Genomic DNA, 114,583 nt, shown 5'->3' with positions numbered 1-114,583 from the left:
AATCCTCTGTCTGCATCATGCAAATCCCCCCGCCGCCAACACTCCGGCTGTCCTGTCCCCGCACGCTCGTCTCAGGGGCAGGCCTCTGGCTTTCACAAGTATTTTCCTCTCCTAATTAGCAATTAGGATGATGAGACGTGAGGGAGGCTCCCAGGAGGGTCCAAAAACCTCACTTGGAGAATTTGGCATCAGCAAGGTGCAGAATATGGCCCTGCAGCCGCTGACTATGACCGAGAGTCCTGATTTTGATGGATTTTGCTCAAAACCATGCGTTTTTGGCAAGGTTACAAATTATGAAGCCAGGTGCGTGTCTAACATCCAAGCAGGAGGCAGCAGTGGCTGCTGCGCAAACCACCCGCCAGAATCAGCAGGATGAAGTTAGCTCCTTGCAAAGCCACTTCAAACCGAACTGCAAGGCTTCGGCAGGAAAACACGGCGACTCCATCCTGTTTAAGGTTTAAAAAAATTAAAAATAAAGTAAAAATCAGCATTACAAGATGCAGGGACCCATCTGGAGGCACTGCTGCCGCTGGGCGCCCGGGCCTCCCGTTCCCTGGCCCCCAGCAATGCCGTCTCCACGCTGTATGTATTTCTCTGCCTTGTTAGACAGCAAATTAAATCATTTTGGGTTTTGCCACCCTCTGCATGTCTGACTGATTGAAATCCCTTCCTTTTTCTTAACTGAGGTTAAATATTGAGGTTAAAGTTAATACCATGCAGCACCTCCGCACAGCATCAGCCCTGTGCCAGCACCTGGGGCATGAACCCACCGCTCAGATTTCCATCCCATTAAAAAAAATCAGATTTATATTAGACAGACGGACAGAGTTTTGACGGACGCTGCTAAAAGCCAACCACCCAAGAAAATCCCGCGTCACCAAGCAAAGTAACGCTCGCTGATCTTAATAAATTCAGCAGGTTGCGCAAAAAAGCCGCCGTTTCATCTGGCCGGGGGTTTTACGGCTCGTCCTGCCCCCTTTTAGCATTATGGGAAGTCGGATATTTTCAGAAAGCTACAAAAAAAAGAAGTCATGAAGCACAAGACTGGCCTTGCACAAGCAATGGAGCGAGGGCAGCAAATCTCAGGAGCTGTCGGTGGTGATAAGCACCGTTGCGCAACTAAACGATCATAAGGAGAAGCAATCATCCAGCCCCAAAAAACCCCGGGGGGTCGGCGTCTGGATGCACCCGGATAGCGTATGGGCACCTCCTGCATTTCTAGGGGTGACCTGAGCCGGTCCAAGCGGGGCAGCAAGTCCTCGAGGTTTCATCCCTTGAAAAAAAGGCATCAAATCCACCAAAATGTGACTTCCCCCCTGGCAGGGCTTTTTGGCTGTTTTAGAAGGGAAATCCCACGATGCCGCCAAGCACCAGCCGCTGTCCCCAAAAAAACACTCACGGCGCCGCCGGGCACGCCGCCGGCTTGGTTCCGTAATTGGGACCTCAGAAACCCCATCAGTGCAATGCAGCCAAGGACGAAGCCGGGGCGCAGCGATGCGGGGGGCTCGGACCTCCCCACTGTACCCCAAATTAAGCAAATGGGCTTCCTGGGAAAAACCCGCAGGTTTAAGGCAAATGGAAGGAGCGGCAGCAAGTGGGTGGGGGACGGGGAGGCAACCCCCCGCCGGCATCCGCCTGTGCGACCGTGGTGGGATGTGGGAAATGGGGGCACCCCCGGGGTCCCCCTGCGTGCTCGGGAGCCTCCAAGCACCCTTGGCACCGCCCCGGGGGTGCTGTGGGGAGCTGCACCCCCTCCCCGCCCCGCTGCCCCTGGGAGCCCCCGATCCCACCCACAACGCACCCCCAGAGCACCCCCAGCCCCCCACCTCCCCACTGCACCCCCAGCCCACACTGCACCCCTCTGCTAGCCCCCCATACCTACGCCCCCCACTGCACCCCCAGCCCAGCCTTGCCCCTAGGCCCCCCACCCTCCCTGCAACGCACCCCCAGCTTCACACCCACCCCATTCCTGCACCCCCTATTGCCATGCACCCCAGTACAGCCCCCCCATACCTGCACCCCTGCAACGCACCCCAGTACAGCCCCCCCTGCACCCTCCCCATACCTGCACCCCCTGCCATGTGCCCCAGTACAGCCCCCCAACCCTATATCTGCACCCCCTGCAACACACCCCAGCTTCACCCCCACCCCATTCCTGCACCCCCTACTGCCATGCACCCCAGTACAGCCCCCCTGCACCCCCCATACCTGCACCCTTGCCATGCACCCCAGTACAGCCCCCCCCGCACCCCTCACTCTATACCTGCAGCCCCTGCAACGCACCCCCAGCTTTGCCCCTCTCCCCCATTCCTGCACCCCATACTGCCCTGCACCCCAGTGCAGCCCCCCCATTCCTGCACCCCCTGCCACGTACCCCAGCTTCGCCCCCCCATTCCTGCACCCCCTGCCACGCACCCCAGCTTTGCCCCCCCATTCCTGCACCCCCTGCCACGCACCCCAGCTTCGCCCCACCATTCCTGCACCCCCATTCCTGCACCCCAGTGCAGCCCCCCCATTCCTGCACCCCCATTCCTGCACCCCAGCTTCGCCCCCCCCATTCCTGCACCCCCTGCCACGCACCCCAGCTTCGCCCCCCCATTCCTGCACCCCCTGCCACGCACCCCAGCTTCGCCCCACCATTCCTGCACCCCCTGCCACGCACCCCAGCTTCCCCCCCCATTCCTGCACCCCCATTCCTGCACCGCAGTGCAGCCCCCCCATTCCTGCACCCCCTGCCACGCACCCCAGCTTCCCCCCCATTCCTGCACCCCCATTCCTGCACCGCAGTGCAGCCCCCCCATTCCTGCACCCCCATTCCTGCACCGCAGTGCAGCCCCCCCATTCCCGCACCCCTGCACCCCCCTACCGCAGGACGGCCGGGGGCTCCCCGTGCCGCTCATAGAGCAGCGCCCGCGGGGGGGGGCGCGCCCCGTGCAGCATCCGCGCTGCCGCCCGCTGCATGGCGCCTGGGCCCGGCCCGGATCGGCCCGGCTCGGCTCCGCTCGGCCCGGCTCGGCTCGGCCCGCTGGCGCTCGGTTCCGTCCGGCTCGGCTCCGCTGGGCTCCGCTCGGCACTGCTCGGCACTGCTCGGTTGAGCCCGGCGCGGCGGGCAGTGACGTCACGAGGGCAGCCCCGCCCCCGGGGTCGGCCCCGCCCCCCGCCCGCCGCTGCGCTGCGCCCGGGGGTCCCTGCGGGGCGGCCCGGGGGTGCCGGGGGTGCCGGGGTCCCTGCGGGGCGGTGCCTGCGGGCGGTGCCGGGGTCCCTGCGGGGCGGTGCCGGGGTCCCTGCGGGGCGGTGCCGGGGGTGCCGGGGGTCCCTGCGGGGCGGTGCCGGGGTCCCTGCGGGGCGGTGCCGGGGTGCCGGGGGTCCCTGCGGGGCGGTGCCGGGGTCCCTGCGGGGCGGTGCCGGGGTCCCTGCGGGGCGGTGCCGGGGTGCCGGGGGTCCCTGCGGGGCGGTGCCGGGGTCCCTGCGGGGCGGTGCCGGGGTGCCGGGGGTCCCTGCGGGGCGGTGCCGGGGGTCCCTGCGGGGCGGCCCGGGGGTGCCGGGGGTGCCGGGGTCCCTGCGGGGCGGTGCCTGCGGGCGGTGCCGGGGTCCCTGCGGGGCGGTGCCGGGGTCCCTGCGGGGCGGCCCGGGGGTCCCTGCGGGGCGGTGCGGGGGTCCCTGCGGGGCGGTGCCGGGGGTCCCTGCGGGGCGGTGCGGGGGTCCCTGCGGGGCGGTGCCGGGGTGCCGGGGGTCCCTGCGGGGCGGTGCCGGGGGTCCCTGCGGGGCGGTGCCGGGGTGCCGGGGGTCCCTGCGGGGCGGTGCCGGGGGTCCCTGCGGGGCGGTGCCGGGGTGCCGGGGGTCCCTGCGGGGCGGTGCGGGGGGTCCCTGCGGGGCGGTGCCGGGGTGCCGGGGGTCCCTGCGGGGCGGTGCCGGGGGTCCCTGCGGGGCGGTGCCGGGGGTCCCTGCGGGGCGGTGCGGGGGGTCCCTGCGGGGCGGTGCCGGGGTGCCGGGGGTCCCTGCGGGGCGGTGCCGGGGGTCCCTGCGGGGCGGTGCGGGGTGCCGGGGGTCCCTGCGGGGCGGTGCCGGGGGTCCCTGCGGGGCGGTGCGGGGGTCCCTGCGGGGCTGCTTTGCCCGGGGCGCCCCCGCAGGCCTGGCGCGAGCCGGTGTGGGCACGGCGAGGGCGGCGGCAGCGCCCGGGCCCAGCCGTGCCGGCCCGGAGGCCTCGGTGATGGGCGCAGCGGGCCCGCGGCTCTCGGTGCGGGCGAGCAGCCCTTGGGGGAGAGCAGCCCCTCTGCTTCAGTGTTTTGTGTAATTATCTTGAAGGAAGGGTCTCATTTATTCCTTATTATTTATTATGCATCCCCGCAGCGTGGGCAGCGGTCGAGGGAGGGGGTTCTGCCCCCCTGCCCCGCTCTGGGCAGACCCCCCTGCAGCCCTGCGCCCAGCTCGGGGCCCTCAGCACAGGACACGGAGCTGCTGGAGCGGGGCCAGGGGAGCCCACAGAAATGCCCCGAGGGCCGGAGCCCCTCTGCTGCGGGGCCGGGCTGGGGGGGCTGGGGGTGCTCAGCCTGGAGAGGAGGGGGCTGCGGGGAGGCCTGAGTGCGGCCTGGCAGTGCTGAGAGGGGCTGCAGGAAGGGGGGGGACAGACCCTTTAACAGGGCCTGCTGCGACAGGACAGGAATAATGGGTTTAAACTAAAGAAGGGCAGATTTAGACTGGACATAAGGAAGACATTTTGTACAATGAGGGTGGCGAGGCACCGGCACAGGTTGCCCAGAGAGGCGGTGGAGGCCCCATCCCTGGGAACATCCCAGGCCAGGCTGGACGGGGCTGTGAGCACCCTGGGCTGGGTAAAGCTGTCCCTGGCACTGCAGGGGCTGGGCTGGGGGGGCTCTGAAGGGCCCTGCCCACCCAAACCATTCCATGGTTCCATGATTCTTCCAATTAAAACTGATTAGATTGGAAGGAAGAAAGGGAAGCGAAGACGCCGGCCTTACTGATCAACCTGTCACAGCAGAATAAACAGCGGATTTTAAAAATAATTTCCTATTTCATGTAGAGATTGGACTTCTCCAACCTGTGGCGAGAGCGGCTCGATAAACCCCGGGTCGCTCATCACAGGCTGCTTCTAGGTGCAATTAGGAGATTCCCTCATTAGCACCCTCCCTCCCCTCGCCGACTGCCCGAGGACCGGAGCGTCCCGGGAATGGGGCACGGGTGAGACCCCCGGGGGGGCAAGGGGGGCTGCCCCTGGCGGGTTTGGGAGCCCCGATGGGGCCTGCGGCCAGATCCTGCCCCTCCCGCAGACTTGGCTGTTTGCAGGTCTGGGGTTCGGGCTTCCTTCCCTGCCCCACGGCCGCTGGGTTCCGATGGCTGTCAGCATCGCCCGTAAATCCGCCCGCGTTCCCTCCCCGCTCCCCCAGTCCTGTTCTCAAGCACCCATATTTTATTCCCCTAAAATTGCTTTGCAATCGACCGATAGCCAAGTGAGAAGCTGCTTGGCTCACGCCCAGCACATCTCCTGCCAGCACATCGTCCCTCGTCTGCGCCCTCCCCAAACTGTCCCCGTCCCGGTGACATGGTGCACGCAGTCCCGGGTGGACATCCGAAATTGGCCCAGGTACCGCAGGGGAGGGTCCCGCCAGGCTCAGACGACCCATCTCTGAGGCTGTAGCGATCTGAAATAAAAGATCACAATCGACTTGCTTGCTATTTCACATTTTTTTTTTAAACAAAAAGGAAAATGGGTTTATTTGGGGTGGGAATTCATGTGAGTGGAAGGTTCGAGATGGAGGAAAAGCCCAGTTTTGGGAAAAAAATCCTCTTCAAAGGTGCTGATGAGGTTTTTCTGCCTCCCTGCTCTTCTGGGGTAGGATTTGCAGCTGCTTTCGGCGGGACGAGGGAGGGCTCAGCTTGGCGCATCCCTGCCAAAGGCTCCGCGAACAGACGAGGGGGGCAGAGAGAAAAAGAACTTTTCTCACCCGCTTCTTCCGTTATCAGACATTTTGGTGTCGCTTGTAACAGGAGTGAAAATCTTCAGACACCCGTGGGATTTACGAGTTGGTTGTTGCTGACAAACGCACCCGCGAGCACCCCGCGCTCGCCGAGCTGACGCGCCCATGTGCCGCAGAGCACCGGCACCGCTCGTGGCACCGGTTGCTCTCTCCGGGCAGGATGGGATGACTTGAGGAGCTGGATGGAGGGACGGAGGGGGACCGGGGCGATGTTCACCCTCCGAGAGCCGAATCCACCGTGGGAGGAGGTCGGCCGGATCCCGACACGTGGCATCGCATCTCCCTGCCTCGCCGGGCCACGTCCGTCGTGGGATGGCAATTAATTCAATATATACATGTCTAGTGTATTAAATTCAATATGGCATCAAAAACCAGACAAATAGGAGTGCTGGGGCAAGCAAAGCCAGCATCGACTACCAGCCCTTGGACTGCTGCTGTTGCTTTCCAGCCCCCTCCATGGATGCTGCCAGGATAAAACCCCACAGCGGAGCTGGGGACCCCGAGGTCAGGGCGGTCGCAGCCGGCGCATGCAGAGCGGAATCAGATGAGCCCATGGATTTCAAAACCCATTTTCTTGCTCTAAGTGGCAGCACCCCCTCTTATTCAGCGTGAATCATCGGGGGAGGCTGGATTTGCTTCCTGCTCTTGCAGCTCCGGGGAATGCCGCAGCCATGCGGCGAGTTTGAAAGGGCTCAGAGCAACCCCGTGCCACGGGCGACGGCACCGCAAGGAGCCATCGAGCGACGGCAGAGCCACGGAGGGCAAAACGGGCTTCTCCCATCTCGCCCGTCTGGTGGGACCCTGGGCACACCCGTGTCCTGGCAGCGTCTTTACCGCCGCGGAGGAACGGTCCTCAGGAGGCTGAGCGGGGCGTGCGGCTGTCTCCGGCATGGCCGGCCGCTTTAAATCAGCGTTGTAATCTAATCACAGCAATAAAATAATAGGATTTTAATAGCCTCGAAAACTGCAGCTTTCCGAGGGTGCCAAGAGTGCTTAAGATTTTTTACGGTGGGGCGGCTGCAGGAGCAGCTTCGGGCACGGCGGAGGACGCTCGCGACGCAGGCGAGCCTGCGTGCGGGGAGACGCGGGTGCCCACGTTCTGCACCACGTGGCAAAGGGTTAATAACTAATTGCACCGGCAAAATGAGATGCCTTTCCATACCCTTAGAAACGCATGCATTTGCAAATCAGGGCTGGCAGACAATTTATGATTATTTTGTTAATGTTTCTCCTGTAACAAGCACAATTTCCTGGTGATTAATGACTACTTCATCTCCTGAAATTGCATTTTTTTTTTAGGAGAGATGCATGAAAATCCACTTGGCCGTTGAGGGTTTAGGAGTGGGTGGGGAGGGGAGGAAGAGCAGACGGCTCCTGAGCACCCGGCGCCGCGGTGGGTGCTCCGGCTGGGGGAGGGAGAGATGCTCTCCGCTCCCCTCAGCCTTAAAACCCTGCTCTTGTTAATGAGCGATGATTTATCACAGCCATTGATTAATTTGACTAATTCCTACTTATTCATAGCTGGAAAGCAAAAGCGCTGCCAATGAGGTGGGTTTATTCTTGCAGATGTGGGGATCCCCGGGCCCGGAGCGATGCGGGGATGGGTGGGAGCGAGTGCCTGCAGGAGCTGGGTGACAGCAGGGTGACAGCAGGGTGACATTTGCTGCGGTTTTGTCCCTAAAACCTCAAGACCTGTTGAGGACGGAGAATTTAGCCCCTGGTTTACAAGGACAAGTTGAGCCCCGCGGGTTCAGCCCGACCCCGGGAGCCTCGTGCGCGCTGCGATGCCTCCAGCTGTCCTAGCACTTAATCAAGTTAATGTGGAATTATTAATTAACAGCTTGCAAGATCGACACGCTTTTTAATTAAGGAGAATAATAATCTATTGCCTTTTCCCTTTTTGGTGGGGAAATTGAGGTGTGTCTGCTTTGCTTAGCAATAATTAAGAAAGCTGAGGCTGGAGAGCGCGCCTTTTAATGGTTGGGCTGGATGATCTCAAAGGTCTTTCCCACCCTAAATGATTCCGATTCTGTGACTTTCAAAGGGGGGTGCCTTTGGGGGGATGCTTGGTGTTGCATCTCAGTGGCCTTCCCACGGCAGCCAGATGTGGCCCAAGCACTGCGGGACCCCCGGGAGACCCGACACCCTTGCAGGTGTTTTGGGTCGGGGTGCTGGGCTGGCGGCCCAGGGCTGGGGTGCTCCAACAGGGCAAGGCTTGTAAAACAACCGGCGAAATAATTCCCATTTTCAGGCAGAGGAAGGGGTGCTGGGAAACATCCCGTGGGGAAGGGGGGCGATGGGCTTGTAAAACAACCGGCGAAATAATTCCCATTTTCAGGCGGAGGAAGGGGTGCTGGGAAACATCCCGTGGGGAAGGGGGGCGATGGGCTTGTAAAACAACCGGCGAAATAATTCCCATTTTCAGGCGGAGGAAGGGGTGCTGGGAAACATCCCGTGGGGAAGGGGGGCGATGGGCGCAGCGCTCCCGTCGCCGCAGCCGCTTCTCCCTCTTCTCCCCTGCTCGCTGCAGCCGCTGTCCCGTCCTCCTCCTGTGCCCTCGCAGCGTCCTGGGGCTGGACCCGTCCCCACCCCCTGGTTTTTATTTTCCCATTTCCAGCCCCGTTCATCCCAAACCCAGCAGCACTGGCGGAGCCCCCTCGCTCTGCCTCGATCGCCTTTTTATTATACCTGAATATTTGAATGAAAAATACATTGTGCTTAAAGACCCACTTTGCATAATCCTCGGCTTATCCCCGAATCCCTCATTGAACACCTCAGACGGTGCTGGACAATCCCATAAACTCTATCGAATCCTTCACCTAAAAACTTGTGCCCGATGCTCCCGGCTCGGGGCAGATGTGACTGGATGCTCAAGGAGGCTTTATTTTTTTTAAGCGCGCCGATGGCTGCTTCTTGCCCCTCCGATTTTTTTATCCGCCTTTAAACTGTTTCATTGTCAGATAATAAAAAAAAAACCAAAACACAGAAAGGAACGCAACGTTTGGCACTAACGGAGAATTGGAGTTCTGGTCCTCTGCCAATGAGATGAACAAGGAGGCTTCATCCCGAGCCGTAAATAAGGAAGGAGATGGAGATGCTGAGAGGATCCAGCTGCGTTGCTGCCCGCTAGCTCTGCCCGCGAGCAGCGTGGCCTCGGGACATCGTCCTTGCTTGGTCCTTGCTGGCGCTTTTCCCGGCACCGCTTTTTTCCGTGCCGCTCATATTTGGGTTGTGCAGCAGACTCGGTCCATCCCTGGACACTCAGTGGTGATTAATGCAAAAATCATCCCCTTCAGGCATCTTTCCTGCTTGGGGCAGGGCAGGAGCTGGTCCCCCGGGATCGGTGTTTGGGGGCTGATGCGGGATGGAGGTGCGATGCCCGCGGGGCATCACCCAGCCGGGCGGAGGAGGAGGGTGGCCAGGGGGTGAGATGCTGCTTTTGGGACCCACACCAGCACCCAAAGGCATCCCATCCCCCCTGGGTGACTTGGCAGGGAAGATCTCCTGAAATACCTTGAAAAGATGCCCAGGTGAGGAAAGGCACCAAATCAGCATCTTTTATCCCTTTTTTAACTGTATTTTAGCTTTTTCTTTTTTCCTCCCCCCCGCTCTAGGTCCCAATACGTTCCCATTCTGCTCCCGTCGGCTGCAGACCCAAAACATTTCCAGCATTGCAGGAACCTGTGAGCATGAACCGTCTTATTTCGGAAAAGAATCGATCAATCTCTGGGTTTTGCTGGTTCAAAAGCTAGTTGGTTTTGTTCGTTCCTGTTCTGCTCAAGTGCCCGACGAGCTCTTTTTGTGCGAAACTGCCAAGCGCATCCTTTCTCCGACAGGGTTTGGAAAACCAGCAAACCGGAGCTGCCGATGCTCAGAGGAGGACAAACAAGAGGGAGGAGATCTGACCCTTCCCCTGTGCATAAAATTGAATAAAATAAAATGAAACAAGCTGTAAAATCAAATTAAAAATAATAATAAATAAATGCTGGATACAATATTGTTCTCTCCTTTCCTCTCAGTTGGATTTTAAATGATCGGGGAAGGCTGGTTGCGCACCTGTCTCTGTGCTCAGGCTCCAGCCTGTCAGCACCGAGAGATGATTATGAGAAATTTGAGCAATATCCAAACCCCAGATCTGAAAATAAATGGCTTTTGTGATTCTGGATGTGATCAGAGACCCAAAATGCCCCGGGCTGATTTACATCGCCCCTTCTCTTAAAAAAATCCAACACCCCAAGGCAACAGCGGAGGAGACAGCTCAGGGAGTTTTGGTGTAGATCTGCTTGGTTTTAATGCTTTTATTCTTTTTTTTTGATCAAAGTCATTTTATCGCAAGTTTAGGGATGGGCAAATCCATGCAGCTGGGATTGTAGCTGGCCTGGGTTAAGCGCTGAGCTGACAGAGAGATGGACAGTGCATGGTGCTCTGCAATATTGTCGGGTTAAATACGGTTTGCAAAAATCCCAGGAGCAAACGCGATGCTCCTGGAGAGCTCTGGAAGAGGGGAAGGGACCGACTCTGCCCCTCGTGTCCCTGATAACGGGATTTTTAGCTGTTTTGCATGACAACGCCGGCGGATGCTGGGTTTAGGACCACAGGGAAGCGCAGAGCTATTCCCCTGCTTCACCTCCACCATCGTGGAGGTCTTTCCAGGAGTGAAAAAAAGAGACCAAAAAAACCCAAAGCGAGAGAAATAATCCCCCAAAAAGGTGACATGGAGGAGACACTGGGGCTAAGGAATCAGGAATAATATCAGGAATAGCATGGCCAGCAGGAGCAGGGCAGGGATCGTGCCCCTGTGCTCGGCGCTGGTGAGGCCGCACCTGGAATGCTGTGTCCAGTTTTGGGCCCCTCAGCACAAGGAGGACATTGGGGTGCTGGAGCGTGTCCAGGGAAGGGCAACGGAGCTGGGGCAGGGTCTGGAGCACAGGGCTGGTGGGGAGCGGCTGAGGGAGCTGGGGGTGTTCAGCCTGGAGAAGAGGAGGCTGAGGGGAGACCTGATCGCTCTGCAGCTCCTGGCAGGAGGGGGCAGGGAGGGGGGTCGGGCTCTTCTCCCAAGGAACAAGCGATGGGACGAGAGGAAATGGGCTCAAGCTGCACCAGGGGAGGTTTAGATTGGATATTAGGAAACATTTCTTCACAGAAAGAGTGGCCAAGCATTGGAACAGGCTGCCCAGAGAGGTGGGGGAGCCCCCATCCCTGGAGGGGTTCAAAAAACGGGCAGAGGTGGCACTTTGGGACATGGTTTAGTGGGCATGGGGGTGTTGGGTTGGTGGTTGGAGTGATGATCTTGGAGATCCTTTCCAACCTTAATGATTCCTAGTTTTTACTTTCATTATAAATGATCCAGCCACCAAGCCAGGAAACATGAAATTGCTGCTCTCCCCTTAACTGGTTTGGTGGTTGACTTGGTAATGTTGGGTTACTGGTTGGACTGGATGATCTTAAAGGTCTTTTCCAACCTCAACGATTCCATGATTCTTCTCTGACTCTAAGCCTGCCCGTGTGGCAGCGAAGTGGCTGGGGAGCGGCTGCGGCACCGGGGCCATGGCTGCAGCCCAGGGAGCATCGCGGTGTGCCTGGCGGTGACACCGGCGGTGCCGGTCCCCGACGGGTCCCCGCGGCTGCCACGCTCCGTGGAGGACAGAAACGGGAGGTTTTAGTGGGGTGGCAGAGAGGGAACGCGCGTAGCCCTAATAACACTGGTGGGATTTTACATTTTGAAGTGGAGCTGCTGCCTCGGACCGTTCCCTGCCAGCCCAGGAGGGAGGACCTGGGGTTTTGCATCTCTCTAGTAAAATCCCTTTAAAATCCCGCTGGGGGAATTTGTGGGCACGGGGAGGTCAGGCTGAGCTGGCCGGGGCAGTGCTGCCCTGCGGGGCCAGCCCGCGGGCTATGAGCTGCCTCGCCGGCTCCGGAGCATCTCCCACGCAGGCTGGGATGCTGCCATGGGCCGTGCCCGCCGTTTCCCCTGCAAATTTAGGGAGATTGCAGTGCAGCTCGTGGGAAATGCAGGGGCAGCTTGAGAAAACGCCTTCTGAGATGGAGAGCAACCTTTCTCCTTGCAATCAGTGCCCGGGGCGAAAAAATAGCAGTTTTCTGGATGCACGTCGTCCTCAAACTCAGCCACCCGTCGGGCGCCTGTGAGGCTGTGCCACCCAGCGCTCAAAAAAACGCTGTGGGCACAGGGCCTGGGCGAGGATTTAGCTCTGGGTGTTGGGCACCGATCCTTGGGCTTCCCAATTCCCCACGGAGAAACCCCAGCGCCCTCTGAGCACAAAGCAGGAGGCAGGTTGGGTCTGAAATAACATCTTCTAACATCTAACATTTTCCTGGCTATTTTCTCTGGGAGCTCTTGTTCGTTCGCCGCATTGAGCAGGCATAGGAAGGTTTATTTGGATGAAGACACAGAAGTTATTTCATCCTTTCAGGCTGTGATAACTCATCTAATAGCCCTATTACATCCGGCCACGGCACCGCGTCGGGCGTCTGACTGCTCGGGGCTGGACGGACGGGGAGGAGAGCGGCGGGATGAGATAATCTATTTTGTCTGTTGAGAAAGAAAAGGGATTTTTGGCATTAGTAAAAGGCAGGTGATTTGAGAAAATAGCAGAGACTTGTTAGAGATAAAGAACTGGATGGGGGTGTAATAGGTGTAGGTATAGAAAAAGAAAGGGGGGTGCAGGGGGAAGAGGGAGAGAGACTGGTGTAAAGGGAAAAGGGGGGGGGGGGAAAGCAGAAGTTAAAAATTTAGGGGGTGAAATTGCTTAAATTTCAGTGCAGGCTGCTGGGGGTCATGTCCCTGCCGCTCTGCAAGAGCTGTTGGCTGCAGGGAAGGCTCCGCTGGGAGCGGTGCCCGGGGAGGTGCCGGCCCCGCGCCCTGTGGCTTTAATGGGGAAAAATGGGGAATTATAGAGCTGGCAGCAAAATGTGGTATTCTGAAGATAAATTAAAAATTAAAGGGTTTTGGCGTGGAAAGCCCTGGTCGGTGTGGAGATGCTCATCAAGCTGGTTTGGCTGCAGCTCCATCCTGCGGGCGCTGGGCTACGGGCTCAGGGCAGCCCCCCTCCCTCAAGCTGCCTTTTCATGGAGACAATTGAGAGCAACCCAAAATCTTCCCCAAAGCACCGTTAACTCCTAACAGGTTCAAAAGCCCCAAACCCCAGCTTTTTACCCCCAAGCTGCAGGAAGCCAGGAGGTGTGGTGAGGCTGCAATGGCTGCGTTTGAGGCTGCTGTCACCAAACACCCCGGAGCTGAAAACATTTATCCTTGGGATGGGAGGGACGGTTTCAGTCGAGACCATTTGCAATCACGGCAAGGCCTATATTTTTCCTGCAAATGACTATACTTGAAGAGTGATTACTTCATTTTAACTCGATCGCTCCTGCAAGGCGCTCGGGGGCTGATGGCAGCGGGGAGACGGGGCAGGGCAAGGGCTGGAGGCTGCGGGCTCATCCTGCCGGGTGCTGGGCGCTCGCCGCCCGCCAAGCCCGCAGCTCTTGCTCAGGGTGGAAGGAGATGCCTGGGGAGGGATGGGGGATGGGATTTACACCCCGGGGATGGAGCTTGGCCCTGGTGGGTCGTCACCAGCTGTCTGTCCGTCTGTCCTTCCTCCCCGCTTCCCTCTGTCCCTCCTTTCTTCCCTCTGGGCAGGACTGGTGCTGTGTTATGCAGGATGAGTGCCACACCATGCAGGATGGGTGCCGTGCTGTGCCACCCCCAAAACCACCCCTGCGCCCCTGCCCGCCCCTCCGCAGGGTCCTCCCCCAGCTCTGGGAGGCAGCGACAGCCCCTCTGCGAGACCCCCCCAGCTGGGGGTGCTGGGGGAGCTGTCCCCACCCAGAGCCCGTGGGCAGCTCCCGCTTGTCCCCACGCTGCTGGCCACACGGCCGCAGCCCCTCCATGCCTGCACTCAGCCCCTCCACGCGTGAACACACCCCCTCCATCCACGCCTACATCCCCTCCATGCATGCATACATCCCACGCACGCATCCCCTCCACGCATGCATGCAGCCCCTCCACGCATCCCCTCCACGCATGCATGCAGCCCAACCACGCATCCCCTCCACGCATGCATGCAGCCCACCCACGCATCCCCTCCACGCATGCATACATCCCCTCCACGCATCCCCTCCACGCATGCATACATCCCCTCCACGCATCCCCTCCATGCATCCCTTCCATGCATGCATGCAGCACCTCTGTGCATCCCCTCCATGCATGCATACATCCCACCCACGCATCCCCTCCATGCATGCATACATCCCATCCATGCATCCCCTCCATGCATGCATACATCCCACCCATGCATCCATTCCATGCATGTATATATCCCCTCCATGCATCCCCTCCACACATGCATACATCCCACACATGCATCCCGCCCATGCATGCATACATCCCACCCATGCATCCCCTCCATGCATGCATACATCCCACACATGCATCCATTCCATGCATGCATACATCCCACACATGCATCCCCTCCATGCATGCATACATCCCACCCATGCATCCCCTCCATGCATGCATACATCCCATCCATGCATCCCCTCCATGCATGCATACATCCCACCCATGCATCCATTCCATGCATGTATATATCCCCTCCATGCATCCCCTCCACACATGCATACATCCCACACATGCATCCCGCCCATGCATGCATACATCCCACCCATGCATCCCCTCCATGCATGCATACATCCCACCCATGCATCCATTCCATGCATGCATACATCCCACCCACGCATCCCCTCCATGCATGCATACATCCCACACATGCATCCATTCCATGCATGCATACATCCCACCCATGCATCCCCTCCATGCATGCATACATCCCACCCATGCATCCCGCCCATGCATGCATACATCCCACCCATGCATCCATTCCATGCATGCATACATCCCACCCACGCATCCCCTCCATGCATGCATACATCCCACCCACGCATCCCCTCCATGCATGCATACATCCCACCCATGCATCCCGCCCATGCATGCATACATCCCACCCATGCATCCATTCCATGCATGCATACATCCCACCCACGCATCCCCTCCATGCATGCATACATCCCACCCACGCATCCCCTCCATGCATGCATACATCCCACCCATGCATCCCGCCCATGCATGCATACATCCCACCCATGCATCCCCTCCATGCATGCATACATCCCACCCATGCATCCCGCCCATGCATGCATACATCCCACCCATGCATCCCCTCCATGCACGCACACGTTCCACGCGCGCACCCGTCCCCTCCGTGCATCCCCTCCGGCCACCCCGGGGGGCTCCTCCGAGCCCCTTCCCGCAGGGAAGGAGCCCCCGGGAGCTGGCGGCCGCCCGCGCCGCCCTGCCCTGGGCCAGCGCCAGCCCTTCGCGGGAACAAGGCGCCTTTGTGGAGCCCGCGTCTCCCTCCGGCTCTTCGTGCAAAAATCGGGCCGCGTCCCCATGATGGGCGGCGGGGCCAGGGTGCGTTCATGGTCCTCGTTAAACAGCACGGATGTATTCCCCAATTAAGCCCAGAGCTCACCCGAGGAGGTTGCGGTTGGGATTTTTCCCCTCGTGACTCGCCGGCGGGTGGTTTGGGCTGTGGGGTGACGGAGCAGGATGGTGACCCGCCGGGGAACTGGGGACAGTGTGGTTGCAACGTGCTGGCTGCAAAAAAAAAAAAAACCCAACCCTTCCCGTTTCGGTTTGCAAAGCAATTGGTTTAGAAACACAATTTTGGGGTTTAAAAGGCCGTGGGAAGCGCGGTGCATCGCTCGAACAGGCTTGTGCGGCTTAAAAGCTCCGTGTTTCCAGGTTGGTTCCCCCAAAATCCTGGAAATATCCTGCTTCTGCTTGGCTTCGGCTGCATTCCCCCCGGCAAACTGAGATGTTTCGGTTCAGCTGCTGGAAAACAACCCCAAACCCCAACATATTCCTCCCCAGCCGTCCCCAGCCGTCCCCAGCCTGTGCCTCGGGTGCTGCGTGACCCAGGCTCTCTTCCCGGCAGGATTTTGGGGGGTTTTCCCTTCGATGCTTGAAAAAGCACCAGCTCCCCCATCCCGACCTCTTAGGGAAACGGGAGAGCGATGGCCAGATCCTGCGACATCCCCGGGGACCGGGGGGGACCCCGCACCGTGCCAGCCCGCTCCTGCCTTCGCTGCCGTGCATCCCAGCGGCCGAGCTCCTTTACCGGGCATTATTTTAACGGGCGTTTGATGTTGCCGGGAGAGGATTTGTCGGGATCGCTCCGTGCTCGGCGTGGGGCAACGCGCTGCCGGTGCCGGCCGGGGATGGGGCCGCATCCGCACCGGGCTCGGGGCTGGCGTGGTTTGGTGTCGTCGCCCTCCGCCATCACCCCAAAATGCGCTGTCCCGGCTGGGGGACACGCGTGGTGCCGATGGCGGGGGTGTGACGCGTCCGCTCTGTCCCCGCAGCCCTGGGGACAGACGCTTCCCTGCGAGTAAGTGCCACCGCAGTGCTCACCTGGCTGGGAGGCTTGCTGGGAGCAACTGGGGGGAACTGGGAATGGAGGGAACACCTTGCACGCCCCTATGGCACAGGGAGGGGTGACGCTGGGGACACTGCGGGGGGGTGTTTGGGGCTGGCAGCGCTGGGGTGACCCCAGCCCTGCCGAGCCCCCGCCCCGGGGAGCTGCTGCCGCCCACGAGGAGGGGGCAGGGAGGGGGCTGTGCGGTGTCCCTGGGTCAGTGCAGTGTCCCCAGGGCTGTGCGGTGTCCCCAGGTCAGCGCAGTGTCCCCAGGTCAGTGCAGTGTCCCCAGGGCTGTGCAGTGTCCCTGGGTCAGTGCAGTGTCCCCAGGTCAGTGCAGTGTCCCCAGGGCTGTGTGGTGTCCCCAGGCCAGTGCGGTGTCCCCAGGTCAGTGCAGTGTCCCCAGGGCTGTGCAGTGTCCCCAGGCCAGTGCAGTGTCCCCGGGTCAGTGCAGTGTCCCCAGGTCAGTGCGGTGTCCCCGGGTCAGCGCAGTGTCCCCGGGTCAGCGCAGTGTCCCCAGGTCCGTGCAGTGTCCCCAGGCCAGCGCGGTGTCCCCAGGTCTGTGCAGTGTCCCCAGGTCCGTGCAGTGTCCCCAGGCCAGCGCGGTGTCCCCGGGTCAGTGCAGTGTCCCCAGGTCCGTGCAGTGTCCCCAGGCCAGCGCAGTGTCCCCAGGTCCGTGCAGTGTCCCCAGGTCCGTGCAGTGTCCCCAGGCCAGCGCGGTGTCCCCGGGTCAGTGCAGTGTCCCCAGGTCCGTGCAGTGTCCCCAGGCCAGCGCAGTGTCCCCAGGTCCGTGCAGTGTCCCCAGGCCAGCGCGGTGTCCCCGGGTCAGTGCAGTGTCCCCAGGTCCGTGCAGTGTCCCCAGGCCAGCGCAGTGTCCCCAGGTCCGTGCAGTGTCCCCAGGCCAGCGCGGTGTCCCCGGGGCTGTCTCAGAGCCCCCGCTGCCAGCAGATCCCTTTGCTCCGACCGCAGCAGCGCCGGGGCTCTGGTAGGGGACGCGACGCTCGTGGAGCCCTGGGGACGGGTCCACGCTCCCGGGCTGGCCCAAAGGCAGACAGCACCCATCACCCCTGCAACCCCCGCCCGCAGCCTTTCTCCCCTCCTCCTCCTCCCTGCACGGACGAAGGCCCTGCGAAACAGCCTGTGTTATTTTTAGCTCTGATTTAGCTGGTGCATCCCGGGTTTTCCGCGTGCAGTAAATTAAGCGATCCTCCCGTCCTGGGGAGCGCCTGCCGTGATTTACTCGGCAAAAAGCTCTTCAGCTCCCCGGAAAAATTCATCTTTGAAATGAAGTTGCAACGATGCGGCTGGCGCTGGGATGAAAACGGCGGCAGCGACGGCCTTTCTTCATCGACGCCGGCGCTACTGAGGTCCCCAGTCCTCCCTGCGTGGTTTGGGGTAAAAAGTCCCAATATTTTGCGGTATCGTTCCCTTCACCTTCCAAGTTTTCATCTGCCCAAGCAGTTTCCCAGTCCGGAGTCGCAGCCGGGGCTGGTGACCCAAGCACGGATCACGCCAGAAAGCTGGTGCAAAGCTCCCCCCTCCCCTCCTCCCCCAAACCTTTGGAAAAACATTTTCCTCCAGAAATAGGGCTGGAGAGGATGTCGGCGAACAAGGTGCCTTTCATCCCCGCTGGCACCGCTGGCGGGGACGCCCGGGGCTGCCAGCGCTTTGTGCCTCCTGCCGCGCCTGCGCCCCGCAGCCCCGGCCGGGAAAGGGCCGGAGATTTTCCTCCTTTTCCACCCGTTTGGGTTTTTCTGCCTTCTGCTTGCTCCGAGTTATGTCCCGCACCTCTCTCCACCCGTCACCCCCTTCCCACCGGCTTTGCTGGCTGTCACTGGGGTCCCCTGTGCCGCTGCCACCCCCATACAGCCTTGCCCAGGTTTCCGTGTCATCGTCCCGCGGGAGAAACCACCATGTCCCTGTCCCTTGAGGATGTCCAGCCGGACACGGCGGCTCGCGGTAGAGGACCGGGGGGCTTCGGACCCCCTGGGGTGGGCAGGAGCCCCCGTCCCCAAGGAGCAACAGGGCCTTCGTCCCCAGCACCCGGCCCACTGGGACCGCGCTCTGCCCCGGCTCTGCGCAGCCTCGGGCGCAGCCCGTGGGTGCTGGGGGCTGGAGACCCCCGCGAGGGGCTGGGGGCACCCGAGGGGCTGGGGGCACCCGCCCTGGGGTGGGTGTTGCCCCCACTTTGCCGGCTCTGTCAGGTGCAGGAGCCCCGCTCAGGGTGCTGCTGCGCCCACCCCACCTGCAGCTCCCGCCGCCACCCACCCCGGCAGCCCCCCCCAGCTGCCCCCCAGCACCCGCTCTGCTGCTGGGCACCCCCCAGGTCCCCTCCAGCTTGGTGGGGACCCCCCAGCTGTCACCCCTGGGGACACCCCCTCCGTGGCTGGGGACCCTTCTGCAGCCAGGGCCCCCCCCCCTGCAACCAGGGACCCCCCCAAAGCCTTGCACCTCCTTGCAACCAGGGAGTCCTCCCTGCACCCAGCGACCCCCCGCCTCCCTCCCACAACGGGGGACCCCCTGCAGCCATGCACCCCCCTGCAGTAGGGGACCCCTCTGCAATCGGGGCCCCCCGTGCAGCTGTGCATGCCCCTGAAAACGGGGACCCCCCTGAACTGGAGAGGTGCCTGCAGCCATGCACCCCTGTGCAACTGGGGACCCCTCTGCAACTAGGGACCCCCTGCAGCCGTGCACCCCTGTGCAACCGGGGACCCCTCTGCAACTGGGGACCCTCCTGCAGCTGGGGACCCCTCTGCAACCGGGGACCCCCTGCAGCCGTGCAACCCCGTGCAACCGGGAACCCCTCTGCAACCGGGAACCCCCATGCAACTGGGGACCCCCTGGAGCTGTGCACCCCTGTGCAACTGTGCAGCCCTGTGCAACCGGGGACCCCTCTGCAACCGGGGACCCCCTGCAGCTGTGCACCCCCGTGCAGCCACGCACCCCTCTGCAACCGGGGACCCCTCTGCAACCGGGGACCCCCTGCAGCTGTGCACCCCCGTGCAGCCACGCACCCCTGTGCAACTGGGGACCCCTCTGCAACCGGGGACCCCCTGCAGCTGTGCACCCCCGTGCAGCTGTGCACCCCCGTGCAACCGGGGACCCCTCTGCAACTGAGGACCCTCCTGCAGACGAGGACCCCTCTGCAACCGGGGACCCCCTGCAGCTGTGCACCCCTGTGCAGCTGTGCACCCCTGTGCAACCGGGGACCCCTCTGCAACTGAGGACCCTCCTGCAGACGAGGACCCCTCTGCAACCGGGGACCCCTCTGCAACTGGGGACCCCCTGTGCGGCCGTGCACCCCTGTGCAACCGGGGACCCCTCTGCAACTGAGGACCCTCCTGCAGCTGGGGACCCCTCTGCAACCGGGGACCCCCTGCAGCCGTGCAACCCCGTGCAACCGGGAACCCCTCTGCAACCGGGAACCCCCATGCAACTGGGGACCCCCTGGAGCTGTGCACCCCTGTGCAACTGTGCAGCCCTGTGCAACCGGGGACCCCTCTGCAACCGGGGACCCCCTGCAGCTGTGCACCCCCGTGCAGCCACGCACCCCTCTGCAACCGGGGACCCCTCTGCAACCGGGGACCCCCTGCAGCTGTGCACCCCCGTGCAGCCACGCACCCCTGTGCAACTGGGGACCCCTCTGTAACCGGGGACCCCCTGCAGCTGTGCACCCCCGTGCAGCTGTGCACCCCCGTGCAACCGGGGACCCCTCTGCAACTGAGGACCCTCCTGCAGACGAGGACCCCTCTGCAACCGGGGACCCCCTGCAGCTGTGCACCCCCGTGCAGCTGTGCACCCCCGTGCAACCGGGGACCCCTCTGCAACTGAGGACCCTCCTGCAGACGAGGACCCCTCTGCAACCGGGGACCCCTCTGCAACTGGGGACCCCCTGTGCGGCCGTGCACCCCTGTGCAACCGGGGACCCCTCTGCAACTGGGGACCCTCCTGCAGCTGGGGACCCCTCTGCAACCGGGGACCCCCTGCAGCCGTGCAACCCCGTGCAACCGGGAACCCCTCTGCAACCGGGAACCCCCATGCAACTGGGGACCCCCTGGAGCTGTGCACCCCTGTGCAACTGTGCAGCCCTGTGCAACCGGGGACCCCTCTGCAACCGGGGACCCCCTGCAGCTGTGCACCCCCGTGCAGCCACGCACCCCCGTGCAACCGGGGACCCCTCTGCAACTGAGGACCCTCCTGCAGACGAGGACCCCTCTGCAACTGGGGACCCCTCTGCAACTGGGGACCCCCTGTGCGGCCGTGCACCCCTGTGCAACCGGGGACCCCCATGCAGCCGTGCACCCCCGTGCAGCCGTGCACCCCTGTGCAACCGGGGACGCCCCCGCAACCAGGGACAGCCCTGCAGCCGTGCACCCCCGTGCAACCGGGGACCCTCCTGCAGCCGTGCACCCCTGTGCAACCGGGGACCCCTCTGCAACCGGGGACCCCCGTGCAACCGGGGACCCTCCTGCAGCCGTGCACCCCCCGCAGCCGTGCACTCCCGTGCAGCCGTGCACCCCCCTGCCAGCGGGTGCCCCCCGCAGCCGCGCACCCCCTCGCAACGCCCCCGTTCAACCGGCGCCAACCCCGCCGCCGCTCCCCCCCGCCCCCCCCCCCCCCAAATCCCCGCCGCGGGCGGGAGGCGGGGGCGGGGCTCGGGCTGCGTGTGCGCGCGGCGGCCGGCAGGGGGCGCCCCCGGCCTGCCCGCCGTGGCGGCGGCGGGGCCCGCGCGGCGCTGACGTCAGGGCGGAGCGAGCCGCCGCCGCGCGGCCGCCGCTATTTGAGGCGCGGGGCGGGCGCGCGTGCCCCGCCGCCCCGGAACCGCGGGCCCGCAGGCGGCGGCGGCGGCCCCGGCCCCCCCCGCTCCGGCCCGGCCCGGCCCGGCCGCACCATGCGAAGCGCCCGGGCGCTGCTGCTCGCCCTCGCCCTGCGGGTCTGCGCGCTGGACACCGAGGCGCCCGCCGGTAGGAGCGGAGCGGAGCGGAGCGGGGGCTGTGTTGGGGGGCGGGGGGGTGTCCGCGCTCGGGGGGGGGGGGCTCCTGCGGCCGCGCTGCGGCGAGGCGGGGGCTCCGCCGCCCCCCGGGGCACGGCTGCTGCCGGCCGGGGCTGAGCCCGCCCCGAGCCCGGCGGCCTCCGCCCGGTACCGGGGCCACCCCCGGCCCCGCTCCCCCCCACCCCCCGCTGCACCCCGCGGAGGGGGCCCCGCCGGGCTTCGGGCGGGCACGGCGCACGGGGAGCCCGGCCGGGCCGGGGGGTGCAGCCCCGGGCGTTCGTTTGCAAACCCCGGGGGGTCCCGGGGGGCGCGGGGGGGGTCTGGGGAGCCTTGGGGAGGAGCAGGTGGCGGCCGCGGCCGCTCTCCGGTTGCAGCCTCCCCGCCTCCCTCTCACGGGGGTAGCATTAGAGTTTTACCAAAAGCGCGACCGCTTGTTGAAAATTTATTTTTCCGGTTTTTTTTTTTTTTTTCCCCGTCCCTGGAGCCCCCCGGCGCCGGGAAGGGGCTGGCCTGAGCCTGCGGGCAGGGCTGGGGGGGCTGGCGGCAGCGGTGCGGTGCGGGGGGGCACAGGGCGCTCCCGACCCCCTGGGGAGGCAGCAGCGGGGCTTGGGTGCTGTGGGGCGGGTGAATTTGGGGCTGACGAGGCGCTGCTGGGGCTGAGAGTGCTTTTCGCAGGGGAAACTGAGGCACGGGGGAGAAGGGAGCGGTGCCTGGCTGCGAGGGGACCCCAGCGCTGCAGCCTCCAGCTCTTGGGTGACGCTCTGTGCATTAAGGTGTATTTTTGCCTCGTTCTTTAATTTTTTTTACCTTCAAAACGAAGTGACTCACCTGCATGCAGTCCCCATGCTGGTGCATTGGGGATTTTTTGGGTAGCGGCCTCTCTCCAAAAATTAAAAATAGTGACAGCTATCAGCAGTAAGCAGAATAAGGCTGACCTGGGCGGAGGGGGGAGATAGGAAGCAGCTGAGGGTCTCCACAGCTCACCCGAGGTGGAGGAGATGGGGAGGGAATGGGCTTGTATTTTCACCGGGGCAGCTGGAAGCGGGGCGAGCGGTGTGCTGGGGTGGGGGGAGACGCCGCTCTGTGCGGGGAGCAGCCCCGTGCTTCAGGGCAGAGCAAGGAGGCAACAGGGAAACTGAGGCACGCAGCTGGTGAGGCGCTCCGAGTCCTCTGCCAGAGGAAGGGGCTTCTGCACCCCCCAGGTGCCAGAGGTGGGGGGGGTCTTGCACTGTGCTGCTCCCCAGACCCGAGGTGTGTGTCTGGCTCCGGCCATCGCAGCTGAGCCGCAGCAGCCTGCGAGGGGCCGGAGGGACGGCGGCGGGGACCCGGCGCTGGTGGCAGCGGGGCTGGGGGGGCTTTGCGGGGAGGTTCCCCCTCCAGAGCAAGCCCTTTCCCCCTCTGTGGGCTTCCTTCCTTGCAAGACGGCATTTGCAGAAGGCAGGATCGAGCCCGCTCCTGGTGTAAATCAGGAGCGCGTTTACCCAGCGTTTCTCCTGGTCGATGCAAGCAGGCTCAGCTCCGCGGTGGAGCCCGAGCGGCTGGGTTTGGCTGGAGGCGAGGGGTTTGCTTCCCACTCCCCGGGTCTACCGCCCTCGCTGCCGGCTGCTTTTTACGTGAATCCTCGCGTTTGCTCCCGCCGATGCGGCTTGGCCAGCTGCGGGGACGTCACCCCGCTTGTCCCCGTGGGGCTTGGGGCTGCATGGCAGGCAGGGCTGGTAAAAAATATTTAAGCTGGCTGCATGTGCTCGGGGGTTAGAGGAGAGCCCGAAGCCAGGCACGGGGAGCACCAGCTGCTTGGCTCTGGGGGGATTTGGAGGACAAGTGGTTTTCTTGCTGCTCCTTTGTGAAGAAGGGGGGTAGCGCGATCCCTTCCACAAGTGGGGAAACTGAGGCATGGCGTGCCTGTGACCGGCTGACCTCGATGAGCAAATGGCTGAGCTGGGAGAGAAGCTCCCCGCCGGCTCGGGATGCTCTTTGCTCCTTCCCGGAGCATGCAAACTTTTGCAATTCATTAGGATTTCAGAGCGACTGAGCTGTCGGTGTGCGAGTTGAGCTTTTTGGGGGCGGGGGGCGCAGGGTGGTGTCGAAAGGCGCTTGCTGAACCTCCAAACCCACTGGTCCCTTGTGCTCTCCTGGCGTCCGCTGGCTGTGACGGGGACCTGGGAGTTGCCAGCGGGGTGATTTGCCGGCCCCACCTTTCCTCTCCAGGCTCTTTGCAATCAAACATGGAGCCTTTCCCCTTGCTAAAAGCCTCTGGCTGGGAGCAGGCTGGCTCGCTGGGCCACGGGGTAGCGGCTTTGGCAGGCTCAGCTCTTTCCTCCTCCTTTTGCCTTTCCCTGCGAGGAAAGGGTGCAGCTTCCCTCCCCTGTATTGCACCCGTGCACCCTGAAACTTTAGCAGTAACTTGCTCTCCAGGTGTACCCCAGCCTGCGTCCCTCCCGGGCTGCTTTTCCGACAGCGCTGGCAGCGGGGACGTGCGCTGGGGACACGCGCCTGCAGCCGCTGGCGCTGCGTGGCACTCCTGCCGTAATTATGCGGAAGCTGTTTGCACTTGGGTTTGACTGCGTTAGCAGCAATTAAGCAAATAAAATATTTGGGTTTGGAGCTTCCACTTAGGAGGCTGGTGCCGCCGGGGAGCCCCGGGCTGGGGTTGGTGGCATCTCTGGTGGCACTAGGGCTGGTGTGGGGGGTGGCTGCTGGTTGTGTCGGATGAGCCCCTTGCTGGGGGCCACCCGAGGGTCCTGGGGCCACCCGAGGGTCCTGGGGCCACCCGGGACAGCCCTGGCAGGAGGCAGCCCGGGCGAGTCCGACCCCGCGGTGGCTGCGTTGTCTCAGCCGAGTGCATGGGAACCGCTGAGCAGACGCTGTCCCCAGGGCTGGGATTGGGGTCGGGGAGCGGAACAAATCCGCCCGGCGTCCCCCCGCCCTGGCCGTTAACGGCAGCATCTTCATCAGCCGGGGTCACGGGGGGGATGCTCGGAGAAGCGGGGGGAGAGGGACGCTGCGTCCGCGCAGCCCAGCGCAGGGGCTGCGGGGGTGTCGGGAGCGGGGGGTGCCGCGGGTGCTGCAGGGACGCGCGCCGCTGGCAGCCCCCTGCACCAGCCCCGGGGCGCTGGGGATGGGGTCAGGGTTTCGTGCTCTCCGGGTGCTCGGGTGCCTGATCCTGCTCTCCCCAGCGCTTTGCCCAGTGTTTATTTCCCTCCACCTGGCTGGCGATGGGCTCTCCCATGCCAGGGCATTATTTTTTTTTCTCCCCACCGTGCCTTCACCAAGCATGTAAAATGTGCAAGAGTGTTACTTTCCTTGTCAGCTTGCTTCAGGCTTGGGTTTTTTTCCCCCCTGCCTGTTCTGCCATGCTGGGGAAGAGTCTCTTTCCCTTGCTTGCTCCTACCTGTGTGTTTTTAATGCCCTGGGAGTGCCGCGGTCTTTCCCAGGGCCCCCAGACAGTGCAAACACCCCCCCTCCCCGGCTCCTGTGTCGGGATGCTCTGGAAAATCCTACTCATGCTGAGGTACCCAAGTGTGCTCAGGGCGGAGGTTTCCTGTTCCCAAGCCCTTGGCTCTCCAGCATCCCCTCTCCGTGCACTGGAGCATGGTGGACCTTTGCTGTCGGTGGGGGCGAAGCAGAATTTAGGGATGCTCCGAGCGATGCTGATGCTCCTGGCAGGACCTGTCCCCCGGCTCTGTATCCCGCAGCTCTGCGGTGCAGGGTGGCAATGCCTGTTTCTGCCTCCCCCCCCCCCCCCCGCCAGACTTGCAGTTATATTTGCATCATTTTTGCCCTCTTCTCCTCGCTCCAAAACTGTTTCATGTTTTCGTCCGGTTGCTTGGACCTGCCCTGGCCTCGGGAACAGGGATCCTGGTGAGTCACCTCCTGGCCCGCACTGCACATTTTTCCCATTGTTATCCAAACTAAGACAATCCAGCCCCATTCCAGCTTCCCTGGGAGCTTGCCTGTAGCAAAGCCGGCAGGATCAGAGCCCCTGGGGAGCGAAGATGCCTCCTGGAAGACAAAGGCAGATGCTTGCTGGTGGCTTTGACCCCTGCCCTGGCAGTGACAACCGCCCTGCCGCCTGCTGATGTTGGTTTTCCCCCTGACTGCCCCCAGGATGGAGCTTTTCCATTGCATGCAACCCGCGCCCCGTCCTCTCTCTGCAGAGAGCCCTGAGCACCCAGAGCACCCCATGAAAATCCTCTCCCGGCTGCAGGGATTTGCCGCTTTGCTCTGGGCAGTTGTGCAAGGGTTAAGCACGAGGGGCTGGCGAGGCAGAGGCAGGTAAATCCCTGCTGCGTGCTCAGAGCTGGGAGGTAGCACAGGCTCCGGAGAGCCTTATCGACACAGCCCTGCCATCTGCCTGCTTAAACCTCCATAAATAAGCTTTTTAATAATCTATTATTAACATGCACTATAATTGTCTTATTAGACATGTCTGGGAACCTTTAGTTACTGCGTGATTAAATGTCAAGATTCCCGAACCTCCTCTTCTCCCCAGTGGTGGCTTCGGATTTGTTTTGCAGCTTTCCTTGGATCCCGCTCTCCTGCTCCAGGTCTGGAGACCCCCTCCCTCTTGCACTTGGGGAAGCTGAGGCTTTCCCCTCCGGACAAGGAGGATTCCCAGCAATTAGTCCCCCGGAGCTAATTGCCTTCTCGTTGGCAGCCTTGAAATAAATAAGTCCTGGAGATGGAGCTTTTGCTTTCTGCTGCAGGTGGCCTGGCAGAAGCTGCTGCTGACTGGGATGGGCGTGGGTGGGTGACGGGGCGCGGGAGGTGGGGGTGCCAGCCTGCGGCACCCTGGCCTTCCCCGGCTGGAGGGGGTCCTGGGGGCGCGGGACCTGCTCTTCCTTGCCAGGTGAAGGGCATCGCCGGCGAGGAAGAGGAGGGCTGAGGAGCTGGCGGGCGCTGGAGGGACTTCCCTGGGTGTTCCCCGAGCCGTTTTCTTTCCTGGCCCTGGGAGCGGCTGCTTCTACACCCTCTGCCTGCGTCAAAAGCCAAAGTCCAGCTCCGCTCCGGCTGCTGGAGAGCAAAGGCAGAGCCGCTGCCTGCGGGAGCAGCCCCGTCCCCCCGAGCTGCTGCTGGCACCGGGGGGCTCGCACCTGGGCTGTCTCTTTGAGCTGTGGTTTGGTTTTTGGGTGTTTTGGTTTTTAAACCAGGACTGTTGTTCCTGCGTGCTGGGCAGTCCTTAGCTGCAGCTCATCCCCTGGCTGCTTTCGTGCTCCTCTGGGTCCTGCCCGGGCTGTCGCAGCCCGGGTTTGTGGCACCCGCCTGTGCCTGGGTGCTGGGGGGGACACACGGATGTCCTGGGGCAGCCCATGGGTTTCCTGCAGATTTAAGGAGCTCAGGCTTTGCACCCCAATTTCTCCCACCCGGAGAGTGAATCCCAGTGTGGATTGTGGCAGCGGCATGCTCTGTGAGCCAGGATGGGGCAGTCCCCATCTTCTCTCCCTGCGCACCTCTGCCAGACCCCAAATCTGGGTGCTGGTGCTCTGCTTGCTGCAGGAGCTGGAGGGCAAAGCTGCCCCTGCTCCCCCCTCGCTGTGGGGCTGCAGGGGGGTGTGGGGGCTGTTCCTGGGGGGTGGCTGCCCACTGGGGTGCCCGGGCGGCCGCTCACTCTGAAGTGCAGGCAGGGCTGCAGTGGGAGCGCGGGGAGGGCGATGCTCCTGCGGTTTGGGGTTCAGCGGGGCTGTGGGGTCCCGGTGCGTGACCCTGCTGTGCCCGGCGGACTCGCAGCTGGAAGGAGCCTCCCAGCTGTGTGTGGCCAGAAAGTGGTTCCTGCCCTTTGCCCCCTCAAGTGCTCCAGATGTTGGGGAAAGGTGGGGTGGGTGTGCCCTTTGCCCCCTCAAGTGCTCCAGATGTTGGGGAAAGGGGAGCTGGGCAGGGCAGGGTGGGTGCTCGCATCCCTCCCGCACCCTGCTCTGCCCTGCAGCATCTTGCGCTGGGTCCGGTGGCCCCAGTTCGGGGGGGGGGGGGGGACACAGGGGCTGATTTTGGGCAGCCCTGTTGCTGAAGGGGGAGCAGGGACACTGTGTCTGCTGTGCCCCAGTGCACCCCACTGCCTGGGCACCCCCCGCCTGCTCCCCCCGGGGTGGGCTCTGACTGCGGGTGAGCCCCCAGCCCAGGCAGGGGTGCGGCAGGGCGCCGAGCATTGCACCCTCGCTGCAGCTGGGGGGTGTAAATGTGTTGCAGCCAGAGCAACTCTCTCAAAATTTTATTTTTTTGTCATGCGCTATTTTTTGTTGGTTTTCTTTTTGTTTAGCTTGAAAAAGATCAGAGAATCGCCCGTAAGAGGGCAGTTGTGCTGGTGCAGACCTCCCCGGCTCCCTGCGGCTGTGGCCCTCCTTGGCTCTGCGGGGCTGGCGAGGGTCCATCCCTCCCTGCTCCGGCGCGGTGCTGGGTGCTGGGCTCTGCCCCAGTGCAGCACCCACCGGGTGCTGGGGAGCCCTGCAGAAGCCAGTGACCTGCTTTGACTTGGCGGACCCCCCCCGCCGTGCGGATCAGACCTTTCTCAACATCGTTAACTTAATCAGGGTTGTGTCTGGGGTTCAGCGGGCGGCTGGCTCGACGCTCTGAGCTCGCCCAGGACAGGGCGAGGGGACGGGGATGCCGCTGACCTGATGCGTCTTAACGAGGCCGCCGTCCCCGCGGCTGCGCCGGGTGCCTGCAGACGTGGCCGCGCGTGGAGACGAGCCGTGGCAGCCCCTGGGCTTCGTGCAGGAGACCTTCAGCCTAATTAGCCCGATTAGCCCAGCCGAGAAGCAAGCGCTGCTCTGGTCCAGCGTGCTTCGCCCCGCCGTCGGACCAGCAGCCGGGCGTCACCGAGGGGAGGGCGTCACTGGGAGGCGAGCGGTGGCCGGTCTGCGAGAGGAGGCGGAACGCTTGCTGCAGCCCGGCTGCTCCCCCGGCGCGGGGGGCTCGGCTTTGGGGCGCTGCCCGGGGGTCTTCTCGCTGTCTGCTGGGAGGTGGTGGGAATGGCTTTTTCTCCCGTGGGCAGAAAAGGGGATGGAGCATCGCGGCTGCTTGCTTATGGAGGTGAAGGGGTGGATTATGGACAAACTTCACTTCCTTGCTTGGATGGATTTGGAGGAGGCGTCTGTGGAGCTGCTCTGGTTTTGGGGGTGCTCTGCAGGGCTCCTTGGGGTGCAGCCCCCTCCCTGTCCTGTGTTGCATGGCCCCAGTGCCTCGGTTCCCCCCGAATCTTGAGCCGTGATGACGGAGAGTTCAACAGCAGGGATTTTGAAAGCTGTCGGCAAATCCAGGCGGATCCACCCGAGGGCGGTGACTCCTCCGAAGCCCCTTCCCGCTGCTGGCAGCCTACCCGTGGGGCAGGGGCCTACCCGTGGGGCAGGGGCCTACCCGTGGGGCAGGGGCCTACCCGTGGGGCAGGGGCCCGCCGTGGGGCAGGGGCCCGCCGTGGGGCAGGGGCCCGCCGTGGGGCAGGGCAGCCCGCGCACCCCCGTGCGCCAGGCCCCGGCCCATGCAGCGCTCCCGCCCTGGGCCGGCGCATCCTGCCCGTCAGCGGAGGCGCGTTAAGGCCCCGTGGAACGAGCGCAATGAATGCTCTTCGCGTAATCCCTGGGTGCTGCAACTTGGCTGACTGAATTAGGGGAGGTGGGTGATCCCTGGTCACCCCCCCGGGCACCGCAGAGTCCCCGCTGGGACATCTGGTTCTCTGGACATCTGGCACCCGATGGAGGTGGGTGCCGGAGCTTTCCAGCATGTTTTTGGGGAAGGAGCCAGCCCGGGGGTGACCTTTGAAGCCCCCCACCGGTGCCGGGGCAGGCTCTGGCCTCTCCCCATGGGGATGCCATGGGGCGTTGGCCGATGCCCAGCCGGGTCTTTTCCCAAGGACTCTCCCTGTGCTGCTTATTTTTTTACTGTATTTTCAGCTGTCTGCTGAGTGATAACATCCCATTGATTTTTCTGCAGTCAGCAATCGGCTTGCTTTCCTTTGATTATAACAGTATCAAACTAAAGCAGTGCATCTCTGCGCTGGGCTATTTCTCTTTTTATTAGCTGAACTTTTTATTTAGTAAATCACCTAGGCTCCTGTCTGGGGAGCTGCTGCTCACCATGCCCGGCTCTGAACGGCGTTTCTCTGTGCAGGGGGCCGTCTCCTGCCTTTCTTTCCAAGCTGTCCTCCTCGGCTGGGTTCGGTGGCTGCAGCCAGTCGGGGATGGGAGCCGGGACTTGGCCGGGGCAGGATGCGTGCGGGGAGAGGGTGCAAGGTGCTCCCAGGGGGTTCCAAGTTGCTGCGTGCACTTTCAGCACCGCTGCAAGGTCTCTTCTCTGACCACCCGTGCGCTCCACCAAATTTTTCAGTTATTGCTGCGTAATTAGTGTAATCCCAGAGTTTTTAGTGCGTGAGCAGTGCATATGCTGGTGTGGGCTGAGGATGCTGCCGGTCAGCGCCCCGTGGGGACGGGGGCAGCTCGGGGACGCGGCAGCGGGGCAGGGTGAGAGCACAGTGCCTGGGGTGCAAACGGGGCCGTGCCCAGGTTTGGGGGGAGTCGTGGGACACCCCGTCATGGCTGGCTGTGGGATGGGGGGGTGGGAGATGCTCGTGCTGGGATGGGGGGGAGGCAGCAGTTGCATCCTGGTCTGCAGGAGGAAGAAAAAAAAAAATGAAGAAGGAAATACCAGGAATGAGGCTTTGGGTGTCTGGAATGGTGGCAGCAGCGGGGTTAGAGTGGGGTCTTGTGTGACGAGAGCTGCTGTGGTGGGGGTGATTTTGGGGGTGCTGCAGGCCAGCCCCCTGCCCAGCGTTGCTTGCAGCAGTTTTCCTTTCCCCGGAGCCGGATGGAGGGTCCTGAGCCTTCCTGTGGGAGGACGTGGTGCGGGCAGGTGCTGCATCCCAGGGTCTTGCTGAAAATCCAGCCCTGGGGGTTCTCTAGGCTTGCGACAGAGGGGCAGGTACTAAAAGCAATAAATGAGCTCCTGAGGAAAGGCATCCGCAGGCTCCTGCGACTCTGGATTTACGACGTGCTGTCCCAAAGCGCCAGCTGCTTCTGTCCCTGATGTCTGCACGGGTGCCTGCGCCCGGGAGACCGGAGGAAAGGATCTGCCTGGTTAAAAGAGGTTTTAACCTCTGGGAGCACTGGGTGGCACTGGGATGCTGGTGGAGACCCCCAGATGAGTTTGCTGGAGCTGCTGGTTTTCACCCCAGCCTCAGGGATGGACGGATGGATGGATGGACGGATGGATGGATGGATGCCCAAGCCAGCACTGGCCAGGGCTGGCTGAGCCCACCTCTGGGACTGGTAAAAGCACAGCTGCTGGTGGGATTTTTGGGCTCGATTAGCTGCACCCCTACCTTTGCCCGGCCGACGGGAGCCTGTCTCAGCCCGGCACGCTCCCCAGAGCCGCGACACAGACTCCCTGGGCACGGAGCGCGTTTTTATTCCCCCCCACAGTGGCCGTAAGCTCCCAGCAGATCCTGTCTGTTCGCCCCATTTAATAGCACGGGGTTTAGCTCAGCCCGCGGTGATGGATTTGCCCACGTCAGCCGCATCGCCACCTTTAAACCTCGCTGTCAGTCTTCCCACGTTGCTTTTCCCAGCTCTCCCGGTGCAACGGGAAGAGGAGGAGGACGTCGACCTGGATTTTGCATTGCACTGCGATGCGCCCCTCCTCTGCCCCGACCTTCCTCCCCGCTCCTTTTCCTCCCGCTCTTCTTTCTCCTGCGGGCTGGGGAGCGGATGCCGGGGACCGTGCAGCCCCGTCGCCGGCCGGTTTTGCCGCGTGAGGGCTCTTTGGCAGCGCAGGCGGCTCCGCTCCTGCCTCTGTCTCGAAAAGCTGTAAATAACCCGGCTGAGCTGCCTGCACAAGGCCCCGCCGGCGCTGGCGAGCGCTCCGTCGCGGGAGGATCAGCCCGCCGGCGTGCTTCGCTCCCGCGTCCGTCGCCGCGGAGAGGTGGTACCCGGCGGGCGAGATGCTGCGCGTGCGTATGGGGAGACCGAGGGTTTCCCCCAGCTTTATCCCCTGCAAAATGGGCTCTGTTTGGAAAACTTGGTCTTCCCAGTGATTTCTGGAGCTGGTGTCGGAGCCGCCCGGGGCTGCGGCGATGCTGCGGCCGCATCCTGGGGGACGGTGCCGGCTGCTGCTGGTGTGCTGGGGCTTTGCCAAATCGCCTGCGTGCCTCAGTTTCCCTATTTGCAGCAGAGGCATTGGCCATTTATCCTGTGTGAGGAACCGGATCCCTCGGTGCAGTGAAAGAGCATCTTTCCCGCGTGGGCTGAGGGGCTGATAGTCCGGGGCCGTGCGACTTTGTGCAGCCTCCAGCGCCGTCCCTGCTCCTGGGAACTGGTGAAAAATGCTTTCCCTGCCTGAGCTCACGCCGAGGGAGCGTCTCTGCCCTCGGGGGTTCCCCGAAAGCAGTGTGCCACCCCTGGGGCTCACGGCACTCATCTCATGCGGGGCGGAAAGCCTTCCGCAGGGCCATGGGCGCCTGATGGTAGTAAAGGAGCCAGGGGCAGAAATGAGCTTTTCCCCTCCTTTTTTTTCCTATTTATTTTCATCATCTTCCCCCTGCCACCACCCCTCTTTTACCCCCTGCCCCATGTGCCCGGTGGCTCTGTAGCCGGGCGGCTGTAATTGCACAGGAGGCCATCAGTAATGGCAGGATGGAGCTTTCCAAAGGCCTGCCTTGCTTTTCTTCCTACCGAGTCGAGGAGGCAGCCCTGGCCATCTTAATTAAGTGACGGTTCATTACTAAAGCGCTTGTGTTGCGGGTTAGCGGCCTCCTGGCTGGCGAGCTCGCGGGTGTTGCCGTGCAGCAGGACCTCTCCCGACCTGGGTATAAATAATGGAGAAACGGTGCTGGTCCCTGCCCCGGCGGCAGCGCTGGCCGGATGCGGGCGCTGCGCGGGGCCCGCGCTCGGCTGGGGTGTTAAACACGCGTGCCTGCTCCGGCGGTGGGGCCGAAACCTCCTGGCTTGCGGTCATCGCAGCATCACCGGCGCGGTCATCGCAGCATCACCGGCGCGGTCATCGCAGCATCACCGGCGCGGTCATCGCAGCATCGGTCCCGGCAGTGCTGATCCCCTGGGAGCTGCTCTGGGGGGTGGGCGGGGAGGGGAGCTGCATTCTGCAGCTGGATGTGCCCCAAGGAAGGACTCCGACTGGCGAGATTAATTATTCCCCCTTTGCTTTTAAATGCATCTTCATGCTAAGGTGATGCACGGCGCACCTGGTCCTCGCCCAAGCGCAAGCCGGCCCGGTGGCATTGCAAACCCTTCAGAGTTGTTTTTTCCCGGTTATATTTGCTCTCCCCACGCTTGGGGATGCCTGTAACGAACCCGCATCTCCCAATTCCCCCCGTCCCCATGCCTGGGGTCCCTCAGAGGCTCCTGGGTCCGGAGCAGGGGCTGGGCGCTCGCCGCGGGAGGTTTAACACCTCCATGGGGACTTGCAGGTAAAAACTATAAAGAGTCTACCAGGCAAAAAAAAAAAAAAAAGGAGATTTATGTCTTTTGTAGTTGCTGGTAGACGGATATTGTTCTCCTAGTCCTGCGCTTTCCAAACACTGAGGTTATCAGGCATAAGTGACTTATTATGCAAATCCTCCGTCTTAATATCTGGCTGCTCTCTCCCTGGAATTGCATTGGCTAAACCCCATGCGTTATTGGAGCTGCTAATGTTTACACATTAGGTTCTTTGGCTAATATACAAGGCTTCAAGTTGCAAATTGATGTTTCTTACAGCTGAGCAAATTATTTTTCTATTAAATGCAATATTTAAAATGATTTGGAGAAGCAAAACAAACTACTGGCGAGAATTTTAATGGAGCTGCTTTCCATATTCTTCTAATCAGCTTTTATCGGGGCCAGGAAATTGGTAATATTTTTTTTTTAAACATTTCTATTTCGCAGAAGTGGGGAGCAGAGAGGAGCAGGGAGGGCGTTTGTCGCAATCTCTGGTGTGTGTAATGCACAGAAACATCTGCAGGTGCCCGCTGTGCTCGTGCCCAGGCCCTCCGAGCGTGCCAGGCGCCGCTGAGGGGGCATTGGGCTCCCTTTGCCTGGGCTGGGAGAGGATTCCCCGCTGCTGAGGCCGAAACCCCGGGGTGTCTGGGCTTGGCTGGGGCTGGCTGCGTTGCCCATGGGGTGCTCTGCGGCGGGGGTCTCCGTCGGTGCGGGATGCCGGGATGCTGCGGCGCAGGGCCCGCTCTGTGTCTTGGTTCTCGTGCTGAGCCGGATTCCTTGGTGCCCGCATCCCCCGAGCGCGTCCCGGACCCCCGTGGAGCATCCCCCCCCCAGGAGGCTGAGCCCCCGCAGAGAAATGGGGTTTCCGATCCCTTATCCATTAAAACCCTTGACCGGGAGCCTGCGGTATGGCACGTACGAGATCTCGCTGGGTAAGAAGGCTATATAATTTTAGAGGAATTGCGTATGTGTTCCCTGTCCCCCGTGTCTGCTGGCAGCCGGAGGAAAGCGGCTCCCGGCGTTTCCTTCCCGGGGCACGTTCCCGTAGGAGCGTGCCAAGGAAATCGCCTTTAAATAGCAGCCGGGATCTGGGTGGTGGGAGGCTGGCTCGGCTCCGCGGCGTGCCGGGGGAGGGATGGCATCCCGCCGGCATCCGCTGGAGCGGGGTCCTGCGTCCCAGCGAACCCTGGCTCCTTGGGCTTTCCGCCGTCCCCGGGGGACGGTGCTGGCTGCTGCTGGTGTGCTGGGGCTTTGCCGAATCGCCTGCGTGCCTCAGTTTCCCTATTTGCAGCAGAGGCATTGGCCATTTATCCTGTGTGAGGAACCGGATCCCTCGGTGCAGTGAAAGAGCATCTTTCCCGTGTGGGCTGAGGGGCTGATAGTCCGGGGCCGTGCGACTTTGTGCAGCCTCCAGCGCCGTCCCTGCTCCTGGGAACTGGTGAAAAATGCTGATTTGGGAGCGGCGCAGCCCCGCTGTGTTTGGGGTGCTGGGGGGTCGTAGCCCCGTGTCGCTGCGCGGGGCGCTTGCGTGCGCTCGGCAGCCGGGGCGATGCATGGCGTGTCCTGCGGGTACCCCAGTCCTGATTTCCTGCGGATGATCACCCGGGACGGGCGGGCTGCAGGAAAAGGTCAGCGATGAAAAATGAAACCGGACTGCCAAAAGTCACCTGTGTTACCTTTCCCAGCTGGTGCCTGCGCTGTGTGGTCCCCGGGGGCTTGTGCCCTGGAGATGCCGCACCCCAGAGACGGCTGCGGGGCTAATCCAGCCCTGGCTAAGCCCGGATGGGGAAAAGCCGGGCTTTTCCCCACGGATTGGCTTGGCTTTGTCCTGGGCCGGGAGTCCTGGGCGCCTGCCCTGAATTTCACAGCTCTGGGGTGCCCATGCTTGCTAAAGTTTGGGTATAAACCCCCCCCCTTTTTTTTTTTTTTTTTTTTTTAAATAAAGCCTTTTCACTTTTAGCGAAGTTATTCGTGTAGCATCCCCATCCGCTGGCGCCCAGAAGGGTCTGGGCGGCGGCGTTACCCCCGCGGGAGCGCGCGACGCCCGTCGCGATCCCATCGCGGATGGTGCCGGGCTGCCCTTCGGCGGGGACTGTTTCAAAGCCGCTTGCTAAAAAAGAGAGAAGCGTGTGGAGCGTGTCCCGCGGCGCAGGAGGTTAAACAGAAAAGCTTTAGGTGCGTAATTAACGTTGAAGCGAGAGGAGCGTAGACTCGGCGGGTGAGAGAGCGCCGGGCGGGCTGCTGGGCAGGCGGCCACGTTCCTCGGCGGCCGCGGAGATTTAATTAGATGCCGTCCATTAGACTTGGTTGTTTGGTCTTTCTTTTCCTCCGTCTTTGCAAGTGCTTCGTTCCTCCGCTCCCGCTCCCTGGCTTCCCCCCGCGCCGTCGGCAGGGAGGGGGATGCTGGGCGGCAGCGGTACCCAGGGGATGCTGGGCGGCACTGGTGCCCGTCTCCCTGGTGCATCCCTGAAGCCACTTTGGTTTTCTTTCTTTTTTTAAAAAAAAGAAAGCCCATCTGGTGCTTAACCCCTGTGTTAATACTTGCCCCTCTGCTCCCTTCTGCTTGGGCACGCTGCGGTGCCGCAGTGGTACCCAGGGGATGCTGAGCAGCACTGGTACCCGTCTCCCTGGCAAACCCCTCAAACCACCTATTTTTTTTTTTTATTTTTTTTTAAATTTTGGTTCATCTGGTGTTTAACCACCGCGTTACACTCGCCCCTCTCCTCCCCTCCGCCTGGGCACGCCGGGGTGCTGCGGGGGCTCCGTGCGGGCTGCCCCGCGGGGCGTTTCACGGGGCGCGTCTCGTCCTTGGCACGGGCGCCTGCCGGGCGTTGGGGCAGGCTCGGGGTTTGGGGGGGGGGGTTTGGGTGACTTTGGGGTGCTCAGGCGTCCTCTCGGACGCGTCGCGCCCCCGGGGAGCAGACCGTCGCGCCCCCGGCGGTATTTTTAGCCTCACATCGCGCCTCCCACGCTCGCTGCCTTCATCCCCCCGCCCGCAGCTGCTGTTGCCTGGCCTCGAGCCAGCGCAGGGCTGGGAACTGGGGGCCCCTCGTTTCTGCCTGCTGATTTTTGGGGAGCGTCTGGACCCACAGACCACGTCCTGCTGCCGTTAGCCCTTAGGAGGGGCATAACCGTCCCTGTTGCTGCAGCCGGGTGTTTCGGGTTGCAGTCTGCCTGCCCTCCTTGCACACACGTTGATGAAACCCGAATTTTTTTGAAAGCCGCTCTGGGTTTGCCCTCTCTGACTCGCTACGGCTGGTGGGGGACCCGCAGCCACCCCCTGTGGAGCTGGGGTGTTGGCATTTAATTGCTCAGATGTTAATTTTTATGCCCCTATCAGTCTCGTGATGGGGAGGGAGAAGGGGCTGGAGGTCGAGCTTCTCCCCAGCCCTGCCCTTGGACGGGCAGAGATGGTGCCAGAAGCATCCCGTAGCTCATGGAAACCAAGGCTCTGCAAAACCCTTTCTATTTTTTTCCCCGTGCATGCAAATCATAGACAAATTTGTTGGCGAGATGGAGCGGCCGGTCGAGCCGCCTTCGTTTCGTGCCGTGGCTGGGGGGGAAGGCTTGCGCCGGGAAAAGCCGTAGCAATAAACCTGTCCGAGGAGGGAGACGGATCGGCTTGGCCAGCTGCGCCTCTGCCAGCGCAAATTCTGCTCCGTGTAATTGCGTTTTAAGCGTCTGGAGCCTGGGCATTGGCTCAGGTGGCCGAGGAGCCGGCCTTGGGGTGAGGGAGCCGTGGGGAAACTGAGGCACGGGGCCAGCGGGTGCCAGCGGCTGCGCTGGGGACGGCGGCGGATGCGGGTGCGGAGATCCGGCCCGGGGGGGGAGGAGGAGGAGGAGGAGGAGGTTACGTCTCGCCTGACGTTGTTAGCGGCTGGGAATAGTTTATTGGGGGTGAAGGAAACGCTTTTCCCTGCGAAATGAGGCTCTGCCAGCCTGAAACGCTGTCTGTCTCTGCTCTGCTTTCTCAGACCAAAAAAAACCCCCACAACACTAAGAACAAATTTCTCCCTCCCAGAATATCTCATTTCAGCAGATCTTGGAAAGAAACACTTGGGCTTTTTTTTTTTTTTTTTTTTTAAAAAAAAAAAAAAATCTCTTGGCACTTAGTTTCCGACACTGTTTTATTTTGAAAAAATTTTTTCTTTCTTTCCTTCCTGGAAAATTTTGACAGATTTGTGCTTTTTCTCCCATTAGAAAGCGCAGCCAAGTTTCAGACTCTTTAAAATCCGGCGTGTCTCGTGGCGAGAGCCGAAGGAGCCGAGGACTGGGGTCTGCGGTGCGGGGGCACATCCGCGCGTGGGCTGAGCAGACGCTCCATTTCGGGAAGGATTTAAGAAAGCTGTGAGGTCTCGATGCCTCCAGGCATATGAATAGGAGAGAATTTGCTTTTAGTTTTTTTTTTTTTTTTTTTAAAAGAAGTTTCTTGTGGTTCTGGGAGGAAAAATAAACCTTGGTGATGGAGCTGGAGTGCACCCTGGTGCTTTAAAAAATAAGTGTAAAGGGAGGGGAAAAAAAGCCTTAAATCTGTTTTTTATATGCGAAGGTGTCAGGAATCCTAATTTTCTGGGCATCTTACGGGCTTTTTTTCCAGTGTTTGGCCTTGTGTTTGCACAAGCAACGCGTCTGAGCATCCTCTGGCACGGGGAAGCGCAACCCATGCCGGCAGCGAGGCCATTAACTGGCAAATCCCCGGGTGGCGAGGGGAATTACTGATGTAATTTGGGGATAAAATAGGAAAAAAAACCAGAAGGAATAATCCCCAGGCCAGGCTCTGCTTTCATGCTGGCCCATTAGGGGATATTTGCCTTTGTTCGTTCTGCTTGCTCAGGGCTTTCTTAACGTGCGTACCCTCGTCAGCCCAGGGGCTGGTATTAATTAGCGCCGGTGCCCTGGTCCGCAAATAATCTGTGGGTTTAACTGAACAGTAGGTCAGTGTTAACGAGCCTGCCCGGGGCGGCCCCGTGGGCAAAGCCGGCACCAGCGCTCGGGGGCCGGGATGCGGGATGCGGGGCGGGATGGGGGGCGCGATGCGGGATGGGATGCGGGGCTGGATGCGGGATGCGGGGCGCGATGTGGGATGGGATGCGGGGCTGGATGCGGGATGGGGGGCGCGATGCGGGATGGGATGCGGGGCTGAATGCGGGGCGCGATGTGGGATGGGATGCGGGGCTGGATGCGGGATGGGGGGCGCGATGCGGGATGCGGGGCTGGATGCGGGATGCGGGGCGCGATGTGGGATGGGATGCGGGGCTGGATGCGGGATGTGGGGCGCGATGCGGGATGGGATGCGGGGCTGAATGCGGGGCGCGATGTGGGATGCGGGGCTGGCCAGCGTCTCGGCGTGCTGCCTCCGCGTCACCTCGGTACCCGTGGGGACAAGCGGCCTCTTAGCATTTATTCCGATTCTCTGTGCTCCGCCGAGCACCTTGCAGAGGAGGGAGGTGGTGCGGGGCTTTCGGCTTAGGGTAAAAAACAACCCCAAAGCCCCAAAAAATAAAGGCGGCGGCTCAGAAGTGCCAGCCTGCAGCTGGGGGGGGTTGGGCGGCGCATTTGTAGGGGTGCGATTGCTGCGGGTTGCCGGAGGTCCTGGCTGAGACCTGCCGCTGTCGTGTCAGGCAACGGGCAGAGCCCGCAGAGCTCAAGGTCAGAGCACAGGCGGAGGGCTGGAGTCAAAGCGGGATTATTTTGCAGGAGCCCTGGGGGTGTTGCGATCCTTGTGCGACCGCAGCAGTCCAGCGCCTGTTTTTTGGGAGGAACCCCACGTTCGGTGACCGGCCCCGGGGAAGCAAAGCTGGGAGCCGCATCCCGCTCCTGCAGCTGAGACCTGCCAGCTCGTTTCACTGGTGGGGGCTGAACGGGGGGAGATGGGGGATTAGCAGCAGACAAGTGCTCACGGGTGCACGTGGGGGGATGCCTGGGGTCCCCCCGCATCTCGGGGGGGGCGGCACACCATCCCGGCAGGGCGTTTGGGGAGGGACCAGCCCTCCTGCGGGGACTGACGGGTCTCTGTCTCCGCAGCCGGCTGCACCTTCGAGGAGGACGCCGACCCGAGCCAGTGCGAGTACAGCCAGGGCGAGGACGATGACTTCGGCTGGGAGCTCGTCCGCAGCTACGTGATGCCGCACCTGACGGCCGACCTGCCCCACGGTGAGCCCCGCTCGCCCCCAAATCCCCGGGGACCTCTGCCCCAAACCCACCCCTCGTCCTGCAGCCCAGAGCCGAGCCACGCAGCTTCTCCTGGTTTAATTCCCTCAGCGTTTTAGGCTTGACGTGTCCCCAGCTGCGTGGGCAGGCTGCTGCCGTGCCTGCCGGCGGGGTGTGATGAGCTGTGCTGGTCCTCGGCGCGGTGCGGCGGGGTGCTGCGTGGCCCCGGGGCGGGCACGGGGGGCGCGGGACCCTGCTGCTGCGGGGGGCGAGGAGGGTTTTGAGCAGCACAGCGGGGACGGGGACAGCGGGGGGCTCTGGGTACCTCGGACCCCCGTGTCGCTGCCTTGGCGGGGTGTAACCCCACCTGGGGCAGGGGGGCGGGGGAGCCCGCAAACGGTGCAGGCGTGTATTTTTGGGATGGAAAGCCAAGACTGCCAGCTTTGCTGCTTCCGCACGTGACTTCCATCGCTGCGTTTGCTGCCCGCAGCTCGGGCACCCCCAGCCCTGGTCCCTGGGCTGGCTGGGGGCTGTGTGCGGGGCGTCCCCTCTGCCATGGCATCTCCCCGCCTGCAGCAGCTCGGGCGGCTTTCCCCGCTTCCCGTGGGTCTCGGCAGCGTCTCCGGTGATGCCAAGTTCCCCATCTGGCATCGAGTGCGGCATCTGCGGCTGCCGCCAGCTGGGATGCACCCAGATCCTGTTGTAAAGGGGCACCTTCGGAGCCGCTCTCCCTGCCCGGGATCTGCAGCCACTGCCTGCTCTTTCCTTGCTGGCGTGTCGGCTCGTGCTGCTTTTCCAGGCTCATAAGAAATTCCCATCTCTGGGAGATGTGGAAAAGGGGGGGGGGGGAAATGTTTCTGGCTCTTGTAAGTGTGGGAAGGGGCTTATGGCTGTGAGTTGGAGGCATCTCCGTAGTCTCAGAACATGTAAGGAAGAAAATGCAGATGAACTTTTTTTCTCTCATTGCTTTTAAACTGTCGTTTTTGTTATTTTCTGGGTGCAGCTCCTCTCTGATGGCCAGGCTCGGGGAGCAGGGGCAGCCGTGGGAGCTCCCCATCTCCCATGAGGCTGGTGTGGGCACCCTGCCTGGGTGGCATTCGGGGGCTTTGCTTGCTCCCAGCTCTGGAGCGTGTCCTGCTGTGACCCCTTGAGTTGTCCCTGTGCCCATTTGCTCTGCGAGACGCACCGGGCTGGAGATGCTCCTCATTTTTGGGACTCCTGGTCCCTGTGCCCATTTGCTCTGCGAGATGCACTGGGCTCGAGATGCTCCTCATTTTTGGGACTCCTGGTCCCCATGCCCATTTGCTCTGCGAGATGCACCGGGCTGGAGATGCTCCTCATTTTTGGGACCGCTGGTTCTGGTCCCTGTGCCCATTTGCTCTGCGAGACGCACCGGGCTGGAGATGCTCCTCATTTTTGGGACTCCTGGTCCCCATGCCCATTTGCTCTGCGAGATGCACCGGGCTGGAGATGCTCCTCATTTTTGGGACCGCTGGTTCTGGTCCCTGTGCCCATTTGCTCTGCGAGACGCACCGGGCTGGAGATGCTCCTCATTTTTGGGACTCCTGGTCCCTGTGCCCATTTGCTCTGCAAGATGCACCGGGCTCAAGATGGTCCTCATTTTTGGGACTCCTGGTCCCCGTGCCCATTTGCTCTGCGAGACGCACCGGGCTGGAGATGCTCCTCATTTTTGGGACCGCTGGTCCTGGTCCCTGTGCCCATTTGCTCTGCGAGACGCACCGGGCTGGAGATGCTCCTCACTTTTGGGACTCCTGGTCCCTGTGCCCATTTGCTCTGCGAGACGCACCGGGCTGGAGATGCTCCTCATTTTTGGGACTCCTGGTCCCTGTGCCCATTTGCTCTGCGAGACGCACCGGGCTGGAGATGCTCCTCATTTTTGGGACCGCTGGTCCTGGTCCCTGTGCCCATTTGCTCTGCGAGACGCACCGGGCTGGAGATGCTCCTCATTTTTGGGACCGCTCGTCCTGGTTCCTGTGCCCATTTGCTCTGCGAGACGCACCGGGCTGGAGATGCTCCTCATTTTTGGGACCGCTGGTCCTGGTCCCTGTGCCCATTTGTTCTGCGAGATGCACCGGGCTGGAGATGCTCCTCATTTTTGGGACTCCTGGTCCCTGTGCCCATTTGCTCTGCGAGACGCACCGGGCTGGAGATGCTCCTCATTTTTGGGACCACTGGTCCTGGTGCTCCCGCTCCTGCCCAGCCTGGAGGTCAGGTCCCATGCTGAAGAGGGGCAGAAAGAGAGGAGAGCTGGTTTAGAGCTCAATAGTTAAAATGACTTTTTTTTTATTAAAACAGTAACTGCTTTATAGAAAACTCCTTACTGCTCCATCAGTCTGCCTCCAGCTGTTTATCACATGCCTTGTTTGTGCTTAATTTGGCTTTTCCCCTCCTCTAACCCTCCTCTTCCTTTACCTTCTCCTCTTCCCATCGCCTTTTCCTTCCTTTCTCGTCCCTGCTGGCGTGTCCTGGGTGCTGGGTGAGGGCGAAACAACCCTTAGCCTGGCTGTAGGACTGACAGATCCCTGCTCTCCCTTGATGATTTTCCAAATAATTGCTTTAAACTGAACTTTCCTAATTTGTGTGTGTCCTGGGGGGGGGTTTCCCAGGGCAGTGAGGAGGGAGGCAGAGCTGGGGGTTAAGATGGCTCATGATGGAGGGTCCTAAACCCGTCATTAGTTGGGTTTTCTGCTCGATTTTCAGCCGTAATTTAAAACCTGCAGCAAACTGCCTGAGTTTAGAGCCCAGGGGGCTGAAGGGGTAAGGTGGAACGGGGCTGCTCCCTCTGCATGAGAAAATAACCATGAGTTAGCAAGAGATGGGGGCTTAAATGAATGCGAAATTTAAGAAACAAACTCCAGAGTTGATGGGGAGGTGGGTGCAGCCGTCCCAGGTCGGACGCTGCGAGCATGGCGTCGCAGGGCCAGGCCCCTGGGAGAGCACCCGTCCCCGGTGCCGATGGACGGTGACACCCAAAGGGGTGCCCGGCCCCACGGCCGGGCGCTCCCCTAATACCAGGTAATACTGTTCGCGCGTGGTCTTGGGGCGCCCAGAGGGTGCAGGGAACCCCGTTTTTGTGTAGTTTTGCCCCAGTACGCATGGGGAGCTCCGCACGAGGCTCCTGCAGCCTTATCAGCGCTCTCGGTCCCCCGCAGCAGCTCGGTGGATGAAGAGTATTTCACAGCACCGGGGCCTCTCCAGGGAGCACTTTCCAAAGGAGTCTTGTGGTCTTAGATTAAAATGAGTTTTTATTGGAGATCAGCCAGTTTCAAGGAGTGTAGGATTTATTGGAGCAGATGCTGGCTGCTGGCCACCCGCCTCCACCTTTGCATCCCTCTTTCGTCTTGCTTTCTTGTTTGGTTTGGGTTTTTTTTTTTCTCCCCCCGCCTCTTCCCATCCTGACTTGTCTCCCTCTTTCACCTAAAGACGACAGGTGGGTCTCTCCTGGGGATGGGTCTCTCCCACATTGCAATTGTGACTTTTTTTGTGTTTTTTTCTTTTTTTTTTCCTTCCCCAGCTCTTGATTGTTGCTTTTTTAAAGGAGCAGTTGCAGGGAGCCAGGTAAGGCAGGCATGAGGGTGCACCGTTGCTGCGTCTGCACCAAAATAACTCCCTGGATGCTGCGGGCGCGCATCCCTCCTGCGCTCCCCCAAGCAGTGCCCCTGCGCGCCGGGCCGGTCCACGCCTGCATGCAGGCTCTGCAAGCCTCATCTCCTGCAAGCCCCGCTCCTTGTGGGCCTTGCTCTGCAGCGCCTGGCGTTGCTGGGCACCCGCGGGGCTTGCAGGATTTGGCCGGGTCCCAAAGCCCTTTGAGGAGCGGGGGACCGGGCGGTGGCGTGGTCCAGCAGGCAGGGATGGGACAGGGGCGTGAAATCGGGCTGATTTGAGCTCCGGGCGTGAAACACAAGTTGAGTTTACTTAATAAAACAGCCTCTTTTATTTTGGTGTTCAAGTTAAGCCCTGTAGGAATTTGGACGGGACGCAGGTCCAGGATGGAGCATGGGCAGCACCGAGGCTGTCCCCACCCCGCCGAGATGCGGGGCGTCCCTTAGAGGACGAGGATGCTCCGTGGAGCTCCAGGGTCTCCCTGGCAGAGGTGCAGCCCCCTCTTTTTGTCGCTGGTTGAATTTGCCTGCGGAAATTCAAAGGAGCTGGTTGGGAGAAACTGTGGCAAAAAGTCCCCGTGGAGGCTGCGTGCCCCCTGCCCCTCTGCAGCCCCGTCCTGGGGACCAGCGCACCCGGGCTCCTCCACTCCGCGCAGCCGTACTCCAAAATACTAAACCCTCCTATCTCTGGCTGGGTTTTATTTCCAAATGGCTTTTTTTTTTTCCCTAGGTTTTCCTTCCAAACTCAGTGACATTAGAAAACCCTCTGTTGATTGGAGTTTCTGTTCCCTGCTTGGCTCTTCCCTCTCCACACACGGAGCTGCCGTCGTGCTCCCCACGCAGCCGCGCCGCGATGCTCCGGCACGGCCGTGTCGGGGGTGACCGAGCCTTGTCCGCACCCTGATGAGCTCCATGTCCTTCCATCCCCACGCAGCCGCGCCGCGATGCTCCGGCACGGCCGTGTCGGGGGTGACCGAGCCTTGTCCCCACCCTGATGAGCTCCATGTCCTTCCATCCCCTCTGAGGCGTTGCTCTTTCAGCTGATAGCTCTGGCACCGCTTCCTGAGAAGCTCCTGCTGCGTATCTCTTAAAAACCTTGGAAAAAATCAACCTTGATTTTCTGGCTCCCGGGGGAGTTGCTCCGGTCTGCCCAAGGACCCCTGGCAGATCAGCCCTTGGTGCTGGGGCTCCCCTGGGAGATGCTCGTCCTGGGGCTGGGCGCAGAAGCGGGGAGCGGGTACCCCATTCCCATGCCGGCTTGGATGTGTCGAGAAGAAAAACCGGCACGTGAGGAGGCACCGTCAGGCTTCGTCTTCCGAAGGGATTTCCTGGAGGCAGAGGCTGCAGTGCTCGGACCTGGTCCCCTGGCACCTCCTGGCTGGCAGTGCCACCCTCTGCCTGCCTCGTGCTGCCTTTTAATAGCTCTTTGGTGGCTTTTAAAAACTTTTATATCTCAGTGGTTTTGTAGGAGGAGAAACTCAGCGAGACGGGAAAGCAGAAGGGAGTGGGTTTTTCCCTTCTCTTCTTGCTGGGCTGTTTTGGGGTTTTTCCCAAGGGATGCAAGCAGCTGCTCCTTCCCTGCGGGCGAGCAGGGCTTCAGCCCAACGCTGCGGAGAAAATCCTTGGGCGCTCATTGCTCTGATTCCCGGCCAGGGTTGTTGGAGGCGCTGAGTTATCCTCAAAGTCCTGATTTGAATCCCAGGGAAGGGCTGATGATCCCACAAGTGGGAAAATTCAGCTGGAGACCCCGCACGAGGGCTTTGCTGGGATGAGTGCAAGGCGCTCTGTGCACAGCCCCTCCGGGCTGATTTTGCAGCTTAAACATCATCATCAACTTTGTGTAATAAATTGATGGTTTTCCCCCAGGGAACGTTCCTGGAAGCTTGTTTCTCTTTTCATTTGTTTGATTGAAATATTATTTAGCGCTTTTTGAGTCTTTTTTTTCTCTTTCTCCACAGAGTGCTTGGGCTCCTCTCTAAAAGCCCATCTGAAAACTAAATTAAATTATATCGCTGCAGCCGAGCTGGGGGGTGACACGGAGGGGCTGACTCGTTACTCGCGGTGACGAAGCGGGGGTGACAGCTCGCCTGGACTGGCGTCTTGATTCAGACTGACCTTAAACTGAGGATCAGAGGAAGGATTTAACGAGCGAAGCACGGTATCGATGTGCGCCTGAATCCCATCCTTTGGTTCGAAGCCTCAACGGGGGGATGCCCCGGAGCTGTTTCTGCGGCTCCAATTTCGTGAGAGGTTTGGAAATTACTTTCCCCCATCATGAGGTTTAGAGCAGATTTTTTTTTTTTTTTCCTGTAATACCAATACATGGACGGGGCTCAAAAATAACCCCAGCTGTGTTAGTGCATCAGCCCTCGGCTGCTGGGAGTGGTCCTGCCTGTCCCCCCAGCTCTGGGATGCAGCAGGGCTGGGATGCCCCTTCCTCTCCATCCCCGTCTCTGGCTTTGCTGGCAGGAGTTATGAGCTTTGCAAACTGGGATTTGGCAGCTTGCGTAGCTCTTGCTGCAGCTCTGCTCTTGCCCTGGCTCGGGAAAGCTGCTGGATCCTGGTGGAAGCTGAGCACCCAGCGGGGTCGGGGCTCAGGGGGGACCCTGGCAGCGGTGCTGGATTAACAGGGAACAAGTGAAGGGGGCTGGGGGACCCCTGCGTCCTCGCTCTGTCACCCTGGGAGGGGGTACGCAGCCCCCTTGCCCCCCAGGAGCATCCCCTGGCACCCTCCCCAGCCCCGTCAAGAGACCGGGGGCGAGCAGGTTGGTGCTGCGGTGGGACCGTGTCCTGCGGGGTGGGCGGTGGCAGCGTGCGCGCGGGCTGCACCCCCCGGCCACCCCCCGGCCACCCCCTCCTTGAGCTCCCTGTGCACCACTGCTGCTGGTGGGAGCGCCCAGGCAGGGCTGTGCTGCCGCTTTATTGGGGTGCATTAAAAAAAACCCAGCCAAAACTCACTGAAAACAACAAACATCCCCTGAAAAAAAAAAAAAAAAAAAAGAGCCTGGGGGCTGCTGAGGGAGTTTGTAACCCCTGGCTGCCCCAGGACCTTGGCTATGCCAGGGGAATGTGCCGGTGCAGGATGCGGCACCCCGACGCAGGGACAAGTACCTCTGCTTCTCCTGCATTAAAAAAAAAAAAAAACCAAACCCCAGCCCGTACCCTGGATTTGAAGCCGGGACTGGTCATTTATGGGGGAGGAGGATATAATTAGCACAAAGGCGAGCGGCGGGAGCCTGGGTTCTCTGGTGCAGCAATGTTGGGAAGAAAATAAAGGGGGAAAAAATAGCGTGTGGGGGAAACACTGCCCGACGAGGGATGCGCCGGCGGATTGCCACCCGTTCCTGTCCGTGGTCCCAGCTGACCTTAATGGACATCCTCTGCCTTTTAAAATAACTTGTCAGTGGTTTAATTTTAGTCTTGGTCTCTTTATTTTGGCCCTCTGGCTTTTCGTTTTTAAAGGGAGGGGAGGAGGAAGGGTCTGTGTGGGTTAATGGGAGCCCGGCAGATTGTGCGGTGGGAAGTGGCTTTCGGAAGATGTCCCCTGGCATGGGCTGGGTCAGCGTTCGCTCTCCACGCTGCTGTCGCCTGGGCCAAATGGAGCCGCTCTCGTTAGCGCAGAAATAATTTTGCTGGAGGAGAAAAATAAAAAAAAATAAGATAAAAAAAAAAAAGAAGAGAAGGAACATGGACATAGTGCCTTCCCCTCTGTCTGTGAAATGCGGCTGTGTTGTTTATGAGAAAATGAATTGTTGTAATTTTATTTCACCCTGAATATCTGCCTGGAAGGGCTGGGAGCGCCGCGCGGATGGGCAACACGCTGAAAATTTCGCTTTTTGGTGATTTCTTTCCCCTGTCCCAGCTCCCATCTCTGGAGGATGCGCTGCGGTGCGGTGCCGGGCACCGTGTTTCCCCGGTGATGCTGTGACCCCCCCGCATCTTTTGGGGTCCCCCCAGGGGCAGCTCCTCCAGATGTTGGGGACACGCACACAGATGGGTGCTCCCCACGATCCCCCGCTGCCTTCATTAGGTTTTTCTTGGTGCCTGCTTGCTGGGAGCCGATGGGAGGAAAACATGTGATTTTGTTTAAATTAACCGGCGGTGAAAGCTATTAATAATTAAGCGCCGACTGTCAGGAAAACAATGGCAGACTCAAATAAATGGCCCGGCTTTGTTACTTACAGCTTCTACCGTTATTAAAATGGAAAGGATATTAATAATCCCCTCGCCTTTGGTGTTGGGGAGGGTTTGGTAGGGCAGCTTCCCATCCGCCCCACGGCTGTGCCGGGTGGCTCCGGGAGCTGCCGCGAAGAGCCGGGACTCCTGCATCCCCCTCCCGCCTCTGGACCACCGGGGGTGGAGCACGCAGGGCAGGGAAGGATGCTGCCTTTGGGATTTTCATCCTGCCTGCCCTGTAAGCACGGCTTTGGGGTTGCACTGGGGCAAGCGCCGGGACTCCTGGTTTCCTTGCTGGTGGTTTTGGGTGATGGGAGGTGCGGTACCAGCGGCTGCTGCTGGTGGGGCAGGTGAGGAGCCGGGTCTGGGGCCGGCATCCCGGAGAGCCGCGGTGCTGGAATCCCGGAGAGCAGCCGTGCTCCTGCTCATTAAGCCGACGAGCGCTTTTTTCCCCCTCTGCGAGCGCCCGCTGAGCACAGTTTAAACTCGGCAACAACTGCGTGGTAAATGATACGAGGTGATGGGAATGGAAATTAAACGGCTGGGGCCTGGCTGGGGAGGGCAGTATTGACGCAGCCGAAGCTGTGAGCATTAAAGGAAAGCAGGCGGAGGGTCTCCGGTGGCATCGAAGCCATTACCGGTCCTGGTGTCCTGCGGGACTGTGGCTGAGAGCTGCTTATCCTGGAGGCAGCGGGTCTGATCCTCATCCAGCGGCCAGGTCCTGTTTTGTGTCCTGCTGCTGCCCCAGCGGGCACCTGACACTGACTCCATCCCTGGTTCCCGTCCTGCACGTCCCCGTGGGCTGGCACGGACCGGTACCCAGCGGGACCCGAGCATCGCTGCCAGGTTATGTGCCTCTTCGCAGTCTCGCATCCTCCACCTTCTCCATCCCTGCTGGGAAGGCTCAGGAGATGCGGAACGGGGATTACTCCCGCTCTCCCCCCTTCTCCCTCCCGCCGCAGGGTCCTACCTGATGGTGAACTCCTCGCAGCATGCCCCAGGCCAGAAAGCTCACCTGCTCTTCCAGGCGCTGAGCGAGAACGACACCCACTGCCTCCAGTTCAGCTACTTCATGTACAGCCGGGACGGCCACAGCCCCGGCACGCTCAGCGCCTATGTCCGGGTGACGGGGGGCCCGGTGGGCAGCGCTGTCTGGAACGCCTCCGGCTCCCACGGCCACCAGTGGCACCAGGCGGAGTTGGCCGTCAGCTTGTTCTGGCCCAGCGAGTACCAGGTGAGCCCCGGTAGACACCCCCCTTGCGTGACCCAGACACCCCTTGCGTGGCACAGACCCCCCTTGCGTGACCCAGGCCCCCCCTTGGCGTGGCACAGACCCCCCCTTGCATGGCACAGACCCCCCTTGCGTGACCCAGACCCCCTCCTTGTATGACACAGACCCCCCCTTGCGTGACCCAGACCCCCCCTTGGCGTGGCACAGACCCCCCCTTGGCGTGGCACAGACCCCCCCTTGCATGGCACAGACCCCCCTTGCGTGACCCGGACCCCCCTTGCATGACCCAGACCCCCTTGCGTGGCACAGACCCCCCTTGCGTGACCCAGACTCCCCCTTGGCGTGGCACAGACCCCCCCTTGGCATGGCACAGACCCCCCTTGCATGGCACAGACCCCCCTTGCGTGACCCAGACCCCCTCCTTGTATGGCACAGACCCCCCCTTGCGTGGCACAGACCCCCCCTTGGCGTGACCCGGACCCCCCCTTGGCGTGGCACAGACCCCCCCTTGCATGGCACAGACCCCCCTTGCGTGACCCGGACCCCCCTTGCATGACCCAGACCCTCTTGCATGGCACAGACCCCCCCTTGCATGGCACAGACCCTCTTGCATGGCACAGACCCCCCCTTGCATGACCCAGACCCTCTTGCATGGCACAGACCCCCCCTTGGCGTGGCACAGACCCCCCCTTGCATGGCACAGACCCCCCTTGCGTGACCCGGACCCCCCTTTCATGACCCAGACCCCCTTGCGTGGCACAGACCACCCTTGCGTGACCCAGACCCCCCTTGTGTGACCCGGCCCCCCCGGCGATGGGTGACCCCTCTGTTTGGTGCCGCAGGTCCTCTTCGAGGCGGTGGTCTCCAGCGAGTGCAGGGGCTATCTTGGCTTGGATGATATTTTGCTCTTGAATTATCCGTGCTGTGAGTGTCACGGGATGGGACCCGAGGGTGGGGGACCCTGAAGGGCAGCGGGGTAGTGGGTGCTGCTGGGGTGGGCTGGGCGGCAGGCTTGGGAGCTGGTGCCCATTGGGGTGCTCCTGGGCAGAGCTGGTGGGCTCCTGCCAGGTGCAGCCTGGTGTCCTGTCGTCCCCTGGGCTGGTGGAGCTCGGTCACCTGGGTACCTCCGGGGCTCCTTTTGCCACCTCCATCACTGAGTTTTTATGAAACCTTGGGGAAGTGCAGACTGAACACGTGGCCCGAGCATCCCCGTCGAGAGGGGCCACCTGGGCTGGTGGGGACCTGAATCCCAGGCGGTCCCAACACGCTGGCTGTTGGGGTTCACCCCCTATTTCTTCCAGGCTGGGGCAGGAGACCTGCCCCCCTCCATCAACCCCATGGCCCGCATCTGCTGGAGGGGAGGGCTGCATCCCTCCCTGGGGCGCCGGCTGGCTGTATGGGGATGGGGACAAATTCCCTGACTCCACGCTGGGCTGTGAGGGTGGGGACGAAGCCCGTCCGGAGCTCAGCTCCAGCCCTGGCATCCTGGGTGGGTTTCCGGGGAGGGATTTTTGCAGCAATGCGACCGCGGGTCCCCTTGGACCCTGGCCGCTTTGTCACCTCTCGCTTGCGTCCCTCGGCAGCGAAAGCGCCTCATTTCTCCCGCCTGGGCGACGTGGAGGTCAACGCGGGGCAGAATGCCACCTTCCAGTGCGTGGCCGCCGGCAAGGCTGCCGAGGCCGAGCGGTTCCTCATGCAGGTGAGCAACGGTGGTAGCGAAACCGCAGTCAACCCCGTGCATCGCTTCTGCAACGCCTCTGTGCCTCCCCGTTGGGAGAAGGCACTGCTGGGCGGGGGGGAGAAGGGTAAACCCCTCCCGTTTTTAAGCAGACATCATTTGGGGACATGGTTGGTGGCTCTGGATGTCACGCCGTGCCTCCTGGTAACGTCTTGTCTCTCCCCGTGGGGCAGAGGCAGAGCGGCGAGGTGGTCCCCGCCGCCTCCGTGAAGCACATCAGCCACCGGCGCTTCCTGGCCACCTTCCAGCTGGATGAGGTGTCCAAGGAGGAGCAGGACCTGTACCGCTGCGTCACCCAGTCCAGCCGCGGCTCGGGCGTCTCCAACTTTGCCGAGCTCATTGTGAAAGGTGGGTGACTTGCTGTTGTCCGCCGCGTTTCTGGCTCATGGATGAGCTATTTCTGCTCTGCCGTTTGCAGAGGAAGAGGAAGGTGGGATGCTTGAGGTGGTGGGATGCTCGGGGCGGTGGGATCACAGTTTCTCGCTGGGAATGAGTTGCTATGCATGGATGGTTCAGCATAAAACTGGGCAGCTACCTTTCCCGGTGGCCTTAGATCATTTATTTTTGATTGCAGTAGGTGGGAATTAATTATGGTGAAACTGTGCAGCACCACGCTGGGCAGTGTATCTTCTAAAGATAATTAAGGTTTGATCAGATGAAACCCTATTGCAGCTGTTAAAGCCTCGCCAAAAGTGACGGAGGGCATGTGCGTGGGCTGAAGTTTAAAGACTGGATGGTGCCCTTCCATATTTTGGTGTCAGTCCCTACGTACTCTGGGTGGGGGATCCGAGTTTGTCCCTGTCCTGGTTTCGGCTGGGATAGAGTTAATTTTCCTCCTAGCAGCAGGCACAGTGCTGTGGTTTGGATTTAGGATGAGAAGAATGCTGATAACACGCTGATGGTTTAGTTGTTGCTCAGCGCTGCTTATGCCAGTCAAGGACTTTGCAGCTTCCCCTGCTCTGCCAGGGGCACAAGGAGCTGGGAGGGGGCACAGCCAGGACAGTTGATCCCAACTGGCCCAAGGGCCATTCCATACCATACGGCGTCATGGGCAGTATGGAAACTGGGGGGGTTGGCCGGGGAGCAGCGATCGCTGCTGGGAACTGGCTGGGCATCGGTCGGCGGGTGGTGAGCAACTGCATTGGGCATTGCTTGCTTTGTATATCATTATTATTATTATCATTATTATACTGTTACTATTATCATTACTATTTTACTTTATTTCAATTATTAAACTGTTCTTATCTCAGCCCAGGAGTGTTTCTCACTCTCACTCCTCCGATTCTCCCCCATCCCATCGGGGCAGGGGCAGTGAGCGATGGCCGCGTGGTGCTGAGCTGCTGCCTGGGGCCGAACCACGACATTCCCATGCCCTGCAGTCTGAGGCCGATGGGTTGGTTTGGGAAGAGACGTTGTGAATGTCTCAACTGTAGCTAATGAAAAAAAAACCCAACCCCAAAAAAAGGTGGTACTTGTGGTTGTGCTGGTGTTGGCCTGGCTGCAGGGCTGGGGATGCTGTGGAGCTGTTTCTGGAGGGGGATGCTCCACCTGCCCCTTCTCCGCTCTCTTCCAGAGCCCCCCACACCCATCGCACCCCCCCAGCTGCTCCGGGCCGGCTCCACCTACCTCATCATCCAGCTCAACACCAACTCCATCATCGGCGACGGCCCCATCGTGCGCAAGGAGATCGAGTACCGCATGACCTCGGGGCCCTGGTCAGAGGTCCACGCCGTCAACATGCAGACCTACAAGCTCTGGCACCTGGATCCGGACACGGAGTACGAGATCAGCGTCCTGCTCACCCGGCCCGGCGAGGGGGGCACCGGCAAACCGGGGCCACCCCTCATCAGCCGCACCAAGTGCGCAGGTGGGTCCCACGCTGCGTCCCGGCCGCCGCGGGACGAGGCTGGGCCTGCGTGGGTGCCGAGGGCATCCGCTGCTGCGGTCCCGGAGCTTGACGCGTCGCTCCTCCGACAGATCCACCTTTAATTGGCTTTGTAGCGGCTGCGCGCAGCGTCTCGGGAGGGATCGCTGATTAAACCCGCGTCGTGATGGTGGCCGGAGGGCAGCAGGGCGTGTGGGCACGGCTGGGTCTTGGCCGAGGCAGTCGGCCCGCGCAGAGGGGCTGAACGTGGTCCAGCCTGAAAAGGCCCTGACGGACGGTGGGGTTTTGCTGATCAGAGTCAACAGTCGCCGTGCGTGGCCTCGCTGCAGGAAGGCGCGGCGCCGGGAGGCACGGGGTCAGCTGCTCCCGCGCGGCTGGTTTCCGTCCCCGCAGCCGGGCAGACGCCGGCAGGAGACGGCTGCTCCCGCTCCGCCGGGCTGCAGGCTCAGGGCCGGACCCAGCTCGGGGCATCCCCGAATCTGAGGACCGCTGTCCCTGAGGGTGAGCCCCTTGGCTGGCCCTAGCGAGGTTCCCATCTCGTTCCCTCCTCGGAGGGAGCTGGAGATTATTCTCCAGTGCAGTCGGTCAAAATATTTCTTCTAAAACTGTGTTAATCCTGTGCCAGCCCGGAGGGGCGGTAGCTTTGGCTGGGGGGTCGGCTGCCTTCCCATGCATGGCGGTGACCTGAGGGTAATTCGGGGCAAGCCCATCCCTGCCGAAACCCCCTTGGGGTGTCCCCAGGGAGGGCGGGAGCTGGGGTTGCTCTCTGCCAAAATGCCCCAACAGAGCCCACGGTGCAACCAGGGAAGGCTCCTCTGGCGCCGTGGGGCTGCAGGGAAGCCTGTTTCCCTCAGGGGAGCCTGACCCCGCATCCCTACGGAGGGTGCCCCGGGTTGGGGGACATCCATGGCTGTGGTGGGGATGCTCCATGGCAACCACCTTCCCGATTCGGGCATTTAACTGCTGGTAATTGAGCAAAGTCGAAGGCAGCGAGGAGATGCAAACCCCGACCCAAGCATCGTGGCGAGGGGCTGGTGGCAGCTTTTCATCCCAGATTTGTTTTCAGAGGTGCTGCGAGACAGCTCAGATTTCCGTCTTACCTTGAAGCCGATGACGGGGACTGTTTGACGCTCTTGGCACCCCGTATTTAATATCCTATGGTTACTCCATTCGGGCTCCCCTGGCTCTTCCCGTGGGCTATAACGATGTATTTTGCTCCCTGGCTTCCCGTGGGTCACGGTGGGTTTGCAGATGGTGACACAGCCACCCTTCCTCCACCCGAAAGGCAGCTGCGGTTGGATCCCCTGCATCCTCCGAGCCTCGCCAGCCCGTCTGGCCAGCACTGCATCTCCCACGCTTTGCAGGGTCTGCCCGGGGAGGGGACGCTGGCAAAAGCCGCTGGGTAGATGCATCCTGCAGCCCCCGGGCCAAGGGGAGATTTCCCCACGCGGCCACGTGCCACTGGCTGTCATGGGCCCCGGGTGCCGTGCTGCCTGCTCCCCGCTGGAGCGTTTAAATACACCGGAATAAAGAGGAGAGGGGAAGGTTGAAGCCTGGCACCACGCAGTGCTGCCCGGGGAGGTGTGGGGGGCTCTGGAGGCCTCGGGGAGAGGAGAGGGGAGAGGTCCCTGGGCCCTTGGCCACCCCATGGGAGTGATGCCGGTGGGCATCGGGGCTCAGGCTTGGGGTTTTTTGGCAGAGCTGGATGTGGCAACAGGTTTAAGGCTGGGTCCCTGCAGCGTGGGGCTGTGTGCCTGTTGCTGTGCTCTCCCCCCCTGCCAAAACCACCGGGGGTTTTGCACGCTCCCGTGAGGGCGTCGGGACCGGCAGGAGCATCCGCTGAGGTTGCAAAAGCTTCTTGCAAGCCTGAGCTGCCCAAATTGCTCTGCAGTGCAAATCCCAGGGGAATGGCCTGGGGGATCAGCTCTGGGACAGGGTGAGCAAAGACCCTCCTTGCCTCTCGGCGTCCTTCCCACCACCCTGGGGTACGGAACGGAGTTTGCTGCCGTTAACCCAAACCGCCTGCGTGCGTGTGCTGTTGGCAAAGGAGCTCGGCTCCTCATTAAATCCCATTAATCCCATTTAATAAATTCTCCTGTTCATGTCAATTAGAACTAATTAAACTCCTTCCCGGCGACGGCGCTCAGTCTCTGTCCTTTCTGGAGCCTGACGTGGGCTCGATGAAAGCGCGAGGGCTCCTGTCGCGCAGGCACGTTTATCTGGTTATTTGGGGCCGCTCGTGGTGCGGATGCTCCCGGTGCCCGCCGTGGCTCCGCGCCGGCCCGGGGCTGGTACCCGGCTTCAGCTCCGTAGGGAAAATGAGCCGCCGGGTCTGCCGTCGCTGCGGTGCTGGTGGCTCTGAGACCCGGCGACGTCCCCAGCCCCGTCTGCAGGGCAGCAGCATCCTGTGCTGGGCGCTTTGGGGTCAGGGTTGCCCTCCGCACCCGCCCATCGCGTTTCTATGCTGTAAAAGGGCTTTCCCTGATAATACGCATAAACCCACGGATGTTTCGCTGCGTCGCTCATCTCTCCCCATCTCTCTTCCCCCCCAGAGCCCATGCGGGCCCCCAAAGGCCTGGCTTTCTCCGAAATCCAGTCCAGGCAGCTGACGTTGCAGTGGGAGCCACTGGGTTACAACCTGACCCGCTGTCACACCTACACCGTCTCGCTCTGCTACCGCTATTTCGTGGGCACCGGCCACAACCAAACCTTCCGGGAGTGCGTGAAGATGGAGCGTAACGCCAACCGCTACACCATCAAAAACCTGCTGCCCTACAAGAACATCCACGTCAAGCTCATCCTCTCCAACCCCGAGGGTCGCAAGGAAGGCAAGGAGGTGATATTCCAGACGGACGAGGACGGTGAGTCTGCCCGGGGGGTGCGTCGTCCCCAAAAACGCGACTCCGTGGCTGGTGAGCTGCCGGCGTGCGGCACGGTGCGCGTCTGTGGCTCTCGGCCAGGGGATGGGAACGTCTCCGGCAGCCGTCAGGACGGGGAGCTGGAAAGGCTGTTGCAGCCCCAGGGCTGTGCAAGGGGAGGCGAGAGAAAGGGGCAGTGATGGTGGCTGGGGAAGGGCAATGCTGGGAGCGGCCTGGGGGGGTGAGGGGACCGGATGGGGATGGGGCAGCGCCGGTTGCTCCGGCGGAGGAGCCTCCTGCGTTGCTGCAGAAATGCTGCCCTGTCCTTCGAGTGGTGAGTTTTAGCCGTGCCCGGGCCGGTGAAGGGCACAACAGCTGGCCGATGCCCAGCTGCTCCCAGCACGAGTCGTCCTCGCTCATCCCTTAGTGTGGAACCAAAGCCCGGCAGCAATAACAATAATAATTAAAACGATGGATGCTTTGCTCTTAGGTAACATCTTTCATCTGCTCAGTCGCTGATTAATTCGGTGGTGCTATGTTTCCGGGAGAGTGTTGTTAACCAGTCCAGCGCACCTTTGCTCGGCTTCCCCAGTGCTCTTCCCCGGTTAAGTTCGCTCTCGGGCGGGTTGGGGTTGTGCAAACAAGCTGCGGATGAGCGTCTGTTGATAAGGGGTGTCCGGCCCAGGTTATTTGCCACCAACGTTGCTCCTGAACAGCCGAGCTGTTTCTCTTCTCCCCGTCCCGGCCATGCCCAGGGGCTGGGTCCCCGCTGCCGGTGCCCGAGCGGGGCTGACGTCCTCGCTGGAGGCTCCAGCGTTGCTCCAGGACCCCTGGGTTTGGCATCTCATGCTCCTGCCCAGCCCTTCCCCGAGGTCGTCCTGGAGCTGGGGCCACCGGCGAGGTCTCCCAGGCCTGGCCTTGCCCTGCACCGCGGTCCCTGGCTGCGGCTCTCCGTCAGCAGAGTGCTCGGGCCGTTTTGGGCTCTGGAGATCTGGCGAACGTGGCAGGAGGTCCGGGGCAGAGCCGGCTCCGTGTCTGCGGTGCCACCCATCAGCGACAGGGCCACGTCCAGGGCTGGCAGCTGCCGCTGACTCCTTCCACTCGTCACATCCTCTTTGCTGCACCACCAGCATCTCCTCCGCGCGCCGTGGCGACTCGGCCGCCTTCAAGGACGGCTGGGCAGCCCCCAAATGCTGCTGCTCTGCCCACCGCTGGTCCTGTAGCCGGCGGGGCGAGGGGGTCTCGTCCTGGTCCGCGGAGGGCGTGGGGTTGGGGCTTGCGTGGGGCACAAGGAGCCGCTGCGCCCTGGGGTGGGTGCTGGGTGCTGAGCGCGGCTGGAGCATCCCTGGCTCTGGCAGAGTCACCGGCGTGTACTGTTGAGCAAGAACGTAATTCATCTCCGAAGCGCTTTTTAGCATCAAGAATCAGCCATGAAGGTGGAAGAACTGATAATGGTGAAGGATCTGGCTGGCTCCAGACCCCCCGGACGACCCCCGAGGAGAAGCCTGGCATGGAATCCCCCCCGCGTGGGACTCCCCTCGATTCGGGACCGCAGAAACGTGCCGCTTTCCTGCGTGTGCTGCTCATCGCTCCCGTTTCCCTGGCTGGAAAGCAAAGCCTGCAGAGCTGGAGCGGAGCCGGGAGGGTCTCCGGGTCCCGTTTTCATCTCTAAAGCCTAAATTCGGCTCCTTGCTCTGCGCATCAGCACTTTCTGTATCCCCAACGCCGAACCTTCCTGACGGGGGGCGGCCAGCTTCATGCTCCTGACGGTTTATTTTCCGGCTATAATTGCTTCAGCTGTTCTCACTGTGCTGTGACTGCTCCAGCTGTTTTCATATTGAATATTAATACAGGAGCTCCAGATGTTTTTTTTTGCTATACTGTAATCACTCCAGCTGCTTTCCCCTATGCCGTGATTAACCGGGGCTTGTGGCTTCCCCCTTGGATTGAACCCGGGGTCGTGGATACGTTCGGTCTCGGCTGGGATCGGGTGATGGATATGCACCTATGGATATATCGCAGATATTTTGTGCGGGCTTTGCCCAGCATCCCCCTGCCTGGGAGGGCGATGAGGATTCGAGCTCCCACAACCGGGTGATGAGCAGCCGCCCGTGCAATTAAGCGAAGGTGGTGAAGGCTCGTTAATGACAGGACCCTTGACTGTGGTTTATTTTGGCACACCCCCATCCCAAGCGGTAAACCCTAGTTTGGGGCTGGAAAACCCATTTCTGGGGCATTAATAACAGGGCCAAACCAAGGGCGTTGTTCACAGCATCCCTCTTGGACTCCGGGCAAAGTCCTGCTGGCTCCTGGGTCCGTGGGCAGGACACAGAGAAGAGAGTGACCCATCCATAGGTTGCCCAGCTGGTGTTTAAGTGCCCCATATAGATCCAGAGGAGCTTGGCAAGGTCGCTGACCCGCGGCTGGAGATTTTGGACTATGTCTGCACGAAACCATGAGACTCAATCCCAGGTGCCCGGGGAAATACCGTTGCAGCGTGTTGGTGCTGCGGGGAGGTGGGTGCAGGGAGCCGGTTCTCTCCCTTGCAGGCAGGGTGCCTGCAGTGCCAGCCAGAATAAATATCTGTAAATGCATAAATAAATATATATGATGCGTATGGATGGCAGAGGGGTATACGCACACCTGGGAGCCGTTGTGTGCCTCTGCCAGTCTCAGCCTGGTGCATACACAAGTGCGTGGTGCCTGTACCTATATATATATAAATATATAGGCTATATATATAAAAATAAATATCTACAGAGGTACACACATTCTTGCTCTAAAGGTTTCCGTAATTTTCCACGAATTTAATAAGTGTCTTGTGTACACGTGTAGGACACAGTGCCTCTGATTAAATTAACTTGTAAATCGAGTGGAAATTGTGTATTTGCACGGTGGGAAGCCCGCAGAAGGCGATCCCTCTCTCTCGGTCCCCTAATTAGATCTGAATAAAAGCTGCAAAAAAAGAAAAACAGAGGGGAAGAGCTGACGTCCCTCTGCAATGAGAGGGTGTGTGTTTCGGGTCCTCGAGCCTGCAGCGGCGGATGCTGCTGGTGAATCGTGGTCTTTGCCGAGCCGTCGCCTCTCCTGTCCTCCTCGCTGACCCGCTCGGGTCAAGAAATCCATGGTAAAGAAGCGAATATTGATCGCAGTGCTGTGGCTCGCTGTTACTGTTTGCGGTTATTATTGTTGGTGTTAATTAGAGGGGAAGGCTGGGGCACGTCAAGCCCGTCTGCAGATGAGGATGTTATTTCTCGCCGGGGGACAGCCAGCAACGTCTCCCGAGGATGCTGGTGGCTCCAGCGGGGATTTGGGTTCTACGGGAAAAGGGAATTTTTATTTTCTTTCCTCACACTGGTGAACTCAGGCGAGCTCTGGCAGCGATGGCGTGCGGGGGGCTTGCTGCTGTGCTGTCGGAAACTGGGTGCGATGCCGGAAGCGGTACCTGCGGGGTTTGTGCCGTGGCATGGGGACCTGCCCCCCGCCGTGGCGCGGTGTCACCGGTGGGCTCGGGAGCACGGTGGGAGCATCACTGCCCCGGGCAGCATCGCCCGGGGAGCCACCAGCCCTGTCCGGTGGCACGTGCCGGAGCTGGGTGACGTGGCAGAGGGGACGCGGTGGCTCGGTCACCGGGGAGAGCTGCTGCAGCCGCCTGGAGGGCTTTCCCGGAGGATTTCTCCTTCCAGCCCGCTTTCTTGCCGCATCTGAGCGCATCCCCTTTCCTTCCCCAGTGCCCGGCGGCATTGCCTCGGAGTCCCTCACCTTCACCCCGCTGGAGGACATGATATTTCTGAAGTGGGAGGAACCGGTGGAGCCCAACGGCCTCATCACGCAGTACGAGGTACGTCCCGGCCGGCTGCGGCACCCGCGGGGGACCCCCGGCGACACGGGAGGGTCTTCTTGGGGGGGATCTGGGGCAACCACCGCTTTCGGTCACAGGGATTGAGGGTGGCTGCGGTGCTGCTGCTGCCTCCGAGCCCTTCGTGTGGAGCACGGATCCAGCCCGCATTCATCCTCCTGCTAGCAGGGTCTGTCCCGGCTGGGGAGTCCTGCTTTCGGGGTCACCGGTGTTATCCAGCAAGGGCTTTTCCGATGAACCTCTGCTCTTGATTTACCCCCAAAAGCATCTGCCTTCCAGGCTGCCCCTGTGACCACCCTCTCCTCTGAATTCATCCCTTTAACCCCTTCCCTGCCCAGATCCTCTCCCCTCTCCCGTGGCTGCCGGTGATGCTCTGCCCTGTCCTTGCAGATCAGCTACCAGAGCATCGAGTCCTCCGACCCAGCTGTCAACGTGCCCGGCCCACGGCGCACCGTCTCCAAACTGCGCAACGAGACCTACCACGTCTTCTCCAACCTCCACCCCGGCACCACCTACCTCTTCTCGGTCCGGGCCCGCACCGGCAAGGGCTTTGGCCAGACGGCGCTCACCGAGATCACCACCAACATCTCCGGTAGGTTCCCCCAGGCTCCACGCCTGGTGCTGGGGCTTCTCCTCCGCACAGGTTACGATGGCAGGGCTGGAGCCTCTGGTGCGCTCCAGGGATTTTGGTGACCGGCTGCTGCTACGGTAGGATGCTCTTGGTGGTGGCAGCCGTGCCGTGAGCCCACTGGGCAGACCCCAGACCCATTGACTGGGCTGCCTGTGGTCTCTGGCCGTGGAGTCAAGCCAGCCTGGGGCACTGGTGCTGTCTGAGCTATCAGCGTACAAGCGAGGGATTAATTGGGCTTCGTTAATAAGCCCTGCAGTACCTGGGGCTCCTTGCTCGTGTCTGCGGTGTCGCCATTAACCGCAGCAAATGGGCTGAGATGAGCCCTAATGGGGGCACCGAAACTGCACAGCTGGACCCCGGCAGCTGCCAGTGACGGCCTGGGGACCGCAGGGCCGTGCCCGGCGCGAGGGGGTCCCCCCGCCTTGGTCTGGGGGTGCTGCTGGGCTGGCTTGGGTGCGCTTCTGCCCCGGAGGGGGATGCTCGCACCGTGCCAGCGGTTTGGAGCCGTGCCGTCCCCAGGCATGGCGGGTGCAACTTGAGGCCGGGTCCTGCTGAGGTCGGATCCTGCTGCCGTCTCCTCCTCCCTGCCAGACCAGCGTTGATAACCTCCCTTGACACGCACCCGCGGGTCCTCTCCCAACTGCGCCGTTTGCTCAGGACCTGGAGGGGTTTTCTTTCTTTGTAATAATCCACGTTGCGCCATTTGGTGATGCCTCGCCGTGGGCAAGGCTGCTCATGCCTCAGTTTCCCCCCTGAGCGGGGGGCAGCTCCGAGCACATCCCTGAGGACCAGGACTCACCCCTGCCCGCTCTCCCCCGCTCCATTTGCAGCTCCCACCTTCGACTACGGAGACATGCCGTCGCCGCTGAGCGAGTCGGAGAGCACCATCACGGTGCTGCTGCGGCCGGCGCAGGGCAGAGGGGCTCCCATCAGGTAGGTTGGGGCTGGGCGAGGGCAAGACCCCCGCAAATGGGGGGGCACGGCATGGACGGCGGGGTCGAGCACCAGGGGAAGGGCAGAACCATCCTTTTTACGAAGCTAACCTGCGCCTGGCCCTCGCCAGCACCTACCAGGTCATCGTGGAAGAAGACCAGCCCAAGAAGCTCAAGCGGGAGCTGGGTGGGCAGGAGTGCTTCCCGGTGCCGCTCACCTTTGATGACGCCATGTCCCGTGGCTCCGTACACTATTTCGGGGCCGAGCTGCCCGCCAGCAGCCTCACTGAGGCCAAACCCTTCACTGTGGGGGACAACCAGACCTACAGTGGCTACTGGAACCCGCCGCTGGAGCCCAAGAAGGCGTATCTCATCTACTTCCAAGCCATGAGCAACCTCAAAGGGGTGAGTAGCTGTGGGACCCTGCTCCATCTGGTGGGGTGTCTGGGGTCCTGGTTGGACCAGGCAGGAGCCCACCTGGGTTCAGAAAAAATGGGGATCCCCCTCCCTTGGGCCCCCCGTCTGGGCTGACCCCCAGTGTCCTGCCTGGGGGGAGCTGGTGCTCCGGGCCACCCTTATGGCATGTTGGGATCATGGACGGGTGTCCCCCTTCCTCCCTGGGCTGTGCCTGTCCCGCTCCAGGTGCCAATGCTGGGAATGATGGAGCCCAGCCTCCGCCACCCACTGCGGTACCGGCACCAGTGCGCGGGAGACCACCTTCCCAGGGCTAATCCTGGGGTGGAAAAGGACCATTTGGGCAGCAAGAGCCATGTGTGCGTTACTGGAAGCTGCTGCTGACACAGCGGCTGCTGCAGAGAGCTCCTGGGAAGCTGCCGAGTTCCCGGGCTGCCCTCTCCCTGCCTGCGGCTGCCTGTTCTCTCCTCGAAGCTGTAACAGCCCCGCTCCGGCAGCAGCCTCCGCATTCCCCCGGGCTGATCTCCTGCAAGTCGCTGGTGGGACCGCTGGGACCCCCGGGGACCCTTCTCGGCTTCACCTGCTCCGGCAGCTCCCGTCCCACCCGGGGGAGGATGAGCTGTGAAAGCGAAGCAGCAGGACCGCGACAGCATCATCGTCCTGCACGGCTCCATCTTGCTGGAAAGGTGCTGCGTTTTGAATCCTTTCCTCTGCTCTGGGATCCTTCACACCTCGCTGGGTTGTAATTAGAACCGAGAGGGACGAGGAGGATCTCTGCTCTGGCTCGCTCGGGCACTGCTGGATAATAACTGGTGGCTGACGCTGTTTTATAGCCTTCCTGCTGGGAGGCAATGGATTTGTCCCGGCTGCTGTCAGACGTTGCGAAAAAGCTGGATCTCAGCTTGGGTTTTTTGTGGTTTTTGTGCCAGATGGAGCAAGAAGCAGGAGAAAGAAGAGCTGGTGACTGCGGGAAGAGCGGTGCCGGAGCCGGCCCTGCCCCAGGCTTGCTGCGTGGGCAGGTCTCGGTCCGAGGGCGGCTGGAGCAGCGTTGCCAGCACTGGTGTCCCGAGGGGCTGGAGGATGCTCGGGGAAGAAGGCAGTCCGGCCAAAATGGTTCTTTTTATTTTGCAACGGAAGTTGGATACATGGAAAGATGGAATATTTTAGCTGAACCCATCCCTAAAAATGCAAATGCTAAACTTGTTGGAGAACTGAGCTGGAATCGCTCGTGGCAACCTTGGCAGCACATGCAGAGCACTGGGATGGGCCTTGTAAACTTGGACTGATGGAAAAACAAACCCTGTGAAGCTCTGAACAGTGACCTGGGAATGTTTTAGCTGTAGTCGAACGCGCTGGTGACCTGCGGCTCGGCTGGGTCCGCTGCGTCCCTCCTTTGATGATCTCGAGCTTTGCCGTCCCCTCTGTGCCAGGAGCGATGGCCTCGGCTAAACCTGGGGACGCTGGGGACAGATCATTCAGCAGCATCTCTTGGTGTGTGTATGTCCCCAGGAGCTCCTGTGGCTCAGCAGCGGGTGCTGCAGCACAAATCACCCACAAACTCCCGGGATTTGGGGATCAAAGCACCAACAGGACCAGCTTTGCATCTGCCCAGCCTCGCTGAGAGCGGGAGCGGAGACGCCCGGATGCTCATCCAACACTGACCCCCCTTTTTTTCCTCTGTAGGAAACCCGGCTGAACTGCGTCCGGATCGCCCGCAAAGGTGAGCCCTCCCTTTCCCAGCCGGCGCGATCCCGCCGAGGCTGCGGACCCGAACCCGCGGGTGTCGTTAACCGCGCTGCCGTCAGTCGGGGCGCGCGCGATGGTTTATTACAGCCCCATCCCGCACTGTTGTTTCCCACTTTCTTTGGTATCTGGGTTTTTCCCTTGCTTGAGTTTTCCCTCTTGATGCCGTTATTGCGGTGGGAGGCTGGAGTCGGTGGTGCCGGATGCTGAATCCGGGGATGGACAAGCTTAGCTTGGGTGTGACAAAAGGTGGCACAAAGGGACCGTCTCACCCCACGGGAACAGAGGGAAGGACTCGCCCACGGTCATGGTGTGGCACTGCAGAGCCCCGTAACGTCTCGGTGGAATAAAACGTGTTCAAGGAGCAATGTGCATCCCGCAGGACAAATCCCAGCGTTTTCCCATCTGATGTTGCCAGCTCCCCCCGGAGCTGAGCACTGACCCCTCGTGCCTGTCCTTGTCCCCTGGCAGCTGCCTGCAAAGAGAGCAAGCGTGCCCTGGAGGTGTCGCAGCACTCGGAGGAGATGGGCCTGATCCTGGGGATCTGTGCCGGAGGGCTCATCGTCCTGATTATCCTCCTGGGAGCCATCATCATCGTCATTCGGAAAGGGTAAGGAGACCCGGTGTGGCGGCTGGTGCCTCCATCCATCCCCTCCTCCCTGCTCAGCCCTTCTCCGCCACCCCAGCGCTAACTGGGAGTTACTGGTGGTGATACTGCGCTGGGCAGACTCCAAACCCTCCCGTGAGCTGCGCCTCCGTGCGCTCGTGCACCCCACCGGGCACGGTGCCCTCCCTGCTCTGTGGCACCGGGCACGGCAGGAGGCACTGGGGACGCTGGGGACCAAGGAGCAAAATCCCAGGAATGTCCCTTTGCCCTCGGGGCTCTGCAGCTTCGTTCCGCTGTCCCTCTCCCTCTCATTTTTCAGTCTTTTGCCTTTTTCTGCTGCTTCTTTGGCTCTGTCGATTCTGCCCTGATGGAAATGCTTCTGGCCAGGATTGGGCTCCGAGGGGCCCTGGGCCAGCGCTGAGCCCGGCTGTCCCTGTCCCACCAGCTCTTCCCCTGCTAACAGCAGCCGGGGGAGCCCGGGCTGTGCAGCCCTGTACCCCTCCAGCCCAAAATTACAAAAATCAGCTTGATCTGCGCTGAGAGATTGTCTCTGGGCTTCCCCGCTGCCTTGGCCAGCCCGGGGCTGGATCCATCCGTGTGAGCGTTGCTGTCCGGGGTCCAGCCGTGCTGGTGTCCTGCCGTAGGGGTGGATTAGGGATGGGGCCGTGATTCCCTTGCATCGAGCTGGTGTTCCTGGAGACGGAGAGGAGGGGAAGGCGTTGCATCTTTCCGCTCTCGCCCCTCCGCCGTGCCCCCAGGACGATGGGTGAGCACCCAGCACCGGTGGGAACAGAGCCCCGGGGGTGCTCGGTTCTGGGATGATGGCCAGAAAACCCCTCCATCCACAGCTTTTCCCTGGAAAGCAGTGTGGTGTGTCCTGCTGAAATACCCGGGCAGACTCTGGCTCTTGTCCTGAGCTCTGGCTCCTCGAGGGTGCTGGGAGGAGCAGCATCCCCCCCAACCCCCTTCCTCCAGGGCTGGGCAGGGGGCTGCCTGCGGCTGCCCGCCCTGGGGCGCGGGTGCGTGGACCGTCCTGCATCCTCCTGGGCTGGTTTTAATGGGGAACCACTGAGCTTCCAGTGAAATGTCAGCAATCCCTTGCTGAGAGCCTCCAGCTGGCTCTAAACGAGATGTTAAAATTTGGGTGCACGCTGGAGGGGAGGTTTTCCCAGGGGTGACAGTCCCTGGGGACCCCCAAACTGCTCTGCCACCCCCGCGGGGGTCCCTGCTCTCTGTGGAGCTGAGCACGGCCGGTGCGCGTGGGGTCACGGCTGTCACGGCAGGGTGGGAGGGAGGAGGGCGAGGGCTTTTTGGGACACTCATCCCCAGGAGCACTGGGGATGTGGCCGCTGCTTTTCGCTTGGGCTCAGTGCCCTGGAAAGCGGCTTCTTACCGTGCGGGGCTCGAGGCGGCACTGAGCCGGGGGGGCTCTCAAAGCAGGGGAGGAAGGGCAGCAATTAAAACGCCTTCCCCGCGCGGGGCTTGGGATCACGGGAGGAAAGTACATTAACAGCCAGGGGGAATAGAAAAATAGCAGGGCACAACCTCAGCCGGTGTAAATCTGCAGACCTCTTTATGGCTTTGTTCTCCCTTAAAGGATTCTTGCTGATTTACGCCAGCTGGAAAAACAAGGCTGTAGCATCCCTGCGCGCTGCGAGGGGTGCAGGACTGGCTCGTGGCTCCCCGCCTGCTGTTGCTCTGCGGTGATGCCCGTGCGTACAGCATTGGATCTGTCCCTGACAGAGCGAATGCCGGCAGTGCCGATGCGTTTTCGGGAGCGGTGCTGTTAGGACAGCGGGTAGGAAGCCGTGAGTGCGGCTGCTGCATTCCCATTGCCTGTGCTGCGGGGCGGGAGGAGGAGGAGGAGCAGCAGCTTTGCTTCAGCATCCCAGGGTGAACCTGTCTAAGGACAAATGAGAGCTACAAATCAGACCCAGTGCTGAGGGCCCCGAATTCGAGGCTGTTGGGAAGCTGGGACGAGCCCATAAATCTCCCTCCGGAGCGTTTTGCCTTTGGAAAAACGCTGACGTGGTGGAATGGAAATGCACCCCCAGAATACGCTCGCCCCCAGTAAATGGCGCACTGGAAACACGACGTCCTGACCCCGTCTCCCCCGCCGGGGTTGCCCGGCTCCCTGGGGCTGCCCTACATTTTGGACACATTTGCTGTTCAGTCTTAAAAATTGTGGAATAACCCCTTGGGTGCTACGGACACCCCACCGCTGGTGCGGGGACCGTGGTCACCCGGCAAGCTGGCGCTTGGGCTCTGCCATCGGGACGCTGGCTCCTGCCTGGCATTAAATAACCTACGGATGCAAAAGGAGGGGAGCCAGGTTTCTTTACGGTGCATTTAATTTTCCAGCAGCCGAGTTGCCCCGTAACCCCCCTTCCCTATGCCGGAGAAAAGCTGCTTATGCAATTTCTGCTGTTCTCTTTGTTTGCATGCTTGCCAGGAGGAACTACTATTCTTATTCCTATTACCCGTAAGTAATTGTCATTCTCTCTCTCCTTCGCTCTTCCTGCCGGCCGCCCCCTTGCCCTGCTGCTGCAACAAGTCCTTTTCTCTGCCGTGTCCATTTTAAGGGCGTCTTTGGCACAGGGAAAATAATGCCACCGCGCACGTTAGAGACCGAAGGCAGTGTAAAGGGGAAGGGTCAGCAACTTCAGGTTCAGTTCTGGATTTTGGCAGCGTCTTGCCATGTCCCGGCCCCACCAAGACGCTGATGTGGGCTCAGGTGTCTTTCCTGGGTTTAATCCCTGCTCTGGCTTCTTGGGAGCCTGATGCTGTCTCTCAAAAGCCCTCAGTTGTTTTCCTAAATGTCTCAAATTTGGGGTGTGAGGTTCTGTCCCAGTGAGAGCTTCTGGGCTTTCGCAGCACCTTCGTTAGGTGCCTAACGGGGACCTTGCACGGGGGGGAAGAGCCTCCCTGGTGGGTGCTGAGTATGTGTGCGGTCAGGGGGTCCAGCCTTTCCCTTGGGGGATGGATTTGGCCCCCCAGCATGGTTTTAGAATCACAGAATGCTTTGGGTTGGAAGGGACCTTTAGTGGTCATCCAGCCCAGCCCCTGCAGTGCCAGGGACAGCTTTAACCAGAGCAGGGTGCTCAGAGCCCCGTCCAACCTGGCCTGGGATGTTCCCTGGGACGGGGCATCTCCCACCTCTCTGGGCAACCTGTGCCAGTGCCTCACCACCCTCATCATAAAAAAATCTCTTCCTTATGTCCAGTCTGAATCCACCCTCTTTTAGTTTAAAACCATTACCCCTTGTCCTATCGCTACAGGCCCTGTTAAAGGTCTGTCCCCATCTTTCTTATGAGACCCTTTCAGTCCTGAAAGGCTGCACTAAGGTCTCCCCGCAGCCTTCTTTTCTCCAGGCTGAACACCCCCCACTCTCAGCCTGGCCTCACAGCAGAGGTGCTCCAGCCCTCGGATCATTTCTGTGGCCCTCCTCTAGACTTGCTCCAACAGGTCCATGGCTTTCTTCTACTTCTTGCACTTGTACTGTGCAGCGCAGCGATGCACGTAGCGTGCTGGGTGGTCCGTGCTGCAGTGAGGTGGTGTGGGGCGATGGGTGGGTAATGCCTGGAGAAACGGGGCTGGAGGAGAGCTGGGGCTGCCCTGTGCAACGCTAGCCGGCCAAGGAGAGCCTTTGCTTGCCCAAGGAGTGCTCCCACTGGGCCTTTTGGGGGGGGACACTGAGGATGAGCAGTGCTGCAGCTGGCGCGGGACGATCCACGTGGGGCTGTGACGGCTTGGGGCACTGGAAAACCGACGCGTGGCAACCGCTGGGGCAAATAACCCATCCTGCTCCCCGAAATCATCTGAGCCCCGTAGCTTTGGGGGGATCTTACAGCACCATTGGGTCAACCCTGCTTACGTGTGCTTCTTCCCCCTCCTCACCTTTGCATCCTCCTGCAGAAAACCCGTCAACATGACCAAAGCGACCATTAACTACCGCCACGAGAAGACGCACATGATGAGCGCCATTGACAGGAGCTTCACCGACCAGAGCACGCTGCAGGAGGACGAGCGCCTGGGGCTCTCCTTCATGGACACCCACAACTATGGCAACCGAGGTAAGGACAGGGAACCGCAGCATCCCTCCGCTCCCATCCAGCTGCAACAAGGGTCCCCAGTAATCCCGAAATATCCCAGGAACAGCTGAAATATTTGTCTAAGGCTCGGTAGCGGATATTGCATCTATTTTAGCCTGATGTGTGTGGCACGTTGCAGGCTTTCCCATGCCCTGCAAGGAAACCTCCAACGGCATCGATCTTATCGGTGTCTGTCGTAGCTTTTCTTATCATCCAGATTTGCTGTAGGAAAAACACTCGTGGGTGGCTCGAACTGGGTCTCTGCATGTCGATCTCTGGAAGGGGAGATCCGAGCTTGTGACTGGGAGGGTTGAGGCCATTTGTGGGCTCAAACGCTGGCTGCAGCCCCCTGAAGCTGGGTGAACCCCAACCCTTTGCCTTATGCTCAGGTTGAAAGCTTTGCACCAGCCTTCACCCGGCACACCCGGCGTGGCTTTGCTCCACGGTGTTCTGCGAGGCCCTGGGCTTTGGAGGGTTAAAGAGCCACCGCGTTTACATCAGAGGGAGACTGATAATTTAACACCCACTGGAGTATGCATCTCGGTGCTGATTTAGTTGTAAAATAACTCGTCGGATGCCCCAGTTTCAACCATATGCTAATAACATCTGTTACAGTACCTTCAAGATGCTGCTTACCCACAGCTCTTCTCCACCGGCTGCGGGATTAATATGCTTCCCAGCATTGTCTCGCAGATAATAGAAGCCCAGAGGGCAAACTTTTCCTTCTTTTAATACATCTAGCGAGGTGTATTAGTTTTTGGTTGCTGTCCTCAAAAAGCTCAAAGGCGGGTGGGTCTCTGAGCGGGCTGAGCCGGGGCTGCTGGTCCTCGGTTTCTTTAGGGAAGGGGGCTGTGGGGCTGGATCCTGCTCCCACCCGCTTGCTTGCTCTGTTGCTGGCCGCTCCTCATCCCTCTGCTTGGTAGAGGTGGAGATGTAGGAGCTTGGGCTCTCTGCCACAGCTGGGGCCAGCCTCTGCTGCGGCCACCCCCTGCCTATAAGCACTGTTAATTAACGAAGGTAAACGAGTGGGCTGCTCTGCTCCATGACTGGCTGGGGGCTGTTCCTCGCCATGCCTCAGTTTCCTTGCGTTTAAAGAAAAAGTCGCTAATACTTTTCACAGAAACCCGAGCGGGTCCTCAGCGCGTGGCTGTGCGGAGCTGTCAGCACCTTGCAAATGCCTGCAATTAATTTCTCACTAAACCCAGCGGCCGGTGCGCCCGTCAGCCGTGCCACGGGGCGCAGCGTGGCCCTCCCACGCTGTCCCGTTGGTTCAGCCACGCGTTGGCAGCCTGCAAGGGAGATGTTTCTGGTTGCAGAGGTTGGAGCATCGTCTGATGATGGGTGATGCCTGATGGAGACCCTGCTCCGTGCACGTGCTGCACCCACATTGCACGGGCAGCCGGGAGGTGTAGGCAGGGGGTGAGGGGCTCCCCCTTGCATTTGAGCAGACAGGAAAAGAAAAAAGTCTGGGAGCTTTGTGAACGAGCCGGCAAGGGCGGTTTTTAGAAGTGTTGTTAGGGGAAACCGCATCTAGGATGCACCATCTTGCAAAGCTGCTTCCCAGCAGCATGTGGACGGTGTTCCCGGCCGGGTGCTGCAGGATCCGTGCCTGCCGCTGCAGGATCCGTGCCTGCCGTGTCTCCTGGCAGCAGTGGAGAGCATCGGGTTTTGTGCAAACCCAGAGGTCTTAGTCTGGCTCTGCTGGTAATTACATGGCAAAGGCGTAAACCAGGTAAATACTGCATAAACTCCCCCATTAAACAGCAGCGAGCTCCATTTGTGTCAGTGCTAGGAATAAGGTGCCGGTATCTAGCAGTGAGGAAAATTAAATGTTAAGCTGGGTTGGAGACTTTGGCAACGTGATTTTTCACGTCAGGACTTTGTGTGAATATTTGGGCACGTAGCTTTTACTCGTGTAGATGGGAGTTAATAGCTCCAATCGGTAGGAAATAAGCTTATTAACCCCCTTAAGGTCTTGCCCGCTCATTTCTAAGAGACCTGCTGTGGTCCTAAAAGGCTGTAATGGGCGTTTTTGGCTTTGTGGTGTAGGAATGGCTGCAGAGAGCACAGGGAGGGTCTGTGTGGCCCCCGGGGAGAGACGGGCTGCAGCACCAGCATCTCCTGGGGATGTTGCTGGGTACCCTCTCGTTCCTCCTCTGTGGGTGCGAGGAGGCGATGGGCACGTGGTCCAAAGCTTTCCTCCCCTGACAGCCCCCGGTTCTCCCTCCCCTTCTGCAGGCGACCAGCGCAGCAGCGTAGTCAACGAGTCCAGCAGCTTGCTGGGGGGCTCCCCCCGCCGCCAGTGCGGCCGCAAAGGGTCCCCGTATCACACCGGGCAGCTCCATCCTGCCGTGCGGGTGGCGGATCTCCTCCAGCATATCAACCAGATGAAGACGGCAGAAGGCTACGGCTTCAAGCAGGAGTACGAGGTGAGAGCATCTTGGTGAGAGCATCTTGTGCTGGCGTCTCGGGGAGGGTGGGAGGTAGGATGGACAAGGTGGCACGGGCAGGACCTGTGTGCAAGGAGAAGATGCTCCAGACCTGGAGCTGCAGTGCTCTGGACAGCAGGAGCCGGAGCTCACAGGTCTCTGAAACACGTGGGGTGTCCCTGGGTCTGGATCAAATGTCTGGTCTTGGCAGCTCAGGATTTAATTGTCAGCTTGAACAGGTCCCTGAGATGAGCCAAACCAGCTCTGCCAGCCAGCCCGCGCCTCTCCTGCCTGCACTGCGTCATCCCGCCTCTCCTGCGAGGGCTGGCGATGCTTCTCCCTTTCTCCAGTCCTCCTGGGCACCACAGTGTCATGTTCTTCTGCTCTCCAGCACGCTTGTCCTGTGATAAGCATGGCCATAGCCTAAGGACAAGCAAATCCTCTACAGTCTGGCAGCTCCCGAGACCGTGAGGACCCCAGGGAGAGGACACGGGAGAGGGTGGTCGCAGCGGGAGGGAAGTCCCTCCCAAGGGTCGTTGGCCACATCGTGCCCATCGTGCCTCGTTGGGCCGGCGTGCTTGTAATGGACCACGGTATTCTGTGCGCCTCTGCCACAGCGTGCCCAGCGGGGTTGATTTCCCGACTCCTTGGTGTCCCACAGGTCTGGCGATTGAAATTTCCCAGTGAAATTACTGTTTAATGCTTAGTTGTTTCAAGTGCGGGAGCCTTTTTTCCCCCCCTTTCGCGTATTGGACAAACCAGGGCTTGCTATAATCATTAGTGCTCCTTGAAAAGCTGCTGTATGTTCTTGGAACTAGTCATTTGAAAGCACTCAGATATTATGCGAGGGGAGAAAACATGTAATTTCCTTCCACTTCCCTCCTCTTACGCCAATCTATGAATGTTACTGTTATTACACACAAACCTATTCTGTGCTGGGGAGAGAAAGGGACTGGGGAGGTTTAGAAAAAAACCACAACCAACCCTGGAAAAAAACCAGGCAGTCTATAATTTGCTGGAAAATGGGGCATTTTGTGGATGCAACAGAAGCGTGTAGCTGGCAGAGCGTTGATACGGAGATGGAGCTGGGGCTGCGGGGCCTGGGTGCTTGGGTGGAGGGACCGCTCTGCCCAGCTCCCTGGGAAGGTTGTGGCGCTGGGGGGACCCCACAGTCCTGCCCTCGGGTCGTGACAGCCATCCCTCCCTTACAGAGTTTCTTTGAAGGCTGGGATGCTTCGAAGAAGAAGGACAAGACCAAAGGGAGGCAGGATCACGTGTCGACATGTGAGTGCCTTTAGCAAAGGCTTAGACAGCTTGAAAAGCCTTCTGAAGGGCTTCAGGGGCATTTTTGGTAAGAGTGTGGTCCATGGCAAGGAATAAACTGGTGGGGTTCGGTTGGTCAAGGGCAGCAGAAAGGTCCTTGCTCAGTGCAGGGTTCCCGCCTGAGAGCTCCTGTTGGGCATTGGGCACCAGAGCAAAGAGGAGAGCTGGAGCTGGGTAACTCTTGAGGATGGGCCATCTTGGTGATGATAACTTCACCATGATATTCTGGGTGGTGCTGGAAGGCCCCAGATAACCGGCGCTGTGTTTTCTTGTACAGACTTGTGAGAAACTGTAGCCCTGCCCTAGGGAGCTTCTGGTGTGGCCATGCAGGATGAGACAAAGCAGTTAAAGGATGAGATTTAGGACAGAAGATTGGGGAAGGGCTTGACCCCGTAGGAGAGAGGATGCTCCTCACCAGCTCCCTTCACAGTCAGCGTGGCATGGCTGCCTTGCTCCATGCTGCATCTCCGGTGACGTTCCTGCAGGGATGGAGACACCGAGCCTGGCCCTCCAGGAGCTCCAGTGCTCTCCGCTTCCCACATGCTTTTTCTCCGCAGCTTCATCCCTTCCACTCCAGCATCGCCTGGGGCCCCAGGTGGACACCGAAGGTTGGGCAGAGCTCTCTGCTCGCCTGTCTGGGCTCCGGCCATCGTGGTGCCCTGCTGGGGCGGATGGCAGGGTGCTGGAGGGTGGGTGCCCTATGCCTTTGGCAGGACTGGGCAGAGCTCAGGGATACACCGGGCTGGAAGCTGCTCCCCCGTGGCCCTGCTGGTCTAAGCCACCATCTTTGGAAAGACCTTCACCAGCTTGTACTTATTGCTCCTGAATACAACCCACCTGCCTGCGTTCTGCAGATTCCTGGTGTAAAACAATTGCAAAGGGTGCCCTGGGACCGGCGGGGTGAGGTGCGGTCCCCGTGCTCATCCCCCCGGGCGCTGACAGTCCCTTCTCCCCTTGCTCTCCAGATGACCGTCACCGAGTGAAGCTGCACCCGCTGCTGGGCGATCCCAACTCAGACTACATCAATGCCAACTACATCGACGTAAGTGGGGACGGTGCCTCTCTCTGGGGGGGGTTTGGCTGGGACAGGAGCTTCCTGTGGACCCTGTCAGAGCTGTCAGTCTGTCCGCAAAGAACCAGCAGCATTTGGAGGAGCTGAGGCAGCCCAGGACGGGCTGAACTGTGCGGCCCTGAGACGTGCCATGAAAAGCCCGCCTGGTTTATTTGTGTCCATCCGCAGTTTCTGCTTGCTGCGTCTCTCCCTTCTCTGCTCCGCTCTATCCCTCCTTTCTCCTCCCCTTTTCCGTTCTCTCCCCTCCCCTCACTTGCTCTCGTGGCCATGGATCTCCCTCTTCCCTGGGCGGTGGATGCAGCGGTTGCGTGGGCCGAGGGCCCAGCTGGGGGCTTACACCGGGATGCCCCCCGATCCTGTCGGTGCACGTGAGTCTGGGCAGAGCTCGGCCCTGGTGTCCCCGGAGAGTGACATTGCCCAAGAGTGATGTCCCTCGTCGCCCCCAGCGATGCAGCGATTAGGGAAGGTGCAGGAAGGCTCCATCAGACACGGGGCTCGAGCATCTCCTGGAAGCAGCAGCAGGTCCCACTCTTCCCTCCTTCCCAGAGGATGTCATCTGGCAATGGTGGCCTGATGCCACCGTGACAGGTTCCCCGTGCCCGAGCAGCATCCCCGTGCCTGTCCCCTGTCCCTGAGTGTCCTTTCTGCCCTGTGGCTCTCCGTGACCTGCTCCGGGGCTGGTGCTCTAACCTGTCTCTTGAGCCCTGCCTCACTAATGTCTCTGTCTCTGATCTTTTTCTCTCAAACCTGTGTCCCAACGGGATCGTTAAGATTCGGATTAACCGAGAAGTAAGTAGATGGTTCCCCCCTCCTTTCTTCTCTCTGCTCCCATCTCCTCCCAGGCGTCATACCGGGCAGCGTGGCATTAGATAGCATCTGGGAGAGGCAGGCTGGGAAAATGTGTGGATAAACTTGGGTACAGGCCAGGGAAGGGGAAAGTGAGGTCTCCGTGGCACGTCCTCCCCGGGGTGATGGAGAGCAGGGGCTGTGTGCTTGGAGGAGGGCTTGAATTCAACCCGCAGAAATCCCCCGTGAAAGGACCCGTGGTGGATGGAGAAGCTGCCGTTACCTCCGCGCATGTGATGCGGTTGAACTGTGCTGGACACATGGCCAAGGTGTGGGACACCGGGTCACCGGTCCCTTTGGCAGTGGCCTCGCTGGGATGTGCTCTTTGGGCTGGCACGTCCCCGTTAAGAGTTGGGAATGGTCCCAGTAAGTCGCTGGGATGAAGGAGGGGAGCGGGGCCGTTGCTTATTGCCATGTGGCTGCTGCAGGAGGGGGTGTCATTAACAGGACTCTCGTGACGGCGTTGCCGTGCTCGGCAGCAATGCCAGCAGCACAGGAGCCGGGGTCGAGCTGGCAGACCCTGGGTGCTGCTGGGGATTTTGGTGCAGAACAGGGGTGAGGGTTGGGCATTATGGGAGCCTTTTGTGGGATGTGGGACGTGCACCCTCCCAGGACAGGGGGTACTGGGTGCAGGGTGGCTGCTGAGCCTCCTCTTGCAGTGGTGGGTAGCACCGCACCGGTAGCCAGGACCTGGCCCGGCTGATGTGGGGAGTTGCCACCACTTGGGTGACTGGGAAATGTTTTATGGGGCTGTGCCCCAAATCTCGAGTGTCCTGGTGTTCCCCCACCTTGGGACTGATGTCTCTGCTTCCCTTGCAGGGCTACCACAGATCCAACCACTTCATAGCCACACAAGGTGAGCTGCCTCCTCCTCCTGCCCTCTTGGCCAGTGGCTCAGCAGCTCCTGATGTAGCAGCTGGGTTTTGTCCCTGGTGGGATTTAACCTTGCGTGGGCAAGAAGGGGAGGGAACGGGCTGATTCGGGGCCAGACGGGGCGGTAGCAATGCAGGGCAGCTCCCACCCCTCCTGCCGTCCCACGGCACCGTGTGTCCCTGGGGGAAAAAGAGTGCTTAAAATGCTGCGGGGCGTTCGTGCGCAGAGGCAGGAGGGGAAATGTGGTGGCATCGCGGCGCTGCCCGTCCATCCCCGGCGGCCTTTCCCCCGTCCCGCAGGGCCCAAGCAGGAGATGGTGTATGACTTCTGGCGCATGGTGTGGCAGGAGCACTGTTCCAGCATCGTGATGATAACCAAGCTGGTGGAGGTGGGCCGGGTAAGGACCCCATCCCATCCCTCTCCCTCTGGCCTCCGCCTCTGCCAGAAGCCTCCTCTGCAGAGCTGAAACTCCATCCCGTCCTCTCCTGGCAGGTGAAATGTTCCAAATACTGGCCGGATGACTCCGAGATGTACGGGGACATCAAGATCACCCTGGTGAAGTCGGAGACATTGGCCGAGTACGCTGTCCGCACCTTTGCTCTCGAGAGGGTACGGTACCGTTCCTGCCGGCCGCGACCTGCCCGACCCTGCCCTCTCAGGCAGAGAACGACCGCCTTGGGCATCTCTAACCATCACCAGATTGGCATTTACCAATACCCTGTTTATTTCCCCCAACGTGGGGCTTTCAGCCCTGATTGAGGTGCAGCCTCTGAGCCTGGGGTTGCCGCTAGCTTCTTCCTTTGCCTTTTCCCCAGCTCTGTGTCCTCTGCCGGTATGAGCGGCTCAGCCCCGCTTTGGCTTTGGCAGTGAGTGAGTATTTAATTTCCGTGTGAGCACCACGTAATTGCAGCGGGGGTGAAGGATGCTTTTTCTCCTCTGGGCTGGAGTGCAGGTTACGTGGCCATTACTCTCCAGAGCGGTACCTGGGGATGGAGCCGGTGCGATTTACCCCTTAATCTACAGGAATGTGAAATTACTGTCTAGTTATAGGGCAGGTAGCAAAGATGCTCGTGGAATTAGACCTGTAGCTGCTGCCGCCGCCTCTTCCTCCTCAGCTGGTGTTTAACCCTCTTGCAGCCAAGGAGGAGGGAGCTGCAGGGCTGTCAAAGCAGTGGACCGCTGCGTGGTCCATCTGGCTGGATGCTGAGCTGGCACAATCATGGTTTCCCAAGAAAATTAGGTGTTTGGGTGGCTTTGCCCTCCCCATGCACCCTCACTCCGTCTCACCCTTCCCTTGCAGCGGGGCTACTCGGCCCGGCACGAGGTGAAGCAGTTCCACTTCACGTCGTGGCCCGAGCACGGTGTCCCCTACCATGCCACGGGGCTGCTGGCCTTCATCCGCAGGGTGAAGGCGTCCACGCCGCCCGACGCCGGCCCCATCGTCATCCACTGCAGGTCTGTGCGTGGCCGTGGGGCAGAGCCGGCTGCGGGGGAGCTTCCCCCTCCGGGATGGGGTTTGGTGGGGTATGGATGGCCCCGGGGGGAGAGTGCTGTGTTTTAGGTGGGTGCTCAGCCTCTGGCTCCGAGTGATGCTAAAATACTCAGCAGGGAGATATAAAATGTATAAATTGGGTTCCGAACAAGGAAAGGCTGAGGCAGGGAAGGCACCGGGGCTGACGGTGTGAGGTTGGATATCCCTCTACGATGGCATCCAGCTGTAAAATGTCCCCCCTGGGCTGGTGGCAGCAGGCATGGGGGGCTGCGGGTGGTCCAGGGGGACAAGCATGGAGCAGCACTTTTTTGGGGGCTGCCCCAGCACATGTTACTGATGACACAGCTCTGTCCCTGGGGGTGATGATGGCATGGCGGGACGGGCAGCTCGACCGCTGCTGATGGTCAGGACGTTGGGTCTGGCCAAAGGGAGAGGCGGGGAGGGACAGCAGGACAGCCCGGGGCTGCGAGGACACCGGTGGCATGTCTCAGCGGGAGCGGTGGCTTTCTGTCCCCTGAGCACGTGTCCCTACATGACGGGTTAATGGCTCTTCCTCTGCTGGGCAAACAAGGAGGAACTGATGAGCAGGAGGGATCTTTTTTTATTTGATTTCTCCCTGTCAATTGCCTCATCAGTATTCATTCACCGGCAACAGCGAGTGTGATTAGTGCCCGTAGCCTGTAATCACTGATAATCACGACGAGTGATTCATCAGCCCCAGAAATTAGTATTTCACTGGAAAAGACTTTGTAGGAAAGGAGCGGGGGAGCGGCTCTGTTCCTGACATGTCGCGGGGTGGGTCGCCACATCGGTAGGGCTTTTGCTGCGAGTACCAGCGTGCCAGGATTTGGGATATCGCCGCTGCTGGGTCATCTGGCTCCAGGCATCCCACTGGGCTCAGCCTTAACCCGAGGATCCCCCCGGGGGGAATTCAGACCCCCTCTGCGCTGGGGGTGCCTCCCTGCGCTCTCAGGGCTCCGTGCTGAGCATCCTCCTCTCCCGCTGCCTCCGTTGGCCCTTTTGGGATGGGGTCCCAGAGGACTGTTGGCGCTCAGATGGTTTAGCTACTGGGGTTTTTTTTGGTTTTTGTTTTTTTTTTTTTTTTCCAAAAAGCCTGTGTTTTCCTGCTTTAAAGCAAAAATGAACCTTAGACGTGGGTGCCCACCCTCCCACCCACCGCCTGACCATCTTGCAGCCCCCGGGCCGCTGTAGCGGTGCGTTTGGGTGGGCGGTGGGGTGGGTGGTTTAAGGCAAAACTGGGCTGTGGTTGTGGAGGCGTGCGAGGTCCTGGCAGCCCTGCCTGGATCCCAGCTGCCCCCACATCCATGGGCAGGGGCTGTATGTTGAGCCCTTGCCCGCGCAGAGCTTGCTCCGTGCTCGCTGGCGGCTCGGGCCGTGTGTGGATGCTGTGCAGACTGGGAATGTGTTTGCTGTACTTTCCCCCTCCGTCCCTAGCGCCGGCACAGGGAGAACTGGCTGCTACATCGTCTTGGACGTTATGTTGGACATGGCAGAGTGCGAGGGCGTCGTGGACATCTACAACTGCGTGAAGACCTTGTGCTCACGGAGGATCAACATGATACAGACAGAGGTGAGCGGGTGTCGGGAACCGCCGGGGACACGTGGGGCTGCTGTCACCGGCAGGCTGCGGAGGCTCAGCCCTCGCCCCTTTCCTGCCCCTGAAAGGAGCAGTACGTCTTCATTCATGATGCCATCCTGGAAGCCTGCCTGTGCGGGGAGACCAGCATCCCCGCCAGCGAGTTCAAGCCCACCTACAAGGAGATGGTGAGGATAGAGCCGCAGAGCAACTCCTCGCAGCTGCGGGAGGAGTTCCAGGTGAGCGGCCCCAAAACGCCTGCATCCCCCCTGCAACACCCCCTTGCTCCTCACCCTCCTGGTGCCCACCACCGCTGGGACCAGCGGGCTCTGACGAGCGGCAGGCGGGGGTTTTGGCCCTGGTGCAGGCGGGAAGGGAGCTAAGGGGAGCACGTGTACTCGCAGACCCTGAACTCGGTGACTCCCCACCTGGACGTGGAGGAGTGCAGCATCGCCCTCCTGCCCCGCAACCGGGAGAGGAACCGCAGCATGGACGTCCTGCCGCCCGACCGATGCCTTCCCTTCCTCATCTCCGTGGACGGAGACAGCAACAACTACATCAACGCGGCCTTAACTGATGTGAGCGTGCTGCGGGGAGGGAAGGGGCTGGTTTGGGTTGTCTCGGGCAGCTTTTCACAGCAAAGCCTTGCTCAGTTTGAATTTATGGCCTTGTTTTGCGCAAGGGCACGAAGGCACGTGGCGGCTGTGTGCAGGGAGAGGAAGGTCTGGGGCGGTGTAGCGGGGTCCTTCAGCCCTTCTTTTGTGTAGCAGCGTCTTGCTTGTCTTGAAAGAGCTTTTCAGCTGCTCTCACAAGCTGCACACAAAGGCTCTTCATTTATTTCGTAGCAAAATGGAGCGCAGGAGGGAGAGGAAGTGCTGGGAGGTGTTGGTAGCACCGATCCCCTCCGTGTGCTGCCAGCACCCTGCCGTGCATCCTCCTGCCCGTCGTCCCGGTGCAATTCAGGGGGTTCTGAACTGCTCTTAAAGCTGCTGTGCATCCCCCCGGTGCAGTCAGAATGGCTGCTGGCAAAGCTATTTCCTACCTGCTGATGACCGCAAAGCAGAGCAGAGAGGACGCTGCGGGCTCCAAGCCTGCACCGAGCGATGGGTCATTTATCACCAAAACCACTCTCCTCTCCTTGGAACGAGCCGGGGTGCTTCACATGAGCAGCGCTGAGCCCCGCCGCACCCCGGGCACCTTCCCCAAACCCTCCTGGTCACAGCCGAACACCGGCACCGGGCTGAGCCCTGGTTTTTTCACTCCATGGGTGTTTTATCTTTGCTCAGATCTCGTCTCCCTGTTACCTGCTCTTGCAGCAAAAAGCAGTTTGTAAAGCGGAGGTGGCTGCTGGTGCCTGGGGAGCGGCACCCGTTGGGCTGCGGGCTTTGGCTACCGTGGGATGGGAGCTTTGTTTTCAGCTTGCTTGGTGTTTGCATATGCATTTTATTTTTGTACACCACTGAGCCTCCCTTAATCTCTGCTACAGGGTCAGAGAATAGAAATTTCTTTATGGACAGAAAAAGCCCTTTGGGTGAAATTCTCGCTGAAGGGATAAAACCCATTTCCCTCTTTGGTGGGGGAAGGGGCGGGAAAAGCTCATTTTCTTTAAGTGCCAAAGCAGTTTGCTCAGTCTGTCTGTCTGTCAGATGAGATTGGTCTGTGCTGCCCATCACCGGTGCAGAGTGCTGCGGTGGTGCCAGTGCCGGCGGCAGGCTGGTGGAGCTGCGCTCCGCTCTGCGCTGGCTGCCGGCGTTTACAGCGGGTGCCAAAGGACTGCGGGTGCCAAGGCAAGCCTGGTCAACACCTGATGAAATCTCCCTCACCCCACTGCTCTCATCGCCCTCCTCGAGGGCAGAAAGTGGGGGTCTCACTGCTGCCTCACGGACAGGGCAGGAGGAAAGGTTTGATAAGAGCATTTCCATGAGCTAAATGCAGCAGCCAGAGGACTCTCCATTAGCGGAGAGCTGTGCTAATTTGTGGGCACAGAACATTTTCTGCTGTGTTCCTGTATCTGAAGAGGCTTGAGCTAAAGTGTGTTAATTTAAAAGTCTGATTGATGCAGTGCTGAGCCCGGCCACAGGCCCCCCATCCCTCAGCAAGCCGGCATCAGGATGACCAAGGGGACAAACCTCGTTCAAAGCACGAACGAGAAGTACATAGAGGTCTTTCATTTCTTTCCTCTCTGAAAAGCCCATTGACCCTGTTGTCTCTTTGCTGCTCTCTGTGCCTGGAGGTGTTGGGTCACTGTGAGGGTGATGCCGTGGGTGATGCTTTCGCTTAGGACCAGGGTGCAGAGCTGAGGGTATGAGCCCTCTGGCAGCCACGGCTTATGCTTGGCTCCAAGGTGACATCTTTTCCCTAGTTATTTGTGCAAAACACCTTTCCCTGTGAGAGCCGAGAGGAGAAAGTGGGTGCTTTCGTCCCCACCAAGGGCAGGGATCACTTAGACCTGTTTTTATAGCATGTCCCCAGGGGATGGAGGGAGCGAGGCTGTGCCAGGGAGGCCAGCTCTGCTTGGCCATGGAGGAGATGGCTTTGGTGGCACTCGTCTTCTGGTTGCACTGGTTTCTCGGGGTGTGACAGCAGTGGATTCAGTGCTGCCACCATGTCCTTAATGGTGCTCGTCTTCCCTCTCTGCAGAGCTACACCAAGAGCGCTGCCTTCATCGTCACCCTGCACCCGCTGCAGAACACCACCACCGACTTCTGGCGGTTGGTGTACGACTACGGCTGCACCTCCATCGTCATGCTCAACCAGCTCAACCAGTCCAACTCCGCCTGGGTGAGTGCTGCCGCCCCAGGGACTGTGCCAGCCCCGCAGGTGGCCCTGTCCTGCTCCATCCCCACCGCCTTGCAAGTGCTGCAGCCCCTGCCTTGCTCGCCCGGCTCCCTCTCCTCTGCAAGGGGAGACGGGACTGGCTGCAGCACCCAGGATTTTATCCCCTGTAAGCACAGGGCTGGCCAGCTGGAGCCAAAGATACGTGGCAGCAGCAAACCAACCTGGCTTCCTTGCGTTGGCGTCATGTTGGCGTTGCTTTACTGTACCGTAACCTTTGTGGATGTCCCGGGGAGATACAAGGTTAACGACAAGTATAACCTTGTTATAAAGAACTGATTTTTATCCTCCTTTTACAAAGGGGAAACTGAGGCACAGGGGATTTCCCACATTCATCTTCCAAGGGCACTGGTGGCTTGTGAACACCGCTTTACAAACCAGCCTGTTGCAAAGCGGCTGTCGCATGGGTTTTATGGTGTGATGGGATGTGCCGATGTGCTGCACTGGAGGGGAAGTGTCCTGTCACCCGGGGAGGGGGGACAGAAGGCGGGGAGCAGGGGACCATGCTCAGCCTCACCTCGCTTTGCTCTCCTGGTGCACCGCTCTCCAGGGGGATGCCTGGAGCATTCCTGCCGCCACTGGAGCGGATGTAAAAGTCCACTATAGGTCTGTAATGTTAATTCAGTGAGGAAATTTATTGGATTTTTACATAAAATTAGCATTATAGACTCTTAATGGATGTCTGGAGAAGACTTCATTAGCTGGCTTATTTTATGAGTTGAGATCAGATACTCGATGTAAATGACCCAAAACGGCAGTTGTACATTGATCGCAAGGATGCAGATGGACACTGCACCAGTACTGAGCGGTGTGTAAATACGCTGGTATTTATTTTTATATAAATATATAAATATGCTGGCCACGTGCAGAGCTGTGGAGTGTACCCACGCATCCCTCCATGCTGAGCTAATGCCATGTGCTCTGAAGGACCTTTGTGTGGGGTGACGGTAAGCAGACCCTGAGCATCGAGGGATGTCCTGGGGGGGGGTCTCTTGCCCTGCAGAGGTTTGCCAGGAGAGGAGGCAGAGCTGGCCCCAAAGAACTTCCCGGCTCGTGTGCTCTCTCAGAGGAGTTGCTCTTAGATCAGGTTCGTGTTTAACGAAGCGATCTGCCCACGGACATGCTGAAATGAGCAGGTTGGTGTGACCAGGGTCATTGGAGAGGCCCCTTCCAGCACCAGCAGCTGTTTCGACTGTCTAGAGCTTGACGATGGTGATGCAAGGGTTGAGTGTTTATGGGTAAGAATCAGGGGAAAGGCCAACAAGGCAGGTATCATGGTGGGAGTCTGTTATAGACCACCCAACCAGGATGAAGAGACAGATGAAATATTCTATAAGCAGCTGGGAGAAGTCTCACGACTGTTTGCCCTTGTTCTCATGGGGGACTTCAGCTTAGCAGATGTCTGCTGGAAATACACTACAGCAGAGAGGAAACAGTCCAGGAGGTTCCTGGAGTGTGTGGGAGAGACCTTCCTGACAGAGCTGGTGAGGGAGGCAACTAGGGAAGGCGCCCCGCTGGACCTGTTGTTTGCGAACAGAGAAGGACTTGTGGGTGATGTGATGGTTGGAGGCCATCTTGGACACAGCGATCATGAAATGATAGAGTTTTCAATTCTCAGAGAAGTAAGGAGGGGGGTCAGCAGAAATGCCACTCTGGACTTCCGGAGGGCAGACTTTGGCCTGTTTAGGAGCCTGGTTGACAGAGTCCCTTGGGAGGCAGTCCTGAAGGGCAAATGAGTCCAGGAAGGCTGGACATTCTTCAAGAAGGAAGTCTTCAAGGCACAGGAGCAGGCCATCCCTATGTGCTGAAAAATGAGCTGGCAGGGAAGAAGACCGGCCTGGCTGAACAGAGAGCTTTGGCTAGAACTCAGGAAAAAAAGAGTTTATTGGAACCCTTTGGAAGAAGGGGCAGGCAACTCAGGAGGACTACAAAGATGTCATGAAGTTATGCAGGGAGAAAATTAGAAGGACCAAAACTCAACTAGAACCTAATCTGGCTACTGCTGTAAAAGATAATAAAAGAAGTTTCTATAAATACATTAGCAACAAAAGGAGGGCTAAGGAGACTCTCCATCCATTATTGGATGCGGGGGCGGAAACATAGTGACCCAAGGATGAGGAAGAGGCTGAGGTACTGAATGCCTTCTTTGCCTCAGTTTTTAATAGCCAGACCAGTTGTTCTCGGGGTGTTCTCGGTGTCCTCTGAGCTGGATGACAGGAATGGGGAGCAGAATGAAGCCCCTGTAATCCAAGGGGAAATGGTTAGTGACCTGCTACACCACTTAGACACGCACAGGTCTGTGGGGCTGGATGGGATCCGCCCAAGAATACCAAGGGAGCTGGCAGAAGTGCTCACCGAGCCACTTCCAATCCTCTATCAGCAGTCCTGGCTAAGTGGGGAGGTCCCCCTTGACTGGAGGTTAGCAACTGTGACGCCCATCTACAAGAAGGGCCTGAAGGAGGATCCGGGGAACTACAGGCCGGCCTGACCTCGTTGCCAGGAAGGTTGTGGAGCAGAGCATCTTGAGTGCCATCCTGCGGCACATACAGGACAACCAGGTCATCAGGCCCAGCCAGCCTGGGTTTATGAAAGCCAGGTCCTGCTCGACTAACCTGACCTCCTTCTATGACCTGGTGACCGCTTAGTGGATGAGGGAAAGGCTGTGGATGTTGTCTACCTACATTTAGTAAGGCCTTTGACACCATTTCCCACAACATTCTCCTGGGGAACCTGGCTGCTCATGGCTTGGACAGGCACACTCTTCACTGGGTACAAAACTGGCTGGATGACCAGGCCCGAGTCTAGTCTACCCTTTTGAGTCCAGTCTACCCTTGACTGGTTTAGAGTGGACTTGGTAGTGTAGGTTAATGGTTGGACTGGATGATCTTAAAGGTCTTTTCCAACCCAAACGATTCGATGAAGAGTTGTGGTGAACGGAGTTAAATCCAGCTGGCAGCCGGTCACAGGTGGTGTTCCCCAGGGCGCAGTGCTGGGCCCAGTTCTGTTTGATGTCTTTATCAGTGATCTGGAGGAGGGCATTGGGTGCGCCCTCAGTGAGTTTGCAGATGGCACCGAGTTGGGTGGGAGTGTCGATCTGCTGGGGGGGAGGATGGCCCTGCAGAGCTGGATCATGTCCAAAGAAGAGCAACGGAGCTGGGGAAGGGTCTGGAGCACAGGGCTGGTGGGGAGCGGCTGAGGGGGCTGGGGGTGTTCAGCCTGGAGAAGAGGAGGCTGAGGGGAGACCTGATCGCTCTGCAGCTCCTGGCAGGAGGGGGCAGGGAGGGGGGGGTTGGGCTCTTCTCCCAAGGAACAAGAGATGGGACAAGAGGAAATGGGCTCAAGCTGCTGGAGAGGGTTGGGGAAAGGAAAGGTCTGTCTCACCATTGCTGTCTGCTATTTAAGGGGTTTTTTTGATGGCACACTCCTATCAGTAAAAAATTTTTGTGCATACGCCCCCCAATATATGTGTATTTATTTATTTATAAATTGTACGTATGTTCTCCTGTACTAATATATTAGGTACCTTATAAGACGTACACAGGCAGTAGAAATTAAAAAAGTAGGCAATAAAGACGAACAGTATTTGAAAACTATTTTTTATTTTACTCTAGTAATGGTACAAGCCCTCTTTTTGCTCTTGCTAAAAAAATACCATGAATAATAATACTTTATAGTGAGGGCTCTGTGATTGCCTACGCTTCATTAGTTTTGAAATCTTGGTTTAGCACTTTGTGACACAGCCATCCGAAGGGCTGGTTCTCAGTCCAGTTTATTTTGATACTTGGTTTAATGACTGTCACTGCAGAAAAAAGTTCCTCGCGCAGATGCGTAGACCCAAGTGGAAGAAGTGCATCGTCGGCTGCGCGTATTAAACCCCGATACTTGTTTTTCAGTCCATCCACTGCTTAGGCAAAGGGTTTTCTTGGCTGGTAAAAAAAAAATTCTTCCCTGGTGTCGGGCAGTTGTGCTTGCAAACTAACTGGAAGGTGTTGCATTTTGGGGGTTTTAGCAAATGCTCTCCCCGTAGCACAAGTTCCTTTGAAAAAGCGGTTACTTTATCCCTCATTGTTCAAGTGGCACCTTCACCTTGAAGGGACACCTTAAGTGTGTTCATTTTTTGGACAATATCTCCTAGGTAGCATACTACTGACAGCAACTGCTCATTGGCAAGTTTGCAACACTTGTTGTCTGGTAAAACAAAACTCCTTTAAGTTCAACAGCTCTTTTAAGCCCTTTGCCGCAAGATAAGCAGCAAATCTCCATGTGGTAGGAGACATTTTCATGGTTGCTCCCCGTCTCATTCCAATGTATTGTAAAGAAGTCGTTTAGTGTTGAGAATATACCATCTCTGTATATTTTCTCATGCGTAAAATGAAAATAAATAGAAGTTCAACTGTTTCCTTCCCACATCCTGATGGATTGTTTTGCGCACCCCACTTTGGAGACCACTGGCTTCGAAAACCGGAGTGAGGAATGATCTGGGTGTCCTCTGCTGGAGGCCGTGTTACAAGCCCAGAAGTCTTCAACCCCTGGTTTGGTGGGAGCGCCGTCCCCCTCTCTGGATCAGCGTTTTTGACATTTGTGATGTCATCAAGCGTGTTTCCGTCTGTGAACGTTGCTCGAACGAGTGTTCCCACTTTGATCGGCTTCTCAGTGACTTTGTGCAGACCTGGAGAGCTCTCAGACGCTACTGAAGATCTCCGATTTCCGTAACCCAAGCCACCGACTCAGCGATACCTATGCCTAAGTCATCGGGACAAGGCGTGAGCTGAAATACATTTGTCTGCTGCTTCCCGCTGCCACTTGAATTGGCTGCTGTCCTCTTCATCTGGCGTGCAGATGCTTAACTTGGGAGGTGGAATCACATACTCAGCTCTCTTACCTTGGGACCTAAATGAGGGAAACTCCACGATCGGACTGTGGTGTGTGGTGCTGCATGTTTACTGTGAACCTAGGAAATCGTGATGTACTTTCTCATGAGCACTGTGATTTTTTTGCGTCAACAGCTGTGAAGTGTGGAGGGTCCTGTAGAGCAGGAGTTACGGGTCTGCTCTCACCAAAACACGAAATTCCCTGTTCTGTGGAAAGGAAGGGGATCATGAAGCGGCATCTCGTTGAAATGCTTTGGTGAAAGCCTCTTCTGTAAAGGAAGCCTCAGTAAATGGTGATGGGAGAGGTTCTTCCTCCGGTGAGTCCAATGTGTGACTCCCGTAGGAGAGATTTACCGCTCTGCCAGCTGCAATGCCGTAGTTGTCCCAGAGGTGATGCAGGATGGGCAGGAGAAGCCCATGTGCGCTCCCTGCAGCCCCGCTGGCCCTGGCCCCTGGTCTGAGCTGGGGGAGGACGGGGCATGGACCCCCCAAGAGCTCTGAGGGATTGGTTTGGTTTGAGTGGCCCTGGGAGCTGGTGCAGCTCCTGGATTAGCCCCAGGCTGGCCTTTTGCGGGGTTTTGCTGAGTGCAGGGCTAGTGCCTGGGGCCTTTGGCTTGCGCGGGCTGGAGCCAAACCCTTCGTGTCCCTGAAGGCAACCCCCCGCCCGGGTGTCGAGACGGCGACTGTGAGACTGTAGAGACAGGACAAGGCAACTTGAAAGGATTTATTATTGAGAACAACAAACAATGTATTATTCCTTATTCCTATACTAACGTATTTCTACCTCTATGGCCTTACTTGCTACCTAGGATCTGTGCTATTTCTAGCCCAGCCCCTGCTGGGGTCCAACCCCATTGCCCTCAGCTGCGGTGTTTGGTCCGCAGGCGCAGGTTGGGCAGTGGCGGTGGGTTGGAGCTTGGCCGTGCGGTGGCCCTGGCACGGGAAGGGCAGAAGCTGCTGCCAGAACGGCCACCACAAACCACGGAGCGCAGAAAGGAGGCAGGCCAGCCCCGGGGACCTGCGCAGCAGCTAAATTTGTCTGCCCAGATGGAAGCGCGGGGCGTCCCACGGCTGGTGCGAGGGGACTGTTTGGGGCAGGGGGAGTGACACGGCGTGGCGAAGCCGTGGATGGAGCAGGAGCCGCCTCCTGGGTGCCAGCGGGGCTGTGGCTGCAGTGCCGTTTTGGTGGGGATGGACCGGCACTGCCCGTCTGGGCGGTTGTGTCAGCCCCTGGCTCGGTGGGTGTGGAGCTGGTGGTTGCCGATGTCTGGGTGTTGTTCTCCTCCTCCTCCTCCTCCTCCGCTACCGCCAGCTGAGCATCAGGTCGTCGTCTCCTCCTCGGGTGCTCTTGCTTCGCCTTGGGGCCCGGCGGGGATGCAGCTGGGGCTCTCGTTCTTTCGCCGCCACCTTGCATGCACATCCTGAGGAGGTTGGGGTAATCTCTCCTAAAAAAGGGGCTGTAGTAGAAGAGCAGCTACAAAATGCAAAGGAGAGCAGTTAGCTGCCATCATTGCAAGGAGGAGGAAGACAGAGATCCGATAACTAAGCATCTGCATCAGCAAAGACAAACTTGGGTATTAAAAAGGTCTCTCCGGGGCATTTTAAGCCTTGAGTTTTGGCTGAATAAAATGTTAGGATATGGTTTTGTTAAGTAAAAACCACCCTTGTGTTTCTGGCATTTGGGAGCAGAGAAGTGTAGGATTTTCAAAAGCTTAAAAACTGATGGAGAGACCCCAATACCGCTAGTTTTCACTAGTGGTACCACACCACTCAGCGTGGAATGGCCATGTCAGGAATAATGCAGATGCTGACGTGTATCTTGTCAGCATTCAGCAGATACCACAAGAAGATTTAAAGGTTTGGTGCAGCCAGATACAGCAAGCACAAAACCAGCACGATACGATGGGACTATGTTTCCGTTTCACGGATTCAAAGTCAGCAGAAATAACCAAAATCAATTTTGTCAGCATTTCTGCTCCTGCGAAATCCTGCGCTGGGAATTCCTGAAAATGGCCCCTGAGACAAAACCAGGCCATTTGTTCCCATCCCCATCTTCTGCCTTGTAAAGGCTTATTTTATCTGAGCATGAACGTCTCCCCTTGGAAGATCCCAAGGAATCTTTTGTGCGCGGAGGAACCGACGTACCTTGCCCAGAGCAGAACCTGCTGCTGCTACTGCTTGCAGCTCCTCGATGGAGGCAGATAGGAGAGAATCCCCTTCCATTTTGCAGAAGCCATGGAGGTTAAGCTGGAGAATGAAGCCTCGCATGGACTCGGTCTCAAAGATCCTCAGGGGTCCCCTCCTCCCCAGCACTTCCTTTCTGAAGAGTTTTTCTGCGATCACGACGCAGTTTCCATCGTCGCCCCACCAGATTGACTTGAAGCGATGGCTGCCGACGATCTTCCAGAGCTTCTTGAGGAACAGGCGGGCTGAAGCCGGGTTGGTCTTGGCGCAGATCTCCTCCCAGAACTGATAGCGTATGATGGGGACCCAGGACTCATCAGGCAAACCTCGCAGGGCGTTTTCTTCTGCGAGAGGTCCGGTGGCAGCATCCCAGGATGTCCCCATGTCACCTCCTGGATGGTCAGGAGAAGTTGAAGCCGCCCACCAATCTGGCTCCTCCGGGTCGGGAGCTCGGGATGTCTCTGGTGAAGGCGACTCCCTTTTATCTTCTTATTTCACAGCTTGGCTGCAACTTCCAGCGGTGGCCCTTTCCCCGCCAGCCAGGCTTGGTCCTGCCAGTCAGCAGGATGTCTGGCCGTGGTGCCGGCTCCCTGCGAAGTTCTCCAGCGTCACGGTGACGCCTGTGTTGCATCACGGTGACATCACAGCGTGGCGCCCGTCTCCTGGCAACAGGAAGTGGAAGACAGAAGAAATTGCTGAAAAGCACCTGGGAGGGAGTAACACCAGGCACAAGGATAAATTGGGAGAGGAGTGGCTGGAGAGCACTTCATTTTCTTTAACAGTGAACCTCTAGGACCAAAACCAGGAAATGACGTTCTATCAGCCTTTAAAATTACAGCCTCTCTGCAGGACTGTGTGGTTTTTTCAGTAAAAGAAAGGTTTGGTTTAGCTCCTGTAGGAATCGGCATTTGTCTTCCCTGTAGCTCATAGAAGTAACGCGCCGAGTGTGTTGGCTTTGCTGAAGTCCATCATGCAAACGTGACCGTATGAAAACAGGAATGAGGACAAAGGCTTTAGCTGTGGTTTGTGGCCCACGAGGCAGGGAGCAGCCGTTCATGGACTGCTCGGGAGATGCTCTGAACACCACCACTGAAGGGTGTTTTCAGCTGAAAATGTGAGAAGTGAGTTCTTGTCATGGCTGTTGCCTCTCCACGCCTCTGCGAGTCCCGAGCAGAGGGTGTCGGTGCAGAGCCAGCGCCCACGGGCGGCTCTGGCCTGCGCGGGCAGGCTCTCCGGTCCCGGCCCCGGACGGGGCTGGGCACGTTGCCGCATCGAGCCCTGGCTGGCAGAGGCGGCTGCCCCGAGCCTTGCGAGCTTTGCTTCCGGTGGGACAGACCGGCCTGGCTTCCCTCTGTGTGCAGAGAGGTGTTGAAGCCTGGAGGGTGGAAGCTTTGCCTGCACATGTGGCTGCGGAGGAGAGCGGCTGTGTTGTCCGGGCAGCGGGGAGGGCGACTGACGCTCCCGTGTGCGTTTTTTCACCTTGATTCACATTTACCCTCGTGTGCGTTTGGATAGCGGGGACCAAGCGCCTCTTCGAGAGCGCGGCGCTGCAGCGGTGCCGCCATCTTGACGTGTCCCTTCACTGTGACCTTCCAGCACCTCCGTCTGCAGCACAAACATCAGCTGAACCCCGCTGCGGTGGACCGTGGCAGGGAAGGAGGCAGCAAAACTGATTTTATTTCTCTCTCTTAACCCGTTCTTTCATTCCGTGGTCCAGAAATGCCCTGCGGCCTCGCAGGAGCTGCCCGCTCCTGTGCCGTCCTCCCCCAGGCCCCGTCCCCTGCAGCGGCCGCTGTCCCCTGGCGCCGTCCAACGGAGACTCTGCCATTTTTCTTCATTATTCAGCCCTGCCTCTCTCTCTGGATGTCTATTCTTCAGGGATGTCTGTGTTACAATATTTAGCTGGATCTTAAATGTTTACCAGTTTAGGACCAACAGGTAATAAATCAAACTTTATAGCAGGCAGCTGTGAAAGGTGACTTAGAGGGTATATCCCTTCCTTGAACTATGTCTTGCCGAAGCAAGTTTTAATATCCAAATTATAGCTCTGAGTCTAGGAGGCTTAGAGATCTTGGAGATTTATGGCCCCTATTAATAACCAATTATTTCTCAAACACATTTGCCATGCAGTTAGGCCCAAGCCGTTAGATGGCCTGAAATGCTAAATGCCCTGTTAAAGTGCAGTGACAAACATCATATATTTTGTGTCAGTGCTGGTTTCCCAGCTGTCGCAGTGTGAAAACATTCACATCCATATCCGTGACCCTTGGACCGAGCCATCCATCAGTGCCGTGCTGGACACGTTGTGGGGAGCAGGAGTTGCTCCCCAGCCCTTACCTGAGCTGGAAGCTGGGATCGCTTTGACTTGGAGGGATGTCTTGGCCGTGGGACGAGGGGGACTGTCATCCCATTTTGCTGTTGCTATTGATGGCAGAGCTGCTTCTGAAGCTGGTGGCGTTTGAAAGCAGACTTGGAGCAGCCAAGCCCTGCTCCATCATGGTGCAGGATCAGGCCTGTGCTTGCTGAGGCTGAGGCAGGGACCATCCTGCTTTCTTCCGGACCGGCAAAGCCCATCGCCGGCAGCATCAGCTGTTGTGTTTGTGCAGTGGGGAGAGGGCTACGTGGGTGCCAAGGGGGTGGACCTGACCCTTCAGTGTTGATCCCTCAACAAGCTGAGGCCACCCAGCAACGTGCCGTGGGTCCAGCGTCCCATCCTGGGGCTCCCCCCCGTGCCAGCAGCCCCTCTGGGTGTCCAGCACCACTCTATTCCACTCGGCGTTGCCGGTGATGCATGATGCCCTTTCCCCAGGTCCCAGTGCGTGTCCCTGGTCACGGTGAGCTGTGCCTCTTCTCTCCACAGCCCTGTTTGCAGTACTGGCCTGAGCCGGGGCTCCAGCAGTACGGCCCGATGGAGGTGGAGTATGTTTCCGGAGCGGCGGATGAGGACATTGTGTCCCGTCTCTTCCGAGTCCAGAACATCACACGGGTGAGGGTCTCTCCTCTGGCTCCATGCCAGCGAAGGGAGGTCGGGGGGGGCTTCCTGCGTGTCTGCATGTGTGCCCAGGTGCTCCCCAGGCACCTCCCAGTGCAGAAGGCCGGGTTGGGTGAGCTCATGTGCAGGGGATGGATTGCTTTTGTTACCTGCTGCTTTGGGGAAGGGCTGGGGCACCACTAAGAGCTTCTTTATATGGGTGAAGATCTCCTTCGGAGAGCAGAAAGATGATGCATCTAGTGAGGCCACGTAGTCCTAGAGCTTGGCGTTGCCCAGCCAGGTGATTCTCTGTATAAAGTAATGGAATGGTGCTGTAGATGCTGGTGTCTTCTTCAGCCTAATCCAGCTCCTCCAGAGGATGCAGGCCCAGCTCCTGTCCTGTCAGAGTGGAGCCTGTCCAAGCGCTGTTGGCTCCATCCAACCCTTCTGGAGTTCACAGCTCCTTGCAAGATTTCAGATAACTCTAGAGGAAAACCTTTCTCATCCTGCCTGGAGGTCCATCTCTGCCCTGCCATGCGTCTCTCACAGGATGGAGACTCCCTGCATGGGCATGGCGGCTCCCCTGGGACCAGCAGAGCCCTTTTCCTGCAGGGTGAGAAGATCTGCAGAGGTTTTCGCCTGTTGTCCTTGTTGCATTGGCACTCAGCTGGTTCAGCTTGCCTTTAAATGAAGAGAAATGTGGTCAAATTGGGAAGGGACAGGGACTGCGACGAACAGCCCTGTGGATGCAGAACTGCACGTGGAAAAAAAAAAAGCCGATTTAACTACAAAAGCCGTCCGTGAACAAGTGGCATCCCTGAGGTCTTTAAGTCTCCCGAGGGTTGCCAAGAGGCTGAGGCCAGTGCCCCAGTGGAGGTCATCGGGCAGATGGAAATTAGGGAGCTTGGAAAGGAGCATGCAGCTTGGCTGACAGCCCAGCTGGGAAGGGTACTTCAGTGTGGGAGCTGGGTCGGAAGAGATAAATCCTGATTATCTGGACTCTTAACACAAAGAGGGTTTTGGTTCGTGCTCCCCGTGGGAGCATCTGGCATTTCCTGGGTGTCAGCACAAAATCCTTCACTGAATGCGCTTTGCTCTCAGGTAGTAGAATGCTGAATTAAAATGCAGCATGATTGAAATCTCTGGATCTAAGAAGAGATTTCCCCAGGGAGCAGATTGCTGGAGGAGTGCTGGTAAATGCATGGAGCCGCTTCTTGCCAAGCCTTGCCGGCTGGAGGGGAGCTGGGCATTGTGGGGTGTCACAAGTCCTCCAGAGCCAGACAGAGCTTTCACCTGAGCTTCAAAACAGATCCCAAAGCTTTCCTTCCTGGGCTGTCAGAGGAGTTTTCTCCTGTTTTAACTCCACTCATTTGTTTCACCTTCTCCCTCTGCCTTCCTGGCTTCCAGCTGGAAGCAAAAGCTCGAGCCTGGGGAGGTCAGCTCGTCCCAGCCACATTGCCAACCCACATGGAGCTCCCGAAAAGGTTCAGAAAAGCCCCTGTGTGTTTGGGGTCTGCTGGTTGGAGTGGGCACTGAATGTCCCTGACACCCACCTCCCAGGCTGGGGGGGTCTCTGCAGAGCTGCAGGAACACCCAGTCCCGCTGGTTGGAGAGGTCTGGTGCTCACCCTGTGCATCAGGCATCTGAAATCAGGTGGATGGATCCCTCCAGAGCAGGGGATCCCCCATCTGCATCTGATCCCCGCTTTCTCCTCTGATGCGCGCTCCCCACGTGTGCGCCACCGAGGCCCGAGAGGCAGCTGGAGCGCGTGACCCATGGCTTCGTCCCATCGGGTGCTCCTGGTGCCCCGCGTACTTCTGAGCAAGAGCCCCACGTCTGCCTGGCTGAAGCCTGGCCTCATTTAGCTTCGTGGATGTAATCTTCCTCCTGGAGCCTGCTAACCAGATTAGGTTTCAAAACTAACCAGATTACCAGCATCTTAAGGCGCACTTCCACTGCTCCCCGCCTCCGTGGGTGGCAGCTTCTCATCAGCTTCCTGGTTTACAGTGAACACAACAAAATGCTTCCCCTGGGATCTTCTGCATGCAAGACAAGGACGCGATGGAGAAGCCTTGGGGAGGCTCAGGGGTCTGGTAACAGGTTTTGTGAGATATACAGACAGTCCGAGATGCTGTGAGTTAGGATAAGCCATGTCAACGGAGCTTCCCCTCCCTGGGTGGGATGGGGTGGTGGGACCAGTGTGAGCTGTGGAGAGGGATGAACCATCCATCTGAAAGCACCAGGAAAGGGTTTTTCTCTCTTCTGCCACTATTAATGTATGGCAAACCCCTCTTGCCCTCCATCACACCTCCAGCAGAGGCAAATGAGGGCAGCCCACGGGTTCAAGCTGATGAGGTTTGCTTTTCTAGTTGCAGGAGGGACACCTGATGGTCCGGCATTTCCAGTACCTGCGGTGGTCGGCGTACCGAGACACCCCGGACTCCAAGAAGTCCTTCTTGCACCTCCTGGCCCAAGTGGAGAGGTGGCAGAAGGAGAGCGGCGATGGCAGGACCGTGGTGCACTGCCTGTGAGTGTCAGCTGGAGAGGAGCGGGCTCTGGCATGGGGGGAGATGCCACCAGCTCATGGGTCCACAATTCTGCCTGGAAATCCTCTAAAAAGGCCTCACCAGGGTGACTTTGTCCCCAGATGGTGCTGTCTCTCCCCGAACATGAGTTTTGGGTGAGGCGCTTTGTGGTCGCCATGTCAAACCTCCTCTGTGAGATGGATGCTCGGCGGGAGTGACACCTGCTAGCAGCAACCCTGCTGTTCATGCCGGTCCCCTGCCTTGGCAGAGGTCCCAGCCCTGTCACCATGTCCCGTGCATGTAAGAGGCTCCAAAGGGACGCAACAGGAGCTGTGCATCTCCCGCTGCCTGCTTCTCATCGAGGTGGACATGCTCTCCATCCCCCTCCTCCCAGCTGCGTTGGGCTCGCACAAACACCCGTGCGTGCCCTCCTCGGATGGGACCTAGCATGTTCGCAGATTGGTAGAGACAGCAGGCGAGCCTTTAATCAAAAATTAATTACAGCCTCGTCCATCTTCATTAGCCGAAGGATAATTTGAGAACATGCTTTATGAAACACTGGCGTCATGTTCTCCTTTCCTCTCCCTGGTCCTCTTTGCTGCCAGGGATCAGACGTGGTGGTGTGGGATGGTTTCAGCCCGGGATGGGGGGAGGTACCCAGCGAGCTGTGCGCTGGGTGAAACGTGGGACGGTGCCTCCAGCCAGCGCTACCCAACAGGTCACCAGCCCAGGGTCACCCTGCAGATGGGAAGAGGGTGGTAGAGGCACACAGTGGCTTCCCCAAGGTCACATGAGGAATTGGTCCATGACAGGACTGGAAACTGAGCCCAGATGCCCAAGATCGAGCCCCGATGGTCCAAAAGGGTCTTTTCATGCTCTTTTGTGGCTCTTGTCAGGACCAGAGGGCAGGATCACAGCTCCTGCCACCCACCATGTGGGACTGGTTCAGGTCCCCTGGTTTTGGGGGGACTCTGGGATATGAGCCCCTGCTCTGGGACATCTCTTGGGGTGGACAGAGAAAGGGGAAATTAGAGGGAGCAGGAAGATGCTCTGATGCCATCTTTTCACCACCAACACATGTGTTCCTCCCACCAGGAACGGAGGTGGCCGGAGCGGCACCTTCTGTGCCTCCACCATGATCCTGGAGATGATCAAGTGTCACAACATGGCAGATGTTTTCTATGCTGCAAAAACCCTCCGCAACTACAAGCCAAATATGGTAGAGACCTTGGTAAGCACCAGACACTGCCGGTGTCTGCCCTGGCTGCTGGTTCCTGTGCATCCCTCCGGCAGGGAGGAGAGGTGCTGGGGGATGCTCACCTCCCAAAACCCCTCCTTTCCCATCCCAAATCCTGATCAGTATTGCGGGCATCCTCACGCAGAGCATGTCTTGGTGAGCGTGCCAGCACTGTGCCGCGGGCTGGGGAGACAGGGAGGTGAGGCAGCTCTTGGAAGGAGCCTCGGGCTTGCCTTCGTCTTGCCGTGCTGACACGTCCTTGGCGTCAGCGTTGGGCTTGTCGGAAATCCTTCCCAGGAGTAATAAGGCAGGTTCACATTAATTCACGGGATGTAATTGCAGTTCTTCAGAGGGTTTGCGGCGCCGGGAGCAGCTCCAAGGTGGAGTCAGACAAGTTCCTGTTGGAAATATAAAAGGGAACTCTGTTTTCAGTGAAATTAATGGGTGGACAAGCTGCTGGGGGCAGCGATGGAGCCACCTTTCATGATGGGGAGGCTGGAGGTGGCAGCAGGTCAGGGTGAAAAGCCCGTGCCCTATTTCAGGCCCTCGATAACAGGACAGAGGATGGAGCAGGCGCGTGTCCGTCCCCGTGGAGGAATCCAGGTGCCTAGTGATGTTTTAAAAGCAAGTCAGCTGGAAATGTTTACCCTGTTCAGATTATAAAATCCCTAAGTTGCAAAATGAAATGGTTTCAAGGAGGGGATGTGATTTGCATTAGGAATTGAAGTGGAGGAGAAGGTGAGGGAGGGGACGGGGAGCCGAGGGAGGGATGCAGATAATGAAAAGATGATGTGACAAGCATGAAGCCACCAGACCCATTGGGTTAAATTGCAAAGGTATTAAAAAAAGGCCACATTTCACATCAGGACACGAGCGTCCTCCAGCCTCAAATGAACCTGAACCGTCTATTCTGGGAATCCCAATCTACCGGAGTCACTGGGAGGCCGGATCCTCGCCCGGTGTAAAGAGCTGCAGCCCAGCGGAGAGCAGCCGGCGCGTAGCAGTTTCCCGCTGCCCGTGCATCTTCCCCCTCTGTTTGCCTGTGGGGTTTATTTTTATATGACGATAAATGGAAACAATCCCTTTTCTTAATCCAAAAAGCATTACGTGCTTTTAATCTAAGCTGTCGCAGCCTCCTCACTTTGAAGCCCTTCTCCCCTGCTGCCGGCTCCCACCTGGGGTCCCCGAGCAGCCGCCCACCCATGCGGGGGATAACAGGATTTTCGTGCTGGTGCTCAAGCTGCCGATGAGGATTTTGGGAGATGAGCTCTTCCCTTTCCCTCTCTGCTGTCACACTTGGTGTGATTCCATTCCACAATGTCCCAGTGCTTACAGCAGCATCAGAAACCTAATTTTTTTTTTTTTTTTTTTTTCCCCCCACTCTGGCTGGTTTTGCTTGTTGGATGCTTGAAGGAAGAACATTTCATGGGCATGGGCACGTCCAAGGTCCGAGCTCCCCCGTAGTTTTCTGTGCTGTGAGTTGTACAAGGACAGGAGAGCACAAGAACAAGTCACGTAAAGGAGGACAAGGATGGACAAGCTGCCTTTGCAAGCCCAATTTCAGTGATTTTTTGCTATAAAACCAGCAGCCAGCCGTGCTGGACTTTTCCTTGGCGCAGCTGGGGAGCCAGCTGGGCGGGGAGCAAAGGGTGGGAAGGTGCTGACACCGTCCGTAGCCGTTTCGGGAAAGGGAAGGGATGGGAGAGTGAGCCCGGTCTTGCTGCGGGCTTGGAGAGGAGCTTTCCCACTCACACCCCTTGGCTCCTGCCTGGCCATCACAGGCGGGTCAGACGTTGACCTGAGTGCCAAAACGCTCATTTGTTTGGCGTTTCCCTTGGAAAACTTGGATTTTTGGAAGTGAAAGCTCCTGGGACTTCCCTTCATGCCTCTCCCCCCATGCAAAGCAAACACCCAGACCAAATCCCTGCCAGGGATGGAAAATGGCATTTTTTTATCTGCAGCAGGAGAATTTATGATGAGAAATGTCCTGGCAGCTGGGGCAGGGCGCCTCCGGACAACGGGTGCAGCAACGGGTGCACTCGCCTGGGCATGCTCTCCATTTGCAGCCTCCGCTGAACTCAAAAACACTCCCTTGATTTCATGCCCATGGTTTTATGTCATAGAATCATAGGATCGTTTAGGTTGGAAAAGACCTTTAAGATCATCCAGTCCAACCATTAACCTAACATTTGGGACACCTCTGACCTCAGACCCCATCATTCCCATGGCTCTACCACCATTTGATTGACAGATGTCAATCACTGGTGGTGGGGGGGTGGTTCCATGGGTGAGGCTGGTCGGGAGAGCCCCGCACTGGTGCTGCCTGGTTTGTACCCTATTTAGTGAATCAACCACATTTACATGGTAAGGGGACGTCGCAGTCCTTTGTCCGTCCTTCGTCCATCCTTTGGGGGAGGTGAAGAAGCCGCTTGCCACTGAAATGCAGGAAATTCGGTGTCTGCGGTGTGTTTGGATCCGGGGAATGGCTCATCCCCTTCCCCAGCAATGGGTGTCGTTTGCCGAAAGCGGGGTTTCTCCTGGCTGTTGGTTCAGCAGGGCTGTCACAGGGGACAGGAGAGGGACGCAGCCCCCAGCGAGGGGTGACGCATGTGTTCATCTCAAAGAGCCCCTCACGCGCTTTTCCTTAGGGCTACTGAAACGTATTTTGCCTTAAAAAGGGATAGCTTTGGGAAATAGTTTACTGAGGATCATAACACCCTCTTTTCTCTCTCTGAACAGGAGCAGTATCATTTCTGCTACGACATAGCACTGGAATATCTGGAGTCCCTGGAGACCAGATAGCACCTCGCCAGGAGAGCGGCGGCAAGGGCTTGCGCAGGGGTCGTGCCAACCGTGCGTTTCGCACTCGGACGTTGCGTTAGTGCTGAAGGTGAGGAGGGGAAACAGCAAAGGACCCGACGAGAAAACCCATCAGATCAAGAAAAGCGAAAGGACGTGGGGATGTGTCGGCCGCTCCCCATCTTCATCCTCTGCTCTCCATCTTCTTCCCACCCCGAGCACGTCCGAGCGGCTGCGGGTCGGATGCCATGACTCGTCCTGTCCCGGCGTTGCTTTGAGTCGCAGTCGTGGGGTCGGCGTGCGCAGGATGCGGCCCCGCGGCGCTGCCTGGGCATCTCTAAATCAGCTGGAGAGGAGGCCAGGGAGGGGAGGAGGTGGACAGAAGGAGCCGAGGGTGTTTCCCAGCAGGGAAGGATGGATATTTGGAGAAGAGACGTTGATTTTTAATTGTGCGTGGAGTCAAAGCGAATCTTCCGAGGAGCCCAGAGGGCTGCTGGCAGGTTTTGCCCTTGGTGGGGACACGCCTTGAGCTGGAGCGAAGACCCTGAGAGGAGCTCTTGAGTTTCTGCCCGTTCGCACCATGAATTTGATCTTTGCTTTTTTTAGTTCTGTGAGTTGCGACCCTTTGTGTATCCAGCCCTGGACAGAGCGGGGATGTGGGATGGTGGTGGGACGTGGAGGGCACTGGGTACACAACGTCCCTCTGCAGGGACCAACCCGGACCCCTCCTGGCGCCTTTGCAAAGCTTTTCAAGCGATGGTTGCCCTGTATCTCCACACCGTCTTCTCTGTAGCAGTTAATTCCTCCTGGGCTGACCCAAGGGCACCAGCCCATGGGTCCGTTTTTAACCCTTCCCTTGTGAATCGCTGCACAGGAGATACCTTTGGTGCCCAGAAACAAAATTCTCAAAATCTGGGTCCATCCTGGATGCCTCCCCCAGGCAGTTGCCCGGCAGTTGCCCATCAATGCTGCTTGGCTTTTGCTGGGGTTGGCAAAGCATGGTGGTCGGTTTTGGTGGTGGCGTCGGCGTGGGGTGAGCTGTGCTGAAGCTCTGAGCCATGGCAGTGCTTCGGGGCCGGGCATGGGGAGGTCGCCATGTCCCCAGTGCCACTTGGGGACAAGTGTATGGGAACAGTGACTGGAGGTGCCTGATACTTTTTGGCTTCATCCCGCTCTGGTCGGGTGCGAGATGTCACTTTTTCTGTCTGATATTGTGATAACTACAGGGGTTTTTGCTTAGGAGGAAGAGCCTGGGTGTAATCAAGCTGTGGTCAGGGTTTTCTCTCCTGCCTTTTGGCCGGACCGACCTGCAGCTCGAGGGCCACAGGGCCAAAACGGCTGCACCCTGGCTGAGCAAACCCGGGAGATATTTCCATCCACCTTCCAAGGGTGGAGGAGAGCAACAAGATATTTGTTTTGCCCTCTCTCCACCTGGGAGGATGTCCCACCCGCTGCCTTGCAAACGCCCGGGGGTGGCGATGAGGATTTCAGCAGCATCGGAGGGTTTTGCCCAGACACTCGGCATTCCCACATGCTTGCCCAATAATTCACATGGCCTGACAGTAACTTATTCCAAGGGCTATACAACATTATTCCCCTCCTTTCTGTCCCTGCTGTCTAACCCTGCTGTGTGCCCATGCTGTCTCGTGACCAAATAGTCCTTTTACCCCCCCAGAGCCTGTAGAACAGTCCAGTTAACACCAGTACCTGGGAACACCAGTACCTGGGAACACCAGTACTCGCATCGCAAGCCTTGACTTGGAATAAATTAGTGCCCTTTTCCCAGTCCCCATCTCTCCGTAGATGTGTCCATGCTGTCCCGGGATGCCATGGGGAAGGCGCTGTGCAGTGGGTGCAGAGAGGTCCCAGGGTGCAGGAATCGTTTGGGTTTGTATGAAAACGGCTGAGCTGAACCTCTGAAATTCCTGGGGCTGGGATGTTGGTGGCACCGTTCAGCCCCGGGCCTGGGGGCTGGAGGGATGATGCTGCTTCATCCCAGAGCTGCCCGGGCCGCCTGCATCCTCCCTCTGGGCCGGGAGGGAGCATTCCCCAGTGCTTCGCAGGTAAAGTGTTGCCAGAAAGAAAAAAAAAAAGAAAAAAATCCCAGAAAATTGAAACCCCAATTAGTCCTAATAAAACAACAGAGACTGGAGGAGTTGTATATATGTTTTAAAAGCGAGAATTTTTTTTTTTTTTTTGATATCTCCTTGCTGGATGTCTCTTGGTTTTTAGGGCATCTCTTCTGAAGGGCAGACTTTGAAATCAAAGTGCTGTAAAAACCAGCTGATCTCCAACTCCTACTGAGATGCTCATATGACATGAGGCAAGGACATCCTGTACATAGAAATATATATAGAAATATATATATAAAAATATAAATACTGTTCTTAAGATGGATAATGTTTATTGGTATTACAGGTTGGAGTGGTGCTTTTTTTCTTTTTAATAAAAACAAAACAACAACAACAAAAAAAAAAGGAAAAAAATGAAAACCCAAGAAAAACACCCAATTGGAACGATTTTGTCTATATGCAGAAAAAGTGACCCCGAAAACTGGCGGCATCCAAGAGCTGCTGCCAAAGGGCCTGGTACCCTGAGGAGGCTGCACCGTGGAGGGGGACGGTGTGGTGGGACCGAGGGAGGGTGGCGAAGGAGGGACATGGCCCATGTGGATTGTACCACGCACGTCCAGCTGTTGTGAAACTGGTTTTTTAATTTTTTTTAATTTTCTTTTTTTTTTTTTTTTTTTTTTTTTTTGGCTTTCTTTCCTTTTAAGAAAATCAGTTGCATAAATAAATGTTCCGAATTTGTGATGGCCTCTGGGTTTCTTTCGCTGGCTCTGCTCCGGGAGCTGTGATGTGGGGAGCCCCGATGCAGGTACCCACCAGGCAGCCTGTAGAAAAGACAGACCTCCATATCGGCCGTATCTCGCTTTTCAGGGGTATTTCGAGGGAGCGCATTTGCAGGGTTACATTCCAGGACCGCAAAACCTTCATGGCACAGAGGAGCCGTGTTCACCCGTCACCATGCCGAGGAGACTCCGTTGCCTTGTGCTTGCAGAGCTTTGCTGTGGGTTTCCTCCTAATACCAGCACGGTGAGATCTTGGACCGGGCAAGACCTGCCAGCCAACCTGGATGCCCACAACGTCTTGCGACGCTTCTGATGGAAGTTTTCCATTACTGGAAAAGGTGTGTTGGAGGAAGAAGAAACTCATTCAGTGCGTTTTCCAGCTGGAAAATGAGGCGCTATTGTAGGAAAAGCCTTCCGGAGAAGAAAGCTTCTGCATTGTCTTCAGTGATTTACTTATTACAAAGCAGCCTTCGGTTTAATCTGTTGTGATATTAAACACTTCCGGTAACACTTGAGTCTTAACTTAATGGAGATCAAGGGAAAAAGGAAAAAATCTAATTGACTTGTCAGGACTCTTTCATCTTTAAGGTTTGTGAAGGATGCGGTAATTACATTTTAGCAATAAATAAGGAAAAGGGGGCTAATGCAAATTAAAATTCAGAACTGCACTTGGGAAGGGCTCTGGGTGTGCACGTTGGGGTCAGCCCTGGGCAGGGGTGTCCCTGGGGGTGAGCTCGTTGTCCCCAAGCCCTGCGGTGCCGTCCTGGAGGGCAGGGTGGCCTCGAGCAGTGGCAGTGCCCCGGGTGCGGGGGGCACGAGCTGGGCTGGCCCCTGCAGCCTCCAGTGCCTGCGGTGGGGGGGGGTTTGGGGACCTCAACCCCTGCTCAGGGACAGGCTCCACACCAGAGCAGCTTCCCGGCAAAGCTTAGAGCCCCCAAGCCATCAGCAGTGTCCCACTGGAGCCTGTTCCTTTCCCTTCCCACTTGCTATCCATGCTGGTGACTGTGCAAAAAAACCCAACCCTGAAATCAAACCAAACTGGAAAGCATCTGATAGTTTTGCATCTCTAAAAAAATAAGGGAAAGACAGCTTCTGCAAGGTTATTGCTGCGCAGCTCCGAGCATCCGGCTTCCCTGGTTCCCCGGCAGCGAACAGCCTGGCCCCAGGGCACGCAGCCGGGCTGGCCACCAGCTTGGTGGCTCGCCCATCCAGAGCTGCTTTTGATTTCCTCGGTGCCCAGTCGCCTTCCTCCCTGCGGTCCCCTCTCCGCCAGAGCCGGGGCCTCGCTCTTCCTGAGCTGTATTTCAGCCACAGCTCGTTGGGCACTTGCTGTCACCTGCTGCTAATGATGAAAAAACCTTTCCCCCTGGTTTTATGAAAGCCATCATTCCATCGGCTGGCCCGTAATGAAGGGAGAAACAGCAGCTGCTCCCTGAGGCCCTGCTCCCACCAGGAACGATGAATTGCCCCTTCTCCACTATGCCCCATTAAGGTAAAAAAAGGAGCTATTTCTGCAAGGACAAGGGTGGTGGCGATCTGGTTTCGTGGCTCTCTGAGGCATCACTTTCCTTCCTTGCTTCGCCCCTGCAACATCTCGAAGAGGCGTGGACAGCCCAGGAGAGCCGACAGGTAACCGGCGCCGTCCTGCGGAGCTGGGGCAGGACCAGGAGTCCAGGTCCCCATCCCATAGAGATGTCTCGTGGAGATGTCCCTCCTTGTCCCAGCTCTGGTTCATCAGCGTGTCCCGGTGAGTGACATGTTGGGGGGGTAGCCCAGGGATGGGGACGGGACGGAGCAAAACGCCTCTTTCCCCGGTCTGCAGAGCCCAGGGTGCCTTGGCACGGCCGCAGGGTGCCCGGGTCCCGCTGCTGCTCTCTGCCAGGCATGGACGGATTAGAGGCGCTTAAAAGGAGCACTTTGCATTTCACTAACTAATCCACATGTGCCATCCAATGCCCAACTTTTGGCCCTTGGGAATTATTCACCAACTCAGCGCCTCCTTTGTGCTGTTATCTGCAGCACACATGCCCCGGTAGAGCTGGTAATAATTTCCCAAAGCCAATGTCATGGTATTGTTGGAGGTGACCTGGATATTCTTGTTCCGTTCATGGACTTGTTCCCTAATCCAGGCTGGCAGGCAGCGCTCGATGTGCCGGGGGAGCCTGGCTCCGACCCCTGGCTGGTGTCCAGCAGTAGCTGCAGAGGTGGTGGGTGGGACCTCTGTCCCCATCGACCCCCATCCTCCTGCCCGGAGGGGTTGGTGTTCCCAGTGGATGCTCTGCTCTGTCCTCGCCAAGTCGACCATGACCATCCTGCCCCGTACAAGTGCCCGCTGGTGTTCCCCATGCCGTATCACCGGGTATGGCCCTGTTTCCCACAGCAGCTACTTCTGTGCCAAGACCCATCTGGAGCGCATGATGTCCGACGAAGCCACGGGATGGAGAAAGGTGCTGATCTTCCTGGGGCAGGAGCAACCCACGTTCCCCTCCTTCCTCCTCTCTGGGGCAGCAAGTAAGGGGCATGAAGGGAGGTTGTTCCTCACACCAGCGCTCCTGTCCTCGGGGCTGCTCAAGGTGGTGGTGGCACCATTGGTGGTGGGGGCTGTAGGAAAAATGAACTTAAGATACCACCCAGGAGGAGTCCTTGGCTCACGAGGGTCTGCAGGCAGAGCCCCTGGAGAGCCTGCAACCCAAGCACGTTTTTAGGACATGGGGAGTGTTGTCAGGATGGTGCCTGGATCTCATCCACCCATCTCAGTGGGTGGAGCCACCCAGTTATCAAGGGACATGACCAAGGTAGCCAAAGGAATTGTGGGCAGAGCAAGGGCTTCCTTTTCCCTCTTCTCCTCCAGTGCTTCAGGTGAAGTGGGTCCCTTCCTGGTGTGGGGGTTCTACGTGGGGCTCCTCACCCCTGTCCCTCTCAGCAGCTCATGGCAGTTCACCCTCTCAGGTTTTGGCTTGTTCCTTTGTATGTGGCATTTTAAAAGTTGTCCTGAGTCAAGGGCGAGGGCAAAAGCAGGGCTGGGGGAAGGGTGTGTTAAAACCCTCCAGATTAACCTTGGCAGATTAATTCATTAAAGTGAAACCTAAATTCAGTCAGTTACAGCGGCCCATTTATCGCCTGCGATGTATCTGTGAGGCCAAGGGCTGTCTGTGGCTCAGGTTGGGCAGATCATCTCCATCCTCTCTCCGATCCCCAGCCCCCGGAGACCCTGCCGAGCATCAACACTTCCCAAGCTCATCCATTGGGACCGGAATGGGGAGAAGTGTGTCATGCTCCTGTCCCTGGGACAACTGTCTGTCCTTGCTTTGCAAATGAACCCAACAGCCTGGAATGGCCATGAGCAGTTGGTCTCGATGGCACCAAGATGTGGCCCTGGGGACAAGCGGGCAGCGGGGAGGTGCCGCCTGCGTGCTGGGCTCTGGGGTGCTCCTCAGGCTACACACTGGCTCGTGCTGACATAGGGCCTGTGTGTAAAAAGTTTTAACCCCAGTTTATTTCTGACCTCTGTGCTCCCATCGGCAGTGGCACCAGAGCTCACCTCCAAAACTGGGAGCTGGAGCGGTCCAGAGGGGCGAGCCGGGGTGCCGCAACGACCCCCCCATCCAACACATGCCGTGTTCCAGCTCCATAACTCAGCCCGTCCAGTGCAGAGGTCACTGGGTTTCACTTAGGTTACAGCCTGTTTTTCCTCAGCCCTTGGCCCTGGGGGGGTTTGTGGAGACGGAGAGCTGCTGGGTCTATCTGGAGCATGATCCCCAAATCCAGGAAAGCCCCAAACCAGCCAATGTATCACCTGGGCTGCTTGTGGGGCTTTCCTCTTGCTGTGATGGGGAGCACAAGAAAAGCAAAAGGAAAGCTTTTTTTATTTTATTTTTTTTAATGTTCTGCTAACATTATCCAAAGAAAGAAGAGCCCCCACATCCTATCATCTCTGTTTTAAGCCCAGGGCGGTGCCTGATGTCCCGTGCGAGCGGGGTGCGATGCCGGCAGCAGGGTCCAGGCTGGGGATTTATGTCTTTGCTGAGCAGCGGCTGTGGGAGCCAGAGCCTGGAGGAGGAGGAGGAGGGTGAGACATTTTGCCTTGATGTTTTCCCCCCACCCACTGTTTCAGTTGTTAAGATGGGGCTGCCTTAATCAGCACAGCAGTGAGCTGGGATTTCCCATTGGAAAAGTGCTTTGCTGAAAATTCTTTGCTCACCTTTTGGGCAGCTAAGAGCAGCTGGAGCTTAAAACACAAGTAAAAGAGCAGGAGCGATTTGTCGTCATGATTGGTTTTATAGCATGAACTGCTGATAAAGATCCTGCAAATTCTCCCTCTGCTGAAATTTCCCTAAATTTTTGACTTCCAGGAGAAAAAAAGAAAACCAGCTCTAAAATTGAGCCATTTCCATAAAAACCAAACACCCTGGGGAGAAAATATGAGTTAGTGCCAATGTTGCTTGGTTCTTTTTTGGGAAAGAAGTGTCTGGAGGGTCCCTGGGTGGGATTACCTTGTGGGATGACCTCGTTCCCATGGACAGCCCAGCTCTGCAGGGATGCCCACGGCACTTCTTCCGCGATGGGCACGGGAAGCGGAGGCTGAAGGGTCCCGTCCAGGGCTGTGCCGAGCTCCCCATGGCCCATGCAGTGAACTGGTGGCACAGACACCGCTCTTCACTGGAGACTTCCCATCTCTCCAGGGCTGCAAATGCAGCGGGTAATTTATGTAAGTAGCCTTAATGGTACTGTAATCTATATGCTGATAGTGTCACCTCTAAATGTTCCATCAAAAGGCTCAATGGGAAGAATTTGTATTTCGAAATAAATATTTCCTCACGGTGTGCAAAATATCTAATCATGTATTTATCCTTAAGTACTTCCAAAAGTCAACATAATTATTCCAGTCCCATTAAGTTTAATTTGCAGTAAATTATGCATTTAGCTTTAAGTTGAGGTTGCTGGTTAGAGTCAAGATAAAGCTCTTGCTATTTATAAAGCAGTATTTCAGCACAGATATAAAATACAAATGGTTGGACAAGAAAATCCTGCTCGGGAAGTTTGGGGAGAATTTCAAATAGGGAGGTTAACAAAAAATCTGTAGAGTGAGTGTCTAATCACAGATGTGTAAGCACACTCAGTCAACTAAAATGAAAGCCTAAACAGCTTACAGGGGCTCAGGCTGCCAAAAGAATTTTCCTCTGGATAAAAAATCTGATATTTTTCTCAGGATGTCATTTTGAAAAACTAATTAATCATTTAACTTTCCTCTTAGTGTCATGTCTTTGAGGTTTACAGGACCGGGAAGGTGTTCCTGCTGGAAGAGGTAGAACAGCTTTTATCTGTGATTTATCTGCGGTCTCGGATGTCCCTGCAGATTAACAGCAGCGGATACCTGATCCTCCCCTCCCTGAGCAGCCTGAAGCCCTTTGAGTCAATAGGAAATCGCCGATGGCCAACGATGGGTGCTCAGTCGGCCCTTCCACGTTAGCGGCTGCTGGAGTCACATCTCCCTGTGCTGGATCCACGTCTCCATGTGCCAGACCCTCTGCACTTTGGGGTCAATGGCCAAATGGCATTTTTCTATCCAGTCCCAGGAGGTGAAGAAGGTCATGGGAGGACTTTCAATCCCAAAGAGACTGCGTTGGTGGTGCCGGTGGATTGAAAAATTGCCTGTTTGCTGGCAGGCTGGAGGGTGGTCCCTCGGGTAAGGCAAGAACGGAGGGGATCTGGGTCGGCTGCTTGGTTTTGTCGGTGGTTCTTTGCGGGACTTTCAGGACGAGATCTCTCAGCGCTTCACCTCTCCCTTCCTAAAACCAGGACGACCTTGTCTGAGCTGGAGTCCGTGGGCTGCTCCCCTGTATACGGCATCGCTGGGGAAGGGCTCAGGGCCGTCCCGTACCGGGCAGAGCGTCTCCCATCGCTCGCTGTCACCCTGGGGACAGCGATCCTGCGTCTTCCTGCCCTCCCCTGCTCTGACAGAGCTCTCGGCCAAGGACAGCGCGGTGCTTAGCGAAGCAGGACGTGCTCAGGGCGCCTGGGATGCTGTTGCTGCCCATTAAAAAGGGCTCAGCTGGTTGGTAAAGCTGCCAGATTTCTAAAGAGGAGGCACTCAGCCGTGCCTGAACTTCGGGCCTCTCTTGGGGGCAGTCAGAGATGAATGCACCCAAAATTACCACGGACTTTGGAAAACGAGGGCCTGCAGGGATGCACAGGGGCTGCAGCCAGGTCAGCTGCAGGGTGAAACCGTCCCTGGGGCTCACGAAAGTGGTCTGCTGCGAGCCCAGAGGTTGCAGCCTGTCGTGGTTTAGCCCCAGCAGCAGCTCAGCACCACGCAGCTGCTCGCTCACTGCCCTGCCCCGATGGGATGGGGGAGAGAATCGGAGGAGTGAGAGTGAGAAACACTCCTGGGCTGAGATAAGAACAGCTTAATAATTGAAATAAAATAAAGTAAAATAATAATAATAACAAAATAATAATAATAACATAATAATAATAATAATAATAATAATAATAATAATAATAATAATAATAATAATAATAATAATATCCAAAGCAAGTGATGCCCAATGCAATTGCTCACCACCTGCCGACCAATGCCCAGTCAGTTCCCGAGCAGCGATCGCTGCTCCCCGGCCAACCCCCCCAGTTTCCATACTGCCCATGACGCCGTATGGTATGGAATGGCCCTTGGGGCAGTTGGGATCAACTGTTCTGGCTGTGCCCCCTCCCAGCTCCTTGTGCCCCTGGCAGAGCATGGGAAGCTGCAAAGTCCTTGACTGGCATAAGCAGCGCTGAGCAACAACTAAACCATCAGTGTGTGATCAGCATTCTTCTACTAAATCCAAACCACAGCACTGTGCCTGCTGCTAGGAAGAAAATTAACTCTATCCCAGCCGAAACCAGGACACAGCCGAAAAATCAACTCAGCCCAAAGGGGTGGTGCCCGCGGCAATTGCGTCTTTAGGTGACTTTGGGGAGGTTTTGCCTGCAGCAGTGGGATTCTGGCTGAGCGCTGGGGCAGGCTCAGGCACATTTCTGCCCCATGGCGGGGTGGGAGGTGCAGACACACGCCCCGTCCATCGGCCAGCCGAGCCCAAGTCCCCACTTGTGTGCCAGCCCCCCGCTGCCGTCGCCCCACCGCTCAGCTGCCATTCGCACTGATTTTTCTCTTCCTTGCGCTGAGCCCTGAAACTTTTTCGCTGCTGCTTGAGTGGAAGTTTCCCGCAGCTGCCCCGGGGTGCCAGCACTGTTTTGTTGTCTAATTTGGGACATGAAAGGCAGCGCCATCTCCCCGGCACCCGACGCGCCGTGTACTTTGCTCCGTAGACCTCGAGCCCCCTCCGGCTCGAGCTCCGCCGCGGCGCAGCAGCGGGTGGGTTCGAAGGGCTGGCTTTGAACTTGGCTGCTCGTCCCCCGCCGGTCGCGGTGTGGGCTCATGGCGGCAGCCTGGCGGCAGAGCAATCATCCTCTAACGAAACAGCACGCGAGCACCTCGGGCAGCCCACGCCGGCGCTGCCTATTGATCAAGCTCTCGCCATCCTTAAATGGATGGCGTTTAAAAAAAAAGAAAGGGGGAATTTGGAGCAGCTCGTCTCTCCCTGCTCTGTGGGACACTTAATGCAGTTTGAAGAGGGATTGGCTGATTTGGCATCTCCGGGATTTTTGTTTTTATAAAATCAAAACTCATCAGAAATGTCTGGCTGGGAACTAGGTCTCACAGCCCTTTTTTTTTTTTTTTTTTTTTCCGGGACTAGCTTTACAGCGAGAAGTGTCTAGATCACGGCAGGAAGGCTGGAATGGTGGCGGGAAGGGCTGGGAAGGGGATGGCTGTCCCCGATCTTGGCTCCGAGGATGCCGGTGGCTCTGCAGGTCCCTGGGAATTGCGCGTGCATAGGGGCTGTTGGGGTGGGATTCAGAAAGTTGTTGCTCCAAGGAAGGATTAGAAAGTCACAAGAGATTTTTGTCTGCATAAACCTGTACCTTCATCCATCCGTGCATCAGTCCCTGCCTCCCTCAGTCTTCCTTCCTGTCTCTTTTTCATGCAGTCGCATCCGGCTGTGAGCGCGTCTGGCACGGGGAGGAAGGAGAGCTGGCCCCGAACACCGCTGGCCAGTGCAAATACGATTAGATGTGACTTGAGAAACGTCGCTTTGTATGCAAACAAAGTGTCCTCGGGTGAAAATTGCCGAGGGGAGGGAGAGGAGAGCTGGTGTTGCAGGAGCAGGCAGCAGCGTGCAACAAGGTGCTCTCCTCTCTGATTGCTTTCCCCCAGCCTACAGCAAAGGTGTTTTCAAGCGGATGTGCCACATTTGGACTTTATATCTGCCTGCCAATCTCAACACCGATATATCGGCCACCAGCCTAATTTGGCCTGCAGAACTTGGTTCTGGTGTCAGTCCCCCCGCTGCAGGCTGCAGCATGATACAGTGGCGTGAAACCTGTGCAATGTCAGCTCCGATGAGATTTTTTTTCCTGGTAGGACATGCACTACTGCAAATCTTTTTGCACCTGAATAGCACCAGCTCTCAAACTCATCTTGGATTTGTGGTGTCTGCAGTGACTCACTTGGTGCTCCCAGGATCCCAGCTCCTGGCCCCATCCTCTGGGCAGGGCTGGCTGCCTGCAGCGGCTGGAGCCCGCCGGGAGCCGGGCTGATGGGCGGCGGGAGGTGGGCAGGAGAGGACGGACACTGCTGGAGGGAGAGCAGGGTCTTACAGCCGCGCTTCCCGCCGGGCATCTTCAGCGGCATCCAGATACACCGTGCTGGAGGCAGCTACTTTGCTAATTCAGAGGGACCCGGAGCAGCTCACCCTGGGAAGGTGGAGGAACATCAGGGGGTCGGGCAGGAGCCTCATCCAAAACTGGGGCTTAAGCACTGAGATGTAGAAACTTTTCCAGGGGAGTAATCATTTCACAGCAAGTTTCATGCTTACTTTTTTTTTTTTTTCCCTTTTGTTTTCTTTGGTGTTTTTTTCCTTCTTTTTTTCTTTTTTGGAAGGAGAACATATTTCAGCACGTCAAAAATGTCTGCTGAATAGACACTAAAGACTGAACCCCCTCTGGGTATTTCTCCATCCACACTTTCGGAGCTAACCCGGCAGTCCTGTGCTCTGTAGCTCCCATGGTCATCTACCCAAATCCTGGAGATGTTGCCTGGTGCCCAGATATCCACGCACAGCCCCTGCCAAAGCAAATGGGGGATTGCTCCATTTTGGGGGAAGGACATATATGACAGCAGTGCCCTCAGCTCCCCGCAGCCCCGTCTGTGGGGCACAGACCATCCTTGGCCCCAAGAGGCTGCAGAGAACAGAGAAAGATGAAGGGTTGGGCGAAGCAGAGATGAAATGCTGCATCCAAGGTCATGAAGCCGGTCAAGGAAACAGCCAGGAGTTACACACCAAGCCTGTGTGTTTTAGGTGATCTTCAGACCGGGTCACGCTGTTGTGCAATGTGCTTACTATCAAATCATATTCCCCTTTTTGCTTTCTTTTTCCCAAGAGTTTTCAGAGACCATTAAGAGAAACAAGAGATGTTTGCAAGGTTAAGAGACTCAGTGTCTAAACTTACCATAAAGGTTTGCAGTAATTTACAGCTGTAGGCAGCAAGCGCTCTTCATGGGGGAAGGGAAATGCAATTTAAGAGAACAGAAATAAATAAGAAGCCGCAGCAGCTAACACTCTCTGATTTAATCCCCAGCCCACGAGAAAGATTTATTCCGTTATCTGACAGTTTGATCGCTCCAGGAATCCCATAGGTCAATGCATATCTGCCGTTATTATCTCTGGGCTGTTTCCACCAAGATGCACAGGGAAGATTTGTTAAAGAAATGAACCAAAGAGGGGTGCTGATAGGAGCGTAATAGATGGAACCCCTGGAGACCTTTGTCATGGAGCTAACCCAAGCGATGCTTCTACACAGCGACCTGTGTGGGTTGCTCTGTGCTGTGGGCAGGAGGGAAACCTCGTGGGGTGCGAGGAGAGCTTGAACCTGAGTGTCCGCTTGGAAATAGAGAGGATGAAGAGCTGGTGTGTGTGGGGGTCTGTGGAGATGGAGCAGCCCCTGCCCAGCACCCTCACCATGCCACGGGCTGGTCTCCGTGCAAAGGGTGCTGATCAATGGGGCAGAGCTGGGGTGACCCACCCAGGGGCTGGCAACACGGGTCTGCCTGGGGGAAGACTCTGGGAGTCAACATCACTCAGTGCCTGCCAACTGCTCTGGGGACTTATTTTCACCTGCACCCCATGGTCCTCCAAGGGCAGCTTCCTCACGTGCTGTTCTCTGTTGCCCCACCAGCATTATAAGGAATTTGGAAGGTAAAAGTCTGGCCTCTGAGCACCTTCTGGGATCATCACGTCTGCTCCGTGTGTCTAGGAGGAGCCATCAAAGAGACCCTCCTTTCCCCACTTGGCTTTTCTCTGCAAATTAACCATTTCTCAGTGCTTCCCCTTTTTCTTCCCTTGCTGTCTAATAATTTCCCATTGCAGAGTGCGCCTTTTGCTGTCAGAGCTGTCTGGGAATGGCACCAAAAAGCCACGGGAAACTCTCCTACACGATCAGGCATGTAGCCACAGAGACATATGTGGAAGCAAATGCAGCCCATACCAACAAACAGCCAGAATGCAGATACATAAACAGGCACAAATAAACAGGCTCACACCCTCCAGTAAGCCTGAAACACAACCACACAGGCAGATGTGTTTGCAAGCCTGTGTGGAGATGCTCAGATGTACAAAAATGCATGTGCATGTATAGGTTTTTCCTTTCCACACAGCTATAGCAAGACCAAACGCAAAGGTGGGGCACAAATGCCTTAAACACCCATGCACGTGCTGCCCTATGGATAGACCATTTGGCAAAGGTCTCCCTTGGTTTAAGGTTTCCTGGGCTGAAATGAAATATATTGCTGAGATTGAGAAGCTGGAGTTGTTTTCAAGCCTGTCCTTGCCCAATCTCATGGCTTTCACGGGTGTTTTCATTTAGGGAAAGGCTGGCTAATGACTGCATAAGGGTGGGCAGGACACTGCTGGTCAAGGAAAGGGTGCGAGGTGGGTAGGCGGGAGCCTAATTAGCAGCATTGCCTTAACTGACCACAGGAAAGGGTTGGGGGCTGTATTTTTCTGTGGGAAAATGCTGTTTTTCTCTTCTGAGCCAAGGTTTTTCCAGCATTAACTAAATAACTATCGACAGCCCAGCTGGCCTCTGCATGCCATGCCAAGAGGGGAAGGTGTTTGGCTTGGCTCCAGGAGGAATGATTTTGCACGGAAAAGTCTGCCAGGGTCTTCTCCCTGGGATGATATCCTGGAATGGGAGCAGAGTGGGTCTGGGCACTGCCCTGCCACCTGGGAGCTGGGCTCTGCTTAAGCTGCGAGTGGTGCGGCAGGAAACTTGAGACCCCAAAATGTGACTTTGTTTCATAGGGAAAAGAGAGCAAAAAATGCTGAAAGTCTCTGGGAAGGAAGAAGCAAAGCTAGGAAAATGCTGCAGCTTTTTGGTGATTTTTTTCTTTTTTTTTTCATTCTGTAATTTTAAACATTTCCCTTTGAGGAGCTCACAGAACTTCATGTTGACATTGGCTGTTCAGGCAGGAGTGAGGTTGGTGCCAGACCACAAAATATTTTTCAATCAAAATAAAAAGTAGCATCAAAAGGTGAATAACACAACACTGTGTGAGTGTTGAAACCTGATATTTTCCAGTGCTTTTTCCATGGCCTTCCCCTACTCCAAAAACCCCCTCAAAAACCCAAACAGATTTTGCAAAGCTCGGTGCGTGTTTCCAATGGAATCGCAAAGATAGATTTCTGTGGGGCTGGTTTCTGCATTGCCCTGTATCCAATCCCACTGTGCACATGCCTCCTTACCAAGTCCCTTCTCTCCTTTCTTCTGGCAGGGCTGAGCTGAGCGCAAGCCCCATCCTGGCTTCACGGTGCTGTTGTGCTGCAAGCAAGATTGCAGGTGGCCATGGTGGCCCTGGGGGCTGCAGCCTTGCAAAGAAGGGAGCAGTGATGGGGGAGGAAACCCTTTACCCCACAGCACCCAGAGCCTGCCAGTCTCCTTCATGTTCTTTGTTGATGTTTATTCTGATCTGGAGCCAGCGCTGCCAGCTATGCCCGTTACAGCTGTGCTTGTCGTTAGGTGGCTGTTCTATCAGCGTGTGTCTCTTTGTGCGGATGCTGCCTGACGTGGTGCACAGCCAGGCTGCCTGCTCCTGCCCAACGGAAGGGTGTGAACCTCCCAAATTGACCAAGGTTGTACCTCCACTCAGGCTGCATCCCCTGCCCCACAACTTGCTAACAGCCACTGCAACCCGCGCTTTCCTGGCAGGCGCCGGGGCTCGCACGCTCGCCCGGCGGTGCGTGGCAGGGCTGGCCAAACACATTGCCTTGGGATGGGCAGGAGCCTCGCAGGAGCGGAGCAAACCTCAGCACAAGCAAATGCCTTGTGGGGTTTGCCCAGCAGGTTTTGCAAGCTGTGCTGATCACATGTGGCTCTGCTTCACCACCTACTTGTCCCCCAGCTGCTTGTTTTCACCCTAGCTCAAGGTCTGTGCTCTCTTGCAATGAATTCTGCTGTAGCTGCTCTGAAGGAAGGTATGGGTATGCTGCACAGGGGCCCTGGCCATTTATGAGTAATGAGCAGTGGTGGGAGGCCAGGAATAGGCCAGAACTGAATTGTAGCTCTTTCTCTGCTAGTTTTATCATCTGCTAATTGCAAGCGATGGAGGTGGCCAGCTACAGAGCCTCTACAAAGTCCAGGCACGGGGCGATACTTGCAGGGATGCCCCACTGGGCAGGAAAGTGCTCGTCTGATCCAGCCAACAAAGTGAAAATCAGGCAGTATTCTGAGAGGAGGTGGACTTGAGTGCTGGTGTGTAGGGCAGTGGGAGCACTGGTGTTCTTTGTGGCTGGGGACTTGGGACGAGTTGCTCCATCGCATTTCCACTCTTGACGCTTGCCTCTTGGCCTCTCATCTTGCTGCCTATAAGCTGCACTTAACACATTCATGAGCACAGCAAAAGGAAAAGAAAAAGACTAATTGTTCAAAATGCTGAATAAATATTGACAGAGTGCTCCTACTATCCCGCTTCTCGGTGCGGTGCTGGCTGGGCTCCTCTGTGCCCCCTCTGCACAGCAAGAGCCACGTGGAATGACCCGGCTCGCTGCTCTCAGGCTGGACATGCCAAGGAGATTCTATCCCCCTGCACAAAGTTTGGGGTCCCTCACCCTTGTTGAGGTGCACCCAGGTCCTTGTGATGAACATGGGTATGCAACCTGGGGGGGAACGTTGTTTGGAGAGTGTGGGGCTTTGCAGTTTGGCACTTTCCTTGGTGTTGTGTCCCAACACTTGAGGCACCGCTTGGTGAATGGATAGTTTTGGGCTGTGCAATTAGCAGTGAAGCAGCAGGCCAGGCTGCTGTAATGCCAGAAGGTGCCTGGGCACTCACCCAGAACTAGGACTTGCTGCCAAGCACTTGAGTCCAAGGAAATTAACTTATTTTTAAAAATTGTGTTCAAGGCGTGGGCCATTCCCATTTGAGAGCCCTCTGCCGATGCCAAGGAACAGCTTGGTAGGGATGTATTTGCACACCCTGCCTGCATCCCTGCCTGCTTTGCCCAGGGATGCGTGCCGGGGGGCAGCTCAGCCCCGGTTCAGACTCTGTCCCGCTGCCACTTGATGCTGCGCTGACCGGAAAATGCCTGCGGCATGTAGGGGCTGCGAGTCCATCATCCCTGGCCTCCAACAACAGCAGAAAAGCAAGTCAAGAGGAGAGAATAAAGGCAGGGTAAGCACAGAATGCCTACCATGGTGCGGGGCTTGCTGAGCCCGCTGTGTCCCAGTTAGCTGTCTACCCATCCCATCCCCATGGACCCACCTGCACCCATCCTCAGGGACGAGCCTCCTCCCTGTGGAGACCCTTCCTTGCTCTCACCTGGCTCTAATGCATTGTGGTGAGATGTCTGCGTCCATCACCGGTCTTAATTTCTCTCCCCATTGATCTCCCTGCCAGCCCCTGTTTAGGGTCAATGAGTTTCCCAGCCTTTTGCTACAAGCTGGGTCCTTCATCAGACTAGAGCAGACAGGCCTCCTGCCGTGCCTGTCCCAGTCTGAGATGCATCGCACCTTGGAGATACCCATTTCACTGCATGCATTTTGGAGTCTTGGCTGGCTGGTTCAGGTTTGAACATGGGTTCACACATTACAGCTTCAGGGGAAGCCACCCTGCTGCCTGAGGCTCCCAAAGCACTTTGAAAACGCCATCCCGTGTCCTTTGACAGAGGTGGCTGTGTCTGGAGGATGACCGGGAAAGAGGAAATGTCCAACCCCTCGGGTTTCCTGGCCCCTTCCACGCTGGTGCCAAATGTGCCGACATTCGCATCCCCACCGGCAGCAGGAGCGGAACAGGAACGGGGCTGGAGTGGTGGCTGCGTGCGACGGCATCTCGCCCTCGGCACGGGGGCCAGGCGGTGCAGGGGGGATGACAGAAGGGCTTAATGAGGGTTTGAAAGAAACATCTTGTAAACTTTGGAGCAAAGAAGCTGCAGTTTGATTTGAACATGTTTGCTTGGCAGGGGCTATCCAGGCCCCTGCTGCTGCTGCTGCTTTTACCGGCGCTAATTAGGCAGATTTCCATCCTGCCAGTTACACACGCTTCTCCTGGAGCCGGCTCCACCGGCGAGCCCGGGCCAGGCTAGCGTCCCGCTGCGGGTGGTGGAAGGGGTCGGTGTCCCCCCCAGTCCTGGCTGGAGATGGCTCATGTCCCGGGGCAGCCCAGGCCCCAGCTGAGCTTCCTGGGATGGTGACATGGCCCAAGGCCAGCGCAGGGAACGTGTGTCCTGGCTGGATGCCCGTCTTGGAGCAAAGCACTGCCGTGCTGATGGAGGACACTCCCAAACCCCTGGCACCCCTCGCTGGCCCCAGTGACTGGGCAGACACCAGCACCCAGCTTTGCACAGAGCACCCCGGGGTTTCAGCAGTGATGTAGTTGTCTGGAGCAGGGAGCACTTAAAAACCTTTACAAGATCGGGACTAATCCTGCTCCTACTGGAGTCATCTTGCGTGCACTTTCCCTTCCATTGCAACCATCTGCTGCTTTTGAAGCTTGATAAATATTTCCTTTCCCCCGCTGTCTCTCCACTTTGCTCCTCCTCCCAGGCAATATCTTGCAATAACCAAAACATCTGCAATAACACCTCCTCCCACCCCAAATGCACTTTCTGTTTTCTTTTTTTCTGGCACAACTTCACTTCTGCGGTGGCTCTTTGGAGATGAGAAGGGGCAGTGAAGGAAACCCGTGCTGACCTGCCTGTGCCACATCTGTGCCGAAGCTGTTGCATCTGTGCACAGGAGATCAACCGGCTCCGGTCGCCAGGGTAATCCATCTCCTTTGTTTAATGTTTGCTGGGAGACAGGTCCCTCTCAATCTATTACGGTGTCATTAAAAGGGAAAATGTTTGCTCCATAGGGCCTCAAACGGCCTTTTTAAACTACAGTAAAAATGTAATTACCGGCTCACTTAGGAATTTAGGCCTTTCTTGATGCTAACATGCACAGCTCTGTTCCCATGGAAGTGGCAGCAGATCTGTAGAGATGGGCCTGATTCAGGAACTGGGCAGGAATAGCCCAAATTTGGCTGCTGGGTAGGTCCTCTGCTGTCTCTGACTGTTAGGGATATGCTGCTGCTGTGATGGAGCAGGTGAATGTTTTACAAGATGCTTTGGGACCTGCAGGTGAAAATGGTGGTATTTGAGACAGCAATCATCCAAATTGTCCAAAGCTTAGAAATTTCATGTATTCCTGAATTTGGATCCCACCCCCTTTGAGATGTTCAGGCTTTCCAGGCTTCATCTGGGATAGAAATAGCCCC

General features: G+C 58.4%; 1 protein-coding gene across 1 annotated transcript; it reads left to right on the top strand.

The window, feature by feature from the left end:
- The first annotated feature begins 21,377 nt into the window (after positions 1-21,377).
- On the top strand, positions 21,378-95,891 carry PTPRU (protein tyrosine phosphatase receptor type U). The gene is made up of 30 exons (XM_075722195.1): positions 21,378-21,450; positions 38,921-39,049; positions 47,808-48,079; positions 48,919-49,000; positions 49,660-49,775; positions 49,988-50,162; positions 51,388-51,681; positions 54,252-54,560; positions 58,289-58,398; positions 58,807-59,008; positions 59,878-59,980; positions 60,111-60,384; positions 62,077-62,113; positions 62,608-62,746; positions 66,659-66,816; positions 69,073-69,263; positions 70,475-70,547; positions 71,552-71,628; positions 73,324-73,360; positions 73,677-73,774; positions 73,870-73,986; positions 74,678-74,832; positions 76,325-76,460; positions 76,556-76,705; positions 76,871-77,044; positions 79,107-79,247; positions 89,217-89,342; positions 91,697-91,854; positions 92,948-93,083; positions 95,829-95,891. The coding sequence occupies exons 1-30, from the start codon at positions 21,378-21,380 to the stop codon at positions 95,889-95,891; spliced, it is 4,305 nt and encodes a 1,434-aa protein (XP_075578310.1).
- The last annotated feature ends 18,692 nt before the right edge of the window (positions 95,892-114,583 follow it).

This window comes from Pelecanus crispus, chromosome 16, assembly GCF_030463565.1.
Source record: "Pelecanus crispus isolate bPelCri1 chromosome 16, bPelCri1.pri, whole genome shotgun sequence".
Lineage (NCBI taxonomy): Eukaryota > Metazoa > Chordata > Aves > Pelecaniformes > Pelecanidae > Pelecanus > Pelecanus crispus.
The sequence above is the reverse complement of the archived record's forward strand: the minus strand, read 5'-3'. Positions and strand labels throughout refer to the sequence as shown.

Excerpts from the sequence above, each read along its gene's own strand:
- PTPRU (XM_075722195.1), top strand. The coding sequence starts at position 21,378 with ATGCGAAGCGCCCGGGCGCTGCTGCTCGCCCTCGCCCTGCGGGTCTGC. Across the intron at positions 54,561-58,288 it reads ATTCCAGACGGACGAGGACG|TGCCCGGCGGCATTGCCTCG; the intron begins GTGAGTCTGCCC and ends TTCCTTCCCCAG. Across the intron at positions 66,817-69,072 it reads CCACAACTATGGCAACCGAG|GCGACCAGCGCAGCAGCGTA; the intron begins GTAAGGACAGGG and ends CCCCTTCTGCAG.